General features: G+C 41.8%; 2 protein-coding genes across 7 annotated transcripts; one reads left to right on the forward strand and one right to left on the reverse strand.

Annotated features, from left to right (window-relative positions):
- The first annotated feature begins 22,321 nt into the window (after nucleotides 1-22,321).
- rps6kl1 (ribosomal protein S6 kinase-like 1) lies at nucleotides 22,322-119,674 on the forward strand. Of its 6 annotated transcripts, none has more exons than XM_073039228.1 (11): nucleotides 22,322-22,358; nucleotides 76,770-77,146; nucleotides 79,382-79,506; nucleotides 80,510-80,602; nucleotides 82,064-82,111; nucleotides 92,261-92,393; nucleotides 93,898-95,391; nucleotides 95,519-95,608; nucleotides 108,068-108,150; nucleotides 111,043-111,138; nucleotides 116,567-119,674. In XM_073039228.1, exons 2-11 carry the CDS (start codon nucleotides 76,825-76,827, stop codon nucleotides 116,681-116,683), a joined length of 2,601 nt encoding a protein of 866 aa, XP_072895329.1. In that variant the 5' UTR covers nucleotides 22,322-22,358; nucleotides 76,770-76,824; the 3' UTR covers nucleotides 116,684-119,674. The 6 variants fall into 6 exon arrangements, with proteins under 6 accessions (XP_072895329.1, XP_072895330.1, XP_072895327.1 ...); XM_073039229.1 differs by lacking the exon at nucleotides 22,322-22,358 and adding an exon at nucleotides 56,245-56,323; XM_073039226.1 differs by lacking the exon at nucleotides 22,322-22,358 and adding an exon at nucleotides 62,054-62,600.
- LOC140724732 (syncytin-2-like) lies at nucleotides 37,463-54,253 on the reverse strand. Its single transcript, XM_073039224.1, has 2 exons — nucleotides 54,238-54,253; nucleotides 37,463-39,128 (listed from the first exon to the last, which is right to left on the reverse strand). Exon 2 carries the CDS (start codon nucleotides 38,834-38,836, stop codon nucleotides 37,595-37,597), a length of 1,242 nt encoding a protein of 413 aa, XP_072895325.1. The 5' UTR covers nucleotides 38,837-39,128; nucleotides 54,238-54,253; the 3' UTR covers nucleotides 37,463-37,594.
- Nucleotides 119,675-125,723: the final 6,049 nt, after the last annotated feature.

A 125,723-nucleotide genomic window follows, 5' to 3' on the forward strand; every position in this document is an offset into this window, starting at 1 on the left:
CTTAATAATCAATTCCAACATCTTCCCAACCACTGAGGTCAAACTAACTGCCCTACAGTTTCTTTTCTTCTGCTTCTTTCTCTTCTTGAAGAGTGGATTGGCATTTGTAATTTTCCAGTCTTCCGGAACAATTGCAGAACTTAGTGATTCTTGACAGATCATTACTAATGCTTCCATGATCTCTTCAGCCACCTCTTTCAGAACCCTGGGGTATACATCACCTGGTTCTGGTGACTTACCTAGTTTCAGACTTTTCAGTTTCCCAAGAACCTTCACTATAGTTATGGTAACTTCACACACGTCATGACCCCTGACACATGGAACATCCACCATATACTGTCAGTGTCTTCCACAGTGAAGACTGACTCAAAATACTGATCCAGTTCATCTGCCATTTGGGTGTCCCCATTACTACTTCTCCAGCATCGTTTTCCAGTGGTCCAATATCTACTCTCACCTCTCTTTTATACTTTATGTATCTGAAGAAACTTTTGGTATCCTCTTTAATATTATAGGCTAGCTTACTTTTGTATTTCTTCTTTACTTTCTTAATGACTATTTTAGTTGCCTTCTGTTGGCTTTTAAAAGCTTCCCAATCCTCTAACTTCACACTAAGTTTAGTTCTATTTTATGCTTTTATATATTCTTTGGTTTTTATGTTGGCTTTGACCTCTTCTTAGCCACGGGTATGTCATATTTCCTTTAGATTACTTCTTCCTCTTTGGGATGTACACATCCTGTGCCATCTGAGTCGCTTTCAAAACTTCCAGCCATTGCTGCTCTTCCATCATCCTTGTCAGTGTTCTTTTCTATTCCATTCTGGCCAACTCCTCTCTCATGCCTATGTAATACCCTTCACTCCACTGTAATACTGATACATTTGACTTTAGTTTCTCCTTCTCAAATTGCACGGTGAATTCAATCATATTATGATCACTTGCCCCTCAGGGTTCTTTTGCCTTAAGATCTCTATGCACAATAATTCAACACCATCCGACCCTAATGATTGAATTTCAATTTTTACCAACAGAGCAATGTTGCATTCTCTTCCTTCCTGCCTGTCCTTTTCATACAATGTGTATCCTTGGACATTAAGCTACCAGCTATAACCTTTCAGCCATGATTCAGGGATGCCTACAACATCATACCTGCCAATCTGCAACTGTGCTGTAAATTCATCTACCTTATTCCTGTTTATACTTCAATATGCCTTGATTTAATTATTACCAAGGCCCCTTGATATCACAAGAGCAAATGCTACCTTGATATCAATGGAAACTACTTCATCTACAGACTGAGGCCCTCCTTTGGTGGGGTTGACCATGCATATTGCATCCAAGCTGCCTACGTGATACACAAGCTGGTATGCAAGCCAGTACAGTACGATATGGAGAGCAAGCTATTGCCCATGCAGCAGGCTCCCCCTCCTCCATGCAGCTGATGAATCCAAAGGAACGGCACAGACCAATACAGTTTGGCACTAGTGCATTGTAGGAGTTGTCAGTCAGCATTGAACTCAACCTAAGACTTCCTTAGGGATTCCAGCTCCGGAATTTTCCTTTGGGTTTTACTCTCGATGCCTTCTCCAAGTGTGGGTATAACTGCAAGGCAGCAGAGGTTTGAGATCAGAGTTTTTCTTCTCCTGGATGAGTGGCCAAACAAGCCCCATATGCCCAAAGTGACTGGTTTTAAGACACCAGTAACCCGCCTTTGCCCTTCTATCAGTAGAAACAGTTCCACTGGACTTAGTAGCTAAGCCACATGTGAAGGCCAGGAGCTGGACTTGATTATCAGAGGCTATTTGAGATGCACGCCACTGGAAGCATTTAATAAGTTGTAGGAACTTGTTCATATTACTTACCCCAGGTAAGACAACCTTAAAGAACCTACTTAGGGAATTCAACTCATTACACCATCTGGAGCCAAATGATCCTGACAAAAACTCAACTGAACATTGGTAAGCAGATTAGTGGGAAGTAAATTTCACTTGATATCATTATTGAAGACACCATCCAACAGTTCACTGATGATCGAAGTAGACTGATTCAGTTGTAATTAGCAAAGAGGATTTGATTTCACATGTAGTGAATGAATTCGCTATAGAGTGGGTTCTTTGATGGTGGGAAAGACAGGAGAAAGCTGAAATTCATCATTCACTTGGCACTTTCAGCTGAGAAAATGCCATTATGGTATTATTTTTATTTCACATTCACTTAAAAACTAATCAACATTATCAACTTTTGAATGGAATTCATGTGGGAACATTGCCAAATAGTAGAGTTATAGATGTCAGTCTGACATAATTTATTTAATCATTTACTGTATGCTGCTTCAACATTCTGATTTACTGAGAATTTAACTCTTTTATTGTTCATTATTCATAAACTCCTTACAGTAAGTAGGCCATATGGCCCATTAAATCTATGCCAGTTCGAAAAATATTTTCTTCAGACTTATTCATCTACCATTTCTGACACCTCCATAAAAGTAGCCGCCAACCTGATGGCATAAATACTGACTTCTCCTTCTGGTAAAAAAAATAATTTCCTTCCACCTCCCTCTTCTTCTATTCCCCACTCTGGACTCTTAACTCTTCTCACCTGCCTATTACGTCACCTGGATCCCCTCCTCCTCCCCTTTCTCCTATGGTCCACACTCCTTTCCTATTAGATTCCCTCCTCTCCAACCCTTTATCTTTCATACCCAGAGCAGGAATCAGAGTGCCCAAACAGTGAGTGGAGAGGTTGTGGAGACAGATGTTGGTAAGAACTTAGAGAGTCAGAAATCAAAAGGGTGAGCATACATGTGACTAGTGTCCTGAGCTGTGTATATTTTAATGCAAGAAGCATTGTAGGAAAGGCAGATAAACTCAGGGCACGGATCAACACCTGGCATTATGACATTGTAGCCATTAGTGAGACTTGGTTGTGGGAGAGGCAGAACTGGCAGCTCAATATTCCAGGGTTCTGTTGTTTTAGACATGACAGGGCATGAAGGACTAAAGGAGGAGGTAGTGGTGTTACTAGTCAGGGAAAATGTCACGGCAGTGCTCTGTCAGGACAGAACCATAGAGCTATAGAACATTACAGCACAGAAACAGGCCTTTCGGCCCTTCTTGGCTGTGCCGAACCATTTTTCTGCCTAGTCCCACTGACCTGCACCTGGACCATATCCCTCCATACACCTCTCATCCATGTACCTGTCCAAGTTTTTCTTAAAACTTGGAGAACTCATCCAGTGAGGTGTTAAGGGTGGAACTGAGAAATAATAAAATTATGACCATGTTAATAGGGCTTTATTCCAGACCATCCAACAGTTTCAGGAGTTAGAGGAACAAATTGGTAAAGAGATCACAGACTGTTGCAAGAAATATAAGGTTGTTACAGTAGGTGATTTTAGCTTTCCACATATTGACTGGGAATCCCATACTGTAAAAGGACTAGATGGGATAGAGTTTGTCAAACGTGTTCAGGGAAGTGTTCGTAGAAGTTTCAACGAGAGAGCATGCAATACGTGATCGATTATTATGGAATGAGACCGGGCAATGACAGAAGTTTGCGTAGGGGAACACTTCATATCTAGTGACCATGATGTCATTAGTTTCAAAGTGAATATGCAAAAAGATAGGTCTGGTCCATGGGTTGAGATTCTAAATTGGAGAAAGACCAATGTTGATGGTATCAGAAATCATCTGGCAAGTGTGGATTTGGACAGGCTGGTTTTTGGCAAAGGTGTACTTGGAAAGTGGGAGACCTTCAAAAGTGAAATTTTGAGGTAACAAAGCTTGTATGTGCCTGACAGAATAAAAAAGTAAAGATAACAAGTACAGAGAATCTTTATTTTCCAGGAATATTGAAGCCCCGGTTAAGAGAAAAAAAGGAGGTGCATCGCAGATATAGGCAGGTATGAAAAAATGAGGTGCTTATAAGAAATCCAAGAGAACATTTAAGAAAGAAATCAGGAAATCTAAATGAAGGCACAAAGTTGCTCTAACAGATAAGGTGAAGGAAAATAATGTGATTCTACAGATATGTATAGAGCAAAAGGATTTCAAGGGACAAAATCGGTCCTCTAGAAGATCAGATTGGTAATCTATGTACTCAACACACACAAAAAGCTGGTGAAACACAGCAAGCCAGGCAGATCTGTAGGGAGAAGCGCTGTCAACGTTTCGAGCCGAGACCTTTCGTCAGGACTAACTGAAAGGAAAGATACTAAGAGATTTGAAAGTAGGAGGGGGAGGGGGAAATATGAAATGATAGGAGAAGACCGGAGCTCCTTAGGGGGGTCATGATTAAAGGGTAAATAGGAGGCCTCCTCTTATTTACCCCTTGATCATGACCCCAATAAAGAGCACCAGGCCACTGTCTCCTATACCATCACCAACCTTATCAGCTCTGGGGATCTCCCATCCACTGTCACCAACCTCATAGCTCCCACACCCCGCACTTCACTTTTCTACCTCCTACCCAAGATCCACAAACCTGCCTGTCCAGGTAGACCCATTGTCTCAGCTTGCTCCAGCCCCACCGAACTCATTTCTGCATACCTTGACACTGTTTAATCCCCCCCCCTTGTTCAACCTCTTCCCACCTATGTTCATGATACTTCTCACGCTTTGAATTTTTTCAATGATTTTAAGTTCCTTGGCCCCCACTGCCTTATTTTCACCATGGACGTCCAGTCCCTATATACCTCCATCCCCCACCAGGAAGGTCTCAAAGCTCTTTGTTTCTTATCGGATTCCAGACCTAACCAATTCTCCTCTACCACCCCTCTCTTCCGTCTAGCGGAATCAGTTCTTACTCTCAATAATTTCTCCTTTGGCTCCTCCCACTTTCTCCAAACCAAAGGATGTAGCCATGGGCACCCGCATGGGTCCCAGTTATGCCTGCCTTTTTGTTGGCTTTGTGGAACAGTCCATGTTCCAAGTCCATACGGGTATCCATCCCCCTCTTTTCCTTCGCTACATCGACAACTGCATTGGTGCTGCCTCCTTCATGCATGCTGAGCTCGTTGAATTCATTGACTTTGCCTCCAACTTTCACCCTACCCTCAAATTTACCTAGTCCATTTCTGACATGTCCCTCCCCTTTCTTGATCTTTCTGTCTCCATCTCTGGAGGTGGCTTATCTACTGATATCTACTATAAGCCTGCAGACTCTCACAGCTACCTGGACTATTCTTCTTCCTGCCCTGTCTCTTGCAAAAATGCTGTCCCCTTCTCACAATTCCTCCGTCTCCGCCGTATCTGCTCTCAGGATGAGGCTTTTCATTCCAGGACGAAGGAGATGTCTTCCTTTTTTAAACAAAGGGGCTTCCCTTCTTCCACCATCAACTATGCTCTCAAACGCATCTCTCCCATTTCCCGCACATCTGCCTTCACCCCATCCACCCGCCACCCCACTCGGGATAGGGTTCCCCTTGTCCTCACCTACCACACCCCACCAGCCTCCAGGTCCAACGTATAATTCTCCGTAGCTTCTGCCACCTCCAACGGGATCCCACTACCAAACTCATCTTTCCCTCCCCCCCTTTTCTGCTTTCCGCAGGGATTGCTCCCTACGCGACTCCCTTGTCCACTCATCCCCCGCACCCCTTCCCACCGATCTCCCTCCTGGCATTTATCCTTGTAAACGGAACAAATGCTACACCTGCCCTTACGCTTCCTCCCTCACCACCATTCAGGGCCCCAGACAGTCCTTCCAGGTGAGGCGACACTTCACCTGTGAGTCGGCTGGTGTGGTATACTGCATCCGGTGCTCCCAGTGTGGCCTTTTATATATTGGTGAGACCCAACACAGACTGGGAGACCGTTTCGCTGAATACCTACGCTCTGTCCGCCAGAGAAAGCAGGATCTCCCAGTGGCCACACATTTTAATTCCACGTCCCATTCCCATTCTGATATGTCTATCCATGGCCTCTTCTACTGTCAAGATGAAGCCACACTCAAGTTGGAGGAACAACACCTTATATACTGGCTGGGTAGCCTCCAACCTGATGGCATGAACATTGACTTCTCTAACTTTCGTTAATGCCCCTCCTCCCCTTCTTACCCCATCCGACATATTTAGTTGTTTGTTTTTTTCTCTCTCTCTGCCCATCACTCTGCCTGTTCTCCATCTCCCTCTGCTGCTCCCCTCCCCCTTTCTTTCTCCCTAGGCCTCCTGTCCCATGACCCTTTCCCTTCTCCAGCTCTGTATCACTTTTGCCAATCACCTTTCCAGCTCTTAGCTTCATCCCACCCCCTCTGGTCTTCTCCTATCATTTCACATTTCCCCCTCCCCCTCCTACTTTCCAAATCTCTTAGTATCTTTCCTTTCAGTTAGTCCTGACGAAGGGTCTCGGCCCGAATCGCCAACAGCGCTTCTCCCAGTAGATGCTGCCTGGCCTGCTGTGTTCCACCAGCATTTTGTGTGTGTTGTTTGAATTTCCAGCATCTGCAGATTTCCTCGTGTTTGCTTGGTAATCTATGTGCAGAGCCAAAAGAGATGGGGGAGATCTTAAATAAATTTTTTGCACCAGTATTTATTCAGGAGACGGACACAGAGTCTATAGAAGTAAGGTAAAGCAGTATAATTTCATGGACACTGTAGAGATTACAGAGGATTAAGTGTTTCCTACCCTGAAGCAAATCAGGGTGGATAAATCCCCAGGGCCTCACAAGGTGTTCCCTTGGACACTACAGAAGATAAGTGCTGAATTGTCGGGGCTCTTGCAGAGATATTTAAACATCATTAGCGACAGGAGCAGTACCTGAGGACTGGAGGGGAGCCAATGTTGTTCTACTGTTTAAAAAAAGGCTCTAAGCATAAACCAGAAAATTATAGGCTGGTTCGTCTGACATCAGTTGTGGGAAGTTATTAGAAGGTATTCTAAGAAACCAGATATATAAGTATTAGGATAGAGATGGACTGATTAAGGATGATCAGCATAGTTTTGTGCATGGTAGGTCATGTCTAACCAATCTTATAGAGTTCTTCGAAGAAGTTACCAAGAAAGTGGATGAAGGGAAGGATGATGTCTCTACATGGATAATGTTGTCTACATAGACTTTAGCAAGGGATTTGACAAAACCCCACGTGGGAGGTTGGTCAAGAAGTTCAGTTGCTCGGCATTCAAGATGAGTTAGTAAATTTTATTAGACATTGGCTTTGACAGAGAAGCCAGAGAGTGGTAATAGATGATTGCCTCTCTGACTGGGGGCCTGTGACTAGTGTTGTACTGCAGAAATTGGTGCTGCGTCCTTTGTTGTTTGTCATCTATATCAATGATCTGGATGACTATGTAGTTAACTGGATCAACAAGTTTGCAGATGATACCAAGATTGGGGTTTAATGGGGAGCGAGAAAGGCTATCATGGCTTGCAGGGGGATCTGCACCAGCTGGAAAAATGGGCTGAAAATGGCAGATGGAATTTAATGAAGATAACTGCAAGGTTTTGTTACAAACAAGAGAAAGTCTGCAGATGCTGGAAATCCGAGCAACACACACAAAAAGATGGAGGAAATCAGCAGGCCAGGCAGCATCTATGGAAAAAAGTACAGTCGACGTTGCAGGCCAAAACCCTTCGGTGGGACTGGAAAAAAAAGCTGAGGAGTAGATTTGAAAGGTGGGGGGAGGGGAAAGAGAAATGCCAGGCGATAAGTAAAACTTGGAGGAGGAGGGACGAAGCAAAGTGCTAAGAAGTTGATTGGTGAAAGAGACAGAAGGTCATGGAAGAAAGAAGAAGTGGGGGCGCAGGGAGAAGCACCAGAGGGAGGCGATGGGCAGGCAAGGAGATAACATGCGAGAAGGTCTCCCTTATCCATTCGTCCCTCCCCACTGATCTCCCTCCTGGTACTTATCTTTGCAAGCAGAACAAGTGCTTCATCTGCCTCTACACCTCTTCCCTCACTACTATTCAGGTCCCCATTCTTTCCTGGTGAGGCAAAACTTCATCTGTGAGTCAGTTGGAGTCATATACTGTGTTCGGTGCTCCCAGTGTGGCCTCTTGTATATCAGTGAGACCTGACATAAATTGGGAAACTGCTTCGCCAAGCACCTACGCTCCATTCACCAGAACAAGTGGGATCTCCCAGTGGCCACCCATTTTAATTCCACTTCCCATTCCCATTCCAATATATCCATCCATGGCCTCCTCCACTGTCGGGATAAGGCCACACACAGGTTGGAGGAACACCTTATATTCCATTTGGGTAGACTCCAATCTGATGGTATGAACATCAATTTCTCAAACTTCCAGGATGCCTTCACCCCCACCCCCCCTTCACCATTTCCCAACACCTTGTCCCTCTCGCATGTTATCCCCTTGCCCCCTCCTTTCTTCCATAGCCTTCTGTCTCTTTCACCAATCAACTTTCTAGCTCTTTGCTTCATCCCTCCCTCTCCAAGTTTTAACTATCGCCTGGCATTCCTCTTTTCCCTCCCCCCACCTTTCGAATCTACTCCTAAGCTTTTTACCTCCAGTCCTACCGAATAGTTTTGGCCCGAAACATCGACTGTAACTTTTTCCATGGATGCTGCTGGCCTGATGAGTTCCTCCAGCAATTTGTGTGTGTTGAGAGGTTTTATTCCTCAGTACGACCAGCCAGGATAGGTCTTACATAGTGAACGGTAGGGTACTAAGGAGTGTGGTAGCACAAAAGGATCTGGGAATACAGGTCCATAATTCATTGAAAGTGGCATCACAGGTAGATAGGGTCGTAAAGAAAGCTTTTGACAAATTAGGCTTCATAAGTCAATGTATTCAGTGCAGGAGCTGGAATGTAATGTTGAAGTTGTATAAGGCATTAGGCCTAATTTGGAGTATTAGAAACATAGAAACATAGAAAACCTGCAGCACAATATAGGCCCTTTGGCCCACAATGCTGTGCCAAACATGTACTTACTTTAGAAATTACCTAGGGTTACCCACAGCCCTCTATTTTTCTAAGCTCCATGTACCTATCCAGAAGTCTCTTAAAAGACCCTATTGTATCAGCCACCACCATAGTCGCTGGGAGCCCATTCCACGCACTCACCACTCTCTATGTAAAAAACTTACCCCTGTCATCTCTGTATCTACTTTCAAGCACCTTAAAACTGTGCCCTCTCATGTTAGCCATCTTAGACCTGGGAAAAAGCCTCTGACCATCCACACAATCAATGCCTCTCATCATCTTATAATTCTCTATCAGGTCCCCTCTCATCCTCCATCACTCCAAGGAGAAAAGGTCAAGTTCACTCAACCTATTCTCATAAGGCATGCATCCCAATCCAGGCAACATCCTTGTAAATCTCCTCTGCACCCTTTCCATGGTTTCCACATCCTTCCTGTAGTGAGGTGCCCAGAACTGAGCACAGTACTCAAGGTGGGGTCTGACCAGGGTCCTATACAGCTGTAACATTACCTCTTGGCCCTTGAACCCAATATAATAATATTGAGTTCAATAACTCAATATTATGTGCAGTTTTGGTCACCAACCTACAGGAAAGATGTAAACAAGTTTAAAAGAGTGCAGAGAAAATTTACAAGGATGTTCCAGGCCTGGAGGACCTGAGTTAGAAGGAAAGATTGAATAGTTTATGACTGTATTCCTTAGAACATAAAAAATTCGGGGGAGATTTGATTGAGTTATTCAAAATTATGAGGAGCATAGATAGGGTTAATGCAAGCAACTGAGGTTGGGTGTGACTTCAACTCTAGGTTGTGAGTTAAGGGTAAAAGGTAAAAAGTTTAAGGGAAACACGAGGGAAAACTTCTTCACTCAGAGGGTCATGAGAGATACAAACGTGTTAAATGGTTAGAGAAATAGAGATAGAATGTTACCAGGCCATAATGAGACTAGGAGCCAGTATAGACCATTAGGCATAAGCTGCACATATTTAGCAGAAATTCAAATCAATTCAGATTTATGGAGGGTAGTATGTATTAGGTGTAATAGAACAGCACTGAGTTAGTCACACCTTGTAACAAAACAACCTTTGATGATGCTTTCAATAAAATATTTTTGAAACATATTTAAATAATACTTAATATGATAATCACAAATGCACTTTATTTTAATTACCAAATAATCTGCTTGAAAATATAGTCTGATCCTGTCAGTTTCACTATCTAAATTTCCTGATGTGCATCTGAAGATATCAAGTTCAGGATCTAAATGAGAAAAATATGGTTTTACTCTCATAGAAAAATAACTTCTTGTTAAAGTTCTGCAAACTTTATAGTATTATTTATTATAGAATTATTTCTATATTCTACACAGTTTCAGTATTTTGTCTGCCACATGCACCCACCTGCACCAAAACCCCAACTCCACCTGAAAATTATGCCTCTCTCAACAGAATCCTTGAGTAGAAGATCAGACATAAATGATCCACACTTATCAAAGTGAATCAATTTTGAATTCAGCACTATTTCTCTCAACCATGTACCCAAAGTAATACTTATTCAGAAGCTTCAAGATGTAGGATCATTATGCCAGTTTTAAAAAATGACAATTTCATACTTCTGTCTTTATTGGAAAATAATCACTTTTCTGAAACTCTGTGCCAGAAATTCACCTTTAATTGATAGTTAAGATTCAGAATTGTTCAATGTGATTTCCAGTACACAAGTGTAGAGCAGAACAAAATGATTGTTACTCCACATCCGATACAGCACAAAATAAAACACAATAAGAACACAATAATAAAAAACACAATAAAAACAAATATATAAGATTGCTTATATACATAGATTGATTGTATATTCATAAAGTGACACTAGGCACAGGGGTGTCTCTGCATAAGATGACTGACAGGAAATAAAGTAGTGGAGGTGTGGATGTGATAGGCTGGGGTAGTATGGAGGTGTTGATCAGCTTTACTGCTTGGGGAAAATAACTGTTTTTGAGCCTGGTGGTCCTGGTGTGGATGCTATGTAACCTCTTCCCTGATGGGAGTGGGACAAACAGTCCAAAAGCAGGGTGGGTGGGTCCTTCATGCTATTGCTGGCCTTTTTCCAACACCTTTCTATATGTATTCCTTGATGGCAGATAGGCTGGTGTCAGTGATGCACTGGGCTGTTTGACTACCCGTTGCAAAGCCTTTCTGTCTGCCACAGTGTAGCTTCTGTACCACGAAGTGATGCAGCATGTTAGAAAGCGCTCTACTAAGCAAGTCAAAGGCCATGAGTATTGATGTAAATAGTCCAGCTCTCTTCTGCCTCCTCAGAAGGTAGAGGCAAAGGTGAGCCTTTTTTATTGTGAAGGATGTTTTCTGGGACGTGCACTCCCAGGAGTGTGAAACTGCTTGCAGTTTCTACTGCTGTGCCACTAATGTAAAGAGGGGCGTAAATAGTGCAAGAACTCCTGAAATTGATGACCATCTCCTTTGTCTTGTTGACATTGAGGAAGAGGTTATTTGCCTGGCGCCAAGCCTCAAGCTCTTCCACCTCCTCTCTCTGGGCCAGGTCATCATTATTGGGGATGAGCCCCACCATTGTCATATCATCTGCTAACTTGACAATGTAATTCCTTGGGTGACTGGCCATGCAGCCATATGTGAGCAGAGTGTACAGCAGATGAATCAGCCCTGGGGGGGGGGGGGGGAGGGGGCACCCGTGTTGAGGATGATGGGGAGGGAGGAACAGTTGTGCATCCTGACTATTTGAGGTCTGATGGTTAGAAGTTCACCACCCAGTTACTCAGTGGAGTATTTAGACTGAGGTTTAACAGTTTGTTCACCATGGACAATAGTGGGACAATAGTGTTGAATGCCAAACTGAATGGATAAAAATTATGAAATATGTTACATTATAGTCACGGAGGAAAAAAAAAAAGAACATATAACTTGTACTCAGGCCAACTTCCTGAAACTACCAGAGGTTTAACAATTGAAATTTGCAAATATGTAGGCCAAGAAATTTTGAGTGCCTTTGCAAACTCACTGGTTCTGTATTGTGGACACTCTTTGTATATGGGATGCAAAGAGATCTTATTCAAAGAGTACTTTTGGCAGAACACTCATAGCAAGGTATGTATTATTGTGACATGATTACTGAGGATGCTGAGTATTACCAGTGTTCATTAAATGTGAGTGCCAGAAAAGCACATACACTTAGCAGAGTTCTTACCTGTATAAAGTATGTGTGCATGCATGTGTAATTAATGAAAGCAGATTCTAGACCCAATTGGAATAGAGTACCAACTTGCTAAAGCACTTACTATAGAGTGTGCATTGGTAGTACTGGGTGGCATGTCCATAGTAACATATGACTTTATAAGAGCATATATCACATAGGTGAATGTTATGTTATATACTGAAAGAGAGACACTGAAATATAGGCTCATCACAAAGCAGCAAAGGTGACCTACAGGCTAGCAGAGTGAAGGAGCGTCTTACACCTACTTTGGTAGCAACATTTCTCTACCCGTCATCCCAACACTAGATGAGTAGATGAGGCCACCCTCAGGGTGGAGGAGTAACACCTTATATTCTGTGCGGGTAGCTTCCAAACTGATTATATAAATCATAATATTGATTTCTCCTTCCAGTAAAGAAATTTTTCCTCCCACTCCTCTCTTCTTCTATTCCCCACTCTGACCTTTTACCTCTTCTTATCTGTCCATCACTTCCCCCTGGGTCACCTCCTCCTCCCCTTTCTCCTGTGGTCCATTCTCCTCTCCTATCAGATTCCTTTCTCTCCAACTCTTTTTCATTTCCTACCAACCTGGCTTCACCTATCACCTTCTAGCTAGCCTCCTTCCCCTCCTCCATCTTTTTATTCTGGTGTCTACCCTCTTCCTTTTCAGTCCTGAAGAAAGGTCTCGCCCAGAAACATTAACTGTTCTATTCATTTCCATAGATGCTGCCTGACCTGATGAGTTCCTCCAGCATTTTGTGAGTGTTGCTTGGGATTTCCAGCATTTGCAGATTTTCTTCTGCTTATGAAAATTAATTGTTGATCGCCTCAGCAACTGAGGTAAGTCACCATGAGGCCTTAATGTGCACATTGGTATAATAAAAAGTGATTAGAAAACATAGAAGCTCAGATTTAAAGTCAGTTGGGTTTATTTAGTGCATGTATGCACTACTTGGGGCAGTATCACAGGCACACTGCAGCATTCACAAGAAAAACATGAATTAAACATACATTTATACACAATATTTATGAGAAAGAAGACAATTAGAATGAAACACACAAAATGCTGGTGGAACACAGCAGGCCAGGCAGCATCTATAACGTTTCGGGCTGGGACGTCGACAGTGCTTCTCCTTAGATGCTGCCTGGCCTGCTGTGTTCCACCAGCATTTTGTGTGTGTTGTTTGAACTTCCAGCATCTGCAGATTTCCTCGTGTTTGACAATTAGAACGAAGTCTAGTGCAAAGTGATCAAAGTGGTCATAGTATTTCTAAACTGTAATGAATTGAAGGTGCAGGTTGATTTGAATGAAGTGCAGGTTGATTGAAGAACAAAATGGTTGAAGGGAAGTAGCTGTTCCTGAAACTGGTTGGGTGTGAGATCAGGCTTAATGCCCAATGGTAGCTGCAAGAAAATGGCATGGCCCAGATGGTGGAGGTCTTTGATGATGGATATTGCCTTCTTAAGGCAGTGTCTCCTATAGATACTAACGATGGTGGAGAGAGATGTATCCATCATGTTTTGAGCATGACTCTCTGCAGCTTCTTGCATTCATACACATTCAAATTGCAATACCAGACCACAATACAACCAAGATACTTTCAAGAGTACATGCAGGTAGAAATTTGTTAGTGTTCAATGACAAGTCAAATCTCTTGATCCCCAATCTCAGTCTACAATGTACACTATAAAAACACCTAAATTTATACTGTACCTTTATAATTAGATGTATGGTATGATTTACAAAATCTGATGATGATTATTAAATGCATCATCCATTCCACGCTGAAATGTTTCTGGAATAAACAAATGCTACAGGAGTAAATGAGCACTATCGATATACAAAATAGCAGCTATTGTTCAAAAATAATAACAATCCTAAATAAAAACAGAAAATGCTGGAAAAGCTCAACAAGTCAGTCAGCATCTATGAAGAGGGGCGCAATCCTGGACCCTTCATAACCTTACATGAATTGAGACAGTGCATCATATCATGATGAACATTAAGGCTAGCTCAGGATTTAAAGCTTCTCTTTGAAAAGTTCAGTTCTGCTTGATTTCAGCAAAGCCCAATCCCCATATTGGCCAGTGCAGAGTGTTCCTGGGAGCTTTGATTCTTTCTACCAGTTATGTACCACTCTCTTCTGCATGAATGAAAGGAAAATATTACTGAAATTCACACAAAAGATTTAACTAGAAAGCACTATGTCATGAGTAAGGTTTTCAGTAATGCAGAGTATTATGGTTGTGGTATAGGAACAATAGAAGTGATCCAAATTTTTAGGCATTGCCCGAAGTTCAATTATGTAACTAAGGTAAGCCCTCTCTCTGAGGATGCAAGATTTCTCTCCTTTCATTTAAGATTTCAGTGCTTGAAAACCCTACTTGTACACTACTTAATGTATGCTATTTGATGTAGCTTTCATAGTGAGCTTGTAAAATTACAGTATTATATGCAGAATGTATCTCTCATTTAAGAAAAACCAGCTGATTTACTATGTACTTTCCCTCGCAATAATCGGGATCACGATCAGGTTTTTTCAAGTTCTTCGCTCATACAGTACTACAAGCAAATAAACACAGCTGTTTCTCCTGTAAATAAACATAAATTAACACGAGGATACATGGTTATTATGTTTTGGCAACTGTTCAGTAAGTGTGGTAAAACAATGCATGCAATATTGAACAACAGACACTGCTGGGATGTAGAACTCAGTTCTCACAAAGTAAGTCTTGTAATTAAAAGGGGGAATAGTATATGGGTCAGGGCGATGAACCGCAAAAACTGCAGGATAAGCAACTTTGGACTCGAGCCGGCTCCGAGAATTGGAGAAGAAGCAAAATAAATCACGTAGAGCAAAAACGTCAGCATAAACATTAGAAATTTGGGGCCGTTTGATCCATCGGCAAAGTTGACAGATGTTGGTGAGCGGTGGGGAGAATTGGATGTGGATGCAATGACGTACCGGCGAGTTTGAAGCCCAGCCGCGGGTGTGGGTTCGGTGCACTTTACCGTCAAATTTTACGCAGGTGTATAAAATACCACATACCATTCTTAATGGAGAAGCGCCTTACCGGCCCGCCACGCCAGCACCCTGCCTCGGCCGTTAGTAACCCATGGCAACCATTTGAAGGGGTCCGCGAGGCGTTAAAACAGCGAACAAGATGGCACCCCTCAGACTGAGACTCCATCACGCCAGCATAGGATTCGACATGGTAGTAAAGGTTCTCGTGCCTTCAGCTAAATCCAACATTAAGGTAAAAAAAAAAGTAATCTTGGGCAGAATCATTATCTTCACTGTGTGCCGTGTTGAACCACTTGGGTGATCATGGTCTTCCGTCTGTCTTTAATCCGAGAAGTTCCAATAAACTCTTAAAAACTTTTGCTTAAACATCCCTTGATGTTAATCATGAATACCATCCGCGACTTTAAATTCCGTCAGTTTTTTTCCCGTCAGTGCAAGATGTTCGACCTTCTCTTTCTCCAGTGCATGTTCCAGAAATTCCAGCTGCCGTTTCGTGATTGATGATATCAGCTCTTCTTATTTCGGCTTTTCGCAACGCTTCCTCATTTGTTACACTGTCCTTCCTCGATATTTTCATTAAAAAACGTATTTCTGCAGCTTCGAGTCTTCCCTTGTTTTGCTTTGATGTTGTCCAACATTGGTTAGTGTGAAATGAATATAGCACCGTAGCACACTCTGAGTTTCGTACCCGCAGAAATTATGTTATTCCTTAGTATCTTGCTCAAACTCTGGAACGTGCATTTAACAATCTCAAGCCTTCTAATTTCAACATCAACCCTACCGTTAGATGTAATCGTGCTCCAAGTAATTGAATTTCTATGTTTCTTTAATTATTTGGCTGCCCACTTTTAGTTGGCACAGAATGTTGGAGGAAATCTGATGAAGGATCTCGGCCTGAAACGGCAACTGTTCATTTCTGTCTGTAGATGCTGCTTTCTGAGTTCCCACGAGGAATTCTGCAGATGCTGGAAATTCAAACAACACACACAAAATGTTGGTGGAACACAGCAGGCCAGGCAGCATCTATAAGGAGAAACACTGTCAACGTTTCCGGCGAAGACCCTTTGTCAGGACTAACTAAAGAGAAAGATACTAAGAGATTTGAAAGTGGTGGGGGAAGGGGGAAATGCAAAATGATAGGAGAAGACCGGAGGGGGTGGGATGAAGCTAAGAGCTGGAAAGGTGATTGGCGAAAGTGATACAGAGCTGGAGAAGGGAAAGGATCATGGGACAGGAGGCCTAGGGAGAAAGAAAGGGGGAGGGGAGCACCAGAGGGAGATGGAGAACAGGCAGAGTGATGGGCAGAGAGAGACATTTGAAGAGGTGGCCACACCCAGAGAACAGGCTTCAGAGAGTAGATGGATGACTACCTGGAGAAGTAAGGGGATTAAGAACTCAGTGCAAAGTTCCCCTGTGGCCATTCCCCTCAGCTACAAAGTTCCCTTTGGATACTGGTGGGGGGGGGGAGGGAATGACCCATCAGATCATGGCAGCAGCTGCTAGGCTGGTGACACTGTGGCTGGCTCTGAGCCTCAACAGGGAAGGGTAAAATCTGGCAGTGCTGTAGTTAGAGGGGACTCAATAGCCAGGGGACAGAAAGAAGATTCTGTGGCTGCAAAAGAGACACCAGGATGGTGTGTTGCCTCCCGGATGCTAGGATCCATGTTGTATCAGAGCAGCTGCAGGATATTCTCAAGGGGGAGGGAGAACAGACTACACTATATTGGCACCAATGACATAGGGAGAAAAGGGGAAGAGGTCCTATGCAGTGGGTATATAGAGTTAGGAAAGAGGCTGAAGAGAAGGACCTCCAAGGTTGTAATCTCCAGATTACGCCATGTTCTACAGGCTAGTGCAGATAGGAAAGGGGTGATAGCACGGATGAATGAGTAGCTGAGGAGATGATGCCAGGGACAGGGATTCAAGTTCTTGGATCATTGGAACTTTTTCTGGGAATGGGGTGACCTGTACAAGAGAGACGGGTTCCACCTGAACTGGAGGGGACCCAATATCCTGGCTGGGAGGTTTGCTAATGCTACTCAGGAAAGTTTAAACTAGTTTTGCAGGGGACTGGGAACTGGAGCCCCAGGTCAGTAAGGGAAGGATTAGACTGGAATGTAGATGTCAGGAAATGTGTTGAAAAATAAAATTGAAATAACAGGTATGATGAGCCAGATATTTTGAGGTGTGTATATTTTAATCCTAGGAATATTATGGGTAAGAGTGATGAACTGACCCAAGAACGGAACTATGATGGTTGAGAAAGGGGCAGGAATGGGTGATTAATGTACCAAGTTTTCCAAGTTTTAGAAAAGATAAAGGAGGAGGTAAAAGAGGAGGTGGAATTGTAATATTGATTAGGGGCAGTATCACAGCTGCACTCAGTCCATCTGGGTGGAATTTAGGAACAGAAAGGGTGCAATCTCACTAATGAGGTTGTACTGCAGATAACTTGTATCCACTGGGACATGGAGCAACAGATATGTAATCTGATTAAGGAAATGTGTAAAAATAATTGGGTTGTTGTCATGATGGATTTCAACTTCCCTAATATAAACTGGTACCTTCTTGGTCAAAGGAAGTTTAGATGGGGCTGAATTTGTTAAGTGTATCCAGGAAGGTTTCTTAAATCAATTTGTGGACGGTCCAACAAGAGGAGGGGCTGTACTGGACCTTGTGTTGGGTAATGAGCCTGGCCAGGTGACTGACTTTCAGTGGATAAACAGAGACAGCGACCACAACTCCATATCTTTCCGGATGGCTATAGATAAGGATCGTAGGGTAGAGATAACCCAGAAAATTATAGACCAGTGAGTCTTACTTCAGTGTGGGCAGGTTGTTAGAAAAGATCCTGAGAGGTAGGATTTATGAGCATTTGGAGAGACATAATCTGATTAGGGATAGTCAGCATGGCTTTGTCAAGGGCAGGTTGTGCCTTACAACTTACATGAATTCTTTGAAGATGTAACAAAACACATTAATGAAAGTAGAGCAGTAGTGTATGTGGATTTCAGTAGGCATTTGATAAGGTTCCGCATGTAAAGCTCATTCAGAAAATAATGAAGCATGGGATCCAAGGAGACCTTGCTTTGTGGATCCAGAATTGGCTTGCCCACAGAAGGCAAAGGGTGGTTGTAGATAGTTCGTATTCTACATGGAGGATGGTGACTATTGGTGTTCCACAGGGATTTGTTTTGGGACCCCTCCTCTTTGTGATTTTTATAAATGACGTGGATGATGAAATAAAAGGGTGGGTTAGTAAGTTTGCTGATGACACAAAAGTTGGAGGTGTTGTAGATAGTGTGGAGGGTTGCCAGAGGTTACAAAAGGACATCGATAGGATGCAGAACTGGGCTGAGAAGTGGCAGTTCAACCCAGATTAGTGTGAAGTGGTTCATTTCGGTAGGTAAATTTGAAGACAGAATATAATATTAATGGTAAGACTGTTGGCAGTGTGGAGGATCAGTGAGATCTTGGGATCTGTGTCCATAGGACACTCAAAGCTGCTGCGCAGGTTGACAGTGTTGTTAGGAAGGCGTATGGTGTGATGGTCTTCATCAACCATGGGATTGAGTTCAGGAGCTGTAAGGTAATGTTAAAGCTATATAAGACCTTGGTTAGACCCCAGATGAAGTACTGAGAGAGTGCAGATGAGATATACAAGGATGTTGCCTGGATTGGAAAGCATGCCTTATGAGAGTAGGTTTAGTGAACTTGGCCTTTTCTCCTTGGAGCGACAGAGGATGAGAAGTGACTTGATAGAGGTGTATAAGATGATGAGAGGCATTGATCGTGTAGCCCCTGGCCCACCTCAGGCTCGCTCAGCTCAGTTACGTCTAAGGGGAGCAGCCTTTGGCCCCGCCAAACTGGGTAATCAGCTTGTGTGGACGCTGTGTGATGTCCCCACCCCACCAAATAACAGACAGTACACCATATGTGATTAAATGATTACACTTTATAGATCTTACTGGAACTATGTACTTAATAGAGATACAATATAAAAGGAAAAGTAAAAGGGCCAAACTTATCAAAGTCCAAACCACTTTGTGCACAACCGTTGGAGCCCAATTAATGAAGTCTTCTGGCCACCATTTGATCCCCTCAGATCTCCTCGACTCGTAGCTCAGGACAACCCGGAGTGATCAATCAAGCACCCCCGGCACGTCTGTCTTCGTCTCCTCTCCTCACCGAAAACCCTGGCCTCGGACTCCCACTCGGGGTCCTTTCCATTGCCCAGCTTACAGCATTGCGTCCTCTCTTTCTCTCTCACCCCCTCGCGCCAACTCTCCAAAAGCCCGCCAACAACAGCCTACAGACCCAGAAGAGAGAATAACCTCTATCCCAATTGGTTAACAAATGAATACAATTCTCGTTATCAGTAATTTTAACCCAAACAAGCTCCCGTTATCATAACAAAGAAGCATTCTTACTTTTAATGAAACAAAGAAGCCATTTTGATTAACATACGCAGTAACATAAAGAAGAAACCACTTACAATCGTTTGGATAGCCAGGGCTGAAATGGATAACATGAGGGAGCATAGTTCTAAGGTGCTTGGAAGTAGGAACACGAGGGAATGTCAGAGGTAAGTGTTTTACAGAGAGAGTAGTGGGTGTGTCAGATGCACTGCCAGCAACAGTGGTAGAGGCAGATACAATAAGGTCTTTTAAGAGATGGGGCTTAGAAAAATAGGGGGTTATGAGGTGGGGAAATTCTAGACAGTTTCTAGAGTAGGTTACATTGTTGGCACAACATTGTGGGCCGAAGGGCCTGTAATAAGGTGTAGATTTCTATGTTTTATGTATGGCCCTTGTAAGAGAGTTTTAAATTGGAGTAAGACAAATTACTAGGAAGGAAGTCTTAGCCTTAGTCTGGGAACTATCAACCAATGAGTCTCACGTCAGTTGTATGGAAATTGCTGGAGAGAATTCTTAGGGATAGGATATATGTGCATTTGGAAGCCCATGGTCTAATTAGGAAGGGTCAGCATGGCTCTGTGTGTGGCAAGTCATGCTCTACCAACTTGATTGAGTTTTTTGACAAGATGATGAGAGAGATTGTTGAGGGAAGGGCAGTGGGTGTTCTCTACATGGATTTTAGTAAGGCGTTTGGCGAAGTCCCTCATGGGAGGCTAATCACAAAGATTAAGATGCATGGGATCTGTGGCAAATTGGCTGTTTGGATTCAGAACTGACTTGGACATAGAAGACAGAGGGTAATGATTGAAGGGATTTATTCGAGCTGGAGGTCTCTAACTACTGGAGTTCTGCATGGCTCTGTTCTGGGACCTCTGCTGTTTGTAACATCTATAAATTCTGGTCAAGATGGTGCCTATGTACAACACTTGTTTTGTTCGATATCTGGATAGATCATAAACCATATTTCACTTTTTAAATGTCTTTTTCATTTTTCTTTCATTTCCAAGGACATCGTGAATGTCCTTCTGGAACTGTTGGAGTCTATGATTTACAGTTTGGAGATCATTTGGGTGTTCCAGTGCTCTACAATCTCCAAGAGGATTCTGGGAGGCAGAGGCAGCGTGAGTGAATCTCGAGGCGGGCAGGCTGTGGGGTGGGGCACAACCCCATGTTTGACTCCATGTCACTGATTAAAGCTTCCACTGTGCACCAATTAAAGGGACGAGGGAGATTGAAGCATCGAAGCAAGGGCAGAAGTGCTGGCTGCCTGCCTTTTGATTGCTGAGGACCACTCTGCCACGCTATGGGAGAGAGAAGAGCCTGCTGCTGTGCCTGGGGAATGTTGCCCAGGTTTTCTGCATTTTTGATGTGGACTTTTATCGGTCATAGTCTTTTATATTCTGTGTTTCTCACCTGATCTTTTTGTGTGGGGAGGGACGATTTGGGAGTTGATATGCCTGTTCTGTTTTGTTTGCTTCTTTATGCGGGGAGGGGTGATTTGTGGGGGGGGGGGTGATGATTGTGCTGCCTTTCTTTTCTTTCTTGGTTTCATGGCTACCCGGAGAAGAAGAATTTCAGAGTTGTATACTTTGATAATAAATGAACCTTTGAAAAAACCTGGACGAAAATGTAGATGGATGAGTTAGTTAATTTGTGAATGATACCAAGATTGTTGGTGGTGTGGATAATTTAGAAGACTGGCAAAAAATACAGCACAATATAGACCAGTTGCAGATATGGGCAGAGAAATGGTAGATGGAGTTTAACCCGGATAAATGTGAGGTATTCTACCTCGGTAGAGCAATTGCAAAGAGACAGTACACTGTTAAGGGCAAAGTGTTAACAGTGTTGCTGATCAGAGAGATCTTGGGATCCAAGTTCATAGCTCCTTGAAAGTGGCTACACAGGTCAATAAGGCAGGTAAGAAGGCTAATGGAATGCTTGCTTTTATTAGTCAAAGCATTGAGTTCAAAAGTCAGGAGATTATCTTACAACTTTATAAAACTCTGGTTAGGCCACATCTGGGTTACTGCATACTGTTCTGGTTTCCCCACTATAGGAAGGATGTTGAGGCTTTGGAGAGGGTGCAGAAGAGGTTCACCAAGTTGCTGTGTGCTTTAGAGAGCATGTGCTATCACGGGAGGCTGGATACACTTGTGTAGTTTTCTCTGGAGCACTAGAGGCTGAAAGGAGACCTGAAAGAGGTTTACAAGATTGAGAGAGAAATAGATAGAGTTGACAGAGAGCATCTGTTTCCCAGAGTTAAATGTCTAATACCAGAGGGTATGCATTGAAGGTGAGAGGGTGTAGATTCAAGGGGTACATGACGGGCAAGTTTTTTACTCAGAGCCGTGGATGCCTGGAATGAACTACCTGGTATGGTGTTGGAGGCAAATCCATTAGAGGCTTTTAAGAGATGTTTGGATAAGCATATGGATGTAAGGAAGATGGAGGGATATGGACGTGGTGCAGGTAGGAAGGATAAGTGTTTGGGTATATTTGATTTGCTTTTTATCTAGTTTGACAGAACATTGTGGGCTGAATTGCCTACTCCTATGCTCAATGTTCTATGTACTTTCTCACTCAGAGGTAATTTGGAGGATAGCCAAAAACTACAGAATGGTATTGGTAATTTTATAGAATGAACAGAGCAGTGCCAAGTAGAATTTAACCCTTGTAAGTGTAAGTTGTGCAACCTAGATGCTTCATTAATTAATAACTACAGCCTGAGCCTTTCTGAGGCCAACTCTCTGGACGCAGAGTTCGGAAAAAACAACACAACAGACTTTTAACATCATAAACCAGTGAGTTGTTTGTTATGTTTCCCCTCTCGCTGTGAAACGGGGATGATACTTTTTCCCTTATTAGGGAGAGAGAGAGAGAGCTTATGGTATGTGAACAAGTAGTCTTTGGGATACTGCAAGTCTGCATCTTTATTGATGCTTTGCTGAATGCTTGAGTGCTCAAGCATTGGTGGAGGGAACTGATGCCTTTTTGCTGGTGGGAGGGGGAGTCATTGCCTTGCCGCTGCTTGAACGTGGGAGGGGGGAGCTGGCAGGGCTTTCGGGTTCTAATTTGTTTAAGTAAAATCTTTGAAAAGTTTGTTTATCAGCAGCTTAATAGCTTTTTCGCACTAAGCAATTGTATTGATGTTTTCCAGTCTGGATTTCAACAACACCAAAGCACGAAGACTGCTCTGGTCAAGGTTTTAAATGACGTTCACTTAAACCATCATAATGATAAAAAAAAGTTTTGATTTTACTGGATCTTAGTGTTGCTTTTGACACAGTTGACCATGGCATATTACTGGACAGACTGGAAAACTGGGTGGGACTTCCCAGCACATTCTAAAAGTGGTTTAACTCATATTTACAGGATAGGGTTTATTTTGTATCGATTGGTAGCTGCATATCTAACTGAACAAAAGTGACATGTGGAGTGCCTGAAGGGTCCATACTAGGGTCTCTTCTGTTTAACATATACATACTTCCTCTGGTTCAAATCATAGTAAGCACAAAATATCTTGCCTTAATTATGCAGATGACATATATGTAAGTGTTATCAAACTTATAACTTATATATGTAAGTGTCATCAAATGACTATGGTCCCATACAATCACTAAAAAACTGTATTGAACAAATCACTGATTGGATGAGCCATAATTTCCTCCAGTTAAAGAGAAAACTGAAATAATTGTTTTTGGTGCCAAAAAAAGATTAAAAATCAGGGCTCACTTAGAATCCTTTTTGTTACAGACCACAAACCAAGCCAGAAACCTTGGTGTTGTGATGGACTGCAACTTAAATTTTAGCTGCCACATTAAGACAATTACAAATTCAACCTAGTACTACCCTCTTAAAACTATAGCGGGAGTTAAAGGGCTTATGTCTCAGCAAGATCTAGAAAACTCGTCCATGCATTAATTTTAAGTAGGCTTGACTACTGTAATGGTGTTTTCATGGGACTCTAAATAATCCCTCAGACAGCTGCAGCGCATTCAGAACACTGCTTTTGGAGTACTCGTTAAGACCAAGAGAGTAGAAATTATCATTCCTGTTTTCAATTCACAACACTGGCTTCCTGTGCATCAGAGGATTGACTTTAAAAATTTATGACTGGTTTATAAAGCACTGTATGGTATAGGGCCAAAATACATCTCCGACCTCTTGCTGCATTATAAACCTTCCCGAGCTCTTAGGTCATGTGGGGCAAGTCTGCTTACCGTCCCCAAGGTCAAAACTAAACAAGGTGAAGCAGCTTTAGTTACTATGCTCCAGATATCTGGAATAACGTTCTAAAGTCTGCCCCAACTTTAGACTCTTTTAAACAAAGCTTCAAGCTTTGCTTTTCACAGTAGAATATCCAGCATTGTAACATTTATTTCTATTTATTATATCTATTTTTGCATCATTTTATTCCTTTATATACTGCCTGAAATTTGATGTTTGATTTTTGTATCTTGTTCTGTATAAAGCACCTTGAACTGCCTTATGCTTAAAAAGTGCTATACAAATAAACTTGCTTGCTCGCTAAAGAGTGTTGTAGAATTGAGGGACCTTTGTAAACAAGTCTATGCATGAACTCCAGAAAGCAACAGGTCATCCAGATAAGACATTTGTTTTCATTAATCAGAACATGAAATAGGAGATGAAAGGTATCAGAGTACAAATTAAAGAAATATTGTTTACAGTCTATATTTTTATGACACCTCAGGTTTGGAGTAGGTAGAGAGGGGATATGTAGAGTTTTCTCAGAATCATTTCAGTAGAATTTATATTTGTTTCAATTAGTGTGGAAGATGCTGTAGGGTTGAGCGTGAAAAACCAGATAGATGTACTTTGAACATTACAGCAAAGGAACAGGTCCTTCAGCCCATGATGTTGACCCAAGCTAATTAAAGTACCGGTAGTAATTAAATGCTTAACTAACCCTTTCCCTCCAGTTTCTGTATATTCATTTGCTTATCTAAGAGCATCTTAAATGCCTCCATCATATTTGTCTCTACTACCACCACTGGTATTGTACCAGGTACCCACTACTCCGTGTGGAGAAAAAAAGCTTACTCAACACATCTTTGCATTTATCCCCCTCATCTTAAGTGCATGCACTCTATTATTAGACATTTTAATCCGGGAGGTGTGGAAATAAGATCCCAGCTGTCATTCAATGACTTTCATAATCTTATAAAGATCTCTCCTCAGCTCCAAGTTTGTCCAATCTCTCCTTATAGCACATGCCCCCTTATCCAGGCAGCATCGTGGTAAACTCTGCTATACCCTATCTCAAGCCTCCACATCCGTCCAATAATAGACCATAAGATGTAGGAGCAGAATTAGGCCATTGGCCCATTGTGTCAGCTCCACCATTACATCATGGCTGATTGAATTTTCCTCTTAGCCCCATTCTCCTGCCTTCTCTCCATATTCCCTACATGCCCTGATTAATCAAGAATCTATCAACTTCTGCCTTAAATATACATAAAGACGGCTTCAATAGCTGCCTGTGACAAAGAATTCCATAGAGTCACCACTCTCCTCATTTCCATTCCAGAAAGACATCCCTCTATTCTGAGGCTGTGTTCTCTGGCCTTAGACTCTCCCACCATAGGAAACATCCTCTCCACAGCCACTCTATCAAAGCTTTCCACTATTCGATAGTTTTCAATGAGGTCACCCCTCATTCTTCTGAATTCTAGCGAATACAGGCCCACAGCCATCAAACGCTCTTCATATGACAAGCCATTCAATCCTGGAATCATTTTCATGAACCTCCTTTGAACCCTCTGCAGTTTCAGCACATCCTTTCTAAGATAGGGGGACCAAAACTGCTCACAATACTCCAAGTGAGGCCTCACCAGTGCTTTATAAGGTCTCAACATAACATCCTTGCTTTTTTATTCTTATCCTCTTGAAATGAATGCTAATGTTGCATTTGCCTTCCTCACCACAATTCAACCTGCAAATTAACTTTTAGGGAATACTGAGCAAGCATTCCCAAGTCCTTTGCACTTAAGGTTTTTTTTTGTATTTTTCCTCCGTTTAGAAAATAGTGAAACCCTTTCATTTTTCTACTGAAGTGCATGACTACACACTTCCCAACACTGTATTCCATCTGCCATTTCTTTGTCCATTTTCCCAATCTGTCAAATTTCTTCTGTAGCCTCTCTACTGTCTCAAAATTACCTGCCCTTCCACATATCTGCATACCGTCTGCAAACTTTGCAGCAAAACCATCAATTCCATCATATAACATAAACAGAATCATCACAACAGACCCATGTGGAACATCACTAGTCACCAGCAACCAGCCTGAAAAGGCTCCCTTTATTCCCATTCTTTCCCTCCTGCCAACCAATCAGTGTTTTATCCATGCTAGAATTGGTCCTGTAATATCATGGGCTCGTAGCTTATTAAGCAGCTGCATGTGTGGCACCTTGTCAAAGGCTTTCTGAAAATCCAAGTACACAACATCAACCGATTCCTCTTTGTCTATATTGCTTGATATTTCTTCAAAGAATACCAATAGGTTTGGCAGGCAAGTTAGTATGGAAACCACACTAACTACGGCCTGTTTTATCATGTGCCTCCAAATACACTGAGACCTCATCCTTAATAATTGGTTCCAACATCTTCCCAACCACTGAAGTCAGACCTACTGGCCTATAGTTTCCATTCTTCTGCCTCACTCCCTTCTTGAAGAGTGGAGTGATATTTGTAATTTTCCAGTCTTCCGAAACCATTCCAGAATCAAGTGATTCTTGAAAGAACATTACCAAAGCCTCTATGATTTCTTCAGCCACCTCTTTTAGAACACTGGGGTATACGCCATTTGGTCCATGTGACTTATTTAACTTCAGGCCTTTCACTTTCCCAAGAACCTTCTCCTAGTTATGATAACTTCACAGACTTCATGACCCCTGACACCTGGAACTTCCACCATGCTGCGAATGTCTTCCATTATGAAGAGTGATACAAAATACTTATTCCGTTTGTCCACCATTTCATTCTCCCCCATTACTGCCTTTCCAGCATCGTAATCCAGTGGTCCAATATCTACTCTTGCCTCTCTTTTACACTTTATGTATCTGAAGAAACTTTTAGTAACTTCTTTAATATTATTGGCTAGCTTATTTCAGTATTCCATCTTCACCTTAATGACTTTTTAAGTTGCCTTCTGTTGGCTTTTAAAGGCTTCTCAATCCTCTAACTTCCCACTAATTTTTGCTTTATTATATGCCCTCTCTTTGGCTTTTATGTTGGCTTTGACTTCTCTTGTTAGCCATGGTTGTGTCACCTTTCCTTTAGAATACTTGTTCCTTTTTGGGATCTATATTCCTGTGCCTTCTGAATTGCTCCCAGAAATTCTGGCCATTGCTACTCTGCCATCATCCCTGCCAGTGTTCTTTTCCAATTAATTCTGGCCAGCTCCTCTCTCATGCCTCTGTAATTCCTTTTACTCCACTGTAGTACTGATACATCTGACTTTAGCTTCTCCTCAAATTTCAAGGTGAATTTGATCATATTATGATCACTTGCCCCTAAGGTTTCTTTTACCTTAGGGTCTCTAATCAATTCTGGTTCATTGCACAACACCCAATACAGAATAGCTGATTTTCTAGTGGGCTCAAACACAAACTGCTCTAAAAAGCCACCTCATAAGCACTCTAGAAATTCCCTCTCCTGGAATCCAGCACCAGCTTGATTTTCCCAATCTACCTGCATATTGAAGTCCCCCATGACTATTGTAACATTGCCCTTTTGGCATGCATTTTCTATCTCCCACTGTAATTTGTAGGCCACATCCTTACCACTGTTTAGGTGTCTATATACAAATCCCCTCAAGGTCTTTTTACCATTGCAGTTCCTTAGGTCTATCCACAATGATTCAACATCTTATGACCCTGTGTCATCTCTAATGATTTGATTTCATTTTTTTACCAACAGAGCAATGCTGCCCCGCTGCCCTTCTGCCTGCCTTTTCGATACAAAGTGTATCCTCGTACGTTAAGCTCCCAGCTATAATCTTTCAGCTGTGATTCAGTGATGCCTACAACATCATATCTGCCAATCTGCAACTGTGCTGCAAGTTCATCTACCTTATTCCGTATACTGCGTGCATTCAGATACAACACCTTCAGTCCCATATTCACCCTTTTCAATTTTGTCTGCCTTTTATATTGCAGCTCATCCTGTTGACTGCTATCTTATCCTATCAACAGCCTCTCCTCACTACCTATTGTCTCTGTAAACCAGCTACCTCAACTTCAGCACTATTACCCACCTTTCCTATGATAATTCTTGCATTGAAGTATATGCAGCTGAAGACACTAGTTGCGCCATGCTCAACCTTTTGATTCCTTACTTTGTCTGAGTTCTTACCAACATCTGCCTGTATAGCCTCTCCACTAACAGTCCTGGCACTCTGCTTCCCATCCCCTGCAACTCTAGTTTAAACCCCATCATGCAGCTTAGCAAACCTTCCCACTAGGATAATAGTCTCCCTCCCATTCAGGTGCAAGCCATCTCTTCTGTACAGGTCCCACCTTCCTTGGAAGAGAGCCCAATGATCCAAAAATCTTATGCCCTCCCTCCTACACTAACTCCTTAGCCATGTATTGCACTGTTTAATCTTTGTAGTTCTGGCCTCACTAGCACATGGCACAGGTAGCAATCCTGAGATTATAACCCTGCAGGACCTGCTCTTTAACTTAACACCTAACTCCCTAAACGCCTTATGCAGAACCTCGTCACTCATCTTATCCATGTCATTTGTACCTATGTAGACCACAACTTCTGACTGTTCACCCTCCCACTTAAGAATGCTGAGGACTTGATCCAAAATATTCCAGACCCTGGCACCCGGTAGGCAACATATGATCCAGGAATCCCACCCACAGAATCTCTTGTCTGTTCCCCTAACGAATGAATCCCCTATCACTATGGTTTATCTCTTCTCCTTGCTTCCCTTCTGAATGACAGAGGCAGACTCGGTGCCAGAGACTTAACTATTACAACTTTCCTCTGTTAGCTCATCTCTCCCAATGTTATCCAAAGTGTTGAGGGAGATGGCCACAGGGGTACTTTGCAAAGGCTTCTAAATAACCTCTTTCCTCTCCCTTACTGTCATTCAGTTTCTTGTGCCCTGCATCTTGGGTGTATCTACCTCTCTATATGTCCTATCACCTCTTCAGCCTCCTGAATGATCCGGAGTTCATCTAGTTCCAGCTCCAACACATTAACATGGTATGTTAGAAGCTGCATCTGGATGCACTTCTTGTTGTTATAGTTGTCAGGGACTAGGATGGCCAGAAATAAATGCAATACCCATAATGTAGCTTAACCAGAGATTAATAAAGCTGCAACATAACTTCCTGACTCTTAAACTCAGTACCTTGACTAATGAAGGCAAGTTGCCATATGCTGTTTTTTCACTACCTCATCAACTTATGCAGCCACTTTCAGAGAGCAATAGACTTGGACACGAAGAGCCCTCTGTGCTTCACTGCAGCATACTGTTCAGGATCCTGCTGTAAACTAGGTACTGTCCCTTTACATTTGATCTCTCTAAGTGCAACACCTTGCATTTTGCCATGTTAAACTGAATCTTCCATTTCTCCAGCCATATCTTGAACTGATCTACAATCTGCTGTATCCTTTGGGAATCTTCTGTATTATCCACAAAGCCACCAAACTTACAGACCCACCCATTCATATTTTGATCCAAGTCATATATTCTGAGTTATGGACCTCCAGCCAGAATGTCTTATTGACCACTATCCACTATCTTCTATGGGCAAGCTACTTCTGAATTCAGACAGCCAAATCAGTCTTCTGGATAGATTATCATGTAGGACCTTGTCAAATTCCTTGCAAAGAATCCATGTACACAACATCATCAGTCACTTTCATCAAAGATACAGGTATGAAGGATAAGATAGTAAAAGTAACAAGATAGTGTTAACACCCTTTTCAAAATGCTGGAGGAACCCAGCAGGTCAAGCAGTATCTATGGAGAGGAATAAACAGTCAAAGTTTCAGGTCAAGGCTCTTCATTGAGACTTACGCTTTCTTTTCCCCATAGTGTAGGTATCAGAATTAGGTAACATAGGTCAATGATTTAGAGTAAATTTGAGGAAGAACATTTTTACCCAAAGAATGTCTAGAATCTTGACTTGGAGGTGAAGACAGGCAGTTTCACAATATTTAATAAGTAGCTAGAAGAGCATTTAAATTGCCATTGGAGAAGAGGTTACAGATTATAAGTGGGTGTAATGCTGTGGTTAAGATTTCTACTGCTATGCTATGAGGTATTTTTATTTTAGCAGTTTTCTGCAAAAGCAGTGTGTCCTGTTAGTAAGAGTGTTTTGGCTTCAGCTAAAGATAAGGAGCCATTTTCTCCAACTTCGGAATGTTGTATTGGCCAGTCAGGATTGTCTTGGTATGTGTTATAGCTTTCTGCCTAGAATACGATGGAAGATTCAAGAGAGCTGGGCAGGATCAGATATCTGAAGGACAGTAGACTGGTTTGGGCTCATTTGGAAAAATGCCTGCAGAATTCTGCTCGAAGAAGGAGAGACCCTAGTGTTTTATGCAGATGAATAGTTCCAAGGATGAAGTGCCAATTCTCCTGAGTTAGCAAGTTCATTCAAGATGGTCTTCGAGGGAAGTTTGAATTGTGGCTGGTATCTTTCACGTAGAACGTGGGTTCAGCATCTGAGTAAAGCGATATATACGACTACTCCAGAAATGAGCTTCAATATTTATGTGCACATTAGACTGGTTTACTGTAATGGGCCCTTTTTGTTTTCTTTTTCTGTTTGTTAAAGTTGAACTATTGGTAAATATATTTCCTTTTGTAACTTTATACCAGAATATGATCTGTTATTTTTCTGGCAAATGATAACTTTGCATAGAGCAGTATTTACACGCATTCTCCATATTCAATGTTCTTCCCTGGACCACCCCAACTTTCCTGTATGGTTGGACCCAGATCATACTGACCCTAGGTGTATATTGCTTATGATAGGTGGCCTTCTCATTGCAGTGTCGTGTGGCTGTTAGCAGAGTTAGCTAACAAGCCAAGTTTGTATTCGAGCCTGGTGGGAGAGTTGCATGAGATTAGTATGGACAGGTACTTGATGGCTAGCATGGGCATTGTTGGTTAAAAGGCATGTTTCTTTTCTGTATGTTTCTACGTATATCTCTTCTACTCCCTCTCCAGCACCTGGTAATTGTTCCTATCGTAGTAACTCCTCAGCCGTTGTGGGATCTCAATTTTCCTTCTCTTAGTTCCTGTTATTCAGTCCATTCTATCTCACTATAGCTAATATTTTAATAAAAAATTGTTTAAAAATATAAAAATAAATAGTGGAAGTATGATTTATTTAAACATCACATTGCAGTAGACAGTTTCTTCCTTCTCTAATCCAGTTAACTTACTGATCAATAAAACTACTTTCACTTAATTAAAGCTATGAAAAATGACAATGAATGACACTTCTAATTGTGGTTGAAAAGAAATCAATGCTGCCCCCTCCAGGTTATTTAATTGTCTATTGATGCTGAAGAATCACAATAGCAGTACTGTAGCGATGTGCTTACACACAGAGCTGAAATCACGACACGCAGTCGATAAGTCGTTTCAAGACTAGTTTATTCAAACATCGCGGTGCTGGTATTTCAATCCCTAGCGCCCGCCCTCTCCGGGCGGAAATGACATCAGAGGTGCATTACCAAAGTCTCTTCCTGCGCGCTGGCTATTTGTGAGCCGGTTCACTTGCGCAGAAAGTGGGTCGCCACATAACCCCCCCCCCCTCCCAGAACCGGCAATACACCCCCCAATGTCCTCAGTCTGGGTCGGACTCTGTTTGGGAGATCTGCCACTGCGTCATGGTGCCTGAACCGCGACCGGCTGCGCCAAGTCCACGTGGGCTGGTTTGACGGTCCACCGTGAAAACCTCCTCTTCCCCCCAATGTCCAGAACATACGTGGACCCGTTGTTGTTGATCACCCTGAACGGCCCCTCGTACGGTCGCTGTAGCGGTGCCCGGTGTCCGCCCCTTCGTACAAGCACAAACTTACAGTTTTGCAGGTCTTTGGGTACATGGGTCGGGGTCAGTCCGTGCTGTGAAGTTGGTACGGGGGCCAGGTTGCCGAGCCTTTCACGTAGCCTGTCCAGGACTGCTGCGGGTTCTTCCACTTGCCCCCTTGGGGCTGGTATGAACTCTCCCGGGACAGCCAGGGGTGCGCCATACACCAACTCGGCCGACGAGGCGTGCAGATCCTCTTTGGGCGCTGTATGAATTCCAAGCAGGACCCAGGGAAGCTCGTCCACCCAGTTAGGTACTCTCAGGCGGGCCATGAGAGCCGACTTCAAGTGACAGAGGAAGTGTTCCACCAGTCCGTTCGACTGTGGGTGGTAGGCAGTTGTGTGGTGTAGCTGCGTTCCCAACAGGCTGGTCACAGCCGACCACAGGCTGGAGGTGAACTGGGCGCCTCTGTCGGAGGTAATGTGGTATCCTGAAGCGTGCTACCCAGGTTGCGATCAGTGCTCGGGCGCAGGAATCGGCAGATGTGTCAGTGAGCGGGACCGCCTCTGGCCACCTCGTGAACCGGTCTACCACCGTTAGGAGGTACCGCGCTCCTCGGGACACTGGTAGGGGGCCCACGATATCCACGTGAATGTGGTCGAACCTCCGGTGGGTGGGTTCAAACTGCTGTGGCGGGGCTTTAGTGTGCCGCTGTACCTTGGCTGTTTGGCACTGCGTGCACGTTCTGGCCCATTCACTGACCTGCTTGCGAAGTCCGTGCCACGCGAACTTGCTGGAGACCAGCCGGACAGTTGTCCTGATAGATGGGTGTGCCAAACCGTGTATGGAGTAGAAAACCCACCGCCTCCAGGCTGCCGGGACGATGGGGCGAGGTTGGCCGGTAGCCATGTCACACAGGAGGGTCCTCTCACCTGGGCCTACGAGAAAGTCCTGCAGCTGCAAACCCGAGACTGCAGTCCTGTAGCTGGGCATCTCGTCGTCTGCCTGCTGCGCCTCCGCCAGTGCTGCATAGTCCACCCCCAGGGACAGGGCCTGGACAGCTGGTCTGGAGAGTGCGTCTGCCATGACGATGTCCTTTCCCGAGATGTGCTGGATGTCCGTCGTGTACTCCGAGATGTAGGACAGATGTCGCTGCTGGCGAGCCGACCAGGGATTGGACACCTTCATGAACGCGAAGGTCAACGGTTTGTGGTCCATGAACGCGGCGAACGGCCTGCCTTCTAAGAAGTACCTGAAATGCCGGATTGCCAGGTATAGCGCCAACAGTTCCCGGTCGAAAGCACTGTATTTGAGCTCGGGTGGTCGCAGGTGTTTGCTGAAAAACGCCAGGGGTTGCCAGCGACCCTCGATGAGTTGTTCCAGCACCCCACCGACTGCCGTGTTAGATGCGTCCACTGTGAGGGCAGTAGGGACGTCCATTCTGGGATGCACTAGCATCACGGCGTTTGCCAAGGCTCCTTTCATTTTAATGAAAGCGGCGGCGGACTCCTCGTCCCAGGTAATGTCCTTGCCCTTACCCGACATCAGGGCGAACAGGGGGCGCATGATTCGGGCAGCTGAAAGGAGGAAACGGTGGTAGAAATTTACCATTTTTCTACGAAACCCACGAATTCCTGAAGGCCTTTGATTGTGTTGGGTCGGGGGAAATGGCGGACTGCGTCTACCTTAGCGGGCAGAGGGGTTGCCCTGTCTTTAGTAATCCTGTGGCCCAGGAAGTCGATGGTGTCGAACCCGATCTGGCATTTGGCCGGGTTGATTGTCAGGCCGTATTCACTCAGTCGGGCGTACAGTTGACGGAGGTGGGACAGATGCTCCTGATGACTGCTGCTGGCTATGAGGATGTCGTCCAAATAGATGAAAGCGAAGTCCAGGTCGCGTCCCACCGTGTCCATTAACCGCTGAAACGTATGTGCGGCATTCTTTAGGCCGAACGGCATGCGGAGGAACTCGAAAAGGCCGAAAGGGGTGATGAGTGCTGTTTTGGGGACGTCGTCCGGATGCATCGGGATTTGATGGTATCCTCGGACGAGGTCCACCTTGGAGAAGATCCATGCGCCGTGCAGGTTTGCTGCAAAATCCTGAATGTGCGGCACAGGGTAGCGGTCCGGTGTCTTAACCTCGTTCAGCCTGCGGTAGTCGCCACATGGTCTCCAGCCCCCTGTTGCTTTGGGCACCATGTGCAGGGGGGAGGCCCATGGACTGTCGGACCGCCGTATGATCCCCAATTCCTCCATCCGCTTGAATTCCTCCTTCGCCAGGCGGAGCTTTTCTGGGGGGAGCTCTCGTGCGCGGGCGTGGAGGGGTGGTCCCTGGGTCGGAATGTGGTGCTGTACCCCGTGTCTGGGCATGGCTGCCGTGAACTGCGGTGTCAGAATCGATGGGAAGCCCGCCAGGAGTCTGGTGAATTCGTTGTCCAACAGCATGATGGAGTCCAGGTGTGGGGCCGGCAACTTGGTTTCACCCAGGGAGAACGTCTGGAAAGTCTCGGCATGTACCAGTCTTTTCCCTTGCAAGTCGACCAGCAGGCTGTGAACCCGCAAGAAGTCCGCCCCCAGGAGTGGTTGGGCCACCGCGCCCAGTGTGAAGTCCCACGTGAACTGGCTGGCGCCGAACTGCAGCTGCACAGTGCGGGTGCCGTAGGTCCGTATCGTGCTGCCGTTTGCGGCCCTCAGGGTGGGTCCTGGCTTCCTGTTGCGGGTGTCGTACCCCGTCGGGGGCAAGACGCTGATCTCCGCTCCGGTGTCGACCAAGAAACGGCATCCCGACTGTTTGTCCCAGACGTACAAGAGGCTGTCCTGGTGGCCAGCCGCCATAGTCATTAGCGGCAGCTGGCCCTGGCCCTGGCAGGGCAGGCGACAACGGTGGGCTTTTGTGCCCCACTGCTGGTGGTAGAAACACCACTGTTCACTGGCCTCCTCACTCCTGTCTCTCTGTTGTGTGCGCTCCCCTGCTGGGCCTGGTCTGGTCTGCTGTTGGGCGCGTGGCCTGGTAATCTGACCAACGGACGCCACGCTCTCCCTCTTGGCTTTCCACAGCACGTCTGCCCGGGCCGCCACCTTCCGGGGGTCGCTGAAATCTGCGTCGGCCAGCAGCAGATGTATGTCCTCAGGCAGTTGCTCCAGGAACGCTTGCTCGAACATGAGGCAGAGCTTGTGTCCGTCAGCCAGGGCCAGCATCTCGTTCATCAATGCTGACAGCAGTCTATCTCCCAAATCGTCCAGGTGAAGCAGGCGGGCACCCCGCTCACGCCGTGAGAGGCCAAAGGTCCCAATGAGCAGCGCCTTGAATGCTTCATATTTGTGTTCTTCCGGGGGCGACTGTATGAAATCCGCAACCTGGGCGGCTGTCTCCTGGTCAAGGGCGCTCATCACATGGTAGTAACGCGTGGAATCAGAGGATATCTGCCGAATCTGAAACTGGGCTTCTGCTTGGCTAAACCACACGCGTGGTCGCAGCGTCCAGAAAGTCGGCAGTTGTAGCGAAACTGCGTGAACAGATGAAGAGTCGGTCATCTTTGGTCCAAATCCCGTTTGGACCGTCGGGGTCACCAATGTAGCGATGTGCTACACACAGAGCTGAAATCACGACACGCAGTTGGTAAGTCGTTTCAAGACTAGTTTATTCAAACATCGCGGTGTTGGTATTTCAATCCCTAGCGCCCGCCCTCTCCGGGCGGAAATGACGTCAGAGGTGCATTACCAAAGTCTCTTCCCGCGCGCTGGCTATTTGTGAGCCGGTTCGCCTGCGCAGAAAGTGGGTCGCCACAGTACTATCAATTTGCACTTTCATATTTAAAGCAGAAAAGCAATTTCAGAGTGCTTTGCAGAAACTTAATTAGAAAAGTGTATCAACCATTACAAAGGAGATGTTAATTGATCAAAAAATGTAAGTTTTAAATAGCATCATAAAATAGTTGGTAGAGGAGAAGAGGGAAACTTTAACTGTGGGTAACAGTGAAATGAAGGAAGTAAGTGTATACAAGAGTCAAAACTGGAAGAATTAATGCTTCTGGAGGTTTTTACACTGGGTAAAGAGAGATATAGGAAAGGGCCTCATGAAGGAATATTTATCTTTAAAAATAAGCTGAACATTTTAAATTGGGGGCATAGGAGGATCAGGAATTTGCGTGAGTTATTTTTAAAGATTTGTATATGATAACATAGTGAAATGTGTCATTTACTTCAAATCAAATCAGCAAGTATTGTAGTGGGTAGCCTGTGAGTGTCGCCATGCTTCCAGCACCAACATAGCATACTCACAACTCACTAACACTAACCATACATCTTTGGAATGTGAGAGGAAACCAGAACATCCAGAGGAAACCCACACAGTCATGGGGAGACTGTATAAATTCCTTACAGATAGTGGTGGGAATTGAACCCAGATTGTACAGCTGGCTGGTGCTGTAACAAAGTAATGATAACTGCTATGCTACTGTGCTCCCCAGTTAAGGTAAAACTAAGCTGATAGTCAGCAAAGGAATATGGGCTCAGTAGGATCAACAAATATTCTAGAGTTTAAATTTACAGAGTAGAATGTTGGAGATTAGTCTAAAGAGCAAGAAAACATTGGCATCAGATATGTTGTAAAAGGGATGGGAAATGGTGATGTTACAGAAATGTTACTGGCAGGGTTTGTGATAGAAAGGACATGGGTTTAAAAGTTTGGAGTTCAAATAGGATGCTAAAGTTGCAACTGAAATGTGGTTTGGCTAAAAGAATTTGAATTTGAAAGCATGAGTAAGGACTTCACAATGAGAACCAAGGAATAAAATAAAAGCCATCTTACAGTCCTCATCTGGCAGGTTCCTCAGCTGTGAAAATTGCATGTAACTACTTTGACAAAATGGTATTGACCTTCCCCCCCCCCCCCCCAATGACAAAGCTGTCCTTATTTTTACATCCTTTAGTGAGAATATGTACAAGCAAGAGAGGACATGGTGCAACTGTAAAGAGGAAACTATGAAATTTTAGAGAGGAAATGGTTGAAATATGGAACGGAAAACAATTAATGAAAATGTCATTGACTACATAGAAAGCATAATAAACAAATCATACTGTTTTGAGTTAAAGAGAATGCAGTGCCAATGTTAAGGGATAGTGTCCTGTATGCATCTATTTCTTTTAGAACAATGACCCCCCCTCCCCTTTAGCACTAGATATTGATCTGTTGTCTGTGCATGTGCTGTTCTCTACGTGTGCACATCTTCTCTCTATCTCTGTCTCTCTCTATCACTCCTTCCACAATAAATTGGTGATGAGTACGAAACTGAATGTCAGAAAAATCATAAACTGCACCAACAATTACGGGATAAAACAGCGAGAGCTAAACAGCATGCAAACGCCAAAGCATCCGTGAATAACAGTGAAAGACGCACCGAACTTACAGTGAAAGTAATGTGACAATGGCTTCATTTGCGAAAGTTGATGAATTTGATAGTACTAATGAAGGCTGGGAGTCGTATATCAAGAGAGTTGAACTGTATTGTAATGCAAACAACGTGGAGGAGCAAAAGAAAGCCCCTGCATTTCTTAGAGTAGTGGGCCCAAGAACATACAGTCTCTTATGTAATTTAGTAATCCCTGCAAAGCCAGCAAGCAAGACCTTCGACAAAATTGTTACAATTTTACAAAATCACTTGAGCCCTAAACTGCTGGCAATAGCTGAGAGACTTAGATTTTATGAAAGGGACCAGTCAAAAGATGAAATCCTTTCTGAATACATTGCAGAACTGCCCAAATGTTCCCAGCACTGTGACTTTAGAGATGGACTTTCTGGTGTGTCAGAAACGAGCCACGCTCCCGAATAATGGCTTCAAGACAAATTCAAGGAAACAAAGTTTATTAACAGTTCTGCAGAGCTGGACCCCCTCAGAGAAGGGAACCCTGAACCTTACAGGGCAGCAGGTTTTATCCTTCTTCCTTACCACCCCTCCTCCCTGACTCGGGAGGTACATAGTCTTATCCCATTCCATATTTGGAGTTGTTTTTTTACACGTTTCTGTAAAACAATAGTCCATATCTCAGGACTTCAATGATTCCACAAACAGTTAATTTTGTCAAGGCTTCTGCATTCATAATTAGATCACACTTGTTTACAGACTTTAACCCAGACATAATTAAATCACAGTTGTCCCTAGACATAATTAAATCACATTTGTCCTTTGACTTTAACCCGGACCTGTCAGAAACGCACATCTTAATTTTGAATCTTACAATAAATACCACCCTTTTTCTTTTTAAGATGTGCGTTTCAGCTAGCATTTCTCTCACTCCCAGTGGACCCACTTTCTTCTTTAATAGCATAAGTTTTAGCTCGTTTGTCCCATGATGGGGTATCGCTACTGCCTGGAGCTGGAATATACTGCGCCTGATCAGTGTTCGTATACAAGGAATCAAACACGGCAAAAGTAAGAGAATCATTAGACCCCCGCCTGCTACAAGGAGAGCGGTACGCCACCAGCTCCCTCCTAGTAGCCCGTCTAGCCAACTCATGTTCCCCAGGGATCTCCAGGTTTGTACTGGCACGTGGGCCAGCTTCCGAATTTTGTCGGATATTTTTAACACGGCCTTTCCACTGTCGTCTATCTTAAGGCAACAGTTTGTAAGATTGAACTTCCCACATACCCCGCCTTCAGAGGCCAATAGGTAATCCACAGCCAGCCTGTTCTGGTATATTGCTGTTCGCATCTGGCTCTGCTGTTTTGCCAACAGCTCCAATGCCAGTGCAGTTTGATTGGTTATCACTTCCACCACCGCCTGCAGTCTAATGATTCGGTTTAACATGTAGACAGGAGTGCGATACCCCCACGACCCATCCTGGGCCCAGGTCGCTGGCCCATAGTATTCAATGATGCGAGCCGGTGGCCACTCATCACCCCACTCGCCCACCTTTATCTCCCGTGTTTCTCTCCTTAATGAATCAAACAGCTTAATTCCCAGCTTCCGGTCACCCTCCTGAGGCAGGAGGAAGAACTCCGGTCTTATGAGACCCAGGAAGCAAACACCCGCCCAGTCCCACGGTAGTTTGGTATACGCCTGATTACCGCAGATCCAGAATAACCCCTCCGGGGCAAATCCTCCTTTCTTTGCTTCCTTCCATACTTCCCTGACCCTGGGGACCCCTTCGTACAGATTCGTTCCGTTGCACTTGTCACATTTCCCTTCAATTTCCCCGACATATAGAATCAAATATATTACAGTCAATAATGTTACAGTCCACATAGAGTTCATTTTTGCTGCCTTTTTAGCCTCACCACCATCGGTTCTTCACCGGGAACACAGGTCCACTCAGTGCGGCTTTCGGGCTTCACCGGTCCTTTTACCCTGGATGCGTGTGTCCACCCTTTTTCTTTTGTCCGTACAGCCGCCTCTGTTGTTAGCAGGACCTGGAAAGGGCCTTCCCACTGTGGCTGTAACTTCTCCGGCTTCCAGGTCCTTACCAGAACCCAATCTCCAGGCACGATCTGATGTAAAGCAAAGTCGAGCGGCGGAGTCTGAGCCAAGAGACCCTTTTTCCGTAGTTCTGCAAAGGAACGGGACAGTGCCAGTAAATAGTCCCTTACAAAGATATCACCACCTTGTAGCGTGGGGTACCCTTCCACCTTATTCCAATATGGGAGTCCGAACAACATCTCATATGGGGATATTCCTATGTCCTTGCGGGGCGCTGTTCGTATTCTTAAAAGGGCAATAGGGAGACACTTAGTCCATGGTAGTTTGGTTTCTAACATCAACTTGGTCAGTTGTGCCTTTAGGGTGCTGTTCATTCGTTCTACTCTTCCCGAACTCTGGGGATGCCACGGGGTATGGTACTTCCATTCGATATCAAGTGCATCGCAAATTAACTGGTGCGTATCTCCTTCTTGGTACGTGGTAGTGACATTCCCGTTATTCCAGCTATCCTTTCTGGGGTAATGCATCGCTGTCCTTTACTGACCCGGTGTCCCAGATACCTTACTTCCTTTTCTACAAATTGTAACTTTTTCTTTGAGACCCGTAGCCCCTGCTTCCCCAGGAAGTTCAGAAGTCTGATGGTGTCTTCCTGCACCCCTTCCTGTGTTGGCCCGGATAGTAATAGATCGTCCACATACTGTAAAAGTTGGCTCTCTGGAGCACATTGGAATTCTGCTAGTACTTGCTCCAAGACCTGCCCAAATAGGTTAGGTGATTCGGTGAACCCCTGTGGCAGGACCGTCCACCGGAGTTGTCTTTTCCGCCCCGTCGTAGGATTTTCCCATTCGAACGCAAACATGTCACGACTGTTCTCTTCTAGCGGGCAACTCCAGAAGGCATCTTTTAGATCTATTACACTGAACCATTCATGGTCAGGGGAGATCTTACTCATCAGTGTGTAAGGGTTGGGCACTACCGGGTATCGGGTTTGGACTACTGCATTTAGGCCCCGCAGGTCTTGTACCATCAGATAAGTCCCATCTGGCTTTCGCACCGGGAGTATTGGGGTATTATACGGTGACATACATTCCTCCAGTAGTCCGTCAGCGATCAGTCCTTCAATCACCGGCTGCAGCCCTTTTCTTCCTTCCATTGAAATAGGGTACTGTTTTCTCCGTACTGGCGAACTGTTAGGTAATAGTGAGATTTGCAAGGGGGGACGTTCAAACCCCCCCCCGGTTCCCTTCCTGGTACCATACCTCCAGGCTTATTTTCCTATCGTCTTCTTCCCTGAGGGCAAACAGCTGTACCATTATCTTCCCGTTCCTGGGCACAGTCCCGATGCCTAGCCTGACTTGCAGATCCCGCCCGAGCAGGTTGAATCTCGCAGAGGGTAACAAAAGTAGGTCCTGTCCCGTTACCCTATCCTCATGTTCAATTTTCACGTTTTCTATAACAGGTACTTGTATTATTTTGCCTCCAATACCGGATACTCCCATTACCTTTGTTCCAGTTCGGGCGCCAGGAGGTATCTGGATTACGCTAGATCTTTCGGCACCCGAATCTACCATAAAGGTTGTATCTGACCCTTGGGGACCTACTTTTAAATTTACCAGGGGTTCCTGCCGATAATTCATCCCCAAGGGGTGGAACCCCCGACCTCCCTAGTCTTCATCTTCCATCATAGCGTACGAGCGCACTTCCCATCGGTATCTGGGGCACTCGCGCCTGAAGTGTCCTTCTTCGTTGCAGTGAAAACATCTTAAAGCCTTCCTTAGCCCTCCTCCTTGCTCCTGGCTACTACCTCGATCCAACCATGGTCCCCGTCTCTCTCTCTACTATCTGCGGTTACGTGTCGCACTGTCTGGACCATTATCCTTGCCGTCTTCTGCTTCTCTTCATCCCTTCTTACAAACACTTTCTGTGCCTCCCTAAGTAGTTCACTTAAGGGTTTAGTATTCCAATCTTCTAGTTTTTCCAGTTTTTTTTTTCTGGCCATGCTTTCGATACAAATTCAACACGAATCAGCTGTTGGCCAACCTCCGTCTCAGGGTCTTCGATTTGCGGAGCGGTAGGGGGCACATATAGGGCGGCAGGTGGTCGAGCACCTCCCATGTATTCTTTTTCTGTCCCCCTTCATTTATCGTTTTCAATTTATAACTATTTGTCGTTGGTAACCAGCATAGGGCATAATCACTTTCTTCGGGTTTAACGTTAGGTTTTGAATTCACGTACAGATTAAGGGCTTGTTGTACCCAATCCTCGCTAGGCCCGAACTTAGGCCATCACACAGCCGACCCTTGGATCGGCTGGCGGGACCAGAATTCACAGTACTGTATCATTTTTTCTTTGACTTCCCTTTTCGCCTCCCATAATCCCAATTTTCTAACATCCGTCCCAACGGACTATCAGGGGGTACCCAGGGGTATTTTTCATCATTGGCGCCTGGATTTCCTTTACCCTTTTCTCTCTTAGACCCCTTATTCCCCATCTCGAGGACTTGCTCGGTTCCAATCCACCCGCAGGCACCCCGTAATTCCACAATTCTCGTGCACTACGTCTCTGCAGGAATTTAATTTGAATGTGACCCACCTAGCTCGGTCACTCCTGTCCAATTCCGGAACCTGTATTCCCGCGATCGCCCAGGAATTCACCTGCAGGCACCCCGCAGTTCCACAATTCTCGTGTACTACGTCTCTACAGGAGAAATCACCTGCAGGAACCCCGCAGTTCCACGATTCTTGTGTACTACGTCTCTACAGGAATTCAATTTCTTACCTGGGTCCTGTGCACAGAAATTACTCGATCGCTCACTGTCTCAACTGCCTCGACAACCCCTCTTTGTTTCCTTGAGTCTGCCGGATATCACTCGCTCAAGCCGCGCGGGGCGACGTGCAAGGAATCAGGGACTGCCGAACTCGGCAGGGTGCACCTTCTCCGATGTCCTTCCTTGCCCCCCTCACGGCTGGAGTGTGGATCCCGGACGAGCGCCCCAAGTTGTCAGAAACGAGCCACGCTCCCGAATAATGGCTTCAAGACAAATTCAAGGAAACAAAGTTTATTAACAGTTCTGCAGAGCTGGGCCCCCTCAGAGAAGGGAACCCTGAACCTTACAGGGCAGCAGGTTTTATCCTTCTTCCTTACCACCCCTCCTCCCTGACTCGGGAGGTACATAGTCTTATCCCATTCCATATTTGGAGTTGTTTTTTTACACGTTTCTGTAAAACAATAGTCCATATCTCAGGACTTCAATGATTCCACAAACAGTTAATTTTGTCAAGGCTTCTGCATTCATAATTAGATCACACTTGTTTACAGACTTTAACCCAGACATAATTAAATCACAGTTGTCCCTAGACATAATTAAATCACATTTGTCCTTTGACTTTAACCCGGACTTGTCAGAAACGCACATCTTAATTTTGAATCTTACATGGTGCATTAAAGATTAGACTTGTAAAGCACCCAAAAGAGGCTACTGTTCGAAAGAGACCTAACCTTAGAATGGGCATTGACCATTGCAATATTATTAGAGACTACAGCAAAGGATGCAGCAGAACTACAGAAAAAGAAGTTAGGATGTAAAATGCACAAAATGTCCCTGAATGGTGCAAAAAGCCAAAAATGTTATTGATGTGGGAAATCCTCCCATGAGGCAAATGACTGTTGGCCCAAAGAAAAAGTCTGCATAAAGTGTCACAGACAAAATCACACAGAGAGGATATGCAAGGCAGACAAAAAGCACAACCAAGTTGAAAATCTCAAACACAAAACTAAATAAATGCATAAAGGTACCACAAAGTACCACTGCAGATGCTGGGGTCAAATCAACACGTACAAACAAGCTGGAGGAACTCAGCAGGTCGGGCAGCATCCGAGGAAATGAGCAGCCAATGTTTCGGGCTGAAACCCTTTGTCAGCACTGAAGAAGGAGGGGGCAGGGGCCCTATAAAGATGGTGGGGGAAGGAGAAGGCTGGTAGGTGCCAGGTAAAAAACCAGTAAGAGGAAAGATCAAGGGGTGGGGGAGGGGAAGCAGGGAGGGGATAGGCAGGAAAGGTGAAGAAGGAATGTTATGGGAAAGCACTATGGGTAGTAGAAGAAAGCAGAATCATGAGAGCGGTAATAGGCAGCTGGAAGAGGAGGCATAAAGTTACCAATTGTAAAACAGAATCAGACAACATAGTGTGACAAAGGTTAGCTGTAACGCCTAGAATTGCATAGTATTATTGAAGCAGATCACAAAATTATATGGCTCATAATAGATGTGTCTGGTATAAAACTGAAAATTGAACTAGACGCAGGGTCAGCTTTGTCTATAATTTCAGAGCTGACAGTTTTCTAAGATATTAGAGAAGACCTCAGTGATGCTAAAGACTTGTGCAGGCAAAAAAAAGTCTCCCAAAGGCAAACTGAAAGTAAATGTGATGTATAGAGGCCAAACACAACAGTTAGAGCTTGTAGTACCATTAACCAGAGATTGTCAGCTGCTTAATGACAATGAAGTGTTTCAGGAAGAGATTAGTAAACCCACTGGCATGAAGGCCAGAATTGAACTGAATGAATGAATGAACATCTGCCGGACGATGCTGAGGATGTTCTACGAGTCTGTGGTGGCCAGTGCTATCATGTTTGCTGTTGTGTGCTGGGGTAGCAGGCTGAGGGTAGCAGACACCAACAGAATCAACAACCTCATTCGTAAGGCCAGTGATGTTGTGGGGGTGGAACTGGACTCTCCGATGGTGGTGTCTGAAAAGAGGATGCTGTCCAATTTGCATGCCAACTTGGACAATGTCTCCCATCCACTCCATAATTATTTCCAAGATGGCAGTGCGACGCAGCTTGCAGCGGCCACTCTGGAGCTGATTATCTGTTATTTGTGAAATGGGGTGCCGTGCGCAATCATAATCGATTGAAAATGGACGTGGGAGCATGGAGGAACATCGGGAAATCTCCAGGAAGACCTTCTTCGTTGCTGCTGCTGCTGTGAGGTCCGGGACTCTGCTGGGAAGAACAGGCCCCCAGTCCTCGGGGTCGCGTTGCCGATGGCCGTTGGCGGGGCCGTCTTAATACGCTCGGCAGAGGATGTTGCTCGGAGTGTTGCTCGGAGAAGCTGTACTGGAGGGGATGGTCGGAGTCTCGGAGGTTCGACGGACTCGGAGTCCGCTGCGGTCAGGTCGCTTTCAGTGTGTGCTGTGTCTGCGAGGCTGGGTTCGACGGAGCTTTCATTGTGTGCTGCGTCTGCGACGCTGAGTTGGGCGGCACCGTGGAAGTCCATAGCGGGGGTATTCCCTTCTGCCACCGGCGTGTGATGGCGAGTCTGTCGGGACCCTGGGGAGTTGTGGAAAATGTGTGGTGATTTCTTTTGAACTTATAGTCCTTTAACATCTTTGGACTATTTTTACTGTACCCATGGTCTGATTTTTATCGATTATGCTATTGTTTGCACTGTTGTAACTATGTGTTGTAACTATTTGTTTTTGTGCAGGTTGTTTAGCTTTAGTTTTTGGTCTTGTTTTGTCTGGTGGATTTGGAGCTACTTTCCGGGCAACGCGCTAAGACGGTAGGGCGATATTAATACGCAGCAGCCTCTCCGGACTCTGGATTGGGGATTGCCAAACGTTTTGTGGATTTTCTGGTGTAGTCTGTTTTGTCATATGCTTTTGTGATATCATTCTGGAGGAACGTTGTCTCATTTTTTAACTGCATTGCATTTGTGGTTTCTTTATGACAATAAACTGAATCTGAATCTGAATAACGTACTGGTTAGGCACAGGACTACATTCAGCCAGAGACTCATTCCACTGAGATGCAACACTGAGCGTCATAGGAAGTCATTCCTCCCTGTGGCCATCAAACTTTACAAATCCTCCCTCGAAGAGTCAGACACCCTGAGCCAATACACTGGTCCTGGACTAATTTCCACTTGGAATAATTTACATTATTATTTAATTATTTATGGTTTTATATTGCTATATTTCTACACTATTCTTGGTTGGTGCGACTGTAACGAAACCCAATTTCCCTTAAGATCAATAAAGTATGTCTGTCTGTCTGAAACAACACCACCAAGATTCCAGTGCTTTGCACACTACGTCCTAAAGTGGATGCTAAACTGCAGGGCTTGGAGGCATCTGGCATTCTGTCTAACGCTGAGTGGAGCGATTGGGCTATGCCCATTGTCCCGATGATCAGGAAAGGGAAGGCTGGAACCATTCACATATGTAGGGATTTCAAGGTGAGAATCAATCCAGTGCTGTGTACAGTGCAATATCCCCTGCCACAAATAGAAGATATTTATGCATCTTTGGCAGGTGGGGAGAAGTTTTCAAAGGAAGGCTTGTGACAAGCCTATCTGCTAATGGCAGTTGAAGAGTCAAGCAGGGAGTTCCTCACAATCAAACTCACAAGAGACTGTTCCAGTATAATCATCTCATCTTTGGCATCCTATCAGCTCCAGCAATTTGGCAAAGATCAATGGACCAAGTGCTCCAAGATATCCCAGGAACTCAATGTTACCTTGATGACATTATCGTGACTAGCAAAAATGATGAAGAGCACCTCCAGAATCTTGGTAAAGTGCTTACCAGACTGAGTGAGTAAGGTCTGCACGCAAAGAGAGAAAAATGTGAGTTTTTCAAGAATGAAATGTCATGTTGTGGACATTTCATTGACAAGCATGGCTTACATAAGCCACAAGATTGAAGCTGTGCTACAGGCACCCAAACCGGAAAATGTGGCATACTTGAGCCTTGTAAACTACTACCACCGGTTTCTTTTAAGCATTGCCACAGTGTTACATCCATTGAACACTGTTACAGACAGGAGTAAAGTAGGAATGGTCAGAAAGATGTGAAAAAGCATTCAAGGAAACAAAGAGACTAATAACATATAACTGCTCATCCATTATGACTCATCCCTGTCCATCAAATTGGTGTGTGATGTGCCTCCTTATGGCATTGGAACTGTTTTGTCACACATTATCGAAATAGGGATCTGAACACCCAATTGCATTTGTTTCAAGATCACTGATAGCACAGAACACAACCACACACACACATCAACCGAGAGGCCTGTAGTCTAGTATTGTGAATTAAGAAGTTCCACCACTACTTCTACAGACAAAAGTTTCTGGTAGTGTCAGATCACCAGCCCTTTGTGTCTATTTTCAATCCCAGGAAGGAAATTCCAGTGGTGACTGCTACCCGGTTACAACATTGAACACTATTCCTAGGAGCCCACTCCTATGACATAGAGTTCAAGGGTATGAAACAACACAGCAACGCTGATGCTTGTCATGTCTTCCACTAGTGGCAACTGAAGAAGAAAAGTCTTTATACTGTGACCCAGCAGAATTTTTCTACACCGTGGTAGCTGTGTGGAACGAGCTTCCGGTAGAAGTGGTAGAGGCAGGTTCGGTATTGTCTTTTAAAGTAAAATTGGATAGGTATATGGACAGGATAAGGAATGGAGAGTTATGGGCTGAGTGCAGGTCGGTGGGACTAGGTGAGAGTAAGCATTCAGCACAGACTAGAAGGGCTGAGATGGCCTGTTTCCATGCTGTAATTGTTATATGTTTATATGGTAGGCCAGTTGCTGGTAACAAATTCCAAAATATAAAGGGAAATAACGAATGACCCGACATTGTCAAAATTCTATGAAATCAGCATGCAAGAATGGCCAGCTGATGGTAACCGTATATTTCCAGGATTCTCAGCAAGACAAGACCAACTGTTGGACCACTGATGTGTGGATCTCCTGTGGTTGATCCCTCTAAACTGCCCACCAAAGTATGAGAAAATCTGCATGAAGCACACCTAGGTACAGTCAAGATGAAGAGTATTGCCCGGAGCTACATGTAGTGGCTGGGAATAGATAAACAGATTGAAGACTTGACCAAAAGCTGTTTGAGATTCCAAAAAGTTCAAAATGCACACCTACAGGCACCATTACACCTGTGGGAATGAGTACATTTTGACTTTGCTGGGCCATTCATGGTCTCCATGCTCTTGATTGCTGTGGATGCTCATTCGAAGTGGCCACCTCAGTACAGACTGTCTCCACTCTGAGGACTATCATCACTAGAAATGGCTTACCAGTACAAATTGTGAGTGACAATGGACCACAATGCATGTCAGAAGAATCAGAAGAATTCCAACTGTTCATGAAGAAAAATGACATCAGGCACTTCAAGCTAGCTCCTCACCACCCAGCAATGAATGAGTTAGCTGAAAAGTTTATCCAAACTTTCAAGGAATCTATTAAAGTGACGGACAAGGAGGATATTTCCCTACAGCACAAGGTGAGCAACTTCCTTTTTGTGTATCAGAACTCTGTTCATGCAACAACAAATTAAACACCTGCAATGCTGTTGATGAACAGGAAAATGACATCTTGCGTAGATCTCCTGAAACCAGATCGATGGAGGGAAGTGCAGAATAAACAGTTCAGCCAGTTGCCACGTGAATCAGCAAAGAGCTTCAATATTGGACGAGAAGTTCCAGTGTATGATTACCAAGAAGACAAGTGGCCATCTGGTAGGGTAGCTACAAGAACTGGACCAGTGATGTACACAGTGGATGTTGGAGGTCAGACATGGAGATGTCATGTGGACCAGATACTGGCTGCTCAACCAAAGACCATACCTGAATCGACTGCATCCAACAAGATGGATGCATTACAGCCACCAAGCTTGCCTCTCAGTGATGATATCACTGACAACAATGTTACACTGGAAACTGAGAATCTTGTCTTAGACAAGACACGTACCAAACCTGATGCCACTCCATAGGTCCAGAGGCACTATCCTGAAAGAAAAAGAGCGCCACCCAAAAAACAGAACTTTTAGAACTATGAAGTTAGTTGTGGACTGTTACTGTGGAAACATGTTTATTTAGAAAATTGGTTTATGAAAGGGAATTTGAATGTTTTTTATATATACAGTTTAATGTTGCATTCATCTAAAGGGGAAGGAAGTGGAATGTCTGGATCTATTTCTTCTAGAGCAATGATCCCCTGCTCTTAGCCCAACATATTGTCTGTGCATGTGCTGTTGTCTACACATGTGCATTGTTCTCTCCCTTTCTCTCAAATTTGTGCTCACTTGGATTAAGATATTAAAAGTTATATAGACAGATTTGCTGATGACACAAAGGTAGCTGGGTAGGGAGATATGAAGAGCTTAATGCTGTGGAGCAAGAAATGTTCTTGCTCACAAGAATATTAATTCCATCGATATTGCACTTTCAGGGAGGATACAATAAGCCTATTTGCTTTAACTTTAGATCCACATACATTCTCTCTCTGATTGTCGAAAGCACTCTCAAACAAATTCAGAGATGGGGTAGGTCATACTCACCAATCCATACACTTTCAGCTGTCATTTCTTGACTAATGCAAAGAAAAAAGATGTATGATCACATTATACTGACATCACATTCCCAACATGATCATCTTTTGCTTGTAAATGTCTGTTGTGATGATCCAATATATAAAGTATTATTTTGTTTAGATAAGTCTTTGGTTACCATAGTGATGGTACCAGCAGGTCTGCTGTCTCCAGTTACCATATCCCTCATGAGGGCCTTCTGGTATCTCTTACTTGCCATATCTAGTGGGGTACATATGCAGTTTTTGTTTCCCTCTATGTTTTTTTAATGTAACCTGCAAGTTAATCTCTCTGTCCAACAGCTTTAATAAGAACTTCAGAACCCAAAGCTGGAATAGATCATTGGAACCTGCAAGATGGTTCTACTATTTCTTAAGAACATAGCTGACCACCTAGTTCAGTGCCATTTTCCAAAAATAGTCAAATCTCCACAGTCAGCTGCAGTAGAGAATTCCAAAGGTTCACTTCTTGGTAAAGAAATTTCTCCTTATCCCAGTCCTGAATGTTTTCCTCCTTAGCGAGAGAAAATGCCTTCCCCACTTGTAACTTGATAAAATCTATTCATTTTGTTAGATTTCATTGAGATCTCCTCATTCTTTAAGCCTTCAAAGAATACTTTATATAGGCATCTGTTAGTCTTGTGAGACCATGGATTTGCGCCTTGGAAGTTTTCCAGGGTGCAGGCCTGGGCAGGGTTGTATGGGAGACCAGCAGTTGCCCAAGCTGTAGGCCTTCCCCTCTCCACACCACCGATGTTGTCCAAGGGAAGGGCACTAGTACCCAAGCAGCTTGGCACCAGTGTCGTCGCAGAGCAATGTGTTGTTAAGTGCCTTGCTCAAGGACACAACACACTGCCTCAGTTGAGGCTCGAACCAGTGACCTTCAGATCACTAGACCGATGCCTTATCCACTAGGCAACGCGCCAACGCAAAGAATACAGTCCCAGTCTAGTCACCTTGCTTTCTATAGCATTTCTGCCATTCCTGAAACTAGTCTAGTGAATCTTCACTTGCGACCATCTGGTGTAGAAAAAATATTCCCTCCAAAGTCAGTGCCTATCAGTCTCACCGTTGTAAAAATGCTCACTTTTTCTATAACATCAAATTGGATAACTTCACTTTTTTCCACATTGTATTCCACCTGTTATTGTTTTGTCCGTATGTCCCTTGAAGCCTCTTTACGTCCTTCTCTGCATTTAGTTTATTAACATTAACAAACTTGGAGATGTGATATTTGGTCGTCTCTGTTGATACAGATTGTGAAAAGCTCGGACCCAAGCACTAATCCCCAGAGAATCAAGCTAGTCTTAGCCTGCCAACTTGAGAATAAAGCATTTATTTCCAATCTTTGGTTTATGCTGAGTCATAATATTCTTGCTATGGTCACAAACACAAGAAAATCTGCAGATGTTGGAAATCCAAGCATTGCGCAAAATGCTGGAGGAACTCAGCAAGCCAGGCAGCATCTATGGAAAAGAATTCTGATTACCGGTCTCAGCCCTAAACAACAACTATTTACCCTTTTCCATAGATACTGCCTGGTCTGCTGATTTCCTCCAGCATTTTGTGTGTGATTCTTGTTATGGTGTACTGTTATTACATTCTGTAACATTGATATAAAGTCAACAAGGTGGTAGTCCCCTGTTTTCTCTCTCTCCCTATCCTCTAATCTATATACAATTCAAAAACCCTACTGAACCTTGAAAGATGTTACCTGGATTATCTCCAAACACATCTTCAAAATTCTGGATGCATGTCGATGGTTCTCTGGGATTCATCACTTTTCTAGTTCATCAACTTGTCCTGTACTTTTTTTATTACATTACATAATTAATTCCTTCAATTCCTCATTCTTACAGTCCTTATTTCTTGAATACGCCTGGAATGTTTTTCTTTGAGAGTGCATACAAGATTATTTTATAAATTCATCTACTATTTCCTTATTTCCTATTTTAAATTTTCAGTAAAATAAAAAAAATTACTGCGAAGGCTGGAAGTGAGAAACTTTTTCTGTTCTGGGCCCGCACTTGCTGTTTTTTTTTCTTTGTACTTATGAAAGCTCTTTCAACCCATGTTTACACTTCTCAGTGGTCTAGACCCATATTCTCTTCTTCCATATAATGGATTTATAATCCATATTAGTATCTAAACTATCCCCTGAGACAAAGGTAGAAATGTTAGTAAAAGGAAGGCAGCTATCACAAATAAAGCATGTGAATGTGAAAGCAAGGTGGAGTTAACCACAGAAGCAGCAAAAAGTTTGATTCAAGCACTGGAACCTGCCCAATACATTTATCAATTTGATGGAAAAAGAATTGAGGGAAGGGGGCTGGACAGTGTTGAAACAAGCATTGTTCATGTTTCCTATAGCTGCACACCACTGTTGTAATGCATTGTTATTTGAGTTATTGTCACCTTCCTGTCAGCTTGAACCATTCAGTCTAACCTTTCTCCTTTGACCTCACTCATTAACAAGGCTATTGGATATTTTGTTTTTAATTTGAAGCACCATTTTCTGAGGAAATCACCAGTTTCTGAGATACTCAAACCACCCTGTCTAGCACCAACAATCATCATCTCCACCCACCTGCCTTTTCCACGTGACCGTTAGTTCCCCTACTATGCAAAAATCTATCCAACCTTGTTTTAAATATATTTACTGTGGTAGCCTCCACTGCTTCATTGGGCAGAGAATTCCACAGATTCACCACTCTTTGGGAAAAGCAGTTCCTCCTCATCTTCATCCTAAATTTACTCCCCAGAATCTTGAGGCTATGTCCCCTGGTTCTGGTCTCACCTACCAGTGGAAAGAACTTTCCTGCCTCTAATCTATTCCTTTCATAATTTTGTATGTTTCTATAAGATCTCCTCTCACCCTTCTGAAATCCAGCGAGTACAGTCACAGGCGAATCAATCTCTCCTCATCTCTGGAATCAACCTGGTGAACCACCTCTACACTGCTTCCAAAGCCAGTATATCCTTCCTCAAGTAAGGAGACCAGAACTGCATGCAGTACTCCAGATGTGGCCTCACCAGTACCCTGTACAGTTGTGGCATAACCTCCCTGCTCTTAATTTCAATCCCTCTAGCAATGGAGACCAACATGCCATTTGCCTTCTTAATAGTCTGCTGCACCTGCAAACCAACCTGTTTGCAATCCATGCACAAGCACTTCCAGGTCCTTCTGCACAGCAGAAAGCTGCAATCTTTCTTTGAAAACTACATACAGCCTTCACACCTCCTGATTCACATCCACACCTCAGACATCCAAATGAATTTTAATCAGTATTGTCTGGACGGGGATTCACAGCTTTTAGGAACCCATTGTTCAGAGCTGCACTCCAAATTAAATGCACAATACATTTTCAGATGTGAAGACTGATAGCCAAAGTCAATTGTTAAATGTTTATGTCCTAAGCCCAAAAATCACTCTAACAGTTCTTCAAACAGGACCTGCCTTTGCTGAATCCATGTTGCGTCTGCCTAATGGTTCTGGTTGTTTCCAGATGCCTCGCTATTTCTTCTTTAATGATGGCTTAAACATTTTTCCCAACCTATACCTTGCTCTTCCATCTTGGAAATCACCCAAGCCATTTTCAGTTTCATTGTCAGATTTTGATGCACACGTCCTTGGACAGCAGGGTCAAAAATATATCCAATGTCGCCATCATCCTGATGACCAGCTTCATGTGTGGTTGCATCAGGTTGTGAGTAGAATTTCAGTACTATCTGTCCCCAGTGTTGCAAAGAATGGCATGGTCCAGTTGCCCTGATATGTCCCACTCAGCTGGACATTGCTGCACTACCTGTCCTTTGTGGAAAAGTTCTCCCTGATCAAGACCTTTGACGAGTCCATCAGGCAGTGGTTAGCATGGAAAATCAAGCAGATCCCCAGGAGAAGAACTTGATGGACACAGTGGGGTGGTTCTCTGAGCAGAATGCCTCATTGCCAGATCTCACCAAAAGGCAGCAACACCTTGCCTGGCTGGCAATGAGAGAGGCCCTCCCAGTCAGATTCTTTATGCACTGTGTACTGCCCACTGGATGATTGTAGTGGGTACGAGATGGTTGCTCAATTCATTGCAGATTGTGGATTTGCAAAGAGGGTATGGAGAAAGTTGGAAGGGCCTGTCATGGTTCATCTCGAGCAGGTATGTGACTAAGGACTCTCTGATCTATGGGTTGTTCCCAGAGACACACACATATGGATATCAACTGCTGCTGGAAAATCATCAGCTTGGTGAAAGACACCCTTTCGTCTTCTGAAAACTTGTTGGCCTGCTTGCCCTTTGAGATGTCCATAGAGCAGGGATTCCCAACCAGGCATCCATGGACCCCTCAGTAATGGTGGGGGTCCATGCCATAAAAAATGTTGGGAACCCCTACCATAGAAGAATGCTGCTGTTTGGCACATTCTGGGCAGCAGGAGTATATCCTGAGGGACACATTGCAACCACTGCAAAGGCTCAGTGGGGAAGGACCACAGTATAGGGTTCTTCTGCTACTGGACAGAGAGGTTCTGGGTTGGGTGAGGAAGCCTTTCTATTATTTTAATAGTGTATCTCCCCAGGGGACCACACGAGTGGCAACAATTCTAGTTGTCTTAAGGAATGTTATAAAATATTCCTTTATGCTTGAACGATGAATGTAAGAATGTAAAGGCAATGCACGGTTTATTTTTGTAGATATGCCTTATTATGAATAAAGTTTATTTTGGTTCTTAAAAATTAACAATGATTTATATTCTTTAAACAGATCAAACTCTAGTCTGTCCATTCTACCTTTTATTTATATATTGTTCTCACTGATGCCCAGGTAACACATAGCACAAACAGCTGAAACTGATACTCTTACATATTTAGGGAAGTCTCTTTACACTTCCCATCTTGCTCGAGGTGTTAGCTACATCTTATTGGACTGAGCTCCGGCATTTTGTGTGTCTTGCTCTGTAAATTTTATTTTTTTTAGATTATTATCACAACTCTGTTCTGCATGCTATCCATATAGATTATTTCATCACATCGGTGTTTTGAGTCGGTACAGGAGAAAAGCAATAGCAGAATGAAGTGTTAAAATTACAGTGAAAGTGCAGGTAGATAGCAATGTACAAGGTTGTACAATACTGTGCAAAAGACTTAGGCACCCTAGCTATATATACAGTATATATATGTGCCTAACAGTTTTGCACAGTACTGTAACAAGGTAGATAGAGTCTGAGTACATTTTATTGTATTAGGAGACATTCAATAGTGTGAGAGAAGCTGGTGCTTGAGTCTGGTGGTACATGCTGCTAGGGTCATTCAGGGGTTATGAAATTATGCATAGCATTTTTATTGATTAACTAAAAGGAGAAGCAGAATCAGGCAAAAGAATGTTCAGTTTTTAACTTCCAACTAGTGAACCCTGTCATTGAAATTACACAGGGAAAGACAATAGATGAATGTTGCTAAACACAAGAGATTCTGCAGATGCTGGAAATTTTGAGGAATACACAAAGTGATGGAGGAAACCAACAGGTCAGGCAGCATCTGTGGAGGGGAATAAACAGTTGACATTTTGGGCTGAGTCTATTCATCAGGACTGATGAATGTTCCTGCTACTAGCACTCTGTTAAAGGTGTATCACTGCTCAGGCGAGATGTTTTGTCACTTAACCTGGTTAGTTGTTTATTCATGGAGTCATGAATATGCTCAGTACTTGTAACAAAAGGGTGTCTGGCTTTTGGAATTGTTAGATAGATAGATAAATACTTTATTGGTTCCAAAGAAAATTACTGTGTCACAGTAGCATAACAAGTGCACAGATATACAAATATTAGGAGAAAAGTAAGAACGAATAATAAAAAATAAGTTACCTCAAACAGTCCAATAGGAGAAGGTCATCACTTTCCCAACTATAGGTTGATGCATTATAGTGCCTAATGACTGAGTGTAAAAATGACCTCATATAGTGCTCTTTGACACCGTTGTTGAATATTCAAAGCAGTCCTGCTAGTTGGGATGTGCTACCAATGTAAATAAGTAATTCTGCAAATTTACCTGACAATTTTCCAAATGTTAAAGTTAAATTGGTGATTGTAGCAATTGAAGCTGCAGTTAATTGTTCATTGCCATTTTATGTCGAAGAAGTATAAAACATCCTGTCAGGAGAATGTAACTCTCTTGGATTCCCCTGGACATTCTGTCTCCTGGAGGTTCACTGTGTGAATAAACACTTCTATATTTCCCAGTTACAACTTCCATGTGACTCATTTTTAGTTCAGTCACAAGATCTGCTTTCAAGCTTTTGTATTTTTTGCCCAGTGGGAGGGGGGGAAAAGAAAGTGAGTCCAGAGTGTGTGAAGTCTTTGATTTTGTTGGCTGCTTTAGAGAGGTAGTGCAAAGGGTAGAGAGTCCATGGAGGAGAGGCTGGCTTCTGTGATGTGCCGAGTCATGTCTAGAATTCTCAGAATCAGGTTTATATCACTGGCATATATTGTGAAATTTGCCATCTTTGCAGCAGCTGTACCATGCAATAGTTCAATGGTTCAATTTAGTATCGGAGAATGTATACAGTACACAAACCTGAAATACTTACTCTTAATAGACATCCACGAAACAGAAAAAATCCAAAGAATGACAGAAATGTTAGAATCCCAGAGCCACCCTCCCCCCATGCACACACAGCAGCAAAAGCATCAATCCTCCCCCCACTTGCTCCAATAAAAGCATCACCCCCCACCATCCACCACGAAAGCACCAGCAATGCCCCCCCAGAGACCATGATCTAGAGCCCATCAAAAACTACTGCTCATCTCAAGACTTCAACATCTCAGACAGTCTCTCTCTCTCTCTCTCTCTCCCTCTCTCCCTCTCTCCCTCTCTCCCTCTCTCCCTCTCTCTCCCTCCCACAGTGAGAGGGGAGATCAACAGTTCGCAGTTTCAATGTTATAATTTGCTGTGTCGCTTCTATGTGCCCCCACATCAATTTGAGGGCCAACAGATTCTCGCTCCCCATCGCGAGAGAGAGAGAGATTGGTTGAGTGCAGAGGCCTTCTTTAGACAGCAATGTTTTCCACGTGCCTCCTGCCTCAATGTTTCAATCTCCTATGATGCTTCAGTTGGCAACACTAGCGAGAAATTGGGTCATCCACAGGACTGCAGCCCAAAGGTACGCATCTATCAGGACACATCTGGTGATATTGAATGCCAGGCTGCTGGGTGAGTTCTGAGACCGAGAACCCACCTCCCCCCCACCCCCCTTGAAGAACTGTAGATCACGGACTCGGGCAAGACCTCAGCCACCTTGAAAAAGAAAGAAAGGAGACATGTGAAGAGGAGAATTAAACTGTTTCAAAGATGAACTGGAAGAAGTCACCGCCCAGGTCCACAAAAATCTCTGGTGCCATCTTTAACTCCTCCCACTCCCAATACATAATAATAGATTACAGTAAAAAAAAAGGAATATATATATTGAGCATGTGCCTTCAGGCTTCTGTACATCTATCTTGATGGTAGCAATGATTAAAGGATATGTCCTGGGTGATGGGGGGGGGGGGGGGGGTGGTCCTTAATGATGGATGTCACCTTTTTGAGGTATCGCTCCTTGAAGATATCCTGGCTGCTGGAGGCTAGTGCCCAGGATCGAAAGAAGCTGCAGAAAGTTGTAACTGAATACACAACTTTCTGCAGCTTCTTTTGATCCTGTGCAGTAGCCACCCCCATATCAATCAGACCGTGATGCAGCCAGTTAGAATGCTGTCCACTGTACATCTTTAGAAATATACGAGTGTCTTTGGTAACATACCAAATTTCCTCAAACTCCTAATGAAATTATAGCTGCTGTTGTGCCTTCTTTGCAGCTGCATTGATGTGTTGGGCCCAGGATAGATCCTCAGAGATGCTGACATCCAGGAACTTGAAATTGCTCACTCTTTCCACTTCTGATCCTTCTGAGGACTGGTATGTGTTCCCTTATCTTGCCCTTTTTTAAGTCTACAACTAGTTATTTGGCTTCTGTCTCTCTCTATGCTGTTGGAAGATGTTACTGAAGTTCTGCGATTTATGGATTAGAATCTAACATGCCCCTGGACAAGTTCGGGATTTCTGTGAAAGAAGAGTATCCTACCATTCATGGGAAAGCAATGAATCTTACTGCAGTTTTCAACTTCTTACGTATGTCAGCAAGCTTTTTCTTGTTTAACAAGCATCAAGAGCAAGGATAGAGATCGTCTCATTTCAGTTGAAGGTGAAATCCATGTGTTATCTCAAGTTCAACCCAGAATTGAGTCCTTGAGCAGCAAAAAACAAGCACAAGTTTCACGAGCTAGGCCTATACTTGAGCCTGAACATGAAAAAGCTTTTTTAAAGTCTTGTATAAAATTGTGTTTTAGGCTATATTTTTATTCATATTGCTTTGGCTTGTGGTTTTTAGTAACTTTACTATTCAACATTGACAATAAATTTTCATGTTGTAAATAGCATTAATTAAAATCAATTTACAACTTTTATTTGATTTTAATGTACTAAGCCTACCTTTAGAAAAATTAGATCCCATTTTGGCTTAAGCCAGTTATTTAACAGAAATTTATTACGTTCGTCTTATTTTTAAAATTTATGAAATGGAAAGAAAGAGATTAATTTCAAGAAAGGCAAGCTAAGCTTAGTTACCTGCTTTTTTTCAGAAAAGCTGGCTGCTAAAAATTCATTCTCTATTCAAAATAGCATTAACAATTATTTTTGGATTATTTGTCTATACCTTACTTATCACACTAATGTACTGTGAGCTGTAGGTATAATAATTTTTATGCAAAGATTCCCTGAGACTTGAGAATTATTTCAAGGGTTCCTCCAGGGCATAAAGGTTGAGAAAGGCTGGATTAGACTATGGACTGTGGATTCTTCCAGTTTTAGAGCTTTTATATTCTGTGTTTTCCCCACTCTTTCTTGTTGCCACAATTTGCTTGGCGCAATATTTTAGTTTTTTTGTGCAAGTGTAGGGGGTTTGGGGGTTGATGTTTTTGTTGCAATTTGGTGCGTTTTGTTAGTTTTTTTGTGTTTGGGGGTTGATGTTATCGTTTGGTGTGTTTCGTTAGTTTTTTTTGTGCAGGGTGTTTTAGGTTTGATGCTCCTGTTGCCATTTGATGCTTTTTGTTAATTTTTTTTTGTGTGGTGTGTTTTGGGTTTGATGTTCTTGTTACCATTTTGTTAGTTTGGTGTGTGTTACAAAATGTAACGTTTTAGAAACAAACCAGCAGCAATAGATTATACATGAATAAAAACACAAAATGCTGGCAGAACTCAGCAGGCCAGACAGCATCTATGGGAGGAGGTAGTGATGACGTTTTGGGCCGAAACCCTTCATCAGGAGTGGTAACATGGGATGGTGGAGAGGGGATGGATGAAGTAGAGAGCTGGGAAGTGATAGGCTGGAGGGAAATGGTCTAGGGGGAAGGTGGAGAATTATGGGAAATAAAAGAGAAAGAAAGGTAGGGCTGGGGGGGGGGATTATAGTGGGGGGGGGGGAAAGAGAGAGAAAGAGAACCAGACTAAAATAATAGATAGGGATGGGGGTAAGGGGGGGGGGGCAGGGGTATCAACGTTGATAACGTTTCTCTTTTATTTCCCATAATTCTCCACCTTCCCCCTAACCCATTTCCCTCCAGCCTATCACTTCTCAGCTCTCTACTTCATCCCTCCCCCCACTTCTTATCCCCTCTCCACCGTCCCATGTTACTTCACTCCTGATGAAGGGTTTCGGCCCGAAACGTCGTCACTACCTCCTCCCATAGATGCTGTCTGGCCTGCTGAGTTCTGCCAGCATTTTGTGTTTTTATTTATTTCCAGCATCTGCAGATTCTCTTGTGTGCCTTAGATTATACATGGAGTCTGGTTTTGATGTTAAAACCACTATCTTTATTAGTAACTACTTATAATATAGTAACTCAACCAAGATTATCAAAAGTTACAGACAGACATATTTTATTGATCCCGAGGGAAATTGAATTTTGTTGCAGTCGCACCAACCAAGAATAGTGTAGACAATATAGCAATATAAACCATAAATAATTAAATAATAATAGGTGAATTATGCCAAGTGGAAATAAGTCCAGGACCAGCCTATTGGCTCAGGGTGTCTGACACTCCGAGGGAGGAGTTGTAAAGTTTGATGGCCACAGGCAGGAATGACTTCCTATGATGCTCAGTGTTGCATCTCGGTGGAATGGGTCTCTGGCTGAACGTACTCCTGTGCCTAACCGGTACATTATGGAATGGATGGGAGATATTATCCAAGATGGCATGCAACTTGGATAGCATCCTCTTTTCAGACACCACCGTCAAAGAGTCCAGTTCCACCCCCACAACATCACTGGCCTTATGAATGAGTTTGTTGATTCTGTTGGTGTTTGCTACCTTCAGCCTGCTGCCCCAGCACACAACAGCAAACATGATAGCACTGGCCACCACAGACTTGTAGAACATCCTCAGCATCATCTGGCAGATGTTAAAGGACTTCAGTCTCCTCAGGAAGTAGAGACGGCTCTGACCCATCTTGTTGACAGCCTCAGTGTTCTTTAACCAGTCCAGTTTATTGTCAATTCTTATCCCCAGGTATTTGTAATCCTCCACCATGTCCACAGTGACCCCTTGGATGGAAACAGGGGTCACCGGTGCCTTAGCCCTCCTCAGGTCCACCACCAGCTCCTTAGTCTGTTTCATATTAAGCTGCAGATGATTCTGCTCACACCATGTGACAAAGTTTCCCACCGTAGCCCTGTACTCCTGTACAGTTAATAGTGTTATGTGTATATATGTGTGTGAATATAACTCCCAAACTATTGAGCTTGGAAGAACAAGGCTTAGAATCTTCAGATGTTAAAGTAGCAAAGTTCAGTAATCCACAAAATAAATGATGGAAGAGAGCTATTTGTAATTCATGTTGTACCAGAGAGAAAAGGTAAGTACGAAGTATTCCACAGGTTCCACGCTGGTAAAATGAGATAACAGTCACTGTAGATCTTGTCCATCGTGATGTTCCAAATCCACATACAATTTATCACCGAAAGTGACCTGTCATAGGAATATTGTCTTCCAGTGGTTACCACACAACATACCCATGCAAGGGCTACATGTGGTCCTTGCATGGGACCATGCAAGTCCCACAAGATATCCCAAAATCCACTCCTATGGATTGTACAAAGCGACAGTCCCACATTCGTTGTGCACCGTGTGCAGATGATTAAACAAACCTTTTGGGCATCGAAGAGTTCCAAACCATAGCAGTGACAAGCTGAAGTTTCAGCTTTACCTGTCCAGTCTTCTCCCCCCTCCCTCTATCTCTATCTCTCTATCTAATCTCTCTCTATCTCTCTCTGTCTCTGCTGTGGTTAAGCCCACAGCTAGCCGTGTCAGCCTCTGACTGACCTGACATTGAGTGCAAGGGTTGGTGGTGTGACACGATTCAATTAACCAATATATCTCAGTCCTGCACACCTTCTCATCACCATCTGAAAACCGGCCAGAAGTATCATCAGCAAATTTATAGATTGCTTTGGAGCTGTGCCTAGCCACACAGTCATGGGTGTTGAGAAAGTAGAGCAGTGAACTAAGCACATATCCTTGAGGTGCAACACACACAAAATGCTGAAAGAACTCAGCAAGTCAGGCAGCATCTATGGAAAGGAGTAAACAGTTGACATTTCAGGCCAAGACCCTTCTTCAGAACTGAGAATGAAGTGGGAAGGTGCCAGAATAAAAAGGTGGGAGAAGGGGAAAGAAGCTAGCTGGAAGATAATAGGTGAATCCAGATGGGTGGGAAAGATCAAGGCCTGGAGAAGAACTGAATACAATAGATGACCCCAGCAGATTCACAGGTGGAATGTTGCCTCACATGAAAAGAATGTAAGGCCCTTAATGGAAGTGAGGGAAGAAGTGTGTGGGCACTTTGGCCCACTTGTCAGGATAAGCACCTGGAGGGAAATTAGTGAGGAGGGAAGAATGGACAAGGAAATTGTGGAGGGAGTGATCCCTGTGAAAAACAGGTGGGGAGAAGATAAAGATATGTTTAGTGGTAGGATCCCTTTGGAGATGGCATAAGTTGCAGAGGATATTGTATTGGATGTGGAGGCTGATGGTGTGTTCAGTAAGGACAAAAGGGACTATCTCTATTACCGTGGCGGGAAGATGGGGTGAGGGGATATACTGGAAATGCACCTCCGTGCCCTACCCCACAAACAGGATTTCTTGGTGGGCAAACATTTCAATTCCAATTCCCATTCCTGTTCCAACCTGTTGATCAATGGCCTCTTGTGCCAAGATGTGGCCACCCTCAAGATGAAGGAGCAATGCCTTATATTCCATCTGGGTACCTTCCAACCTGATGGCATAAAAATTGATTTCTCTGTCCAGTGAACAAATCTTCTTCCCTAACCCCCCACCCCTCTATTCCCCATTCTGACCTTTCACTTCTTGTCACCTGCATATTACTTCCCCAGGGTTCCCTTCTCCTTCCCTTTCTCCTACGGCCCACTCTCCTCTCCCATCAGATTCTTTCTTCTCCAGCCTTTACCTTTCCTACCCAATTGGCTTCACCTATCACCTTCCAACTAGCCTTCTTCCCCTCCCCCCACCTTTTTATTCTGGCATCTTCCCCCTTCTTTCTCAGTTTTGATGAAGGGTCTTGGCCCAAAACGTTGACTGTTTACTCTTTCACATAGACGCTGCCTGACCTGCTGAGTTCCTCCAGCATTCTGCGTGTGTTGCTTTGGATTTCCAGCATCTTGTTTGTGATTATTGTTTAGATGCACCGGTGTTAACTATCAGTGAGGTGGAGATGTTATTTGCGATCTGGACAGATTTTGGTCTTCCGGTGAGGAAGTCAAGGATCCAACTGCAGAGGGAGGTACAGAGGCTCAGGTTTTGGAGCTTTTCAATCAGAACTGTAGGAATGACTGTATTAATTGCTGAGCTGTGCTCAATAAAAAGCATTCCAAGATAAGTATTGGCATTGTCCAGATGATGCAAGGCCACATGAAGAGCCCATGAGATCACATCTGCTGCAGACCTTTTGTGGTAATAAGCAAATTACAATGGATACTGGTCCTTGGTGAGACCGTAGTCAATTCTCTGCAGTCTCTTGCAGTTTTGGGCACAGCAGTTGTCCGTACGAAGCTGTGATGCATCTGCAGGGTGAATATGTTACAAATAAGGAATATGAAAACAGAATGAGATCAGGTAGTATCTGTGGGAGGGTGACACTGAAGATGATGATCTTTTATTGTAATCTCTCCTCAACTCCACTAATATTTCCAGAAACTGCAAATAAGAAGGAGAGAAGTAAGAGACTAGGACAGCTTCAGAATAGAAGGACTCTCTTTAAGAACAGAGGAATTTCTCTAGCCATAGATTGGTGAATCAATGGAACTCATTGCCACAGATAGCTGTGGAGGCAGTCATTGGGTATATTTAAAACAGAGGTTGATAGATTCTTGATTAGTAAGGATATCAAAGATTATGGGAAAGAATACAGGAGAATGGGGGTTGTGAGGGATAATAAAGCAGCCATGATGGAAAGGCAGAACAGACTTAGTGGGCTCAGTGGTCTAATTATGCACTTGCATCTTATGGTCTTATCAATGACCAAGGATGGTGTGATGGATGCAGAGGCTCCAGAGGCTGGAGATAAGCAGGAGGAGTACTCTGTCTCTGTTTGTCTAGGACAGGTGGGGCGAAAGCATAAGTATGGGGCACAGAGGAGAAGAGAAGAAAGCCACGCTCCGAAAAAAATGGAATTTCAGATGTCTTGGAACAGAAAAGCCGCATCGTGGCTGCAGTAGGACTTTGCGAAAAAGAAGGAGCGGCGTACTGGAACAAATAAACCCTGGGCCCAGAAGGATGTTTGGTTAAAAGAGTAAGAAGGAATGTACAGAAAATCTGGCGAACAGGAAAATCAAATATTTTATCTAGGATCTGTTGTTAAATTGCTGACTGATAATACTGTCGTTTATTAATGGAAACAGAACACTCGGGACGAGTGGGCAAATGTGCCTGCACACTACGGGGACTAAGATTTAGTTACTGGTTAAAAATAACGCTGCCGCCGCTACTGCGGTGAGCGTTATCGGGGAAATCGTGAAATAAATTCAACAAGCGCAAGAAATCGCAGGCTTTTTAAGAAACCTACCAGAGCGGCCGATCAAGATGTCGGCTCCTCCCCTTGAGTCGGTTTACGACTTTTTTGGTAGGTATTGCATTAAGAAAATTCACAACGTTGCCGTAAATTGTGGAGGAGAAAATGTAGTGGATCAGAGGTGGAAGCTGCGGAAGGTACTATAATAACTAACTGGATATATGTTAAATGTATGAGAAGAGGGAGGTGGGGAGGAGAGAAGGGAAAAGAAGTTACAGTAGTAGCAACGAGAGAAGGCGGCACAGTTGCTGATCGTCTTTCTTTGATACAATGTCTTCCGCTGTAACACGGCGATGGTGGGTGGTTGAGCCGAGAACCCGGCATTGCTGCTTAGCCTGAGGCCAGCTATGAGTGGTGCTCAGCCGTCGGGATTCAAGAGGAAGCAACCCGCATACACCGGCAAAAAAATTACTTCTAAAAAGTCTTTATCCACCTCCAAAATATTTAATGAGTAATAAATTCTCAGTAATCTTCAATCTGCTTAAGAGACGGTGTATGTTTGTTATGTTAAATAAGTTACAGGTTGTTACTAAGCGGCGTAAATAAGCAACCCTGCAGCCTGCTATGCCTCCAACACCAAAATGCACTGCATGGATGTTAATTACATAATAGTTAATATTATTAATATGAGAACGACTCCAATCTTCTCTTCAGTAGATAATTTAAATGCGATCTAGCCCCGCGATCTGCTATCATCACAGCTTAAAAGTGTGAATGAAGTATGTGATAAATTGAGAGTAACTAACAGCTGTGGGTGCCACATTAAGATTTAGCAAATTAGCACCTCTAATATTGTGACAGTATCTAAGTTGCATGATTTAGTGTAGGATTTTTTAACTGTGTGTTGGCTTCAAGGAAATTGGCAGTTGAATTTATCTTGGGATGGGGGTTGGTGCGCAGTGTAAGGTAATGAATGTTATTTGGTGTGACAGTGATCATTTAAATTACAATTTGGAATCAGTGAATTACAGAGTAGTTCTGAAGTTCAATATAACTAGCATCTACAACAAAACTCACAAAATGCTGGTGGAACGCAGCAGGCTTCAACAAAACTGTTGGTTTCTGTATTGGATGAGAACCCAGAGATTTTGGAATTAATAAATTTTCACATATCAAATCAAAGGAGCTTGAGGGATTGACCTTATAGAGATCATAGGAGGTTGTCCTTGTAGAGATTTGTGGAATCATATGGGCAGATATAGTGTGAATGGTCACAGTTATTTTCTCAGGGTGGTGAATCTGGGACTGAAGGAGGGGGTTTGGAATGATACTGAAAGAATTTGAGGGGGATTTGTGATGCAAGTTGTCCAAAGTTCCTCTATACCAAATTTTAGCCATCCAGTAGTGCTTGCTCTTCTGAGCTTTGCTGCTTCTCGGCCACCTTATTGGGTGAAAGGTTATTTTAGAGCAGGGTTTTCCAACCTAGAGTCGACTGACCCCCTTAGTTAATGGTAGGGGTCCATGACATTAAAAAGGTGGGGAATCCTCTGCTTTAGAGGCATGTGAGACTTGGATAGATCAGCATGGACGAGTTGGGCTAAAACACCTGCTTCTGTGCTGTAATTCAGAAAGGCAGTAGGATGGTTGAAAAGCAGCAAAGCCCAGAAGAGCAAGCCCGACTGGATGGCTAAAATTTGGCAGAGAGGAACTTTGGACACAAGTTCACATCATCTTGTGTGTCTGATAGAAGAGATATGCCAGGTGAACTTGAATAAAACCCCAACACGACTGTAATTATAAAGGAATTTCTCTGATGTCCACTACATAAAGGTCATTAATTGGGTCTTACATGACCACCAATATCTAGTGACTGATAAAGAATAACTCTTGATTTGTTATGTGGATTCCATTCAGCTGGTCATTCATTGGATTAGATCTTCACTGCCTGACAACTCCAAGAATAAATCAAGAAACAGCATCTGTAATATACATTTTTAATCTTCCAATAGGGGTTGAGGAGAATACTTATCAAATTTGGCTGCCCTCAGAAATTCACCTCCATCCTAATTCTGCAACTTGATCATTTGTAAGCCATGATCTTATTATTGAATCCAAACTAAACCCAATTCTAGTGCAGAATGGCATCAGGCAAGATGTATGTCAAATATCCCAATCTTTCCCTCTGAAGTTCTGTACCTCTCCAATGAGCTTTTGTTGGAGTGGAGTAAGTCAACAGGATAAACATGGGACAATTAAACCCATATTGCCTCTCTTAAGCATTCAGGCTATCATTTGTCCATCTGAAGAAAAAGTTGTTTGATGATCATATCTGAAACAAAGCTCCGAGACCACAGGGTAAGAGACAAGGTAAATGGAACTGATGGGATTACTTAGCTAAGAGTAGGCATGAATTCAGTTGGTTGAAAGGCATTCTATGCTTAACAAGCAAGTCAACATTCCTGTAAATTTCTGAACCATGGGCTACTTACCTCAGATTTCTCAAGACACTTGAAGGATACCGATGTTAGCTCCACTAACAACTCCAATGTTACACCAGAGTCAGCATCCTTTCCTGGGCCAACGTACCCAGCATACCTTGTCATCTTTGAGCTGCAGGTCATGTCATTCACATGTCTGACACTAGACTGTCAAAGAAAGCATTTCTGAAGATAACCAGATGAACAGAGGTATGTTCTCAAAGCATTCTTAGAAAAAGTGTAATAGAACCATAAAACATTACAGCATAGAAACAGGCCTTTTGGCCCTTCTTGGCTGTGCTGAACCATTTTTCTGCCTAGTCCCACTTAACTGCACCTGGACCATATCCCTCCATACACCTCTCATCCATGTACCTGTCCAAATTTTTCTTAAATGTTAAAAGTGAACCTGCATTTACCACTTCATCTAGCAGCTCATTCCACACTCCCACCACGCTCTGTGTGAAGAAGCCCCCCCCCCCCCCCCCCCCAGTGTTCCTTTTAAACTTTTCCCCCGTCATCCTTAACCCATGTTCTCTTTTTTTGGTCCCCTAACCTCAGTGGAAAAAGCCTGCTTGCATTCACACTATCTATACCCATCATAATTTTATATATCTCTATCAAACCTCCCCTCATTCTTCTACGCTCCAGGGAATAAAGTCCTAATCTATTCAACCTTTCTCTGTAACTCAGTTTCTCAAGTCCAGGCAACATCCTTGTAAACCTTCTTTGCATTGTTTCAACTTTATTAATATCCTTCCTGTAATTTGGTGACCAAAACTGCACACAATACTCCAGATTTGGCCTCACGAATGCCTTATACAACCTCACCATAACATTCCAACTCTTGTATTCAATACTTTGATTTATAAAGGCCAATGTACCAAAAGGTCTCTTTACGACCCTAAATACCTGTGATGCCACTTTTAGAGTATTTTGTATCTGTATTCCCAGATCCCTCTGTTCTACTGCATTCCTCAGTGCCTTACCATTTACGTTGTATGTTCTACCTTGGTTTGTCCTTCCAAAGTGCAATACCTCACACTTGTCTGTATTAAACTCAATCTGCCATTTTTCAGTCCATTTTTCCAGCTGGTCCAAATCCCTCTGTAATATTCTCACTGACATGGGAATTCCTATCTAATGTGTTCAGTGGAGAAGAAGCATTTGGAGTGGCTTTAAGCATCACAAAATCCCTTGGGAATATGTCTGCGTAAATGGTGAAGATGTTTCAGAATCTACAGTTGCACACTGGCCTCATCAGCTACAAAACCCACAAAGCCCAGATAGAAACAAGTCAGAATCAGAATCGGATTTATTATCACCGGCTTGTAACATCATCCTCGATCATGGGGACTTCTTTAAGAAATAAAATTACTGGTAAATATTTCTTCATTTAGGAAGATGATGCCTCTGTCATTTTCATCTTGTGACACTACTGTATTAAGAATATAACTAAAATCTAATGATTTATGTTGTATTAGTTGCTACCCATTAAGAAACTAAAGGAAAGTGAGAGTCATATGCAAAGCAATAAACCTTACAATAGGGAAGTGATGCATGTGAGGGCTGAGATACTATTTTAATATTATCCACTGTCCCATTTTAACTTTGCTGTCTTATTTACTGTGTAGTTGGATGGCATTAATACTGATTCAATTGACTATTAACATACAATGTTCCAATTTTCACAGAGGACAATGAATGTGGGTCTTTGCCTTTGTTTTTAATCTGGAAATGTTATCACATTGTGCATAGGGAGGAGGGACAAGAAAACTAATTTTGGTTTACAGTGTTTATGTTTTCCAAAGGAATTGAAATACAAATTCAGTTCAAAAATGTGAAGTGGTTTTCTGGATATAGGAGGAATTAAAGGATATGTAGATTCCATCTTAACTGAAGGAATTAGGTTCAAACTGTTTACATTGGGTTGATAATGGAAATTTTTTTCCACATGTAGAAAGGAAACTGCAAAAGTCTTAGGCATATATATCTACAGCACCTAAGACTTTTGCGCAGTACTGTAGTCATTTTATGCATTGCATGGTACTGCTGCAAAAAAACCCAAATTTCATAGCAAATGTGAGTGATGATAAATCTGATTCTTATTGTGGACTGAGGGGGAAGGGGTCAGGGAGAGAGGAATTATGGTTGGGACAAGGGGAAGGGAGAGGGAAAGAAGCGGGAAGCACGAGATACATTCTGTAATGATCAATAAACCAATTGTTTGTACGGTATTCAAATGACCTTGCCTGGTGTGTCAGGGCTGGGTGTGTCAAACCCGCTACTGGCACTCTGCCACCTGTCCCACACTACACCCATGGTTCTCTATCCTTGCCATTCCCAGAATCTTTTGCTTTTGCCAGATTTACAAACACATTCTCTGCTCAGTGTTGACAAATACACTACAGTGCAAAAGTCTTACACCTTAGCTATATATACAGTATGTGCCTAAGACTTTTGCACAGTACTGTTGTTTCAAATATGTGGGGCAGGTATACAAACTTTTTGAACTGCAATGTGTGATTAAAAGGCCATTGGTGAGGGGGTAGAGGGATTATTTAGTACAATTTGAAATAAGTAAGCTTTGGTTCAATATTTGCCATTAAAGTAGATAGTGGAGAGAGTGATAGGAAAAAATGTACAAGTCACTTTGAAGTGAAGTAGGAATCAGCAAAAGAAAATTTCAGAATATCTGAATGTTAGCTATAAAGCCTTGGTTTGAATAATTATTGCAGGAGGATGTTAAATTCTCATTGAGCTGGCCTGAATTATTGATTATGGGTCAATAATTATAGGGATAAAACATTGAAGAATAGGAGAATGCAAAAGAATAATAATAATGTTTAATCAAAGAGTATACATTTTTGATGGTGTTTGGGTGTATTTATGTCTGTTTGCTTGGTTCAAGCTTCCTTCTGTATGTGCTCACAGATTGAGGATTGAGTTGGATATGTTAGTAGGAAGATTTGGATGCCTGACAAGGAATTGAGTTGCCTATCCGAAGACAATTATGTTGGAAATCTAAAACAATGTGCCAGAAGTCTCCTCCACATTGAAGAAGACATATAGATTGAATGACTGCTTTGCAAGACCCTTTGCAAAGGATTACCTTGAGCTTCCAGTCATCCATCATTTTAATTCTCTGTCCAACCTGTCACTCTGACTTTGCTATCTTCCTTTCATGCATTTCTTCAAATATGTACAAGATAAACTCAAGGGACAGCACTTGATCTTCTCTCTGAACATGCTGCAGCTCTTGGACAGATATTAAATTTAACAATTTCAAGTAACTGCATTTTCTCTGTTCCTCAGATGTAGCTGTATCCTTCAATTTCAATTTGTTGCCTTTCACTTCCTTCTCTAACTGTTTTTAAAGAAACTGTTCCTTTGACAGTCTGCAGTTGCAACCTATCAAAAATATCCCCTCTTCTCTCCATTCCTCCCCTTCTCTCTGGTTTCTGTGAATATTTTATGTAAATATAATTTTCTAACAAAATGCTGGTGGAACGCAGTCTGGGTCTGAAATGTCTAGTGTTTCTTCCTATAGATGCTGCCTGGCCTGCTGCGTTCCACCAGCATTTTGTGTGTGTTGCTTGAATTTCCAGCATCTGCAGATTTCCTTGTGTCTGATTTTTCTAAATATAGTTTAATGAGATTTTGCTAACTTGTACTAATGTGGTTCACTTTGCTTAAACAGAAGACTCTTGATGACTAAATTCAACTTCTTAGTGTATTCCTGACCCTAACGTTACTAAGTAACCTGTCTCAATGCTGTACCTGAAAGATCACATTCCTTGGTTGCTCCTTCAACATATTGCTTCAGCAAATTCTGGCAAATTCATTTCATTGACTTGTCATCTGTGTTAAGTTTGCCAGCTCTTACATTTGCCCCATCTGTATAAAGTTTAAGGAATCCCAGGGCTAGAAAAATAAAAATCATTCAATACTTAACTCTCTGTGGTATGATTCACAGGGGCAAATATGATGAAAGATTGGCCTCAATGACATTACCAAATTACTTTGGTTGTAATCTAAATCATTGAACATTATATTGGGCCATGCCAGAGGAATGAGAAATGTTAATAGCAGATAAATGTGTATAATACTCTACTCTCTGAGAATTAAATTACATGTATAGTAGAAGTGTTAGAACAGAGAGTAGTGCAGCACACTAAAGGCTCTTTGGCCCACGGTGTTGTGCCAAACTTGTTCTATAAACAAAAGTAAGAAAAAAAGGGGAAATATCCTGGTGTTTGCCAAAAATAAAAGTATATAATCAACATGCAGCTTATCAGCTGAGTCAGTGGAAGTACTAAATGCATCTGTTGAACAACAGTGCTGCATTTGTAGACTTCTATGGCAAACTACATAATTTGTATGACATTTTTCTTTCTCCATCCCAAACCTTAAAAGATATCAACTGAGGAACTGGCTAGACACATCCCAAAGATGAAGAGTATTTTAAAGAGAGGATGAGGCAACCGTGGCTGACAAAGGAAGTCGGACACTGCATAAAAACAAGAGAGGATATTGCAAAATTAGTGGGAACGTAGAGGATTGGGAAGCTTTTGAAAACCAACAGGCAATGAAAAAAGCCATAAGTAGAGAATAAATTATATGAAGCCAGTAATAGAAAAGAGGATTCCAATTTTTTTTTCAGATATATTAAGAGTAAAAGGAGAAACGAGAGTGGATATTGGACTGCTGGAAAATGACGCTGGAGAGGTAGTAACAGGGGACAAAGAAATGGTGGACAAACTTAACATAGGTAGAGGGGAAGGAAGTGTTGAGGAAGCATGGAATCTGCAGATGGATTTGGACAGATTGGGAGAATGGGCAAAGAAGTGGCAGATGGAATATAGTGTAGAGTAGTACATGGTCATGCACTTTGGTAGAAGCAATATAGACATAGACTATTTTCTAAACATGGAGAAAATTCAAAAATCGGAGGTGCAAAGGGACTTGAGAGTCCTTGTGCAGGATCCCCTGAAGGTTAACTTTCAGGTTGAGTCGATTGTAAGGAAGGCAAATGCAATATTAGCATGCTTTTTGGGAGGACAAGAATATGAAAGTGAGGATGTAATGCTGAGGTTTTATAAGGCCTTGGTCAGACCACACTTGGAGTACTGTGAACAGTTTTGGGTCATTTATTTAAAAAATGCTGGCATTGGAGAGGGTTCAAAGGAGGTTCACGAGAATTATTGTGTGAATGAAAGGGTTGACATGAGCATTTGATGGCTCTAGGCATGCACTCACTGGGGCTTAGAAGAATGAGGGGTGATCTCATTGAAACTTGTTGAATACAGTGGATTTAAGTTAATTGGACCATCAGACACTAGACACTACACCATGCTCAGAGTGATCAGTTTTTAAATAGCATCATTTGTTCGTTATTGTGTTCAAAAAGAAGTGATTAGCTGTTAACTAACTATAGTTGGTAGAAATTAGCAGTAAGACAAATTGGAACTGTTTTGATCAATGTGGTTTCAAGCATTCGGACTTCAAGTTCCCAGAAATAGCTTGGAGGAAACATGAAACAATTTTGCTACTTCAACAAGTTAGGAACTATGAAGAATTTGAAGGTATTGACAATTAACTTGAATGTTACAGTGCGATTATATGAAGGCAGCCCATTTTGTGTATTGTGTCTGCATTGATTTTATTCATTTACAGCCAATTAAACGAATACGGCAGCGTACAATGGAGTGAATTACTCTGTCAATAAAAGCAACTAATACACAGTCCTGACAAAGGGTCTCGACCCGAAACGTCGACAGTGCTTCTCCTTATAGATGCTGCCTGGCCTGCTGTGTTCCACCAGCGTTTTGTTTGTGTTGTTGTTTGAATTTCCAGCATCTGCAGATTTCCTCATGTTTACTAATACACAGTTTTATAGTATTGTAGTAGTATTGGTAGTGTGCTAATTTGTTCAAAATATCATTTAAATACTATGGATTCCAGCTAATTGGGCCATCAGTTAATCAGATCAGTCACTTATTTGGGACAACTTTTAAAGAACAAAAGCTAATTGAAAATAGCTGGGACACCCTTCCTATATTTGGGGCACATTCCTACTTAATTTGATAGGAGACTGTTGCCGAACAGTTTCTAACTAGCGTCAGATCTGTGTATTTCCGTAATAAGCAGTAAGATTTGCTTACTGCGGTATCAAGCATTCAGACTTGCAGATACCAGAAACAGCTGGGAGTGAAAATGAAACTATTTCATTACTTCAAGTTAGAAACTCCAAAGAATTTGAAGGTGTCGACTGTCATCTTGAATGTTAGAATGAAAGTGAAGATTTTAAGGATGCAATCGTCAACAGCATTATATGAAGGCAGTCCATTATCTACACTAGTTGCTGACTTTGTTCGTTTTGCTGCCGTTAACGAATGATATGGCATAGTTTGTCTTTTTCATACAAGTTTAACTATTTCTATGAAACTTTGGCTAATTGGAGCAGCTGCTTAATTTGAGCAAAATCTACTAGTCCTGATGTGTCCCAATTAATCGGAATCCACTGTATTGGAAGGCCAGGATAGAGAGGATGTTTCCTACAGTGAGGAAAGTCTAGGACCAGAGGGCACAGCCTCAGAATATTGGGACGTCCATTTAAAACAGGGATGAAGAGGAATATCTTTAGCCAGAGGGTATTGAATCTGTGGAACACACAGAACGCTGGAGGATCTGTGGAATTAATTGCCACAGACAGCTGTAGAGGCCAAGTCATTGGATATATTTAATGCGGATCTTGATAAGTTCTTGATTAGTAAGGGCATCAAAGGTTACAGGGATTAGGCAAGAAAATGGAGTTGCAAGGGATAATAAATCAGCCATGATCAAATGGCAGAGCAGACTTGATGGGCTGAATGGCCCTATATCTAATGCTCAGTGGTGAAGACGTTTTTTTGAATAAATCTATAATAATATCCTTAATTGAAAAATTTAGAGTGGGGAAATTGAAGAGTTGCATTGTAGGTTCCTAAATATGCATTGGTGATATATAGCAGATGACAACAAATACCTTAATGTTGCCCATTGTTTCATTACTAGACAGGTTCAAATGTTAGCCCAAAAGGGGTGATTTTTTTCCCTCACTTATCTGTGGACATGTATAAAATTACTTGTTACCACAGGTCAAAATGTTTGTTTTAGGTTAATGCTATTTCATAGTAATGAGGAAAATTTAAGAGATAAAGCAAGTATTAAAATGTGGAGAAAAAGGAAGGACAGCGAGAACAAAAGCTGGTATGTTAACAACTGGCTGACAAAAGAATTTGAATGACTCAAGGAGTGATGGAACTGAACGATAACGTTTGAACAGAACATCAGTGGATAACAAGTAGACTTAGAATTACTTTAAACAGATGTAATGTTGTAAGGGATTTGGCTAAATATCTGTTTCTGAAGATAGTTAAAGGCAGCATGGATAAAGATGACTGCAAAGTATCACTATACTATGCTCTCATTATCTCACAATTGACGTTAAAACCAGATGGGCTTAACTTTGGTTGTTTTAATGTATCAGTGTGCTGTGTGCTACTTATGAATTTTAAATTGCCACAAGAGTGGTTGTTATTAATAATGTCAGGCATGGTACTATTCAGTACTATTCACCTCATTCCCTATCAGTGAGCTCTGTAGAAGAGCTTAAGAACCAAGCAAAACATAGTGTTCCCACAGGTGGGTGTTTGCCTGTGACTGTTACAAAAGGATGACATCATCAGCAACCAATCCACACTGAGCATTATTTTATTCAAGGCATTTGGTTTGGGGGTGGGAATGGTGCTGTCAATGCCATCAGATTTGCTGTTAACTCTTACGTTGCCAATTAAGATGCTAATGACAGCTTTCTGCAGCTGAAGTGTAAAGTAAACGATGGTTCAGCCCTACTGTTTTCCTCATGCACAACCACTTCATTTTAAAGTAATTCTGCAAGCTTCTTAGGTTCACAGTTCTTCAACTCCACCATATCAAAATATGTAATGGACAAAATACAGAGGCTGGTGAGAAATCTGGTCCACTGAGTCATCAGCAGAGAAGCAACTAAACGGTGAAGTGTTTGTTCTGATGGTTTCTGTTTTTGAGTTCTGATTTATTTGAGGATAATGAAAATGTACTTCCTGAGATCATGAGAAGATCTGATAAAGGAATATTACTACCTCATCTGTAGCAACATGTAAGTTTTGTTTTGTGATATTTTTGTCTTGAGTGTTGCTTTGATCATAATGCTTTGTCTTTTAGATGGAAGGATGTTATGTTGTTAGCAGGGCTGTTTGATAGCATATTTCTGGAAGTTAAATGTTATTTTCCTGTCACCTGCATTAATTGGCTTGCTTTATTTTTAATATATTTAGCTATTGCAACTGGATTCAGTACAACTTTTGAGCTATATTTCTACTGGCAAATCCTCTTTTTAAACTTTGCATCTTTGGCTTCCTTACCCTCATTTCCTCCTCTTGTCAGAGAATGCCCCATTCCACTTGTAAAGTTCCACAATTTGCACCAAAGGGAGCAGTGCAAGTAGAAATTGTTCGTTAAAGGCAAATGTGATGGTTGAGGAAGGTTAGTGCCACACTGCGAGATAACAGGCAGAATAGAAAAACGAGAGTCACTGGATGTTGTTTACTTGGCTTTTCAGAAGGCCTTTGACAAGGTGCTGCCCGTGAGGCTGCTTAACAAGAGTCCGATGTATTACAGGAAAGATAATAGCATCGATAGAAGAATGGCTTACTGGCAGGAGGCAAAGAGTGAGAATGAAGGGGAACTTTTATGTTTGGTGCCAGTGACAAGGGCTGTTCCACAAGGTTTGGAATTGGGACCGCTCCTCTTTCACATTATATGTTAATGATTTGGATAATAAAATTGATGGCTTTGTGGCCATGTTTATGGTCAATACTATGATAGGTGGAGGATCAAGTAGTATAGAGGAAGCAGGGAGTCTGGAGAAGGACTTGGACAGATTGGGAGAATGGGCAAAGAAGTAGCAGATGGAATATTGTGTGTAGGGAAATGTATGATCATACTCTTTGGTAGAAGGCATAAAGGCGCAGACTATTTTCTAAATGGGGAGAAATTCAAAAATCAGAGGTGCAAAGGGACTTGGCAGACCTTGTGCAGGATTCCCAAAGACTAACTAGCAGGTTGAGTTGATGGTAAGGAAGGAAAATGGAATGTCAATGAGATCTCATTGAAAAATATTGACTATTGAAAGGCCTAGATAGGGTGGATGTGGAAAGTATGTTTCCTATAGTGGGTGAGTGTAGGCCCAGAGGGAAGTGAATCTGTGGAATTCATTACCGGACTGCTATGGAGGCCTAGTTATCAGATATATTTAAAGTGCAGGTTGATGATGGGTTTCTGATTATTCAGGGTGTCAAAGGTTATGGGGAGAAGACGGGAATGGGATTGAGAGGGATAATAAATCAACCATAATGGAATGGTAGACGATACTCGATGGGCTTGAATAGTCTAGTTTTGCTCCGACGTTTTAATGGTCTTCTGCTGCCAAAAACAAGCAAGTTGTTGACATGGTTGTATGGTGATATCTTTTTTTATTATTGGTTAACCAATTCCAATGCACATTTATGATTGAAATTATATTGTCAGGTAATGTACGATGGGCTTTTGACCTGAAACGTTAACTTGTTTCACTTCCCACTGATGTGGCCTGAGTTACTGAGTATTTCCAATGTTTTCCGTTTTTATTTTAGATTTCCAGCATTCCACTCTGTTATGTTATTCTCATGCTCATATTATTCTTCTGCTTTACAGTACAATGTTGATGAGAATGGTATTAATAATATGAATAAAGGCAGAGAACATATTTAACATCAAAAAGGAGATGCAATTCACTTCACTGCCATTTATCCCCAGTTTACTAAATCCATGTTACCTGAAAATTTATTTTACTGCCAGGCACATTAGTGCGACGCTATTACAGCTGGAGTTAACGGAGTTAGGAGTTCAATCCTGGAGTCCTCCATGAGGAGTTTGTATGTCCTTCCCTTGGAATGCATGAGTTTTCTCTGGAAGCTCTGGTTTCCTCCCACAGTCCAAAGATGTACAAGTTAATTGGTCATTGGTTACCATAAAACCATAAGATATAGGTGTAGAATTAGGCCATTTTGTCTCATCGAGTTTGCTCCACCACTTTATCATGACTTCTATTTTCCCTCTCAGCCCCAATCTCCTGCCTTCTTCCCATATCCCTTTGTGCCTTAAATATTACCCAATGACTTGGCCTCCACAGACACCTGTGGCACCGAATTCCACAAATTCACCCACTCTTTCTTTAACCTTTAGCGGCCTTACAAATTAGGGACCTTTGGCCATCAGAAATGCCCACGCACCTCCCTTACCCCAGCACTGGAACAGTGGCTATGTTCCTGTCAGACTACTAGGATTAAATCAGGGGTCGCTAGGCGGCACGGCTGTAAGGGCCTACTTTAATGCCGGGTTTTGTATGAGATTTTAATGCACGGTGACTTCTGCAATCCAGGAAACACCCAGGTGTTCTGTCCCATTTTTAGTTTTAATGATGGACCCAACATATCAATGCAGCTACTAAGAAGGCACGATAGTGGCTATATTTCATTACAAGTTTGAGGAGATTAGTTATGTCACTAAAAACACTTGCAAATTTCTACAGGTGTACCATGGAGATGCACTGGCTGCATCACCATGGGTATGGGGGGGATGGGGCAGGGTCGGTGGGCTACTGCACAACATTGAAGAAAGCTGCAGAGAGTTGTAAAATTAGTCAGCTGCATCTTGGACACTAGCCTCTATAGTACCCAAGACATTTTCAAGGAGTGATGACTCAAAAAGACAGCATCCATTATTGAGGATCCTCGTAACCCAGGTTATGCCTTGTTCTCTTTGCTACCATCAGGAAGGAGGTACAGAAGCTTGAAGGCACACACTCAGTGATTCAGAAACAAGATCTTCCCCTTTCCATTTGATTTCTGAATAGACATTGAATCCATGAACAATATCTCACTACTTTTTTATTTCTATTTTTTACACTACTTATTTAATTTAGCTATATAACCACCAGGCCATGGCCTGGCTCCGGGACAGCTTCTTCCACCAGGCCATCAGACTGATTAACTCATGCTGATTTGAGTATATAACATTGACTGTAAATTATAAATTACTATGATTGCATATTGCACATTTAGATGGAGACATAATGTAAAGATTTTTACTCATGTATGTAAAGGATGTAAGAAATAAAGTCAATTCAATATATATTATATAATTCAGTTTTTCTCTATTATTACTAATATTATGAATTGCATTGTACTGCTGCTGCAAAGTTAACAAATTTCGTGACATATGCCTGTGATATTAAACCTGATTCTGATAATTTTTTCTTTTAAAAAAAAAGGAAGTAGAAATTTGTCTTTAGTTACAAGTGCCAAAATAATTAGCCCTCTCCCACTTGTTGCCTTTCCCCATAATTATTGATTTCAGTGCTTGAGCAATAGCTCAACTATATGGACCAGAGTAGTTCAGTCACATAGAATGCATTTGTATTGTCGGTGTCAAGTGGGAATAGTACATAACTACAGAAGAATTAGTTCCTTGTGGTAATGGTTTAAGCAGACCTGCTCAATATGCAGAGCCTTATTTTGTATTTTGCCCTCTGTAACGTGCATTTCTGCAAATAGTTTTTGGAACATAGAAAGTTTTGTTTCCCTCACATGATTACATGAAATAAAAATGCTTAAACATAAAGGCAATGATTACTATTTAAAGCAATAACTTTTTCTGTCTTTGTGCTTTTGTCATGTAGACTCGTCTGATTCTTCTATTTTCCGTCCATCAATCATGGCTTGGTATTGGACTGAATGCTGTCCATCTTATGCTCTCTGAAGAAGACACTGACCATGCACAGCCTTGCTGGAGAACGACCAACAGGGCAAGATGCTGATCCCTGTTCTCGCCCCCTTTCTCAAGCCCGAGTTTACTTGGAGCAGATTCGGAGCCGGGTCTCCCCCAACCTCCAGGAGGGTCAGCAGCCTGCCAGAAATACAGCCTGCAAACGAGACTACTTGGTTGATGCAGCAAAGCAGATCCGCTTAGCGCTGGACAGGGAGGTTAATGAGGATTACGAAGCTGCATTTAACTATTACAAGAATGGAGTTGACCTGCTCTTGAAGGGAGTGCAAGGTATATGTTTTGCTTAGAACTTTTGTTTCACTCCAAAGTAGTTTGTGAGCCAGCTAGATTAGATAATTAATGAATAACAAGATTGGTGTATGTTGGTGGTCCTACTGTAAGTTGTTTTGTCAGTAGGTACAGAGACACAAGAAAATTTGCAGATGCTGGAAATCCAAAAGCAACCCATACAAAATGCTGGAGGAACTCAACAGGTCAGGCAGCATCTATGGAAAAGAGTAAACAGGCTATGTTTCAGGCAGAGGCTCTTCATCATGTCCTGATGAAGGCTCTCGGCCCAAAAGATTGATTAGTTCATCTTTTCCATCGATGCTGCCTGGCCTGCTGTGTTCCTCCAGCAGTTTGTATATGTTACTTTGTCAGTAAGTGAAATGCTCCAAAATGAAAAGCACTTCAGATTCTATTATCAGCATAAACCATCTTTAAAGTAATATGTTTGCAGCATGTTTTAAAGCAGAATCCCCGTGTATACAACGAGATTTATTTTTCACTTGCTTCATCATCACAGTCTCATTTATTAAAAACTTCATATATTATAGGGCTGACTGACTTTTGTTAACATATCTTTTGGCCTCTTGTCTCCAAGTTGGGCATTCTGATTAAATTAAAAAGCCAATAGAAGTTAGAGCCTGGGCTAAGGTCAATTGTGAACCAAGATTTTGAAATAACTGATCCAGGATTAGGGATAGAAGGCTGGTGTGTGGTGCTTGGGTTGCAATAATTGAGCATCATACTTTTCTAATGATTGTTCTATTCCCTTGTGGGAGTAAAATGAGATTAAGTTTAGAGTCCAGCTGAAGGGTCTTGACCAAAATGTTAACTGTCCATTTCCTTCCATAGATGCTATGTGGCACACAGGGTTTCTGAAGTGTGTTGATCCAGATTTCTGGATCTGCGGTCTTGTATGTTTCCATTGGGTTAGTTCTGATAGTTTTCATAGTGAGCAGCTTGATAATGTCTTTATAAATTTGTGTATTTAAAAATGGCTTCTTGCTTGAGCTTCTTCTCCTCTGCCTTACAATTCCTAAATGAACCCATGAACACTACCTCACTTTTTTTAAAAACAATATTATTTCAGGTTTGGCACCATCTTAAATCTATTCAATATAATATATATGATTTACTGATTTTTTTCCCCCTTTCTATATTATCATGTATTGCATTGAACTGCTGCTGCTAAGTTAACAAATTTTGTGGCACAGTGTTCAGTGAATTGCCATGAAATAGATGCACGTAGGGCTGAAGGATATTAATGAACAAACACCTCTCAGTATTTTAATATAAGGAGATTTGGTTTATGGTGGAGATAAGAATTGTAGAGTGAAAATTAAATATTCAGAATGGTTGTCAAGGAAAAATGAAGCATTTTGACAACAGATGTTGGCAATGTAGAGTCATAGATTTGTACTGCATAGAATCAGATCCTTCAGCCCAGCATATCTGAGCTCAGCCATCATCCTATCCATATTTATCTATACTAATCCCACATGCCTGCAATTATTCATAGTCCTCTGTGCCTTACTTGGTGAAGTAGCTGTACAGATGCCTTTTAAATGTTGTTACTCTTCTTACTTCCACTATCTCTCTAGTAGGTCATTCTAGATACCAACTAGAAAACAAATCCCTCAAGTGACATATATGCACTTCAATAATAAATTTACTTTGAACTTTGAACTACTCATTATTTGGTTGAATTCTGAATCTAGATGGAAAATTTGTACAGTTTCATTTCTAGTGATTGAGTTCTTTCAAGATACCTGGCTGTGTCATCTCGGAAGTTAGAGGACCATTATGGCAAGCTGATTAGGACTGACATTTCTCTATTTTGTCTTGGAAGTGAAGCAGAAAGAACATTATTAATTTCTCTTATTGTAGGCCATGTCCATGGGTATATTTAAAGCAGAAGTTGATAGTTTCCTGATTGGTCAGGGCATCAGAGGATATGGCAAGAAGGCAGGTGTATGGGGTTGAATGGGATCCAGCCATGTTGGAATGGCAGAGCAGACTTGATGGGCTGAATGGCCTATTTCTGCTACTGTCTTATGGTAAGTGCAGCACTTTGGCCACTTTCAGGGAAAACCATTCTGTCCATTGCACCTCTTAGAGCATTAGCAGAGAATTGAACGATTGATGCAACTCCGGAGGCATATGGGCCATTCAACCTAATTCATTTACTATTCTAGCTTGAACAACTTTTATTATTCTGCCTTTTTTTTTTAATTGCAGTTGATCCAAACAAAGAGCGTCGTGAAGCTGTGAAACGAAAAACGACCCAGTATTTGAAAAGAGCTGAGGAAATATTCGACTCTCACTTACAGGGAAGCTTAGGAAACGGTACCGACGATTCTGGGGTATGAAGAGCTGCATAGAATCTGGCAGTGCACGGCATGTTTTGAGTCTTGTGGGACTAAATTCATGTGGGGATGGATTCTAGGCTAAGCTCCTGTGGGGGCGGAAAAAGTCGGTCCTTTTTCCTGAGATTTCTCATTTTCCTACACAAAGCTACATCCATTATTTTCTCATTTTCCTTTCTTAACTTGCCATGATTGCTGCAATGAACATGTCTGACGTTATGTCTGATTTTGTAGGGTTGTATTTAATGTATCCTTTGCTTGCAAGGCATAGGCAAGACTAACCCTGGAAAGCATACTGTTTATGTTCAATGGACAAAGCATTAGTTACATTTTCCAAGAGAATGAAATGCAGAAATCTAGCATAGATAGGTCAACAATACAATTAAAACATATTGCTTTACCTATGTGTATATCTAGTTTTGAATTAAATAAGAATTGAGAATCTTAAATAATAATTGGTAGATCTTTTCATGTCATCCGGTCACCTCTGAGCAATTATGTCAGTACACCAACTGCATGTAGATTAAAATGTGGTACTTTGTTTCTTGCCCCTCCCTAAATAAAAGTACAAAGTTCATTGAACAATTGTTCATGATGCCTGTTTTTCTCTCAAGATAAATTGTCTATCCTCAGATTATGTTAATTAGATGGAATTGGAGAAATGTCACTATTATGTTAATGTTCATTCTGATTTCTAGCATCATTTGGATTTGTCTGTCATGACAAAGTAACATTCCGAGGCCAGATCATTGGTTACAGCTGTAACCTGCCCTCTTTATCAGTGAAATAATGGTCAGAATTGGCAAATAAAATATTTTTTTTCCACTTTGCCCCATTATCAGCCTCTTGCCCTGAGTAGAGAGGATACAGACTCTCTTTTGTATTGTCATTTCAAACTCTGTTTAGTCTCGTTGAGTTGTTTCTTTTTGGGCATGTTGTATCATGAGATAACGTCAGTCTTTATTGTCAACTCGCTTGCCTTTCTTCTTTTTGTTTGCAGGGTTTCAGCAGCCTGAGGTTTCGGCCAAATAGAATTCTCAGTTCCCCAGTAGAGGATTTAAAAATGTCGAAGGTCATTGCAATCATTGACAAGGTAATTATTCCCACCCTTTGTCCACAACCACCCATGCCCAGTGACCGCAATGCTATTGTTGGGTTAACATGCAATTGATTTGTAAGACTCTTGTAATTAAACTGAAAGTTTTAGTGCAGTTTTCATTGTCTCTCAAGTGAAATCCGTTGAGTTGTTTATTGACTTTCACACAGCTATTGCTAATTTTCAAAAACTCCTTAGACATTTTCCATGCTAATTTGATTTAGATGGGTATGTTGCAAGTGGAATGTATGCTAGATTTTTGTTACTATTTAGACTTGAATATTTCAGTCAGCAAAAGCTGTCCATTCTTTCCCTTTAACTATAAAACCATTTATTAAGTTTCCTTAATGAAATGTTTCCTATGACTTTCCCTTATAGGTTGCTGTAGTCTGTTTCTATTTATTACCATAACAGAATTTGTGATCTACCCACAAGTTCTGCTTTCCCAGAGCATTTTTAGCTGAGTGGTGGAGTCATGTAGCACAGAAAAATGCCCTTCTGCCCACTGAGTCCACTCCAACCATCAAGCATCCATTTGCATTTATCTTCTTTTATTTAGTCTTATCACCCCACCCCCCGGGATTTACCACTCACCTACAAGTGTTTATGTGGCCATTTCACCTACTGACCCATGTGTCTTTTGGAGGTGGAAGGAAACTGGAGCACCTGTAAGAAATGATGCGGTCAAAAATAACATGCAAATTCACACAGACATCACCAAAGGCTGACTGGGACTGAGCTCTCAGGAGCTGCAAGCCGGCAGCTTTCCCAGCTGTTTCACTGTCAGAGTCAATTCCCAAAATATCCTTATTTCAAAATTCCACTGTATCTTCATTTTTGCTCCCTCATTTAGTGGACATTTCTCAAAACCCTCATGGAGTAGATGTGGGAGAGGAAAGAGCTCTTTTTGTTTTCCAAAATTCTCGGCTTATGAATTGAGAATTGGATCATATTAAATGGTAGAATAAGAGATATAAATGTCCCACTTCTGTTCATATATTCCCCCTAGTGTCTAATGGACATGTAAGGCCATGTGCATCTAACCATTGCTTGTAATAGTAAAACTTTGGTAATCCACCATACATTTGGATTTCCCTGTGGTTTGACATTTGGCTCACCAGGAGATGTTCGCCACACTACTTAACAGGCCCCTGGTTGCTGTGATCCATCCAATCGCTGGGGCCCAGGGCCCAGAACCCAAACTTATGGAATCTGCTGTAAACTTTGTTCTATCGTATAACATCTTAAAGAATTAAGTAATTTGGAGTAACTCTGGAATGTCCATTAGTGCACAGCACACCTGCTGTGGTCGTGGTTTCAGCACACCCAAGAACGCTGGGTTAACAAAGTTTACTATAGTTAGAAGGCTCTTTTGCCTGAATCAGCTTGCACAAGAACAGTTCATTTACTGTCAGAATTAAGTAATATAGTTAATTATTCTTTTCCACTTTTGTCAAGGTGCTGTTAGTGCAGAATCCATCCACAAAGGAGCCTTTCATAGTTAAAGTAAGTATCTGAATTTCAAACTGGCTCGAAAGCACAGTCACTCAGAAAAGATTTGCTGTGTCCCTGACAGTTTTGGCTTTAATAGAAACCTGGTGACTGTGGTCACAGTCTGCCAAACCCTAAACTTTGGAATTTCCTCTGTAGCAGGTCCCAAAGCTGCATCTTTTTCCTCCATTTTATGAATTGGTATTGGTTTATTATTGTCACATGTACTGAGATACAGTGGAAAAACTTGTCTTGCATTTTGTTCATATGAAAAAAAATCATTATACAGTGCATTGAAACAGAACAACGTGAAGCAATTACAGAATGCAAAGTAAAATGTAAAATCTACAAAGTGCAGTTTTTATTGATATTACAAGTCAATTTTGTACTTAAGTTGAAAAATACACGAAAAATCACTTTGTGTTAACCAGACTTCTATAGTATTATAAAGAATGGGATAAAACTGAGTTAAGACCAATGAATAATTTCTGAAAATGGGGGATGGGAGTAGAGAGAGAAAATTTCTTCTGCTGTTCATAGGAATGAACATATGTATGTACATCAAACTTGTTAAGTTAGTAATTTTATGGAACTCATTGGTATATAAGAGTATACATGATTCAAGGATTCATAATCCGAGGACCGTCTGTAATATAGTGCATTGAAGTTCTGTGCTCACTATCTTGCAACCCAAGGTATAGATAACACTGTGCCACAGACTGTAAAAATGAAATCAAAAGACAGCTTTAAAATTAATACAAGAGTAAGTGCCTGCACGAGTAAGACAGAAACTGCTTTGACTTTTTAAATTATTTTATTTATTTAGGAAGCAGGAGCAAGAATCGACCATCTGACCCTTGAGCCTATCTGATCCTCTACCTCTGCATTTTCCTGCAATATTCTCATATCGCTTGATTCCCTAAATATCCATAAATCTTCCAATCAACACACAGAAAATGCTGGTGGAACGCAGCAGGCCAGGCAGCATCTATAGGAAGAAGTACAATCGATGTTTCAGGCCGAGACCCTTCATCAGGACTAACTGAAAGAAGAGATAGTAAGAGATTTGAAGGGGGGGGGGGGGGGAAATCCAAAATGATAGGAGAAGACAGGAGGGGGAAGGATGAAGCTAAAAGCTAGAAAGTTAATTGGCAAAAGGGATACAGAGCTGGAGAGGGGAGAGGGTCATGGGATGGGAGGTCCAGTGAGAAAGAAAGGGGGAGGGGAGTACCAGAGGAAGATGGAGAGCAGGCAAAGAGTGATTGTGAGAGGGATAGAGAAAATTTTAAAAATAAAAGGAGGGGGGAGAGAGAGATAAATAAATAAGGGATGGGGTAAAAAGGGGAGGAGGGGCATTAACGGAAGTTAGAGAAATCAGTGTTCATGCCATCAGGTTGGAGGCTACCCAGATGGAATATAAGGTGTTGTTCCTCCAACCTGAGTGTGGCTTCATCTTGACAGTAGAGGAGGCCACGAATTGACATATCAGAGTGGGAATGGGACGTGAAATTAAAATGGGTGGCCACTAGGAGATCCTACTTTCTTTGGCGGATAGAGCATAGGTGTTCAGCAAAACAGTCTCTAAGTCTGCGTCGGGTCTCACCAATATATAGAAGGCTGCACCAGGAGCACTGGACACAGTATATCACACCAGCCGACTCACAGGTGAAGTGTCGCCTCACCTGGAAGGACTGTCTGGGGCCCTGAATGGTGTTGAGGGAGGAAGTGTAAGGGCAGGTGTAGCACTTGTTCCGCTTACAAGGACAAGTGCCGGGAGGGAGATCGGTGGGAAGGGATGAGGGGGACGAATGGGCAAGGGAGTCATGTAGGGAGAGGGAAGCAGAAAGAGTGTGGGGAGGGAAAGATGTGCTTGGTGGTGGGATCCCGTTGAAGGTGGCGGAAGTTACAGAGAATTATATGTTGGACCCAGAGGCTTGTAGGATGGTAGATGAGGACAAAGGGAACCCTATCCTTAGTGGGGTGGCGGGAGGATGGGGTGAGAGCAGATGTGCGTGAAATGGGAGAGATGCTTTTGAGAGCAGAGTTGATGGTGGAGGAAGGGAAGCCCCTTTCTTTAAAATAAAGAAGACATCTCCTTCGTCTTGGAAAGAAAAGTCTCATCCTGAGAGCAGATGCAGCGGAGACGGAGGAATTGTGAGAAGGGGATGGCATTTTTGCAAAAGACAGGGTGGGAAGAGGAATAGTCCAAGTAGCTGTGAGAGTCTGTAGGTTTATAGTAGATATCAGTAGATAAGCCGTCTCCAGAGATGGAGACAGAAAGATCAGGAAAGGGGAGGGAGGTGTCGGAAATGGACCAGGTAAATTTGAGGGCAGGGTGAAAGTTGGAGGCAAAGTTAATGAAGTCAACGAGCACAGCATGCATGCAGGAAGCAGTGCCAATGCAGTCGTCGATGTAGCGAAGGAGAAGTGGGGGACAGATACTAGTATAGGCTAGGAACATGGACTGCTCCACAAGGCCAACAAAAAGGCAGGCATACGGGACCTATGGCTACACCTTTAGTTTGGAGGAAGTGGGAGGAGCCAAAGGAGAAATTATTAAGAGTAAGGGCTAATTCCACTAGATGGAATGTAGAGGGGAACTGGTTAGATTTGGAATCCAAAAAGGAGTGAAGAGCTTTGAGACCTTCCTGGTGGGGGATGGTGGTATACAGGGACTGGACATCCATGGTGAAATTAAGGTGGTGGAGGCCAGGGAACTTAAAATCATTGGAAAAAATTCAGAGCATGAGAAGTGTCACGAACATCCCTGAATGGTGGTGAGGGAGGAAGTGTAAGGGCAGGGGTAGCACCTCCCATAAATCTTCCGATCTCTTTTTTTTTAATGAACTGAATGACTGAGCCTCCACGGCCCAACTTCTTATCCCCAGTGCATAGAGAAATCCAAAGGTCTACCACCTCTATAAAAAGATTACTCTTCACATCAGTCCTAAATGGCCCAAGAGGTTCCCACTAAGTTAAGGAAACAAATATGCTTGCCACTTGTTCAGCATTGTAAAAAATTTTTTTACATTTCAATGAGACCTCCTCTTATTCTTATAAACTCAACTATTCTACTTAATGTCTATTCTACTTATTCTAATGTCTCTTTTTATGGCAAACCTGTCATCATCAGAATCAGTTTAATGATTTTTTTTTTCTCTGTCCATGATAGGTATATCCATTTTTAGGTAAGGAGACTAAAATTGTCGGAGTCAGGAACCGTAGAGCATGGAAATGCCCAACCCATCCATGCCAATCAAGTCGCCTACCTGAGCTAGTCCTGTTTGCCTGTGTTTGGCCATTATCCCTCTAAACTTTTCCTATCCATCTGCCTGACTAAATATCTTTTTTTTATTATTAAGTGCAATCGTGAATAATAGATCAGAAATGCTGATCAAGTCAACTAGTTCTCAAAGAGAACTCTGATAGGCCAATCAGATGGTTCACTGCTGCTCAGTGATAGAACATTAAAAAATCATATGTACAATTAAGAAACATCAAAAAATGGTAGAAATACTGGAGTCATGATGATCATGAAGAAGTCTGCTGGAGAGACACATTTATACACATGCTGTCCTCCATAATTCAGAGAGATTGAAGGATAAGGTTACAGGGTAACAAAACGTGACAGCAGCACTTGGAACTAAAAAAACTAATCCCTACCAGGAGAAAAATGTTGTAAATGTACTTTCTCTGATTCCATTTCTCCACCGCTTTTTGTGTGGAACAGTTGTCCCTGAAGTCCCCTTTAAACCTTTCCCCTCTCACATTAAGTCTATTTTTAGTTTCCTCTACCCTAGGACAAAGATTGTGACTATTTCACCTCATCCATGCCCCTCATCTATAAAGATCACCCCTCAGCCTCCTTTTTCCATGGTAAGAAGCCCCAGTCTATCTGGTCTTGTAACTCAAGCCCTCTAATCACCGTATCATCATTGCAATTCTTTCCTGTACCCTTTCCATTTCTCACCAACATTTTATACAGTTGTAACATGTCATTCCAACCCTTGTACTCATTGCTTATCAGCAAGTGTATCAAATTCCAGCTTCACCACCCTGTCGATCAGTGGTTACAACTTTCAGGAAATCAAGTACTCATACCCCAAGCGCTCTCTATTTTATAACATTCCTCAGGGCTCTGCCATTTACTGTGCAAGCCCTGTCCCGATTTAACTTGCCAAAATGTAATACTTTGCACTTGTCTGAATTAAATTCTTGGATAGGCACATGGAGCTTAGAAGGATAGAGGGCAATGGGTAACCCTAGGTAATTTCTAAAATAAGTACATGTTCGGTACAGCATCATGGGCCTAAGGGCCTGTATTGTGCTCCAGGTTTTCTATTTTTCTAAATTCCATTTTGCGATTTCTTTGTCCACATATCCAGGTGATCTAAATCCTGTAGTAATCATAAACAACCTTAATTGTTCACTGTGCCATCATCAATTGTAATGTCATCACAAACTTACTAACTACATTCTTATTCCAAATCTTCAATACATACAACAAACAGCAGTGGATTCAGCACTGATTCCTGCGCACGTCATTTGTCACAGGTCCCCAATCTGAAAATTGACTGTCCACTACCACCTTCCTTCCACCATTTGGCTAGTTCACCTTGGATCTCATCTGATCTACCCTTCCAGTCCAAACTACCATGCAGGATCTTGTCAAAGGCCTTGATAAAGTTCGCATCGGTGACGTCTAATGCCCTGCCCTCATCAATTCTCTTCGTCGCCTCTTCAAAAAAAACTCCTATCAAATTTGTGAGATATGATTTCCCATGCTTTCATCCAGCTTCTTCTGTTTTTGTTTAATTCTAGCATCTACAGTTTTATTTGTATCCCATCTTGCATCTGAATTTAGAGCTTTTTAGAGGCATGAACTACGGTTATGATTTTGTTATAAATAACAACTGAGAAAGACAAGCCAGTAAATTCCATTTCAGTCATGTTTTCTTACTGCTTTGGCGGTAGGGTAGCACTAGGGCTTGAGAAAGGTAGGACTGCTGATGACATTAGTTTTCATTGTGGTAGTCCTTAAGTACTTATTTCCCAAAATAAAATGCCCAGTGTAAAATCTAAGAACCTAAGTTGACTTAGTCCTATGGTTCATGTGAGGACATGCACACAACGCTTCATCTGGAATTAATTACTACTTTTCTGTAGAAATAGGTTCAGCTATTTAACTCTTCTAGAATCAAATGTATTATGTATACTGTCACCATGAAAGTAAGTGGTAGTTGGATCAGGACATTAGTAATGTTTTCAGTAATAAGCAATATTTCAAGGATGTTGTATTTTGTTCAATAGATGTATGATTGTGAAAACTTGAAACCTGACACAGATTCCACTCAGTACAGATGGGGCAGCAGGTAATATCAGAGTTGCCAAATCTTCCAGATTAGTGTAGGAAGGGTCAGAAATTGTAGAATAATCTTGGTGTGGTCATGACTAACTAGTAGAAAACTTTCTCTGCACAGATATTGCTAAAAGGATGTTTGATTCTGCAAGGTTGTTGGAGGCAGGTATCTTGTGGTGAAATCTCCCAGAATATTGCTTTTAAATCGGAGCAAGAGGCTGAGAGTGAAGGAGTAAGGAATCTCAGAGAGAAGCCATTTTTTTTTTTTACCTGCTCAGGGAAAAGAGGCTAGACTGCACAGGTACGTGACGTAGAGCACCAAAGGTTGAAAAAGGCGACCACCATATCCAGCGGGCAGTGGAGTGAGAGGGGGCAGAGTGGGACAGCTTTGGCTCTACAGGCTTTGGCGTGAACAGGCAGAGACGAGGGTAGGTTCCAGTAAGTTTCTGTTTGTTTAGAGTAGAGAGAATGCCAGGCAGAATGTTGGAATGCTCCTCTTGCAGGATATGGGAAGTCAGGGAGACCTCCGGTGTCCCTGACAACAACACCTGCAAGAAGTACATCCAGCTGCAGCTCCTAACAAACTGCATTAGGGAACTGGAGCAGGAGCTGGATGACCTCCAGATCATTCGGGAGAATGAGGAGTTTATAGATAGTAGTTTCAGAGAGGTAGCTACGCCAAAGCAGCAGGGCACAGGTAATTGTGTTACCGTCATGCGAGGGAAGGGGAAAGGGCAGGCAGATCAGGGTTCCCCTGTGGCCATTCCCCTCAACAACAGGTATACCGATTTGGATACTGTTGGGGGGGATGACTTACCTGGGACAAGCTGTGGCAGCTGGATCTCTGGCACTGAGTCTGGTTCTACAGTGCAGAAGGGAGGGTGGAAGAAGAGGAGAGTGGTAGTGATAGGGGACTCAATAGTTAGACGTACAGACAGGAGGTTCTGTGGTCGTGACAGAGAATCCCTGATGGTTTGTTGCCTCCCGGGTCCCAGGGTCATGGGATGTCTCTGATCACGTGCACAGCATTCTGAAGTGGAAGGGTGATCAGCCAGATGTCATGGTACACATCGGTACCAATGACATAGGAAGAAAGAGTGAGGAGGTCCTGAAAAGTGAGTATAGAGAGCTTGGTATAACCATATAACAATTACAGCACGGAAACAGGCCATGTCGGCCCTTCTAGTCCTTGCCGAACGTTTACTGTCAACTATTCCCACCGACCTGCACTCAGCCCATAACCCTCCTTTCCTTTCCTGTCCATATACCTACCCAATTTTACTTTAAATGACAATATTGAACCTGCCTCTACCACTTCTACTGGAAGCTCGTTCCACACAGCTACCACTCTCTGAGTAAAGGAGTTCCCCCTCGTGTTACCCCTAAACTTTTGCCCCCTAACTCTCAACACATGTCCTCTTGTTTAAATCTCCCCTACTCTCAATGGAAAAAGTCTATCCACATCAACTCTATCTATCCCCCTCATAATTTTAAATACCTCTATCAAGTCCCCCCTCAACCTTCTATGCTCCAAAGAATAAGACCTAACTTGTTCAACCTTTCTCTGTAACTTAGGTGCTGAAGCCCAGGTAACATTCTAGTAAATCTTCTCTGTACTCTCTATTTTGTTGACATCTTTCCTATAATTTGGTGACCGGAACTGTACACAATACTCCAAATTTGGCCTTACCAATGCCTTGTACAATTTTAACATTACATCCCAACTCCTATACTCAATGCTCTGATTTATAAAGGCCAGCATACCAAAAGCTTTCTTCACCACTCTATCCACATGAGATTCCATCTTCAGGGAATATGCACCATTATTCCTAGATCACTGTTCTACTGCATTTTTCAATGCCCTACCATTTACCATGTACATCCTATTTTGATTAGTCCTACCAAGATGTAGCACCTCACACTTACCAGCATTAAACTCCATCTGCCATCTTTCAGCCCACTCTTCTAACTGGCCTAAATCTCTCTGCAAGCTTTGAAAACCTACTTCATTATCCACAACGCCACCTATCTTAGTATCATCTGCATTCTTACTAATCCAATTGGTAGAAAGTTACAAAGCAGGACCTCGAGGAGGGTAATCTCAGGATTGCTACTTGTGCCATGCCCCAGTGAGGGTAAGAGTAGGATGCTCTGGCAGATGAACACGTGGCTGAGGAACTGGTATAGGGGGCAGGGTTTCAGATTTCAGGATCATTGGGACCTCTTCGGGGGCAGGTGAGACCTGTACAAGAGAGACAGGTTACACTTGAAGTACAGAGAGACCAATATCCTTGCAGGGAGGTTTGTTAGTGCTATTGGGGAGGGTTTAAACTAGATTTGCAGGGGGATGGGAACCAGAGTGACAGAGCAGATAGTGGAGCGGAGGTGAAAATAAATGATGTTAAAAGTTCATGCAAAGTCAGAAATAGAAGGGTTGAGTGTAGTGGTAATAATCTACTGAGGTGTGTCTATTTCAATGCAAGGAGTATTGTGGGGAAGGCTGATGAGCTGAGGGCGTGGATTGACACATGGAATTACGATATTATAGCCATTAGTGAAACTTGGCTACAGGAGGGGCAGGACTGGCAGCTTAATGTTCCAGGGTTCCGATGTTTTAGACATGATTAAGGCAGAGGGATGAAGGTTGGTTGGGGGGGGGGGGGGGGGGTGTAGGATTGCTAGTCAGGGAAAATTTTACAGCAGTGCTCAGGCAAGACAGATTAGAGGGCTTGTCTACCGAGGCCATGGGGTGGAGCTGAGAAACAGGAAAGGTATGACCACATTAATGGGGTTGTATTATAGACCACCCAATAGTCAGCGAGAATTGGAAGAGCAAATCTGCAGAGAGATAACAGACAACTGCAAGAAACATGAAGTTGTGATAGTAGGGGATTTTAATTTTCCACATATTGATTGGGACTCCCATACTGTTAAAGGTCTAGACAGGTTAGAGTTTGTAAAATGTGTTCAGGAAAGTTTTCTAAATCAATATATAGAGGTACCAACTAGGGAGGATGCAATATTAGATCTCCTATTAGGAAACGAGTTAGGACAGGTGATGGAAGTGTGTGTAGGGGAACACTTTGGTTCCAGTGATCATAACACCATTAGTTTCAACTTGATCATGGATAAAGATAGATCTGGTCCTCGGGTTGAGGTTCTAAACTGGAAAAAAGGCCAAATTTGTAGAAATGAGAAAGGATCTAAAAAGCGTAGATTGGAACAGATTGCTCTTTGGCAAGGATATGATTGGTAAGTGCGAGGCCTTCAAAGGAGAAATTTTGAGTGTGCAGAGTTTGTATGTTCCTGTCAGGATTAAAGCAAATCAATAAGTTTCAAGACTTTGACCTCGATACCTCTCAATGCATTTGGACTCTTGATTTTCTCGCTTGCAGACCCCAGTTAATTTGGATTGGCAACAATATCTCCTTCACAAACTCCATCAGCACAGTTGCACTACAAAGCTCTGTGCTTAGCTCCCTGCTCTACTTACTTTACACTTATGCCTATGCACAGCTCCAGTGCCATGTTAAAGTTTGCTGAAGATACCAATGACATCTTGAAAATCTGGCAGAGTTGTACCTCAACAAACACCTTTTTACTCAATGTTAGTAAGACAAAGGACCTGATTATTGACCAGGAGAAGAAAATTAAAACTCCATGAGCCAGTCCTCATCAGATGTGGAGAGGATCAGCAACTTTAAATTCCTCAGTGTTTCAGAGGACCTGTCCTGGGCCCAGCATGTAAATGCGATTACAAAGAAAGCATGGCAGCACCTATACTTTCCTATGAGTTTGCAATGATTCAGCATGATATCTAAAACTTTCACAAATGTCTGTAGATGTGTGGTGGAGAGTACATTGACTGGCTGCATCACAGCCTGGTATGGAAACACCAATGTTCTTGAATAGAACATCCCCATTGTGGATATGTCCCAGTCCTTCAAGCCCTCCCCACTGTTGAGCACATCTACAAGGAGTGTTATCGCAGAAAAGTAGCATCCATCATCATGGACCCTCCCCCACCACCCAGGTCATGTTTTCTCTCTGCTATCATCAAGTAAATGATACAGGAGCATCAGGACTCTCACCACCAGGCTCTTGAACCAAAGGGAATAACTTCACTCAGCTTCATTTGCCCCACCAATAAAATGTTTCCATGACCTATGGGCTCACTTTCAAGGACTCTTCATGTCATGTTCTCAATATTCATTATTTATTTATTGTAATCATTTTTTTTTCTTTTTTATTTGCACAGTTTGTTGTCTTTTTGCACACTGGTTAAACACCCAAGTTGGTGTGGTCTTTCATTGATTCAGTTACGGTTATTATTCTATGGATTTGAGTATGCCTGCAGGGTCATATACAATGATATATGTACTTAAACAATAAACTTACTTTAACTTATTTGTCTTATTTATGAATTGCAAATTATTCATTACTGCATAGTGTACTGGTGGATGTCAATGCTTAAATTGCTTAAGTAATCTATGAGAAGCAGTGGAAGCTACCTCAGTATATATATGTAAGACAAGGTTGGATAGATTTTTGCATAGTAGGGGAATTAAGGGTTCTGGGGAAAAGGCAGATAGGTGGAAATGAGTCCATGGCCAGATCAGCCATGATATTGAGTGGCAGAGCAGGGTCAGCAAGTCAGGTGGCCTACTCCTGCTCCAATTTCTTATTATGTTCTTATAGGGAGAGAATACTGGCACGGTCTGGTCCATCTCTGACTGCTTGTTTAACAATTTACCAATGGGTTGTGTCTGTGATGAAGACTCACATCCTTTTTCTCCTCTTTGTAGAGCCTGCCTAAATGTAGCCTGATAAATCGCGAGCGGCAAACAATAATACCACAGGGTGTTCCATTCATGGTTCGACTCTTGCAGTATTACGTCAGTGACGATGCAGTCTTTCTTCACCTAGAACACGTACCTGGTAAGGTACCTCTGAAGAGCTCTGTAGCAAGGGAACCATGGTGGAATGAAATTTATGGAATTACATTAAGTGAACCTAAAATATTTTGAGTGGAAGGTACAAAAAGATTGGGCAGAGTTTAGAAGTTGCCAACACAGAGGGTGGTTCTTTGGCCCCCATTTTAGCATTTACTTAAATCTTGGGTGCAGCTAATGTGGAAAGGAGTAATTATCTGATGTTGTTTTCTCATGCTCATGAGCAATGCTACAGAAATGCTTTTGAGAATAAAACCATGTACTTCATAGAAGTGATTGGACTTGGATAAAAGGGGAATGATTCCTGAAACTGTGTTATATGGATGTAATAACACAGCTGTACTTGGCTTTGCATTCAACTCCCCAATCCACCTTCGTGAATAGACAAGAAATAAAATGTCAACATATCCATTTACTATAGTTTGTTTTTGAGGAATCTGAATTTGGATTTTGAGTCAAAGCCAAACAACATGCAACTATTTCAGAACTAAAAGGCTAATCAGTATTTATTTTAATAAAGTCATAATTTTCTATACCTTTGATAAGAATGAATTAATTTACACTCCTTGAGAATGAATTGCTCCTTTATGTAATTCCTTTCATAAGCTTCAAATGGGCCAAACAAAGCACAGACCTAAGATTTTTTTAAATATAGAAAATCCAACAGCCAATTTGAATACAACGTGATCCAGAAAACAGAAACCTGAACCTGTTTTTAGCAGTGTTATATGTGGAATGTAATGTTACTGGGGAAACACTCTTCAAAGTACATTTATTATCAAAGTATGTAAACCGTACACATCCTTGAGATTCATCTTCTTTCAGGCAGCCAGGTGGCACAGTAGAGTAGTGCTTAGCATAATGCTTTACAGTACAGATGTCCCAGGGTTCAATGCCCGACACTGCCTATAAGGATTTTGTACGTTCACCCCGTGACTGCCTAGGTTTCCTCTGAGAGCTCCCATTTCATCCCACAGTCCAAAGACGTACCATTTGGTAGGTTAATTAGTCATTGTGAACTGGTGCGTGATTAAGCTAGGGTTACATCCGTGTGTTGCTGTGCGGCATGGCTCAAAGGGCCTATTCCACGCTACATCTCAGTAAAACAGAAACACAGTAGAACCCATAAAAAACAATATAGCAGATTCTTAGCAAACACCCAGTATGCAAAAAAACATGCAATTTTTAAAAGTAAACAAATAAACCCAACATTAACTCCAGAGTCCCCAAACATGAGTCCTCTGCCACAGAGCCAGCTCAACACAAAAGCACGCATCTTGAGAATAGAACCAGGGAACCTTTAGACACACCTGAGCAGTGACATCTTCTTGGCTTAATGATGGTCAGTGCAGCACTTCCTCATTACATTTTCACCTTTAACTTTCATCCTTTTGCATTCTTTGTTGTTTCATTTGCATTGTGGTGCCGCTACAAGTTCGCCTATGTCTAATGTAGCATGTGGTCTCATTGTTTCCTTCCTTTGCCTTCAGGTGGGAAACTCTGGTCTCAGCTGCGTCATTACCGGCCGGCCGTCACGGGAAAAGGGATGGAATTCCCGGAATGCTCCAGTCCACATCACAAGACCATTAAACTAAAGAACAGCTACACTGCACCCTCTCTCGCACTAACATGTAACGATGCTTCCACGCTTGCACCGGTCAGCAAAGGGTGCTGGCAAAGAGAAGACAAGAATAAAATGTGCAAAGAATTCACCAGGGAGTACAGTTACAACACTGATGGATTCGGAAACACACAGACAAGGACAGATCTGGGTGTAAGTGACAAGCCACCTTGTCACATGAATGGTGCAAATCAACAAAATGCACAGAATGAGTGTGCAAACAGGACAAGGATTTGGCAGGGAAATAACAAAGTTTCGAAAACTAGCCCATCACAAATTGGCTTGAAGCAAAGTCCTGAGAGGATAAATTTGCAGGCTGCAAATCTGGAATACACTGCTGGTGTAACCTTTGACCTTGCATTCCTTTCAGAAGAGGGCAGAGACTTAACTCAAAGTAATAAAATTTTGAATCACACTATGAGCAGCAGTGTGGACAGTTTGATGCAAAAAGATCTGCGGCATGGAAAGATTCAGCTTCACTCACAGGGTGAAGTTTTACACTCCCCTGATCATTTTTCAGAGACCAAAGACTCCAATAAGTCACTAAGCCCAAAGTCATCAAGAACTTACCAAAATCAAGCCACTCCAGATTTGTTGAAAGGGAAGTTCTCATTGGTTAATGAGAAATCTCAACACGGATCTAGCCCAATTAGAAGTCCTGTTAGAGCCACCAGTTTGAATTTGAAGGCTGGCACAAGACAAGGAAGGAGGGGTTCCTACCAAATAACAATCAATCCTTTGGATACAATTGATAGTAAAGTTAGTAGTGTAATGGATAGCTCCAACCTGGTCATTATAGGGTCATCAGCTGTCTTGCCTGCAAGGAATACAACTGTCACTGTCTTGGAGAAAGGGCAGTCAGAGCAGAAGACTTCAGTCAGTGTACTCAGCTCTGTACATCAAAGTAATGGGCATCTGTCATCACTAAGTGTAATTGAATCTCCATTAAAATTATTATCATTGAAAGACAAAACACCTGAAGAAATGCTGAACTACAAAGATAAGAATTCTGCAAATCTAGATTATCAACTTAAACTTCCAGACCAGTTTCCGGTCTCTGAAACCTGCTGTGATCATGTGGATCACAGTTCCAGAATAGTTGCAGGCAAAGGTACATTTTGCAGAGTTGACAGTGCAAGATCCTTGAACAGGACATTAGACTCCTCAGCTCCTTCCAAAACAGAAGGCCATTTCTTATCCCCTCCATCAATCCATCCAAATGCTGAACAGTCCATCTCAGTCCTGTCAGAGGATCAGATCAGAATCTGGGTGGCCGAGATAGTTCTTGCCTTAGAGAGTCTACATCAGCAAGGAATTATCTGTCAGGATCTAAACCCTAGAAATATACTTGTGGACAATGCAGGTGAGTTCAGAGAAAAATGCATAGAAGATTTTAAACTGGTAATTCCTGGTTGTTGCTTCTGTTTTACAGCAATGAAGTGCTGTTCAAAGTCATAGACTAGAACTTCTAATTCTGTTTTATATTACAGGCCACATTTGCCTCACCTATTTTGGCCAGTGGAGTGAAGTTGAAGTTCAGTGTAACACAAGAGCCATAGAGGACATGTATTGTGCACCAGGTAATGGGGTTTGACAGTACAAGACTGAACCTGGGTGGTGTTTAAGTTTTCCTGGTGAAGCATTGGGATGCTCTGCCATCTTAATAGTTGTTAATTAATTCATTAATAATTGCAATACGTTTATCATGGGGCACTGACATCAAAGGTTGGTGAATTTTCATCAGACTAGGGTTGGCAGATATGAGCATTATGGAAATTAAATTTGGGCACCTTCGCTCCTAAATTCTTCTTGGGCTTCAAGCCCGATACATGTATCAATTATAACCAATGTTTTGATGACAAACTGCCACCTTCTTCAAGGGTGAAGATGGCAGAGTTTATCATCGAAATGTCAGTTATAATCGATACCTGTGCCTGGTTTGAAGCCCGAGAAAAGTTTATTCGTCATACTTGTCAGGAAAGCACCAGATCCTTTTTCACCTTTGCTCCTGTTTATTATGTGATTGCTAGTAACAGATACCATTGTGAATCCATACCACTTTGTGAGTGACTTGGTTAAAAGACTTGCCAGTGTTTTCATGACAAACCATAAGACATAGGAGCAGAATGGCCATCTGGCCCATGGAGTCTGCGCCGCCATTCAATCATGGCTAATCCTTTTTTTCTGTCTCCTCCTCAATCCCAGTTCCTGGCCTTCTCCCAGTAACATTTGATGCCATGACCTGGCCTTCACAGCTGCATATGGAAAAAGATTCCACAAATTTACCACCCGTTGGCTAAAGAAATTTCTCCATATCTCTGTTTTGAAAGGGTGCCCCTCTATCCTGAGGCTGTGTTCTTTTGTCCTAGACTCTCCCACCATAGGAAACATCCTTTCCATATCTACACTGTCTAGACCTTGCAGCATTCAAAAGGATTCTGTGAGATCCTCCCTCATCCTTAATTCCAGCGAGTACAGACCCAGAGCCATCAAACTTTTCTCGTATGATAACCCTTTCATTCCTGGAATCATCCTTGTGAACCTCCTCTGGACCCCCTCCAATGCCAGCACATCTTTTCTAAGACAACGGGCTGAAAACTGTTACAATACTCAAGGCCTCACCAGTGCCCTATAAAGCCTCAGCATCACACACTTGCTCTTGTATTCTAGATCTCTTGAAATTAATGCTAACATGGCATTTGCCTTCCTCACTGCCGACTCAACCTACAAGTTAACCTTTATATATAGTGTTCTACACAAGAACTCCCAAGTCCCTCTGCATCTCAGATTCCTGGATTTTCTTCCTGTTTAGAAAATAGTCCGTACATTTATTTCTACTACTAAAGCGCATGACCATGCATTTTCCAACATTGTATTTCATTTGCCACTTTCTTGCCCATTCTGATCATCTAAGTCCTTCTGCATCCTACCTGTTTCCTCAGCCCCTCTACCAATCTTCGTATCATCTGCAACTTGGCAACAAAACCATCTATTCCTTCATCTAAATCCTTTATATACAGCATAAAGAGAAATGGTCCCAACACCAACCCCTGCAGAACACCTTTAGTTATTGGCAGCCAATTAGAAAAGGATCCTTTTATTCTGACTCACTGTCTCCAACCAATCAGCCAATACTCTAACCACGTTAGTAATTTACCTGTAATACCATGGGCTCTTAACTTGGTAAGCAGCCTCATCTGGCACCTTGTGAAAGGCCTTCTGAAAGTCCAAATATACAATATTCACTGCATCCCCTTTATCTATTCTACTTGTAATCTCCTCAAAGAATCCAACAGGTTCCAGGCAGGATTTTCCCTGAAGGAAACCATGCTGACTTTGTCCTGTCTTCTCCTGTGTCACCAATTACTCCATCACCTCATCTTTAACAATTGACTCCAACATCTTCCCAACCACTGAGGTCAGCTAACTGGTCTATAACTTCCTTTCTGCTGCCTTCCTCCTTTCTTAAAGAGTGGAGTAACATTTGCAATTTTCCAGCCTTCTGGCACCATGCCAGAGTCCAATTTTTTTTGGAGATCATTTCTAATGCCACTCCAATCTCTAATGCTATCTCTTTCAGAACCCTAGAGTGCAGTTCCTCTGGTCCAGGTGACTTGTGTACTTTTAGGTCTTTCAGCTTTTTGAGCACCTTTTCTCTTGTAACAGTAACTGCACCCACTTCTCTTCCTTCACACACAACATTAGGCATACTGCTAGTGTCTTCCACAGTGAAGATTGACACAAAATACTCATTTAGTTCATCAGCCATCCCCTTGACTACCATTATTATTTCTCCTGCCTCATTTTCCAGTGGTCCTAAATCCACTCATTACTCTTTTATTTTTAACATACTGGAAAAAACTGTTACTATCCACTTTGATATTATTTGCTAGCTTACTTTCATACTTCCTCTTTTCCCTTCTAATCGTTTTTTTTAGTTGCTACCTGTAGAGTTTTAAAAACTTTGCAATCCTCTATCTTCCCACTAATTTTTGCTTTGTTGTACGCTCTTCCTTTTGCTTTTACAATAGCTTTGTCTTCCCTTGTCAGACATGGTTGTACTATTTTACCATTTGAGTATTTCTTCATTTTTGGACTACACATGTCCTGCAGCTTCCTCATTTTTCCCAGAAACGCATGCCATTGCTGCTCTGCTGACATCCCTGCCAGCAGCTCCTTCCAATTTACTTTGGCCAACTCTCCTCTCTCATACCACTGTAAAAATCCCTTACTCCACAAATTCTGCTACATCAGACTTTACTTTCTCCCTATCACATTTCAAGTTGAACACAATCATATTGTGGTCACTGGTTTCCAAGGGTATCTTTTTTTATCTTAAGCTCCCTAACTGCCTCTGATTCATTACATAACATCCAATGCAGTATAGCTGATCCCCTAGTAGGCTCAACGACAAACTGCTCTAAAAAGCTATCTCTAAGGTATTTAACAAACACACTCTCTTGAGATCCATTACCAACCTGATTTCCCAATTGACCTGCATGTTAAAATCTCCCATGACTACCATAACGTTGCCCTTTTGACTCACCTTTTCTGTTTCCTGTTGTAACCTGTGGTCCACCTCCCAGCCACTGTTGGGAAGCCTGTATATAACTGCCATCAACATCCTTTTACCCTTGCAGTTTCTTAACTCAATCCACAAGGATTCAACATCTTCCAATCCTTTGTCACATCTTTCTACTGATTTGATTCTTTACCTGTAGTGCCACACCACCCCCTCTACCTACCTTCCTATCCCTCCGATATAACATATAACTTTGGACATTCAGTTCCCAACTACAAACATCCTTCAGCCACGATTCAGTGATGGTCACAACATCATACCTGGCAATCTGTAATACTGCAACAAGATCATCCACCTTATTTCTTATACTATGCGCATTTAGATACAACACCTTGAGTACTATATTTGCTGTCCTTTCTGACTGCATCCCTAATGACTTGATACTCAGCCTGTTGGCTGCAACTAAGTTCCATCGCCTGCCTGCCCTTCCTAACAATCTGATGGCACGCTATCTTTAGTTTTTTTACCAAACTGCCTGACATGAAGACAAGTAGGCAGGAAAACTGGAGAATTTGGATTGAGATTCCTAATTCATTTGCAAAAAATGTGGAGAGAGAAACTTTTGCTATAGATTCTGACTGGTGTCCATTTGTTGGCATCTAAGAGAATGTATCATGATGTTTGGCTAAATCACACTTCTGTGGGCAGTTTCCATTGATAAAATACTTTAGGGGTATTGTTTTAATATTACTCTAATATTTCAAGAGGAACTACAGGTTACGCAAAATTGACCTTCAGATCTAATGTAGGTAAACATCTGTACAGAATCATACTTGGTAGTTCATTCACTTGCTACTAAATTCCACTGCCTGATCCTTTCCCTGGCTCATTCTCTCTCTCATTTTCTTTTTCTTTCTCTCTCTCTCTCACTCTGTCATATGAAAATATAAAATATGTATGTGTGTGTGTATGTGTGAGAAACTGTAAATAAACATCAAAATTGTCAGTATACAGGTGAATCATTGATGTACATTCACAGATATGCAAAAGTAAGCAAGAAACTTGAGGTAATAAAATGTCAGATATTACAATTTCAATTTCATCACCGATTATTTGATCAAAATTCAGGCTGCTGTTCAGTGCTATATGCTGCAGTAAGTGCTGCATTTGCTTTGGATAAAGTGTTAAACTATGGCTGTATTCAGATAAACCTTGAAAATTCAATGGCATGATATGAAATACGACAAGAATGGCTACCATATCTTCTGAAATTGATTTGGAGGGGAAAATCTTGTGCACCATCTTACTCTGGGATTCCTGGGCTTAATTATTTTTGAAGTGGCATGTCTGACAAACATTAACCCACTAAGATCCCCCAAAGTAAACCAAATATGATTTTAATCTTGAGGATTTAATTCAGATGCCAGAAGGTTTCTCTAAAGCTTTTCAAGTGCCATGACATCTCTTAAATCCATTTGAAAGTGCTACCTCCATTTTCAGACTCTAGGTAGGCCCCTCTTCCCTGTAAGGAGAGTGTGGTAATGTTAGAAATAGATATGCAGCTAAAAGCATCCGATAATTATTGCATTTTGGATCAAGGAGTTAGGGGCTCCAAAAAAACAAATTCTTCAAGTGGAGAAGTGAAAATAAGATCTGAAGCCCCTTTTTACTGGACATTTCTAGAAACATGGCTCAATAGCCCTTCGCTAACAGCCATTGGACTCAATAATGAGGAAACCACCTTTCTCAAACTCCATACATCTGGGGTCAGTATGACTTGGGTCCCACCAAAACCAGGAAGTTGGTATGTTTCACCCACCCAAACCCCAGTCTATGTAAATACTGCTCCCATGCAATTGACCATTGGCAACAAATAACAGATCTAACGATAACAATAACTGCGTACAATTATAAAGAAAGTATTAGTAGGAAAGAAAAGAAGGGCCCATTACAGTTAACCCAGTCCAAATGTGCACACGAAGTTGTCTTTAATTTGCACACTGGACCCTCGGTCTGTGCGAAAGCACACACTGCCTTAAGAATGTCACTCGAAATCCATCTCGAATAAATGGGCTCCCCCACAGGAGTATTGGTCCTTCCTCCTTGAAGCCATTCATCTGCACAAAGCACCTGTGTAACAGGTACGCCTCCTTAGCCATCTTCCCTCCTGTCTTCTCCCAGCTTCCACCAAAAGACCTCAACTCACACCAGTGACCGTCACAAAAATCTCTCCGCTACCTCTCCCAATCTCACCATCCCAATTGAATGATGCTACATTCCTAAGTATGAACATCACAACCCTGTATCTTTAGCTCAGACTGCTCTTATAGAACTACTAAAATACCTATAGCATAGCAGTAAAAACCAGGGCATTACAGATCTTTTTATTTCAGCAACATATATCAAGGATAGAAATTCCAGCAGAGCACTTGTATTCACTGAGCCAGCCTGGATTATGGGCAACAAGCTGCTTGAACCAATAAATTTTCTGATTTGCTGAAGTCATAGACAGGAAGTCATTTGGGAGTTTAAACAAATATGAGGTTGGTTAATTGGCAGAAAGTGAAGAATGCTCAAAGGATTAATGTCAGGATTTGGAAATGATAAAGAATATGGGAATTCTTTCTTTCTTTTTCAATCTTTTTATTATTATTAATATCAACAAAATAAAATTGATACATAGATAATGGGATTACAAACATACACAGTTCAACTGAACATGCAAGAATACATAAGCAATGATTACAGTATAAATGAGTATTCCCAAATCATGGATGATACAATATACAGATAAACAAGGCAAACCTAGGTATAACATAATATATATTTAAAAAAACAGAAAAAAGAAAAAGAAAAAAAATTATGCAAAAAAAACTAATCTAATAATCTAACTAATAAGAAAAAAAACAAAAAAAAGAAGAGAAAGAAAAAATGGAAAAAAAAGGGCTGTTTGTAATATCTCACAAAAATACAAAATCATCAGTGTCGTCAACTCCGATCCTCTCAACATATATAAAATCGAAACTGGAAAAACAAATAGGCTTGGAACAGAGTCATGTTACATCATATGAAAATATTGAATAAATGGTCTCCATACCTTTTCAAATTTAATAGAAGTATCAAATACACCACTTCTAATTTTTTCTAAATTTAGACATAACATAGTTTGAGAAAACCAATGAAATACGGTAGGATTAATTTCTTTCCAATTCAACAAAATAGATCTTCTAGCCATTAATGTAAGAAATGCAATCATTCGACAAGCAGAAGAGGATAAATGGAGTGAGTCCATCATTAGTAAACCAAAAATTGCAGTAATAGGATGAGGTTGTAAATCAATGTTCAATACCGCAGAAATAATATCAAAAATATCTTTCCAATATTTTTTCAAAAGCGGACACGACCAGAACATATGAGTTAAAGACGCTATCTCAGAATGACATCTGTCACAAATAGGATTTATATAGGAATAAAAACGAGCCAATTTATCCTTGGACATATGAGCCCTGTGCACAACTTTAAACTGTATTAATGAATGTTTAGCACATATAGATGATGTATTAACTAATTGAAGAATTTTATCCCAATTCTCAATAGGGATAGTAAGGTTAAGTTCTCTTTCCCAATCATTTTTAGTCTTATAAAAGGGCTCTGAACGTATCTTCATAATTATATTGTAAAGTTTTGATATTAGCCCTTTCTGAAAAGGATTTAGTTCAAACAAATTCTCCAAAATACCTGAAGACACAAAATTTGGAAAAGTAGGAAGTACAGTATTTAAGAAATTCCTAATCTGTAAATATCTAAAAAAATGAAATCTAGGCAAATTATATTTATTAGATAATTGCTCAAAAGACATAAAACAATTATCCAAAAATAAATCGGAAAATCATAGTAATCCTTTAGTCTTCCAAGCTGAATAAGCTTGGTCTATAATAGAAGGATTTAAAAAAAAGCAATTGGATACAATAGGAATATTTAAAACAAACTGAGTCAACCCAAAAAATTTCCGAAATTGAAACCATATACGTAAAGTATGTTTAACTACCGGGTTGTCAATTCGTTTCGGCAATTTAGAAAGAGCAAAGGGAAGAGAAGTCCCCAAAATAGAACCCAATGCAAATCCTTGTACAGATTTAATTTCCAGGTTCACCCAACGAGGGCTAAAAGATATATCCCAATCCTTTAACCAACATATCAAATATCGGATATTAAATGCCCAATAATAAAATCTAAAATTAGGCAATGCCAATCCACCTTCCCTCCTTGCCTTCTGTAAATATATTTTACCTAACCTAGGATTTTTATTCTGCCATATATATGAGGAAATTTTCAAATCAACATTAGCAAAAAAAGATTTCGGAATAAAAATTGGTACCGCATGAAATATATATAAAAACTTGGGTAAAATAACCATCTTAATAGCATTATTCCGACCTATCAGAGATAAAGATAGTGGTGACCACTTAGTAAACAAACATTTAATCTGATCGATTAAGGGTAAAAAATTAACCTTAAATAAGTCTTTATAGTTTTTTGTGATTTTAATCCCTAAGTAAATAAAAGAGTCATTAACTAATTTAAAAGGTAAATTTCCATAAATTGGAACCTGTCTATTTAAAGGAAACAATTCACTCTTATTAAGATTTAATTTATACCCGGAAAAATCACTAAATTGAGCCAACAATGATAAAACTGCAGGAATGGATTTCTCAGGATTGGAAATAAATAATAATAAATCATCTGCATACAAAGATAACTTATGAATATCTGTCCCACGATTAATGCCAAAAATGTTCTGTGATTCTCTGATAGCAATTACCAAGGTTTCTAAACCAATATCAAATAATAATGGACTAAGAGGACAGCCTTGTCTAGTACCCTGAAATAAACGAAAAAAGGGAGATTTTTGATTGTTAGTAAGCACCGAGGCTACTGGAGTATGATATATCAGTTTAATCCAGGAAATGAATGTCGGACTAAAATTAAACTTCTCAAGCACATTAAATAAGTATGGCCATTCAACTCTATCAAATGCTTTCTCCGCATCTAATGAAATGACACATTCTGAAGTGCTATGTGAAGGAGTATAAACAATATTCAATAATCTCCTAACATTGAAAAAAGAATAGCAATTTTTAATAAAACCGGTTTGATCTTCCGAAATAATTTGGGGTAATACCTTCTCCAGCCTGGATGCCAGTAACTTGGAAAAGATCTTGGAATCTACATTCAATAAAGATATTGGTCTATAGGATGCAGAGTCAGTAGGGTCTTTATCTTTCTTCAATATTAAAGAAATGGAAGCTCTATAAAAAGATTGTGGCAAAATGCCCAATCTAATTGCTTCTTCAAAAACCCTGCATAACCAAGGAGAAAGAGTAGCGGGAAAACATTAAAAAAATTCTACTGTATACCCATCTGGACCTGTTGCTTTCCCAGAATTCATAGAGGAAATAACCCCTTTAATTTCTGCATCCGTAATAGGAGTTTCTAATATTGAAAGATCATCTGATGATAATTTTGGAAAATTCAATTTCCCAAGAAAATCACACATGGTATTACGATCATGAGGGAATTCAGAATGATACAGGGAGGTATAAAAATCTTGAAATGATTTATTTATCTCATCATGGTTAACTGTCAGATCCCCATTCTGCTGACGGATCTTAGTAATTTGACGTTTAACCAAAGCATTCTTCAATTGACTAGCTAACAGTTTACCCAATTTATCACTATGTATATAAAAATCAGATCTGGTTTTCATTAATTGATTTTCAATCGAAGATGTAGGTAATAAACTATGTTCCGTTTGAAGTTCAACCCTTTGTTTGTAAAGCTCCTGACTAGGAGTAATCGAATATTTCTTGTCAATCTCTTTAATTTTATCAACCAATAAAAGAGTTTCCTTCTTAATGCGTTTTCTCAGACCAACAGAGTAGGAGATAATCTGTCCACGTATATATGCTTTAAAAGTGTCCCAAAGTGTTCCGCAAGAAATATCCTCCGTGGAATTAGTTGAAAAGAAGAAATCGATCTGTTCCTTCATAAATTTAATAAAATCCGGATCTTGCAGTAAGGTAGAATCAAATCGCCATTGTCTAGCACTAGAAGCTGTATCCGTAAATTTAATAGAAAGTTTTAATGGAGCATGGTCAGAGATGGCTATAATATCATAATTACAACCAATTACCGATGGAATAAAACAAGAGTCAATAAAAAAGTAATCAATTCTCGAGTAGGAATGATAAACATGTGAGAAAAATGAAAACTCTTTGTCCTTAGAATGCCGAAATCTCCAAATATCGAAATTCCATTATCAGTCAAAAAAGAGTTAATACAAGTGGCCGACTTATTAGGTAAAGTCTGAGTAGATATAGATTTGTCCATCAAAGGATTTAAACAACAATTAAAGTCACCACCCATTATTAACTTATATTCATTTAGATTAGGTAGAGAAGTAAATAAGGACTTTAAAAAATCGGGACAATCCACATTTGGAGCATAAACATTAACCATAGCAACCTTTTTGTTAAAAAGTAAGCCAGTAATTAACAAAAATCTACCATTCGGATCCGAAAAGATGATATGTTGGACAAATGCAATAGAGGAGTCAATAAAAATTGAAACTCCCTTTACTTTGGCATTCGAATTCGAATGATACTGTTGACCCCTCCAAAACCTAAAAAAGCAATAATTGTCCTCTTTCCTCACATGAGTTTCTTGTACAAAAATAACATGAGCATTAAGTCTTTGGAATACTTTGGAAAATCTTTTTCCATTTAATCGGATGGTTTAAGCCATTAGTATTTCAAGAGACAAAATTAATGGTCTGAGCCATATTCCTAAATCAACCCTTTGGTATATAAAGGGTTAACCAAATTATGAACTCATGCACCCGGAAGAGGAACAAAAATAAGGGGCGGACCCGGAAGTGACGACATCGCGGACAATCAGCCCAAATGAAAAAACTAAAAAAAACTAATGTAAGAAACATAAGATTTAGAAAAAGAGCTCCCACCCCCCACCCAAGAGGGAAAAAAAAGACCACCCCATAGGCTGGGAAAAATGAAAGATGAAACTAAATCTACCCCCATATCAGCAGAAGACAACTCCGTATATAAAGGATAATAAAAAAAGATCCACCCAAACTCTAAAAAAAATAATCACTATACTAAAGCCAAACTTCTTAATATAATTGGTAGTTAAAAAAAAACAAAAAATATAATCACTAGTAACTTATAAATCGGGTTAAAACCCAAACAAACCCAAACAAATTTAAACTGTGATAAGAGATGCATTATAGGAAGAAGACGAGAGAAAAAAAAATGGCGAAATCAAAACAAAAGCCAAAAATATTTTAGAGAAGAAACCACCATCTTCGTAAAAAAAAAAATTCACCTTCGAAGGATTAATAATAATGACCAAAGATAAAGTACAGTGGTTGAAGTAAGTTGAATAAAAAGATTAGTATGTCGAAAAAAAACTTTAACTAGAGTATAAAATATAGAGTAAACCTACACCAATAGCCTGAAACAAAATCTGGTTTTGGAAATAAAAACCATCTTGCACGATCAAAATCACTCATTTATTAGAGATGAGAATCCGTAGCAGTAGGGAAGTTCTCATTCAGAAAGCTTCTCGCTTCAGATGTAGAAAAAAAAAACACGCCATGGTGCATTTGGAGGCGAAATTCTGAGCTTCGCAGGGTATAAGAGCACAGGTTTTAGATTTTTCTCATAACATTCGGACATCAGAGGTTTAAAAAGAAGCCTTGCCTTCATTACTTCTGGACTAAAATCTTGTACTAATCGAAAATTGTGATCTTGAAATTTGACCATCCCTAACAAGCCGAGCCACATGAATAAGTTGCTCTTTAACATGCACATAGTGAAATCAGACAATTACAACCGGTGGTTTAGCTGAAGCACTTGGCGATCGAGTAACGGAGGACTGTCTGGGAATACAGAAGGGAATGCATCCTTTAAAAGTTGAGCAAAGTACTTCGAGGGGTCCCCTTGTTCAATACCTTCCGGGAGTCCAAGTATGCGTAGGTTCTGTCTTCTGGACCGATTCTCAAAGTTGACACTCTTGGCATTAAGTGTTTCCACCTGTTTAATCGTCGAAAGTAAGTTTTGCTGCAGTTTTTCAATTATCAAGTCTCGCTTCCGAGCGTCTTCTTGCAGAGTTGCGATTAGAACTTGCTGCTGGTTAACTACTGAATCCGTCTTATCCATATAATCTTGAAAAGCCTTTATATCTTGTTTAAAAATTTGTCGTTGTTCTTCAAATTTTTGATTTAAAACCTCCAATAACATTTCATAAGTCAATTCAGTGCGCTTAGGATCAGTCTTTTTCTTCTTCCCGTTCCCGTTAGGATCCTTCCCAGGTTCTCGCCCTTTAGATCTAAGAGCCATTTCTGTATTCATTTCTTCAAAAATTCACAATAAACTCTTAAAGCGAAGTCCAAAAAAGTAGCAAGAATCTTTTGGTGTAGGTAAAAATAAGTTAAATAAGGGTGATCATAGGTTAAAAAAAGTAAAGGTTATGGAGCGAATCTGAAACAGTGCTCACTCCATGAGCGTCTCCTGCTGACCCCCAGAATATGGGAATTCAATGAGGTTTTCCAAAGTACAGAGCTAAATCAACTATTAAGTGTTAAGAGCACAGCAAGCAGAAGTGAATTTGCTGTACAATAATGTCAGTGGAGACAAAGGTGAATCAATCAAACTGAAGCATGGTGGGGGAAAAATATGTCGAAGTCTTGGGAAACTAAACATTTGGAGTGCCCAGCAAAAGGCAAACTCCACCACTTTCACAGGTTCAATTTGGGATAAGCAATAATTACTGTCTTTCCTTAAATCTGTAAAAGTCAACATTTTTCAAAAAAAAGTCAACAAATATCAGACTGTTGAATTTGATCAGCAAGTTGTAATAAAGCAAATTGAAGGATGTTTTGTTTGCAAGTCTGTAAGGAGGCTGCATCTTGAATACTTTGTTTAGTTTTGGACTCTTAAGAAATGGGGCTGTTTGATACTGGAGGTACTGCAGAGGTCAGCTGGGAGGCTGTTCCTTCATCATTGAGTTACTGAGTGAATGGTACAATCGGTAGAAGAATAAAGCATACTTGATCTCGGAGCAGGACAAGGCAATACAGACATGAAAAGTACTATCTATCTATCTTGCTAATCCTGCCAAGTATTTCCAGCATCTTTTGTTTTTGTTCAACACAGATTCAAACTAGTTGGTTAATTGTGGAGGTCCTAAATCTCAGTGAACCAAAATTATAACAGACCTCAAAACAGAGAGTTGAAGATAAAATGTCAGACACTTAAGGACGTAACAGTGGGAAAGTGGGATAGTCAACATCCTGATTAGATAGCCGACGACATTCTTCCCAGCCAAGTATTCGTTCCAGTGAAGATGAGCTGAAAGAAGAATTCTCCAAAAACTAAAATTGTAATGTAGCTTTCTTTTGCTCTATGATTCTAATTTCTAAACAATTTGATTTTGGCAGAAGTCGGTGGGGTTGGAGAAGTAACAGAGGCCTGTGACTGGTGGAGTCTTGGCGCATTGTTATTCGAGCTTCTAACTGGGATGGTAAGGTTTTCATTGATGTCTTAACTTTTGTAAACATCTGCTTTATTAATTTGAAAGAAAATTACTTTAATGTCAGTAATATCTCTCTTAATGCATCCCAAAGAACTTTACTTCTGAAATGCCGTTTTCTGGAGGAAATGGAGCAGCTGATTTATGCACAGTGTAATCTGCTTTTGTGATGTTCATTGAGCAACAGATGTTAACCAAGGCACATAGTCTTCAGTGTCATGGAATCTGAAAGAGCAGACAATATCTCTGAGACAACAGCTCTGTCAATTCAACTCTTCCTCAACCCACAGTCAGGTTAGATTTTTGTTTGTACATTTCAGGAGTGGGCCTTAAATCCATAATCTTTTGACTCCAAGGTGAGTCAGAGAAAGATTCAGCATAGAAATCAGCTCTTCAGCCCAAGTCAGGGAAGAACATCAACCACCAATTTTCATTTGACATTAATTCCTTTTCTTTTGTAATCCCAATCCCTATTAAACCACTCACCTGCACTCAATGGGCAATTTATCATTGCAAATTAACCTGCAAACCTGTAGATCGTTCAGCTGCGTAAGGAAATGGGAGCACCCAGGGGAAGCACATGTGGTCAATGTGCAAATTCCACACTGAGAGCACAAGGACAGGACTGAAACCTGGTGTTTGGTTTGGTGAGGTTGTGAAGCTATGAGCTATACCACTCTATTGCACAAAGGATCCCAACAACTGGACTACATCCATTTATATGGATAGATGTATTGATGAGGATAAATTATTACATGAGGTTGAGGCATTTGGTACAATTTCTGTTTAGCTGGTGAGGTATTTAATTCTGAAGTGGAACAAAAATTAAACCAACTGCTTCATGAGTTTTAACTGTCTCTCTCCCATTTATAATTTTCTGTTTTCTTTGGTGTCTTGGGCCTACAGCATCTCCATCGGAGGACAACTTTTACCTAAAATGTTAATTCATTCTTTAAATGCTTGGGGGTTATTTTCAATATTTTTCTACTTCCATTTCAGATTTAAATAGCTTTTCTTAAGTATATTTGTGGATATTAAAGGGTATTTGATCACAGTCATACAGGCATTTCTTTCACTCCTTCACTTGGGGATATATGCAGGTGTTTGAATTTTGGTTAGTCACTACAAACAGATGCACATTGTGTGTGTGTATATATCCATCCATACATACATACACAGTACTTTTGATATATGTAATGATTATAGGGGTGGTGAGTGCTATTGCTGAACACCCACCCCCTGCTTGATAGATGCTTCTGTTGTCATTCCTCTGCTCCTTCCACCCTAATGCCAAACCCTCCAGACTACTGTTGTAACAGATTATTCCAGTATTTTCATTCCTTCTGTATCTTGAGTTCATTCAAATTGTCCATCCTATCCTGACATCAGTGCTTACTTTGTTCTTTACTAATTAAATTCAGTTTCCCTGTTCGATCACAATATCTACTATTCCTGATTATATTTTATTTACTTGTTAAAATGTATTTTATTTGGAGATCTTCCAGTACAAAGAGCTGCACTGCCCAGCAACCCACCTATTTAACAATAGCCTAATCACAGAGCAATTTACAATTATCAATTAATCTACTGACCGGTACGTCTTGGGCTATGGAAGGAAACTGGAACATCAAGTGAAGAACGTTACAAGCTCCTTATCCATAGTGCTGGAATTGAAACCCCATTCCAGAAACACCTTGAGCTGTAATAGTGTCGCACTAACCATTTCCTTAATTCTTTAACAGCTAAGATATCCAAGATCCGTTTTCTGATACTCCTTGGTTTCTTTCATCTTCTACATATTCAAGTGCCACTTATAGAGAGTGTGATCCTATTCATCCCTAATCTGCTGGGCTTTGTATCTTGTTAGTATTTAATCAGCATGTTTTGATCTACTTATATGCACTTGACCAATAGCCAAAGTTTATGATCATTTGATCACAGTTAGAAATGGTTGTAAAGTTGAGGGCCGTGGGCCCAAAGACCCGAGATCTTTGCGATCTTCGGGCACAGAGCTCGTAAAATGTGACAAAACGGACTTTTTAACATCGTAAACCAGCAGATTGTTATGTCTCCTGCTCGCTGTAAAATTGGGGGACATCTCCCTCTCCCTTATTTTATATAGAGAGAGAGAGAGAGAGAGAAAGAACCTGTGGTTTGTCGAATTCCAGATGAAATGTGATATAGTTTTTGGGATAACTGCAAATCTGTGTCTTTGCAATCGCCTAGCTCACGCTTATGCTTGTGGGTGCACTTTTTCTTGCTGGGGGAGGAGGGGGATCGTTGCTTGGTGCTGCTTTTGCGCAGGGGGGTGAGCTGGGGGGGGAGGAATTAGGGGTTCTCACGTTTAACTGTTGTTCATTCTTTGGGGCCTTCTCTGTTTTCATGGATGCTTGTGAAGAAAAAGCATTTCAGGATGTATATTGTAAACATTTCTCTGACATTAAATTGGATCTTTGAACTTTGCAACCTTTGAAGGTTGATGATGAGCCTTGAAATACCCAACAAAGTAACCATTAAACAGCCACATCTTCCCACAATCTTGGAAGGGATTCATTAATTCAATACACATTTGTTTTCTACGCTGAAACCAATTCCTATCCATTCACTGACATGGAATGTTGCTAAAGGTCTTTAGAAGTCTTTATGCAAGTAGGTCCTAACCATCTAATTGAATAAGAAAGCAATGTTCATCACTCATGAAGGTGGCAGAATTTGTCATTGAAACATCAGTTATAATCGATACCTATACCTATCTGGAAGCCTGAGAGGAGTTTATTCATCAAAAAATTAGTCTGGAATGAGTTAATAAAATCAAGTTATCATGCACTTGACTTGTGTGTTCCTCACTGTTAAATGTTTGTGTTCTATCTTTCCATAACCCAGACCCTGTCCCAGTGCTATCCGTCCAGAATCCATCCTCATACCCAGCTTCGGCTCCCAGAGTATCTCAGTCCTGCAGCTGTGTCACTTCTGCAACAGGTGAGAATACGCAGTAACAGTTCGTGCCATGTGCTTCCAGACTTCATCTCTGGAAAATCCAATATCTACACCAGGCAAGGTGATCAAGGGTAACCACGTTTCAGTGTCACTCATTGTAACTTAACCTAGAGTGACAGCGTAGTTCATGGAAAAACGAGATATCCACTTCTGTCTGTCCTTCATGACTACTGAAGTATTGTGACATCAAGCTAATAGCAGATGTAGCAAACAATTTGTCCATATCAAGATTCACACAAGCAATAACTTTGATTTGTTTTGGCACCAACTCAAAGAAGAATACTATGTCCTTACATAGTATGAGATGATGTTTCGAGGCCTCCCTAAAAGGACTCTGTTGAGCATTCGTTGACCTAAAGGCAGCTGGTGGCAATGTAGCACACTTCAGTATTGCAATGAAATACCAGTCTGAATTATCTGTTTAGTGTCAGGATTGTGGATAACATAAACCAACAATCTACTGACTCGCACAGTTGTTCTTTTGATACACTCTAGAGAAGCAGTGAAAAAAATCAAATATATTTTTGGCCTTTTCCACTTTAAACTGTACACTTATTACTCAATGCCTTGGATTTGGCAATCAGAATCAGGTTTATAATCTGTCTTAAATGGGTAAAATGCTGTTTTGTGGCAGCAGTAATACAAGACAAAATTAATATAAATTACAAAAATAGATGGTGTAATAAAGTACGAGATAGTATTCATGAACTATTCAGAAATTTGATGGTGGTGGGGAAGAAGTTGCTTCCAATTCATTGAATGTGGGTCTTTGGGCTCCTGTACCACCTTCCCGATGATAGGAATGAGAAGATTGGAGAATCAGTTTGATGATTTGAATATTTTCCATAAGGAAATTTTTTAACATACTGGATAAGTTGGTTTGTACATAGTCTTGTTATCTGAAATACTTCAACCATGAGTTTGTATCAACCCAAGAAATGAGTCTGTGTTCTCAAGAGGGAGGGTGAAAGCCAGATGTTGTGGTACATATTGCTACCAACGACATAAGAAAGAAAAAAAGGATAAGATCCTGAAAAGAGAAAATAGGGAGTAAGGTAGAAAGCTGAAAAGCAGGATATCAGGGGTGGTAACTTCTAGATTTCTGCCCGTGCCAGGCACCAATGAGGATAAGCGTAGCAGATTTGGGTAATGAATGTGTGGCTGAGGAATTAGTGCAGGTGGCAGGGTTTCAGATTTCTGGATCACTGAGATCTGAAGAAGATATGACTTGTACAAAAAGGGCCGGTTATATTTGAACTCAAAGGTGACCAATATCCTTGCGGGCATATTTGCTATCGCTGTTGGGGAGAGTTTAAAGTAATTTGGCAGGGCGATGGGAGCCAGAGTGATTAGGTTGATTGTGGCAGTTGGTATACTGTCAATGCAGTTTGAAGTGAGACTGAGGAAGGATAGGCAGATGATAGGGCTAAATTTCAGTCAGCGGGGTAACAGGGAATTATAGAGGCATGAGAGAGGAGCTGGCCAACATTGATTGGAAGGGGACACTAGTAGGGATGACAGCAGAATAGCAAAGGCTGGAGTTCGAGGGCAATTTGGAAGGTGTAAGATAGATCCCAAAGATGAGGCAATGTATTGGGAGGATAATGTAACCATGGCTGACCAAGGTAAGGTAAAGATAGCATAAAAGCCAGAGTATAACAGAGCAAAAACTAGCAGGAAATTAGAGAATGGGGGAGCTTTTAAAAACCAAAAGTATGTAACTAAAGCACCTTATGGACAGAACAGATGACATATGAAGGTAAGCTACCCAAAAATATAAAGACCACTTGAAATTGATGCTGGAGGCAGTAATGGACAAAGAAATGGCAGATGTATTTAACAAGAATTTTGCATCAGTCTTCACTGTGGAAGACGCACACCAGCAGTATACCAGAAATTCAAGAGTTTCAGGAGGCAGAAGGAAAAGGTGCTTGGGAAACTGAAAGGTCTGAAGTAGACAAGTCACCTCAGGGTTCTGAAAGAGGTAACTGAGGAGATTGTGGAGGCATTGTTAATGATCTTTCAAGAATCACTACTAGATTCTGGCTTGATTCCAGAGGACTAGAAAATTGCAAATGTCACTCCACTCTTTAAGAAAGGAGATGGGGGCAAAAGAAAGGAATTCTTAGGCCTGTTAGTCTGATTTCCGTGTTTGGGAAGATGTTGGAGAACATTATTCAGGAAAAGAATTCGGGGTACTTGGAGGCATGTAAGACATGGCTGTCTTAAGGGGAAATCTTGACTTAACAAATCTGTTGGAATTCTTTAAGGTACAGGCAGGATAGACAAAGGAGAGTCAGTAGATTTGTTTACTTGGATTTTCAGAAGGCTTTTGACAAGGATGCTGAACAAGATAAGCGTTAATGGTATTACAGGAAAGATACCAGGATGGATAGCCTCCAACCTGATGACATGAATATCAATTTATTCTTTTGGTTTAAAAAAAAGCTTTTCTTCCCCTTTCCCTATTTTTCTATTCCCCACTCTGGCCTCTTACCTCTCCTCCTCACCTGCCTGTCACTTTCCCCTGGTGCCTTCCTTCTTCTCTTTCTCCCATGGTCCTTTTCACCAGCCCTTTACTTTTCCCCCCACCTTTTCATTCTGGCATTTTCCCCCTTCCTTTCCAGTCTTAAGAAAGCTGTCAGCCCAATACATGGAACATAGAAATTTACAGCACATTGTGGGCCGAAGGGGCTGTGATGTTGTGCCGACCATGAAACCTGCTCAAAAGACTGCCTAGAATTTCCCTAGTGAATAACCCTCTATTTTCCTAAGCTTCATGTACCTATCTAAGAGGCTCTTGAAAGACCCTATTGTATCCACCTCTACCACCATCACTGGCAGTGCACTCCACACACCCACCACTCTCTGTGTGAAAAACATACCCCTGACATCCCCTTGGTACCTATTTCTAAGCACCTCAAAATCTATGCCCCCTTGTGTTAGCCATTTTAGCCCTGGGATAAAGCCACTGGCTATCCACATGATCAATGCCTCTCATCATCTTATATACCTCTATCAGGTCACCTCTCATCCTCCGTCACTCCAAGGAGAAAAGGCCGAGTTCACTCAACCTATTCTCATAACGTATGCCCTCCAATCCAGGCCACATCCTTGTAAATCTCCTCTGCACTCTCTCTATAGTATCCACATCCTTCCTGTAATGAGGTGACCAGAACTGAACGCAATACTCCAAATGGGGTCTGACCAAGGTCTTGTATAGCTGTAACATTAAACGTCGACAGTGCTTCTCCTTATAGATGCTGCCTGACCTGCTGTGTTCCACCAGCATTTTGTGTGTGTTGTTCGAATTTCCAGCATCTGCAGATTTCCTCATGTTTGCTCAGTTTGTTCAGGACTGTCTTGTCAAATCCACTTAAGATTTTTATAGAATTTAAAACTGTTGAGACCTAATATTGTTGAAGCCTCACTTGGAGTATTGTAAGCAGTTCTGGGCCCCTTATCTTAGGAAGGATGTGCTGAAACTGGAGAGGGTTCAAAGGAGGTTCACAAAATTGATTCCAGGATTGAATAGTTTGTCATATGAAGAGTGTTTGATGGCTCTGGGCCTGTATTCTCTAGAATTCAGAAGAATGAGGGGTCACCTCTTTGAAAACTATTGAGTAGTGAAAACCCTTGATAGACTAGATGCTTCCTGTGGTAGGGGAGACCAAGCCCAGAGGATACAGCCTCAGAATAGAGGGTGTACTTCTAGAATGGAGATGAGGATTTTCTTTAGCCACAGAGTGGTGAGTCTGTGGAATTATTTGCCAAGGGCAGCTGTGGAGGCCAAGACTATGTACGTAAGGCAGAGGTTGATAGATTATTGATTAGTCAGGGCATGAAGGGATATGGAGAGAAGGCAGGAGATTGGGGCTGAAAGGAAAATTCGATCAGCTGTGAAGAAATGGCGGAGCAGACTCGATGGCCAAATGGTCTAATTCTACTCCTATTATCTTATGGTCTTATTTGTACGGCATAGAAATATGCCTTTTGTGCTACAACATCCTTGCTTCCCTTTTACCCATCTATACTAATCCCGTCTGTGCCTTGCCTATTTAACTGTCTGTCCCAATGCCACTGAAACAGCGATTGTATCCGATTGCTCCTCCACCACCTCTGGATATCAATCAGTCAGTATAGTTTGAACTGTCATTCTTCTGAACTTCAGACAATGTAGACTCATTGAGTCTCAAAGCTATATTGAAGCTAAAGCACAGAACATATGTCACAATGGGCCAACAGAAAATGAGGCAGCAAAGTGCCATACCTGACAAAGTCATCATCAGTAAACACTGTTTCAAATTATTCAGAAAATAAATGCATTCAAAAAAAAGAATATGATCAAACACATGAAGCAACATATTATTATTATTATCTATTCTAGAATTTTTAAACATTAAGTTAATGTCCACTTAGGGACAAGCTTTCTTGATTGCCTTGATAATTGGGGAAGGGATCCCGAGACAATCTTCTCAAAATATAAACCAGTCCAGTGAGCAACTACCCTTCTGAAGCAAGTATTGTACATCCTGTCTGAAGGAAGGGCAAGATGTGGTTTGCCTGAGTGAAAATGACTTCCAGTAGATCAGAGATTTTGGTGCTTGGGTGGAAAGTGAATGGGAAGGGGTGGGGTTGAGGAGGTTTGAGTACACAGTGTGGTGAACAGTAATGATATCTTGAGAACTGAGTACAAGACTAGTATACACAGCCAGTAAAGAGGCAGCTCTGTAGTTGATGCTCTTTCCCAGCTAGTAAGATGCAGTACTGCTGGATAAAGTACAGGCTACACCACCTCAGAAAAGTCAGAAAAGGACTGGCAAAAGCTGGTCTGCAGCTAGATTGTCCATTCATTAGACTTGACAGTTGCTTGTACGTGGAAAACAATAGACTGTACAGAGCATAGAAATATCTGGCACCTGAAGAAAAAACTGGCATACTTCTGGAGCATAGAATCAAGACCTTTAGCCGACCAAGTCTGTACTAACCATTGAGCACCCACTTAAACAAATCCTAACTTATTCTCCCCAGATTCTACAATCGCTACACCCCAGGGGCAATTTACAATGGTCATGTGACCTACATTTTAACGTAGGTGACAAAGCCACCGAAAAGCACCTGAACTACCTTCAGTGTACATTGATGAAACAGTAATTTCCATTGGATAATGGAATACATGATATAAAAAGATGAAAACTAATTTGAGGTAATACAGAATCCAGGACATTATAGATAAAACTATAGTTTAGTGCACTAGCTATTAATGATTGAGCTAGTGGCTGAATATAGTCCCTGTAATATATTGCTGGTAATGGTCTATCTACAGTAATGGCTAGTACTAATGATTACCTACACTGTTCCATTTGAAAATTAAGACTAACAAGCTGTCTTGCATTTCTTTCTCTTCCAGTTGTTGCAGTGGGATTATCGCTGCCGGCTTGGCTCCGGGGAGAATGGAGCACATGAGATAAAATCTCATTCTTTTTTCAGCTCTGTACACTGGAATAAGTTAAATGGATATAGATGAGTAACATAACTGAACAATGAACAGCTCAGGGGCAGAGTGCTCTGAGCAGATTTGGAACTTGTGTACCAGTACTGAGCCAGCAAACAATTAGAGCTACCATGAGCAAAGGTTATCAGCAGAATTCAGTCCGTTACCACTCTGACTGGGTTAAAATGAGTTGAACTTCACTAGAAACGATTATTAGTCCTGTTAAATAAGCAATGTGCTGAACTTGAGACAGTGTTCAGCAAGTTAACAGGCAGACATCTTTCTAGTGTGGCATACTTGTGATTAGTGATTAATCTTTCACTAGCCAGGCAGCTCCTTGTTATCCACTAGTGAATTATTTAGTCCTTACCTGACTCCCATCTCCTTGTCCATATATCCCTGACATCATTCCTCAGAACTCCAGTCAATACTCAATGTTCTCGTCCAGCCATTCCCTAGTGGTCAAGTCTGGTATTTCTCCTGGGTCTACCATTCCCCAGTGCTTACAAAGCTGTATGTTCCAAATTATTTTCCTTCCCTTCCCTTCCAGGGTTACTGCTGAGAAAATGGAAGATAAATCACACTCCACCTAGTATCTGTTGAATTCTTGTATCATAAATGTTTGATAACTGCCATGGAGTCATGGCATGGAAAGAAAAGTATTCAGGCCATGCTGATCAGTGGACACCCATATATTAATCCCATCTTCCAGCCCTGGGTCCACAGTCTTCTATGTCTAGAAGATTCAAGTACTTGTTTATTTGGATGTTTTTTAAATGCTGTCAGTAACATTGTTTCCACTACTCTCTCAGGCCACTTGCCACTTTTGATTAATTCCACCCCCCACCTTAGTTTTATCTACCTCTAATACTGGGAATAGTTTCCTCTAATCCCCCTATCTCTACCCCTCTTAATATTATATACCTCAATCATGTCTCCTCTTAACTGCCTTCACTCCAGGGAAAACTGACCTAGTCTCTCCAGTTTCTCTTCATAACTGAAACTCTCCATTCTCAGACAACATCTTGGTGAATCCTCTCCAGTCCTATCACACATCTTCTATAGTGTGGTGACTAGAATGGCAAGCTAAGGTCTGACCGATGTTTAAAAAGTTGGAGCATAACCTTTTATATTTTTAAAATTTATTAATACACAGTCCAGAACAGGCCTTCTGGCCCTTCAAGCTGTGCCATCCAGCAAACTCCGCTTTAACCCTAGCCTAATCACAGGGCAATTTACAATGACCAATTGACCAAACATCTTTGGAATGTGGGAGGAAACTGAAGCACGCAGAGGAAACCCACACGGCCCAGAGAGAATGTACAAACACCTTACAGGCAGTGGTTGGAACCTGCCTGCTCTTTTATTCATTGCAATTCACATGCACTCCCAAATTTATTCCATCTGCCATGGATATTTGTGTTTTGGTCCCTTGTTTATAAAAGCCATTAATTTGAGAAAAGAAAGATGATCTTCTCTATCAAAAAAGAAGTTTCATATTCTAAGGCCTTTTGTCAAAAGGATTTGCACACGAGTTTTGTCTGCTCAGAGGCTTCTGGGAGTGTGAAATCTTGTCTAGGGTACCTTATGTTTCCCTCCTGTTATGCTTGGAAGAGATAGGAGGGACGACTTGGCATCAGGCGTTGATGCTGACAATGATGGGTAGAGACTCACAGGCTCCATGTTCCCACTACATCACACTGCTGGCAAGCTGTTTCTCTTTCTAAATTCACTTGAGCCTTGTTAAACTACTTGAATTATGTGCAAACGGATGAAGAGTTCTACTGTTACTGCTATTAGTGGCATGATCATAGGTCTGTGTTTGTGTTTGCACTTTTTTACTCCTTGCAAGACTTGCTTGCCCAGCTATTCAAACAGTTATCAGTATACATATCTGTACTGGTTTTCCATAACTTTCACATTGACCCTCTTTGATTGACACTCCTGCAAGCAGCTAGTATGTAGGATTTTATTTTAGCAAGTACTGCGAGGCAGCATTGAACAAAAAGTTTTAAAGTCATTTCTCTAGCTTGTTTCACACAGTACATTCCAAATGAAGACCGATGATCATCCCTATACTGAAAACTAAAACTTGTTGATTCCTGTAAGTTTGCTGTGTGAACTGGGTGCAATTTATTTGTTGAGTTTTGTGTATCCTGAGTCCCAATGTCTGCCTCTATTGTATGCAATGATCCTCTTAATGGCTAGTAAAATATAGTACATGTCTTTATGTCCTTCCCAGAAGCCTGTTGTGACAATGCTTGCTACAGTGATTTACTGGTTTCTGTCAAAATATGTATGGCTCAGTCTCAGTATACATCTAATTTATTTTTAATTTTCACAGTGGTCAAGGAACTGGGGCAGGGGTACTTTAAAAAAAAAGGTGAAACAGTAGCATACAAGTAAATAGTGATGGCTCTCTGATTAAAAATCAGTCTACCTACCTCCAGCTGAGTGCCAACGTTACCTGAGGTTACTCTACCTTCCAACCTGCCGCTTTTTATATTACGACAGAATGTTATTCAAAAGTTTTGATGTCTAGAGTAACAGATGTGCTAATTATGTGACTGTAATTCATTTTTCTGTGCCCCAAGTTTGTTAAGTTATCCCATTAAGATCACAGAAGCTAATAACTTTTGCTGAGGATGGCCACTTGTAAATTGGCAGAAAGAAACCAACAGGTATTCTTATTTTATATTTTTGTAAAATGCTATTTGTCTCTAACTTGATGTGATTGGCTGCTATTTTATGAATTGTACATGTAGCCAATCAGCTGCAAGCATGATATACATTTCCAATTTTAGCACTTTGACTAATGCATGTGAGATACATAAATATATTTAACTTTTATCCCATAAAATATTTTTCTTCATAGTTTTTTTAAAACGTTATTGATTTCTTATTGTGGCTTAGTTATGCAGGGGAATGGCAGTTACTCATTGGGAGCCTGACTGAGTACCAGGGGACTCTGAAAGCCATTACAGGCAGTCCCCGGGTTACGAACGAGTTCAGTTCCTGAGTCCATCTTTAAGTCGGATTTGTACGCAAGTCGGAACAAATACATCCGGTATTATTTAGCGTCAGTTAGTCAAACATTTGTCTTAGAAAGGTAAAATATATACTGTATACTAAGCATATAAAACAGTTAAGAAACATATGTATTCCAAGAATTAAACCACTGCATTGCATAGTAATAATTATAGCTTTCATCAGGGCAGGCTCCATTACAGAATTCTAACTTTATCCTTTAAAATTGTTCCAATCGTTGACCGACTGTAGCCTAACGCTTTTCCAATGACATTTCATCTCTTTCCAAATGCTTTATTATTTCCACTTTATTTTCAATCGTGATCATTAACCGTCAACGGAACAGAAACACTGCGGGCGGCGGGTCTCAAGCTCTGCCGAGTCCTAAGGACCACCGCACTGAGACAGGTTAAATGGGACAAGTGGGGGCTGTGCTGGGTTTGGGTATTTGAACATCCACAATATTCCACATGGGAATTTAAACTGGAGGTGGCAGTTTTTTTTTAACGAGGTCGAGTTGCAAGCGCGGCATCAACCCAGCACGGATGGAGAGCGTGCTTGGGAGCGGTCTGTCACTGGATCGAACTCGGGAACCCCTCCATTTTCGAGCCCGGCGCTGATCTCACTGCGCCACCAGCCAACCAGAAAGTGGGGGGGGGGGGGGTGTCAGGGTGAATCTAGCTAAGAACAATTTTAAGCCAAATACAAAGTTACACACTCAACACAGTGTCAATGGCAACGATTTAAAATGGCGGTCGGCGTTCTCCTTCCTCAGTTTGTAAGTACGAGTTGTTCGTAAGTCGGATGTTCATAACTCGGGGACTACCTGTACACATACATGAAGTCTTGCACACACAGCACTTCTAGTAAAAGACAGTCTACAGATCCTGGAACAGGAATTGTAGCTGGTTTTGTTTTTCCTAATCCAGGGATAAGAGTATGTGACTACGAGTGAGGCAGGTTGAAGGATGCAAGAGATAATACTGGAGAAAAAAGGATCTAGTACTAGACATGCCCGGGCATGTCTAGTACAGTAGTATTTATACCCCTGTAGTCCATCCCTCCTGATTGATTAGTTCTCATTCAATCAGGTTTCCGCTCTCCCAACTGGATTAAAATGGAATTCTAGTTCTTACTTGGAGCAAGACCTTCATGTTTGTTAAAATTCTTTTCCTCTAGGTACATTTCCAATGGCTTCCTTTAGCAGACGATCCCAAAAGTCATTGGTGTGGCACAGTAGTTTTGTGTGACGAAGTCCATTCAATGGCCATTGTGAATGTAATGTTCTGCTACCGCCGATTTGTCTGGGTAACCCAAATGGATGCAGCTCCTGTGCTCCTTGATGTGGGTTTCTATCGTGTCCCTTATGGCTGATATACACTGCTCTGCATTGACAGGGAATCCTGTAAATACCAGCCAACCTGATTCCCAGGTCATCCTCATGCTAAGAGTGGGAGTTGTACAAAAGATGAGCAATCAAACAATGGCACTGTCATTCAAGAAGCCCGTCAAGAGGGGGAGAAGAGAAATTAAGTTGCAATTTGGGATGGTATAGTCAAGAGGAATGAACACAATTCTCTATCACTAAGATCGAGAATCCCTAAGGTTATGATGTCTGACTGGTGCCCGGGTTCAGAACAACTCATCTGACTTAAGACCATAAGATGTAGGAGCAGAAGTAAGCCATTTAGCCCATCGAGTCTGCTCTGCCATTCAATCATGGGCTGATCCAATTCTTCCAGTCATCCCCACTCCCCTGCCTTCTCCCTATACTCTTTGATGCCCTGGCTAATCAAGAACTTACCTGTCTCTGTCTTAAATGCACCCAATGACTTGGCCTCCACAGCAACAAATTCCACAGATTTACCACCCTCTGACTAAAGTAATTTCTCCGTATTTCTGTTCTAAATTAATGTCCTTCAATCCTGAAGGTCGGGTCCTCTTGTCCTAGAATCCCCTACCATGGGAAATAACTTTGCCATATCTAATCTGTTCAGGCCTTTTAACATTTGGAATGTTTCTGAGACACCCCTCAATCTGCTGAACTCCAGGGAATACAGCCCAAGAGCTGTCAGACATTCCTCAGATGGTAACCCTTTCATTCCTGGAATCATTCTTGTGCATCTTCTCTGAACTCTCTGTCAGTATATCCCTTCTAAAATAAGGAGCCCAAAACTGCACACAATACTCCGTGTGGTCTCACAGGTGCCTTATACAGCCTCAACATCACATCCCTGATCTTATATTCTAAACCTCTGGAAATGTATGCCAAGATTGCATTTGCCTTCTTCACCACTGACTTAACCTTCAGGGTATCCTGCACAAGGACTTCCAAGTCCCTTTGCATCTCGGCATTTTGAATTCTCTCCCCATCTAAATAGTATTCTGCCTGTTTATTTATTCCACCAAAGTACATGACCATACACTTTCCATGATTGTATTTCATTTGCCACTTCTTTGCCCATTCCCCTAAACCATATATGTCAAACTCAAGGCCTGCGAGCCAAATCCGGCCCGCGGTGGAATTATCTTTGGCCCGCGAGATAATATCTAATTACTATTAAAGCTGGCCCCAGTAATCGAAGCGCCTATGGCGTATGATATGGCTAATGCTGAGTTTATTCAGGTACCAGGTTTTCAGTGTTTATTCGGCAGTCTTGCTCAGCAGTCTTCATAAGAAACGGAATTTGTAAAGTGAAACACTTTGTAGTTATAGCAGAGACTGAGACACATGAGAGCAGGCTGAAAAAACGGGAGGCAACGAAAGCTGCATTCGCACGCGTCCGACTGATCCGGCCCGCATGAAGCTGCATTTTGCTCAATCCGGCCCGTGACCTAAAATGAGTTTGACACCCCTGCAAAACTATCCAAGTCTCTCTGCAGGCTCTCTGTTTCCTCAACACTATCTGCTCCTCCACCTAATTTAGCCACAAATCCATTAATCCCATAGTTCAAATCAGTGACATACATCGTAAAAAGTAGCAGTCCCAACACCGACCCCTGTTGAACTCCCCACTGGTAACTGGCAGCCAGCCAGAATAGGATCCCTTTACTCCCACTCTTTGTTTTCTGCTGATCAAGCCAATGTAAGAACAAGAAAAAATGTTACACTGAGGGAATTGAGCGAAGTAGAACCAAAGTGGTAATAATCTCTGAGCCATATGCAAATGTGCACAAGGTTTGCAAGAACAGGGAATTAATTACATGGCTGAAAGGTCAATATGGAAGTGGATTTGAATACCGTGGAAGGAAGCAAATGTTCCGATAGGACAGGCTCCAGCTGAACCATGATGGGATCAGGGTCCTGGTAAATCACATCTAAGTCTGTGGATAGGGCTTTAAACTAAATTGGGGGGGGGGGGGGGCGGGTGTCATCAGCTTGGAAGAATATGGACACGGTAAAAGAAACAGTGCAGGAGAAGTTACTGAAGCCTCCAGAATGAAGAATAAGACCATAAGATACAAGAGCAGCATTAGACCATTTGGCCAGTCGAGTCTGTTTCACCATTTCATCATGGGTGATCCAGTTTTCCTCTCAGCCCCAGTCTCCTGCCTTCTCCCCATATTCCATCATGCCCTGACCAATCAAGAATCTATCAAACTCTGCCGTAAATACATATACTTGGCCTCCACAGCTGACTGTGGCAAAAAATTACACAGATTCACCACTAAGGCTAATTCCTCCTCATCGCCAATCTAAAAAGATGTCAGTCTATTCTGAGGCTATATCCTTAGACCCTTCCACCACAGGAAATACAGGCTCTATCAAGGCGTTTTACCATTCAATAGTTTCAATGAAGTCACCCCCTCATCCTTCTGAATTTTAGAGAATACAGGCCATCAAACACTCCTCATATGACAATCCATTAAATACTGGAATCATTTTTCGTGAACCTCCTTTGAACCCTCTCCAGTATCAGCACATCCTTTCTAAGATAAAAGGACCAACCCTGGCTCACAATACTCCAAGTGAGCCTCGGCAGTGCTTTATAAGGTTTCAACATTACATCCTTGCTTTTCTATTCTAGTCCTATTGAAATGAATGCTAACATTGTATTTGCTTTCCTCACCATGTACTCAATCTGCAAATTAGCATTCAGGGAAGCCTGCACAAGGATTCCCAAGTCCCTTTGCACTACAGTTTTTTGTATTTTTTCTCATTTTAGAAAATAGTGAAACCCTTTCATTTTTCTACTGAAGTGCATGACCATACACTTCCCGACACTGTATTCCATCTGCCGTTTTTTGCCCATTCTCTTCATTTGTTAAAGTCCTTCTTTAGCCTTTCTACTTCCTCAAAACCACCTGTCCCTCCACCTATCTTCATGTTGACTGCAAACTTTGCCACAAAGTCATCAATTCCATCATATGACATAAAAGGAATTGGTCCCAACACAGACCCCTATGGAAGACGAGACACTGGCAGTCAGACAGAAAAGGCTTCTTTTATTCCCACTCCTTGACTCCTGCCAATCAGCCACAGCTTTATCCATGCTAGAATTTGCCTGTAATACCATGCTTAGCTTGTTAAGCAGCCTCACGTGTGGCACCTTGTCAAAGGCCTTCTGAAAATCCAAGTACACATCAACTGATTCTTCGTCCATACTGCTCGTTCCAACAGATACTGCTAGAATTCCAACAGATTTGTCAGGCAAGATTTTTCCTTGAGGAAACCATACTGACCACAGCCTTTTTTATCATGTGCCTCCCCCGCATCCTTAATAATCGACTACAACATCTTCCCAACCACTGAGGTCACACTAACTGGCCCATAGTTTCCTTTCTTCTGCCTCTTTCCCCTCTTGAAGAGTGGCGTGATATTTGCAATTTTCCAGTCTTCTGGAACCTTTCTAGAACCTAGTGATTTTTTTGAAAGATCATTACTAAAGCCTCTACAATCTCTTCAGCCTCCTCTGTCAGAACTTTGGAGTATACACCGTCTGGTCTAGATGACTTATCTACCTTAAGACCTTTCAGTTTCCCAAGAACCTTCTCTCTAGTTATGACAATTTCACACAGTTCATGACCCCTGACACTTGGAACTTCAACCATACTGCTACTGTCTTCCACAGTGAAGACTAATAAAAAAGTCAGTTTATCCGCTATTTTGTTGTCCTCCATTACTACCTTACCAGCATTGTATTCCAGTGGCCCAATATCTACTCTCGGCTCTGTTTTACGCTTTATGTATCTGAAGGAACTTTTGGTATCCTCTTTAATATTACTGGCGAGCTTACTTTTTTTATTCCATCTTTACCACCTTAGTGACTTTTTTTAGTTGCATTCTATTGGTTTTTCAAAGCTTCCCAGTCTTCTAACTTTCCATTAATCTGCTCTATTAAATGTCCTCTTTTTGGTCATCTTTTCTTTGGAATACTTCTTCCTCGTTGGGATGTATAAATATTTTGCCTTCTGAATTGCTTCCTGAAATTCAAGCCATTGCTGTTCTACCATCATCCCTGCCAGTGTTCTTTTGCAATCAAATCTGGCCGTTGCCTCTCTTGTGCCTCTGTAATTCCCTGCACTCCACTATAGTACCGATACATCTGACCTTAGCTTCTTTTTTTCAAATCTCAGGGTGAATTCGTTCATATTGTGATCACTTGCCCCAAGAGTTCTTTTACTTTTCTGACCTCTAATCAAGTCTGGTTCATTGCACAACACCCAATCCAGTATAGCTGATCCTTTAGTGTGCTTTAAAAGGCCATCCCATAAGCATTCTAGAAATGCCCCCTTGTGGAATCCAGCCCCAACCTGATTTTACCCTTGCAGTTCATTAGCTCTATCCAGAATGATTCAACACCTTCTGACCCTATGCCACCCCTTTCTAATGATTTGATTTCATTTTTCACCAACAGAGCAACACCGCCACCCCCCTCCACCCTCACCGTCCTGCCTATCCTTTCGATACAATATGTATCTTCGGATATTTACCTCCCAGCTATAATCTTTCAGCCATAATTCAGTGATGCCTACAACGTCATGCCTGCCAATCTGCAACTGTGCTGCAACAAAAAGTTTACAAAGCCATAAGAATTTACTTTAA

This window comes from Hemitrygon akajei, chromosome 3 (genome assembly GCF_048418815.1).
Source record: "Hemitrygon akajei chromosome 3, sHemAka1.3, whole genome shotgun sequence".
NCBI lineage: Eukaryota > Metazoa > Chordata > Chondrichthyes > Myliobatiformes > Dasyatidae > Hemitrygon > Hemitrygon akajei.

Excerpts from the sequence above, each read along its gene's own strand:
- rps6kl1 (XM_073039228.1), top strand. The coding sequence starts at position 76,825 with ATGCTGTCCATCTTATGCTCTCTGAAGAAGACACTGACCATGCACAGC. Across the intron at positions 108,151-111,042 it reads TCGAGCTTCTAACTGGGATG|ACCCTGTCCCAGTGCTATCC; the intron begins GTAAGGTTTTCA and ends TCCATAACCCAG. Across the intron at positions 111,139-116,566 it reads CTGTGTCACTTCTGCAACAG|TTGTTGCAGTGGGATTATCG; the intron begins GTGAGAATACGC and ends TTTCTCTTCCAG.
- LOC140724732 (XM_073039224.1), bottom strand. The coding sequence starts at position 38,836 with ATGAACTCTATGTGGACTGTAACATTATTGACTGTAATATATTTGATT.